The 138,200-nt window shown below is 41.2% G+C and overlaps 15 protein-coding genes across 22 annotated transcripts in view; 6 read left to right on the forward strand and 9 right to left on the reverse strand.

Annotated features, from left to right (window-relative positions):
- Positions 1-2,957: 2,957 nt before the first annotated feature.
- Positions 2,958-5,221, reverse strand: LOC142400897 (uncharacterized). Its single transcript, XM_075486153.1, has 2 exons — positions 4,908-5,221; positions 2,958-3,183 (listed from the first exon to the last, which is right to left on the reverse strand). The coding sequence occupies exons 1-2, from the start codon at positions 5,219-5,221 to the stop codon at positions 2,958-2,960; spliced, it is 540 nt and encodes a 179-aa protein (XP_075342268.1).
- A 2,816-nt stretch (positions 5,222-8,037) lies between these two features.
- Positions 8,038-20,601, forward strand: dhcr24 (24-dehydrocholesterol reductase). The gene is made up of 9 exons (XM_075486184.1): positions 8,038-8,404; positions 9,008-9,163; positions 11,537-11,642; positions 12,135-12,253; positions 15,863-16,126; positions 16,210-16,353; positions 19,276-19,473; positions 19,560-19,738; positions 19,847-20,601. The coding sequence occupies exons 1-9, from the start codon at positions 8,174-8,176 to the stop codon at positions 19,998-20,000; spliced, it is 1,551 nt and encodes a 516-aa protein (XP_075342299.1). The 5' UTR covers positions 8,038-8,173; the 3' UTR covers positions 20,001-20,601.
- Positions 20,602-20,799: 198 nt separating this feature from the next.
- On the forward strand, positions 20,800-25,570 carry LOC142400054 (transmembrane protein 205). Its single transcript, XM_075484639.1, has 4 exons — positions 20,800-20,952; positions 21,555-21,802; positions 22,894-23,057; positions 23,145-25,570. Exons 2-4 carry the CDS (start codon positions 21,703-21,705, stop codon positions 23,445-23,447), a joined length of 567 nt encoding a protein of 188 aa, XP_075340754.1. The 5' UTR covers positions 20,800-20,952; positions 21,555-21,702; the 3' UTR covers positions 23,448-25,570.
- A 1,776-nt stretch (positions 25,571-27,346) lies between these two features.
- LOC142400055 (nucleotide sugar transporter SLC35D2-like) lies at positions 27,347-35,486 on the reverse strand. The gene is made up of 12 exons (XM_075484640.1): positions 35,018-35,486; positions 34,707-34,740; positions 34,440-34,526; positions 34,287-34,354; positions 34,120-34,191; positions 33,915-33,983; positions 33,556-33,658; positions 32,783-32,875; positions 32,106-32,173; positions 31,870-31,948; positions 31,695-31,777; positions 27,347-28,655 (listed from the first exon to the last, which is right to left on the reverse strand). The coding sequence occupies exons 1-12, from the start codon at positions 35,125-35,127 to the stop codon at positions 28,550-28,552; spliced, it is 972 nt and encodes a 323-aa protein (XP_075340755.1). The 5' UTR covers positions 35,128-35,486; the 3' UTR covers positions 27,347-28,549.
- A 1,426-nt stretch (positions 35,487-36,912) lies between these two features.
- On the forward strand, positions 36,913-37,993 carry aqp12 (aquaporin 12). The gene is made up of 3 exons (XM_075486185.1): positions 36,913-37,507; positions 37,668-37,784; positions 37,866-37,993. Exons 1-3 carry the CDS (start codon positions 36,913-36,915, stop codon positions 37,991-37,993), a joined length of 840 nt encoding a protein of 279 aa, XP_075342300.1.
- Positions 37,994-38,274: 281 nt separating this feature from the next.
- Positions 38,275-43,419, reverse strand: rpp21 (ribonuclease P subunit p21). The gene is made up of 5 exons (XM_075486186.1): positions 43,272-43,419; positions 43,061-43,161; positions 38,875-38,957; positions 38,616-38,750; positions 38,275-38,471 (listed from the first exon to the last, which is right to left on the reverse strand). Exons 1-5 carry the CDS (start codon positions 43,326-43,328, stop codon positions 38,374-38,376), a joined length of 474 nt encoding a protein of 157 aa, XP_075342301.1. The 5' UTR covers positions 43,329-43,419; the 3' UTR covers positions 38,275-38,373.
- A 155-nt stretch (positions 43,420-43,574) lies between these two features.
- pak2b (p21 protein (Cdc42/Rac)-activated kinase 2b) lies at positions 43,575-50,440 on the reverse strand. 2 transcript variants are annotated; one of them, XM_075484641.1, is made up of 16 exons: positions 50,342-50,440; positions 50,186-50,245; positions 48,994-49,302; positions 48,790-48,896; positions 48,523-48,673; positions 48,346-48,377; positions 48,140-48,253; positions 47,843-47,975; positions 47,668-47,731; positions 46,268-46,316; positions 45,954-46,066; positions 45,734-45,851; positions 45,529-45,628; positions 45,221-45,417; positions 44,848-44,985; positions 43,575-44,742 (listed from the first exon to the last, which is right to left on the reverse strand). In XM_075484641.1, the coding sequence occupies exons 3-16, from the start codon at positions 49,181-49,183 to the stop codon at positions 44,656-44,658; spliced, it is 1,593 nt and encodes a 530-aa protein (XP_075340756.1). In that variant the 5' UTR covers positions 49,184-49,302; positions 50,186-50,245; positions 50,342-50,440; the 3' UTR covers positions 43,575-44,655. The 2 variants fall into 2 exon arrangements, with proteins under 2 accessions (XP_075340756.1, XP_075340757.1); XM_075484642.1 differs by having other exon boundaries at positions 48,994-49,362.
- Positions 50,441-50,762: 322 nt separating this feature from the next.
- Positions 50,763-52,708, reverse strand: pigx (phosphatidylinositol glycan anchor biosynthesis, class X). Its single transcript, XM_075484643.1, has 6 exons — positions 52,544-52,708; positions 52,202-52,289; positions 51,985-52,120; positions 51,628-51,841; positions 51,319-51,419; positions 50,763-51,222 (listed from the first exon to the last, which is right to left on the reverse strand). Exons 1-6 carry the CDS (start codon positions 52,605-52,607, stop codon positions 51,094-51,096), a joined length of 732 nt encoding a protein of 243 aa, XP_075340758.1. The 5' UTR covers positions 52,608-52,708; the 3' UTR covers positions 50,763-51,093.
- Positions 52,709-52,952: 244 nt separating this feature from the next.
- On the forward strand, positions 52,953-54,483 carry cep19 (centrosomal protein 19). The gene is made up of 2 exons (XM_075484647.1): positions 52,953-53,253; positions 53,774-54,483. The coding sequence occupies exons 1-2, from the start codon at positions 53,124-53,126 to the stop codon at positions 54,118-54,120; spliced, it is 477 nt and encodes a 158-aa protein (XP_075340762.1). The 5' UTR covers positions 52,953-53,123; the 3' UTR covers positions 54,121-54,483.
- Positions 54,345-58,312, reverse strand: ing5a (inhibitor of growth family, member 5a). Its single transcript, XM_075484645.1, has 8 exons — positions 57,854-58,312; positions 56,999-57,070; positions 56,589-56,755; positions 56,257-56,368; positions 56,074-56,173; positions 55,856-55,991; positions 55,664-55,725; positions 54,345-55,539 (listed from the first exon to the last, which is right to left on the reverse strand). The coding sequence occupies exons 1-8, from the start codon at positions 57,888-57,890 to the stop codon at positions 55,500-55,502; spliced, it is 726 nt and encodes a 241-aa protein (XP_075340760.1). The 5' UTR covers positions 57,891-58,312; the 3' UTR covers positions 54,345-55,499.
- A 79-nt stretch (positions 58,313-58,391) lies between these two features.
- Positions 58,392-62,168, forward strand: plekhb2 (pleckstrin homology domain containing, family B (evectins) member 2). Its single transcript, XM_075484646.1, has 8 exons — positions 58,392-58,606; positions 59,325-59,375; positions 59,504-59,656; positions 59,784-59,886; positions 60,010-60,049; positions 60,354-60,437; positions 60,748-60,862; positions 60,977-62,168. The coding sequence occupies exons 2-8, from the start codon at positions 59,339-59,341 to the stop codon at positions 61,111-61,113; spliced, it is 669 nt and encodes a 222-aa protein (XP_075340761.1). The 5' UTR covers positions 58,392-58,606; positions 59,325-59,338; the 3' UTR covers positions 61,114-62,168.
- Positions 62,169-62,245: 77 nt separating this feature from the next.
- Positions 62,246-67,322, reverse strand: LOC142400058 (vacuolar protein sorting-associated protein 4B-like). The gene is made up of 11 exons (XM_075484644.1): positions 67,110-67,322; positions 65,943-66,054; positions 65,700-65,844; positions 65,378-65,436; positions 65,164-65,283; positions 64,927-65,083; positions 64,686-64,834; positions 64,381-64,462; positions 64,023-64,242; positions 63,204-63,344; positions 62,246-63,118 (listed from the first exon to the last, which is right to left on the reverse strand). Exons 1-11 carry the CDS (start codon positions 67,128-67,130, stop codon positions 63,017-63,019), a joined length of 1,308 nt encoding a protein of 435 aa, XP_075340759.1. The 5' UTR covers positions 67,131-67,322; the 3' UTR covers positions 62,246-63,016.
- Positions 67,323-67,550: 228 nt separating this feature from the next.
- Positions 67,551-73,893, reverse strand: ankrd29 (ankyrin repeat domain 29). 4 transcript variants are annotated; one of them, XM_075486188.1, is made up of 10 exons: positions 73,709-73,893; positions 72,920-73,027; positions 71,723-71,821; positions 70,962-71,060; positions 70,627-70,725; positions 70,188-70,286; positions 68,798-68,896; positions 68,387-68,482; positions 68,115-68,213; positions 67,551-68,032 (listed from the first exon to the last, which is right to left on the reverse strand). In XM_075486188.1, the coding sequence occupies exons 1-10, from the start codon at positions 73,721-73,723 to the stop codon at positions 67,949-67,951; spliced, it is 897 nt and encodes a 298-aa protein (XP_075342303.1). In that variant the 5' UTR covers positions 73,724-73,893; the 3' UTR covers positions 67,551-67,948. The 4 variants fall into 4 exon arrangements, with proteins under 4 accessions (XP_075342303.1, XP_075342302.1, XP_075342304.1 ...); XM_075486187.1 differs by having other exon boundaries at positions 72,920-73,030; XM_075486189.1 differs by lacking the exon at positions 72,920-73,027.
- Positions 73,894-75,255: 1,362 nt separating this feature from the next.
- On the forward strand, positions 75,256-79,237 carry cts12 (cathepsin 12). Its single transcript, XM_075484649.1, has 8 exons — positions 75,256-75,312; positions 75,605-75,750; positions 75,852-75,971; positions 76,478-76,642; positions 76,723-76,944; positions 77,041-77,209; positions 77,383-77,488; positions 77,588-79,237. Exons 1-8 carry the CDS (start codon positions 75,282-75,284, stop codon positions 77,685-77,687), a joined length of 1,059 nt encoding a protein of 352 aa, XP_075340764.1. The 5' UTR covers positions 75,256-75,281; the 3' UTR covers positions 77,688-79,237.
- A 27,788-nt stretch (positions 79,238-107,025) lies between these two features.
- osbpl1a (oxysterol binding protein-like 1A) overlaps positions 107,026-138,200 on the reverse strand; it is a 31,926-nt gene continuing 751 nt past the window's right edge. Inside the window, exons 2-29 of one of the 4 annotated variants that reach the window (XM_075484652.1) lie at positions 135,595-135,724; positions 135,431-135,516; positions 135,280-135,354; positions 135,013-135,061; positions 134,781-134,866; positions 133,134-133,278; positions 132,474-132,541; positions 132,329-132,373; positions 129,810-129,883; positions 129,544-129,607; positions 129,335-129,436; positions 126,886-127,011; positions 126,468-126,549; positions 125,519-125,625; positions 119,318-119,480; positions 117,014-117,203; positions 116,344-116,419; positions 114,992-115,126; positions 114,751-114,848; positions 113,201-113,383; positions 112,789-112,896; positions 111,863-111,952; positions 109,615-109,741; positions 109,303-109,416; positions 109,088-109,211; positions 108,919-109,009; positions 108,658-108,678; positions 107,026-108,202 (exon numbers count right to left, since the gene is read on the reverse strand). In XM_075484652.1, the coding sequence (XP_075340767.1) occupies positions 108,100-108,202; positions 108,658-108,678; positions 108,919-109,009; positions 109,088-109,211; positions 109,303-109,416; positions 109,615-109,741; positions 111,863-111,952; positions 112,789-112,896; positions 113,201-113,383; positions 114,751-114,848; positions 114,992-115,126; positions 116,344-116,419; positions 117,014-117,203; positions 119,318-119,480; positions 125,519-125,625; positions 126,468-126,549; positions 126,886-127,011; positions 129,335-129,436; positions 129,544-129,607; positions 129,810-129,883; positions 132,329-132,373; positions 132,474-132,541; positions 133,134-133,278; positions 134,781-134,866; positions 135,013-135,061; positions 135,280-135,354; positions 135,431-135,516; positions 135,595-135,718 (2,856 nt within the window). In that variant the 5' untranslated portion in view covers positions 135,719-135,724 and the 3' untranslated portion in view covers positions 107,026-108,099. Of the gene's footprint in view, positions 108,203-108,657; positions 108,679-108,918; positions 109,010-109,087; positions 109,212-109,302; positions 109,417-109,614; positions 109,742-111,862; positions 111,953-112,788; positions 112,897-113,200; positions 113,384-114,750; positions 114,849-114,991; positions 115,127-116,343; positions 116,420-117,013; positions 117,204-119,317; positions 119,481-125,518; positions 125,626-126,467; positions 126,550-126,885; positions 127,012-129,334; positions 129,437-129,543; positions 129,608-129,809; positions 129,884-132,328; positions 132,374-132,473; positions 132,542-133,133; positions 133,279-134,780; positions 134,867-135,012; positions 135,125-135,279; positions 135,355-135,430; positions 135,517-135,594; positions 135,725-138,200 lie in introns of those variants that run through there. The other 3 variants (XM_075484650.1, XM_075484651.1, XM_075484653.1) reach the window with 3 other exon arrangements.

The raw sequence follows: 138,200 nt of genomic DNA on the forward strand, positions 1-138,200 counted from the left end.
AGTGAATGCCGCAAACTTAGAAAAACAAAGATTTCTAAAGCACTGAACTAACAGCACAAAAAAATGAATTATCCTCTTCAATGTTAACTCTCACCAGTCAAAATATAATTGATATAATTATCATCCAACTTATTTGATAGTTGAATAAGATATTAATTGCTCCTGATGGGTGTTTAAAGTCATTTGATCCCAAAGGTTAAGTGGCTGCTACTCAGCTGTAGTCACACCAAGTCAAGCGTTTTTTCTTTTTCTTTTGATTCTTTCGCAGTGTTGATCAAGTACTCTACTTGTCTGCAGCTCTGTGTCGTTAATCCGTGTAATTGGTGGTCTGAATCTTTTCAATATTATATGTATTTGATGTACCTGTTCAATGTTAGCTCTACTGTGAATAAAGGCTGGAAGTCACTAAGCGAGCTTATATGACACTAAAAAAGCAATAATATTGTTAAACTCAATCAAAACTGGACTTGCAAGTAAACATGTTAGTCAGACCGAAATGACAAAATCGAGCTTCTCAAAATGGGTTTACATACCCTGATGATGTGGTTGGGGATCAAATAATGCTGTGTGCATACACTCAATTTGACTGAAATGAGCCCAGATGCTCTGTGCCATCTATACCAAGTTCCATTTTTTGCATCTTTTGTAAAAACAATCAAATGTAAGACTATGTGTCAACACTGGTCACTTAAAACATTTCCTGACTCTCACTCTGCTCTAATAAAATGCAAATTTTCACAACCACAGATTAATCTGATAAATCGAGCTGTAACCTTAGCTTGACTCAACTGTGCATGTAACTATGCTGGCTGTGATTGGTGACCACAAAATCCATCATGTAAAACTATGACTTATCTTTTTCTTTTTTTAATAGATTCATCTTGCAAACTATATTGTAATGGGTCATACCCAAAAATGAATTCAGAAGTTGGATGGTAATCATAGGTAATCCAAACTGTATTTCCTCAAATGGCCACCAGAGGCAGGCTTCAAATGTGAGTCAATCCCTGCTGCACCTTTAAAGGGATACAAGGTAGTTTAGCGGCAGTATAGCGATCTCTATTGGTCAAACTGAAATTCTACACTGTCGTAAAAATCCCCACCTCTACACACCCACTAACTAAACATCGTGGCGAATGCTGCCGTTGTGTTATTTAGTCAGTACAGTTAGGTCATCTGATTCACAAGTGTAGACTGCCCACGTAAGATACTATAATCAGAGATTTTCTGTAGAGAGAACTCAAGATAATATGCTATAATCCTGTTGCTGGAGGAAGTGGCCGCGGGGACAGGGACGTCTGGGTTTCTCTGCTCAGGCTGCTGTCCCCGCGACCCGATCCCCGGACAAGCGGCACATAATGGATGTATGGATGTATGGATGGACTGTTGCTGATCTTGAATGGGATTCTTCTCTCATCATGGTGTATTCGTGGAGTGATTCCTTTGTATTAGCAGACACTTACAAAAGTTACATCTGAGACAGATGTGCGCAGGCACTACCAACATACACGCCGCAATAAACGCAGACTAGCTCTACACTATTCCGATTACAATCACAAATGAATCAATTTTCATTTGTAGATAACAATTCTTGTTCGGATCAAAACGCTATTTTTATTCTAATCAGGTCAGTCCGTGTATTTCTGAAGCTAGGCTACGTCTCGAACTCAGGAGGAATTAGAGCACCGTCATCACCTGTCTCTTCACGATCTAAAACGCAGATCAGACACTATGGTAGATGAACAAGATCACGCTTGGAGAAATTTCACAAAGATGGGAAGTGCCAACATCGAACGTTTCATATTCAGTCTGTGAAAGGCAGAATATGAAACGCTTGGTGTTGGCTCTTCAACGCAAGCGAACACATAGCCTACAACTACAGCTAGCATACAGTACCTAGCTAAGTGCCGTAAACACACACGACTCTTCTCGCGCATCACGACACTTCAGAAGCGGGTCGCTCCTGCCGAAGTTACATATGGGATTTTCAGCATACAGACCCCTGTTGGGAGCGAGACAGGCTTCATTCGCTTACTATTGACTTGTTTAACCTTTGGTAAACTCCTGAAGGCTATAATTTTAGGTGAAAATGCTACCTAGTGCCCCTTTAATGTTGAAGATTTGCCCTTCTTTAACACAGTAGTGAACATGTTCACAGCCTGGTGCAAAAAAAGTTAAAAAAAATTAAAATTTCTTTTGTCACAACAACTATATTTGGGATTAACTGTATATATCTCAGTTATTCCAATTGTCTTAGTTTAAGGTTATATATGAGACTGAGTTAGCCCATTTAAGCAACAGGTGAGCGTCTGGCAATCTACTGAGTGGAGTTGTAGTGTCCTCTGATTCCCTCATATCGCATTTATGGCTCCAAAAACCCAAGATGGCAATGTCAAATGACACCCTGGTACATACAATATAATGTTGTATGTAATTGTATTGTAAAATATGATAAAACCTATGTAATAGGTGAATTTTGTTACCCTTGGACACCACACATGTCAAGCTAACCCAACGTCCTCTGGCTGCCTCAAAGATGTCATGGTATCAATCTCACCATTGGATTCAAAAGCCAGGCCAGTCATATAGTGCCCACCACCACCTTCCAACAAACAATCCTTATCATTCTGTATGAAACTCAAGTCTGATTTTAAGCCATCTGAATATTTGTGAGTGTTAGTAGAATGTCATAATACGGTGAAATGATTGCTATGAGTAGCCCCATTTATAGGTCATTTATTTATCTAAGATAAAGCTGAACTACTTTAACCAGATATTTGACCGATTATTAACACCTGGACTAAAATTTATGGAAACATAATGAAATCATGCTAGAACCAAGACAGAAGCATGCATTGAGTGAATGATAAAATCGATAGCAACTGTAGAGTCTTGTGCCTATTTATCCTCTGGTGTGTCGTACAGAGAAGGTGAGTCATCATCATCACCATCCAGTGTCACACCTCAAAGCTGATCTCTCTCGACTGTCCAAACAGGGGCTCTGTTGCCAGGTGCGTATCTGAGTATGCACGCCGCAGGTGTGTAGAGCTGCATGTTGTCTTGATGGCTACCTCATAGGGAGGCGGGGGTCCCAGCCATGGTGGAGGGTGAGGCGTTGGACTAAAACCACCAGAGTCCATGGGAGGGTAGTCAAAATCTTCACGCCTGTGGCGTTCCATTGTCCTACACTCAAGAAAAGTAAAATACATTGGGCTAGCAATGGTGTGAAAACACAAATAGATACGTACAGTACAGTCTTGAGGGTTCTGTGGTTGGTAAAAGATATTAGATAGCAAATGGAGTCATACTACGTCAACAGTCCTACTTCCTGCCAAATACAGTGATCAAGTTTCCTAAGGAATATATTCACTGAGTGGGAAAGTAGATGTTTTTAAATGCATATGTAGCCATATCTGGGTTCCATTTCCAGTATTTTACTATTTTACTTGAAGAGTTTACATACAGTACCACTAACCAATAGGAACCAATGTGTTTTGGTTCAGTTAAAACCCACAGTCTTTACATAATGAATTTTCCACGCACCATTCTTTGTTATATTTGGACTTTTACACTATCTACAGTATATACGATTTCTTGTAGATAATTGCTCTTCATGAGAAGACTGACAGAAATTCATGTCTGTATGCTAAATTTAAAGCAACAACTAGCAGCCAGTTAACTTAGCTTATTTCAAGCACAAAGACAGGAAATGGATCAGCTGGCCTTGATCTGTCAAATGTAACATAATATTGATAGTAACACTTAAAGGTGCAATGAACAACTGAATGTTGTGCTAGAGCGGCAGAATCTCAGTCCGAAACAAGCCAAAAGTGGAACATAACTTTGAGAACTTCCCTCAGTTTATAGATATATATGACCACAAAACCAGAGCAAGGTTGACTCTGGTCATTTAGGTAACATTCAATGTTTTGGACTTTGCCCATGTCAGACATCTATCTGAAAGGGTCAACCTATGTCAACCAGCCCTCTTTCAGGGTTTATCGTGTAACATTACATGTTTCAGTAGTGTTTCATAATGTGGTCACATTATCAGAAAGATCAGATATCCTAACAAAAAGAGGATTTTCAAATTGTTGACTGTTCCTACCCCGTTATCGTGGAACTAATGTCCATTTTGAATTACATTAAATTGATGTACCCAATATGGGTATGTCAAGTAAATACACTTAGTGCTGAAAAACGAAGGCCAAACAAAATTTATCAAAGTTACAGATCCTCGAATGGCGTCTTGAGGTTAGCTACAAAAATGATAGATTTCTATTAACCTCAAGGTTAAAATGACCAAATGTACCAGTGGATAATAATATGTTTACAGCCTACAATTTTTGTTCCTTTTCTTTTCTTTTGTCCCTATCGTCTCTTCTGCCTCACAACTGCAGATGTGTACATTGTTGAATTTAATATTCCCCCAGTTAAATTGTATTAAGGTTTAACGTTACATGTAGTTACTTTGAGTGACTGTGGCTACAGCTCATTGGACATGCAGACTCTTCGCAGGTTCTTAGACAGATCCATCATATGCACATCCCAATTATATCCATAAACTCAAGATGGCAGAAAGCAAATGACAGACTTGGGCTCTAAAATGGTTGTCAACAAACAAATGGTTGGAATAATTGTGGCTACGTCGTTCTGTTTATACAGTTTATGTTTTACTGGCTGTCATCATGTTACGGAAGACTGTAATAGTGCAGTATGCTGTATAATTTAAATCTTCTCTCAGGGTTAACCAAATGCTTTTTAGTTGCTTAAGAACAGCCAGTTTTAAATCAACACTTTTCTGGTTGATGTCAATAAGATTAAAAATGAATAGTGCTCAAACTAAGGCAGAACAAAGTCTACAAAACAAGTTAAATCTACAGTCAATCAATTTTTCCTTCACCCACCTGGGGAGAAATCCTGACTGGGACTCTGGGAAGTGGTTTCCTGGGGGAGAGAAAAGGGCATGGCTCGGGTAGTTGGTGTAGTCGTATGGGTAATGGGGGCACTCTGGGTCAAACTCCTGGTGGTTGTAGTTTACGGCACTTTTGCTGTTCATAGCCCAAAAAAGCCCGAGGATAAGCATGACCACCCCCAGCACCACGCAGCAGAGGGAGAAAGCCTGCAGGCGGCTCTGGTACGATGCCAAGAAAGCTGTGGATCCCCCAGTCACAATGAGGAAGGCTCCGACGAAGATTGCTCCATGGTGCAGGGAAGGCATCCTCTTCCCAGATTGTCAACTGTCTCTGAGGTTATGACTTGGCTGTGACCAGCTGGATAGTATCATTCACATGCAAACAGTAACGCAGAGTGCAGTCCCCATGCGCTCTAACAGAAACCAGAAATCTGAGTGTTTTATTCTACAGTTCCAGGAATCCTGTGACAAAGAATTCCTCCTATTTCTTATTGTTTGGTTCTTGTCATTCCCATCTCCATTACTATTAAAAAAAGAAAAAAAAACTCCTGACAATTTAGTCCATGTGTTAGTCCCTGGTCTCTGAAGCTCCCCTTCCGATGGAAAAGTATTAAAATTGATGGTTTGTTGGGAAAAAAGAGAAATAAAATGATGAAGGCTTTGGTGCGCATAGGCTAATGTTGAGTAGCTGTGTGTTTATCATCAAGGCAGATGGACGAAAGGACGGCAGAGCCCATTAAGAAATCTTTACTGGCGCCCCACCCTCCCTCTGTCTAATGTGTCTGAAGGGTACCACTTTAGCCTGTGTGTGTGTGTGTGTGTGTGTGTGTAAGAGGGAGAGAGGGACAGAGTGAATGAGTGCATGTCAAAGCAATTTCTCTGATCATAAGTGGACAAACTGGACATGAAATAGAGAAGAATTTGTGCCTGCATCCTTCAGCAGGTTATGACACAGTCCTCATTGCGATCTTAGATCATGCATTATTTTGAGGGATAATTCAAATAGAGCTACTCTAAAACGACAGCATTCTCACTCAATTTAGTCCAGCTTGCTTATTTTTTATTTTTTTGCTTCGCATGTAGGTTGTTGAACAACCTTCAATCTTCAACAATCTTTTAGAAGTAGTGGCGCTTTAAGCAAAATACGGACACATGCATGGTAGCAAGCAGTGAAAATGTTTACGAAGTTTATCGTTGTAGTTTGGAGGTATGACAGGAAGTTTGATAAATTAAATACTGAACAGCCTAACAAACTACTAGCTCACTGCGTTTCGAATACAGTCAAGTGAAAACTTCATGGTCGTATATAGCCAGCAAGTCTTTACCAAATATGGACTGCCAGGCAGACTGACCTGTATTAACTTATATATCCCCTTGTACAATATGTATCATTCTGTCATTATAATTACATGTCGATATCCCATAAAACTGGGCAGGAAAACTGCTAACATTGGTTTCTCCTTTTGCTGAAGTGAAATCTATTAATTGGAAAAAATTGCAATTCTTGACATTGAACACTGGGGGACAAAGTCTTTATCTGACAATATATATATTGCAACAGACAAATATGGAAACTAGGCATAAGGCAGAAGAGGAAACTAGCCACTTCATGGTTGATACATCTGGGATAGAATCGCATGATGTCGTATTTTGGCTGATATTCGATCTGTCAGTATGTTCAAAGTCATTTAGACTGTATGTGCTGATACAGACACATTCTCATCTATGTTCTTCTGAAGTTAAACACATCTTATTTCTGCTCTTATTGTAATGGAAGAAGTTGCAGAATCACTTCAGTAAAAAAAAAGTCTTAATTTCAAATATGCATACATATTTATCTTTATACAGCATTTTCAGGCCAAACTCAAGCCTACCTCCTATTTTAGTTTTAGTTTCAGCAACAATCCTGAAACTAGAGATGTTCTGGAGTGGTAGCGTGTCAGAATGCACATGTCCCCAACCCAACATACGCTTTGGACCTGTTGTGGAGATTTTCCACCCAGCACTGTGGTAAAATCTCCAAAACATCAAAAAGCGAGCCAATGTACAAACTTGTCAGCAAATATTCTGAAGCATTTGCTGCCAACATGCGAGTTTGCTTATTCTGGTGAGTTTGTCTTTTTCCCCTGACCTGCATACTGCTTTCTGCACACTCCCTGCACAAATACATGCAGTACTCATATAAGGAGTAACGCAATAAGGAGCCTCATGCACTATTCTCAACAGGTGGGAAAGAAAACACACTAATTTCCACAGCGTAATTCTAGCATCACATGCTGGTTCCTGTGTGCCCTACACACCCGTTCTCTGCACCCTCTCCCTCTCATTTCCAGTTTTGGGACCATACCTCCAACAGAAATCCTTTCGCTATGTTATGCTTGTGTGAGCAGCAACTGGAGAAAAAGATCACACATCCTCCTGAACATCCCGTGAAAGGGTATAGCCAAAACCAGACCTCCTCTGCAGGTCTTGGCCGATGCTGATATTTAAAAGCATTCAGATTAGCTGATACATAGTACTTTGTACTAATCCACCAATGTGACAAGTTTGTTGTGCACTTAATAGTTGATGAAAAGTCACGGTTGAAATTTTGAATAGCTCTACAAAATTGCTCACTCACTGTTGCATTGTGAGCTTGCGTGTCAGTGCTGGCTGTAGAGTGACACAATTACCCCTGTTAATGGGTTTTTGAGAGAACTAGTCCTTTATTTGTTCAATAAGGCATAACAACTGGACAGTTTAGAATGAGTTATGATGTGACATTATCTTCACGTCTACCTCCACTCATGTTCTAAAATGGCTGAAATCTTGAATGCCACATGTACTATAAACTATAGCTCTGAGTTTAGACTGAAACTAAGTGTGTATAAATCTCTAAAGATTACTGTGTACACTCAGATTGTGTCAGTGTAATAACTTGTACCACAGTCCTGAGGACAGGGTGCATGGTGTGACACGCTGGGTGCCATCTGATTGGTCAAACAGCAGAAATGCTCCGTCTCTGGATTTCTCCACATGGACTCGGCTGGCCAATAAGCTTGAACCTTCTGAGACAAGCTCCACCCCTCTGCTAATATGGGCCAATCAATCCGCAGCAGGGGCGGAGCTGGCGGACCACCTAGCCCCGCTCACCTAACGACGATAAGGGGTGATCAGGAGTTGGGTTGAAGCGTTGGTTTAATCAATAGAAAACAATCCGTATCTTCAGCCGCAAAAGAAAGCAGGTCTCCTCACTCCGGAAGCTGCGTGCTGCTGACAATGGACCCGCTGCTGTATTTAGGAGGTTTGGTCGTTATGTTCCTGCTGTGGATCAAAGTCAAAGGACTAGATTACGTGATCGTCCACCAGAGATGGATATTTGTCTGTTTGTTCTTGCTTCCACTTTCCGTCGTATTCGATGTGTATTATTATGTGAGGGCATGGCTCATTTTTAAGATGTGCTCCGCGCCCAAACTGCACGATCAGCGCGTGCGAGACATCCAGAGACAGGTGAGCAAACCGTCCCTAAATGTCTGCATGCATGTGTGAGGTTCCCGTCTCGATCTATGAAATATTGAGGGTTCACGTGCACAGGCTGTTTAATGTTTGATAAAGTGCACGATATCAGAGCTTATGTTATCATGAAGAATAGTACTTTGAGGATGAAAATATTATATATTTTAGAAGCCTGCGTCTAATTAATGGGTTTAAACAACTCTTTGAAGTTAAACTCTATTGTAGTTGCTTAAGTTTTTTATTTAGTTAGTAGTTCATTCTCTCATTTTCTTAGGTAAATGTCTTATATGAAACGTATGCACTTGCTTTTTATCCAAAAGACTGCTTTTACACATAGCATGCCCACAATCCTTCAATCCGACCTCAGACAATTAAGCCAAATTAGTCTCAATAAAAAGCACAAAATTATTTGAAGGCCAGCTCATTCAAAGCCCAATGATGTTTTTATCTATTCCTTGGCATGCGAACATGAAGTTTCTATGAGAGCAAGTGTTTTTATACTTTTGTTATCCTTTGAAACGTTCAAATGAGCTTCACAGTAAAAGTAAATGGGCTGTTGTAGACTGTGTCCCCACAATGATTTGCTCTTTTCTGCAGGTGCGTGAGTGGAAGAAAGAGGGTGGCAAGACCCACATGTGTACAGGTCGACCTGGCTGGCTCACTGTGTCTCTCAGAGTGGGGAAATACAAGAAAACCAACAAGAACATCATGATCAATATGATGGACATCCTGGACGTGGACACAAAGAGGCAGGTAGGAGGAAGCGGCGAACACAAATGCCCGTGGTATTCCAGTTCTGGAGATCTCACAGACGCTTAGATACGGCTGAGTTGCCTATTCAGCCGTCCACACATCTGTGATCTTTAATCAGTTTAACTCTTCCACTCGTGTTATTCCAACTTTTCATAAGAGGAAAAGCACAGTTGCAACTGATTGTACTCATGATGGTTCCATAATAGTCTCAGTATGGGTTCTTCTGAGCTGCACGGGCAACACCTTGGTTTTGAGAGCCATACTGTATCTAATTGGAAAGCAGCCATCTTTAGTGTCATCAGTTACACCTGCGTGCTTCCTGCCACGCCATCAGTCTTCATCAAATGTATGATCTTCACAGTTGAAAGGAAATGCTCTGGTTGGGTCTTCTTTTTTTTTTTTCTCTAAAAAGACTCTACTATATATTACAGCGCTTAAAACACTGTTAAACACTCTTTAACACCAACGTCAAGAACCAACAAATACGAAAAGGCCCCCTTCTGTGTCACCTGGCATCAGCACAAAAAGACATAACTTTGCACTGCAGAGGGTGCGGTGGCCGGTATATTATGCATTATGGGTAACCAGAAGACTGCCTGGATTAGAAAAAACAAAGTCAAAAAAGTAGTATCTGCAGTTAGTTTCTAGTATCCAACATCGTTGTAGCTCAGTTCGACATGATTGAATCTGTCTAGAAGGTTTCAAAAACCTGCTTTTCAGTTTAAACTAACACATCAATTCTTTTACTTCAGTGTTTCCCACAGATGTGAAGGCAATGTGTGGTGGTGGGCCGGGTGGGTGGGTGGGGGGGGGGGGTAAAAAATTAAAATTCTTCTAAATAATTCCCTCGTTACTAATTGGTCACACAAAACTTTATTGTATTAACCCTTAAGAACCCAGACCCATTTCTACTTAAATGAAAATTAAGGGGGTTATAACAGACTAAATAGACCACATAGAACCCATTTCAGAATTTTTTTCCAAAATACCACCCCCTCACTGTCAGAGATCTGTAATGTGACATAAATGTCACATTGCGAGTTAAGAACCTGGATAATTTCTCCATCAAGGAAAATTATGGGGGACGTAAGGATGTGTGACACCGGCTTATCTGCAGATTTTCACATCTTCATTGTAAACAAATGAATAACATAGCTAATTACACTGGTCGGACTGTTCAGCTCTGTTTCAGACTGATACCTCCGGTTCAGGCTGGTCCTCCTCAACACGCACTTCTCTTTTTCAATCGCGAAATATTTTTCAATACTCATCTGGATTGAAGCAGTAAACATTCAGTGTAAGAGTTTAAAAAAACTACTTTATTTGATTCACAGCTGCTAGTGTTTAGACCTCGACAACCCAACTACATTTTTTTTTTTACGGCAAACTTGCAACTAGTTAACTTTATAAAGAAGGCGTAATCGCTTGCTATGGGTCGGGACGGGACGGGACAACATTGTATTCAAAATATAAAATATTTTTATAGGACTTTTTAATGTGTGATTTTATAAAGGTGCACGTGATACCAACCTTTCGTGAATTCTTTCGGTTGAGCTAATCTAACGCGACGCTGAAGCTAGCAAGCTCCCACGCTTCCAGGGAAGCACGGAGGGGAGGGGCTGTGTGTGTTTAGGCTATGCGAGAGAGACGCGAGGGACAGAGAGACGGAGGGAGAGCAGCAAGGAAATGCAGCTGAACGAATACGAGTATTTTTTTTAAATAGCGTTAAAAAAAAATAATAATAACGAAACGCAATATGTGGCGGCCGGTGTTTAATCTGTGGCGCAGCGCCACGAATTAGTCTATGTGTGGGAAACACTGTACTTATACTTTCATTAAGCATTTAAGCTTCATGCATAGCAAAATAACTCCAGTAACATCAAATTATTGTATAGATTCACTAAGATGAACTGATGCCGATTCAACATGTTGAATTGAACTTTTTGAGAGCAGAGACAGATGTTCATTGACCCTCCTGATGTTCCCAACAGGCGATTGTTGTGGTGTTACGCAGGAGTTCTGATGATGTTAGTGTCGGTCTTGGGATACTTCACTTTGATTTAGAGCATAGATGTCTCGACGGTAATTTATTAGAGAGCTTAGTATTTTTGTTTTGTTTTGTTTTTTGTCTTTTTTTTTTAAACTGTGACAGATGAGAAATGGGAACGGAGCGACATAACTTCAACAGACAGAACGTGCAACCGATCAGCTTTTCTCTCGTGACATTCCAGTAAAAGTGTGTTTTGATTCGTGTAGCACTTTTCTTTACAATCTCGCAAGAAACTGTACAGTTTCCCAAGAATGGGGAAAAAAGTGAGTACGGTTGTTCGTTTTTACTGTTCGTTTTTACTCGCGGGGCTCATTCTCTTATAGGTGGTGAGAGTTGAGCCTCTGGCCAACATGGGACAAGTGACGGCTCTCCTCACGTCCATTGGCTGGACGCTGCCGGTGCTGCCGGAGCTGGATGACCTCACTGTGGGTACGTCGTGCATGCTATGAATCATTTTCAGGCAAATCATCCTGGAGTGTTGTCATCTGTCGCCCTCTGGTTTCTAGAAATAGGGAGACGCACTGATGATTTCCTCAGCTCAGTGTTCAGTGAGGTAGATCTGCCGGTCCTCCATCAGTCGCCGCATCCTGTTTAGAGCCTCGGCATCGTCTCTAATTGTGTTAGGAGACTGACGTTGGAGCTCAAAGGATGAAACCGGGAGGAAATGGCTGCAGTGTTGGTAGCACCCCTGGATAGTGTTTCATAATGGATTTCCTGATGCCATAAACTGCGCCTCAACAATCTAATGTTTTCCCATCAGGCCGCGGTACATTCATTTATCCACGTGTCCCCGCAGACACGGACCGACACACTCACAGCAGCCAAATGCTGCCGTCTGCTCATGTGTTTGCTGACTGTTGTTCTCACCAGGGTGGAAATTGAATTACAGCTGAGCGTATTCTATTCTCTGTCCTCCATCAGGTGGGCTGGTGATGGGCACAGGCATTGAGTCTTCCTCCCATATTTATGGGCTGTTTCAGCACATCTGTGTCGCATTCGAACTGGTTCTTGCTGATGGCAGTTTAGTGCGCTGTACAGAGGTAAGTTTATAGTGTGTGAGATGTGTGTGAGGGATGTGTCTTTTCAGTATTCTGCTCTTGTAAAGTTGGATCGGTCACGGTCAGATAGGCTATTTGGTATTTATCATTTGTTTGAACTCATAGATGGTTCACTGGCTGATATCAGTCTACAGAAAGCCTTATCCTTAGATTCTACATTTGAACATTATTCCTCCTGTTTCCTTCTGGTAAGTTGCCTGATGGCAGTGAACTCGTTGCATGTCTTTAAGTCCACCACTCATGGTTGGATTAGAAACCCTCTCCGAATTAACCGAGTATGCTGAGAAATAGATTTCTGAGACTGATTGTTCGGGATAAACAGGTCAGGGACTGAGAGGGAAACGGGATGGCGAAGGTTAGGTTTAAGCTTCTTCCCTCAGCGAACAGTGACACGTGCCAAATATTGACGTCGCAATAGTTGTGCTCCGGGTGCGCGAGAGGCATGAGCAGGTTCGTTTCCACTGTATGACCCTTTAAAGGGATATGCCACCCCCAGGCCAAATTAAGTGTATCCCCGCATTCCCGAGACATAAATAAGTGTGTGGGAGCGTTTTCCTGGCGACCCAGGCATTGTCCGAATCTCACAGCACTGACCACTGCTTCGTTGCGCGTAATACATACATGCTAGCGTCGCCACTCGAAATATTTCGCCCAACGTGAATTAATTTACTTGATTTACCTTCTAATTACTGTGTGAGTGGTGTACTTTCACATCGAGTGCAAATGACTGTGTAAATCTACACAGAAGGCTTGTTTTGCTCATGTCGGTTTGGGAACTAGTTTCAGGTGCGGAAAATACAGCCGAAGCACACTCCCCGCTACGTCTTTGGGAATCCCCACCCCCGACTTCTTCAAACAAACCAGCGTGAAGGGGGGTATTCCCAATGACGTAGCGGGGAGTGTGCTTCGGCTGTGTTTTCCGCACTGGAAACTAGTTCCCAAACCGACATGAGCAAACCAAGCCTTCCGTGTAGATTTAGACAGTCATTTGCACTCGATGTGAAAGTACACCACTCACACAGTAATTAGAAGGTAAATCAAGTAAATTAATTCACGTTGGGCGAAATATTTCGAGTGGTGACGCTGGCGACGCTAGCATGTATGTATTACGCGCAACCAAGCAGTGGTCAGTGCTGTGAGATTCGGACAATGCCTGGGTCGCCAGGAAAACGCTCCCACACACTTATTTATGTCTCGGGAATGCGGGGATACACTTAATTTGGCCTGGGGGTGGCATATCCCTAGCCTGGGCGAAAGCCGACTGTTGACTCCGTCAAACAGTCTGGGAAAACCCAAGAGGAATCCGTTTCCATGGAGGGTGGGACCTTACTCAGCAACTTAAATTCATTGGAGTTCCCTTAACCAATCAGTAATGTTTAGAAAGGACGTAGGTTATGCGCCGAGGTTCATGCTTACTCTCGCGAGGCTCTAGCTCGCGAATCATGCTTCCCACATCCGCTTTCATTATACCAGTACCATTTGATAAATCAAACTTTTCCCAAAGCCAGTTGGAAGGAGAGCTACGACATCCTTGCCACTAACAAAATTGACGAGGCATTCCTCTTGCTCTTGTTTTAATTGTGTAATGCTCTCCAGAGTTGAGACAACTTCATGGATAGCTTCTAGCGTTCTTCCGTCGCCATGTTTATTTCCGCTGCGGTTGAACTACAATTATATGGACTACAATGGACTCCGCGTGTGAGTTCTGCGTCACCACTCGCAACTGTTTGCTGATTGGCAAAACACTGAGCGAACCGAGGTAAGGGGATTTGGCCAGACTATGTGTGGACCAAAAACTTTGGGCGGAAGTACGTAGGATGGCGTCGCCAGGCTAGCATATCCCTTTAAAACCCAAGAAAATGGAACTATTGTAAATGTTTGGATGAAAAAAAAAAACATTTAAAGGAATGCATAAAATGGAAATACAGAAGTTGAAACTTTGTTGTTGCATTTTTGCTTCCTGTACGACTATCGTGGAGCCATCTTCTCTGTAGCGACACCTACTGTTTAGGAGGAAAACTGCAGAGAGTCCAGAATGCCTAAAGTACAGGTGTAACAGCTGATGTTGATGTCACACTTTGCTTATGCAATGACCAATGCCGGGATCATAAGCTTAAACCTAGTGCAAGCAAGTCATTAGTATAGTTTAGTAATGTATGCTGAGGACCCTCCACTCAAGGTTTCATTTAAAAAATATAAACCAAACAAAAAAAAGTCTTGCATTTCCCCTCAAAGAAATCCCACAGTCCTTTTATGTTACTGGAGTGAAAACATTCAGACATCAGAGACGTGGGGCACAAAGAGTGATGGTTTTATCTCCTGTAGTGTCTGGAACATATCTGCGCCACGTTCTTCAGACAAGAAGAATAGCCCCTGTCAGAATTTTATTTATTGATTCTTCTTTCTCACAACTTCTAACCTTCTTCCTCTAACTTGTTCTTTTTTAGGCTTTTCCTAACAAAACAACCAACATTTCTGCCAACCATTGTTTAAATGATTTTGTCCATCGGTGGGTCTTTGGCACCTCCTTCCTAATCACATTAGAGAAGTCAACGAAGGTTGCCACTGGGTAATGATCCGCGTGCTTTCTCTCATGTCTTCACGCGTTAATATTTGACTACAAACTCTCAATCTGGCACAGTTTCCATCTTGCTGAACTTCTGATACAAGCCGTGTGGTTTCGGGTAGGGTGCGTTCGGGTGCGTCTTCAGTTGTGCTGAGGAGAACTGCCAGCATAGAGGTGGAGTGTAAAACGGCTTCGGTCGAGTCAGATGGGAGTAGCTCACAATGTGGCTGATCTTGCAAGAATAAATAATTTAATGATAACCGAAAGGCAAATGTACTTAACGTCTCTTTCTTGTCATCCATTATAGTCAATAATATGATGCCATTATATTCCGCAGTGGGTAACTTGAGAATCTTTTTGCAATATCCAAACTAGGAAGGATTTCCAGAATGGTTTTATGAAGTTACGGCAAAGATGAAGACCTTAAATGCAACAATAATAAAACATTTCTTCTTGTATCCATCAAATGTACAACGAACCAAATGCCTCTCTCTTTCATGACTAAATAAACCGGAGAGAAATAGTGTTTCTAAGTTAGTTTTTAGTATAGGAGAACCTGCTGATGAAATGAAAAGAAACTTAATGGAAAGTTAGACATAAATCCCACATAAGTAGAAAATCTATCCCACCACATCTTTTAGAAACGTTAAAAGGAAAATTGAAAGATTTTTATACCTTTAGTAACCATCCATTCATTTTCTATACTGCTGAATCCGTCGGTCGGGTCGCGCGCGGGGGGGGTGGCGGGCTGGAGCCTATCCCAGCGGTCAATGGGCGAGAGGCGGGGTACACCCTGGACAGGCCGCCAGTCCATCACAGACCTTTAGTAACCACTTTATTTTTCTAAATAAATTTCTCATTCCTAAAGAGAGAGGGACTACATAGCTTTATATTTTCAAATAATTTGCATTACAAGTATTTGTACAAATGACAGACACAAACAAGTGCTCCAAGGTTAAACCCAGAAGACAGATTCCACGCTCATCACCACGAAAAATGAGTGTTGTTTGTTTCTGAACACATAGGAGGAGAACTCCGATCTGTTCCATGCCGTCCCGTGGTCCTGTGGAACTCTGGGATTTCTGGTCGCAGCTGAGATCAAAATAGTACCGGCTAAACCCTGGGTGAAGCTGCGCTATGAGTCGGTCAGAGGACTGGAGAAGATCTGCAGAGCCTTCACTGAGGCGTCGGAGAACAAACAGAACACATTCGTCGAGGGCATCCAGTACGATCTTGACACTGCTGTGATTATGACAGGAACCATGACTGACCACGCAGAGCCTGACAAGGTAAGGCGTTGGTGAGTGTGTATGCAGAGCTGTCAACACAAGTTTTATCACACTTAATGTTGCGTTTTCCTCTTGGACATCAGATCAACAGAATCGGCCTGCACTTTAAGCCCTGGTTCTTTAAACATGTGAAGGGATACCTGACAGGAGACTGCACCGGAGTGGAGTACATCCCTCTGAGGCAGTACTATCACAGACACACACGCAGCATCTTCTGGGAGCTCCAGGTACTCACAAACACACACCCCTGTCCTTCTATCTTTGTAAGGGTCCTGCCATTGACATAATACATTCCTTGACTCTATATCCTAAGATCAACCCTAGTCTAACCCCGTCCCTAGAACCAAATTGTGACATTTAGCATATGCAGTTGGCTTTTGCTTCTTAGGTACTGTAGGCCCTCACACACACACTCAAACAGACATTATGTTTGCATGTGCTTGAGAATTACATCAAAGACACCATTGCTTGCTCGTTTCTCTTTACTGTAATGCTCCAGCTTCCTGTCAAATATTTACACACACACACACACACAAACCATTTGCCATTAGTAAGAAGAGTCTGGCATGCCTGATTTCCTTTAGCAGGAAAAAGTCCTTATGAATTATATATGGTTCTGGTTTGACAGATGCCTAAAGGAGCGTCCTCTGAGCTTTTGCCTGCTCTGTTTTTAAAAGGATCCTGTCTTCGTTCACACTGCAGGGGGAGAAAGACAGAAATAGGGCAGACAGTTTGTAATGTGTTGGACATTGTGGTGTGAGACGAGGTTCGATGGGTTGCCACTGCCCTCTGGTGGAATATCGGACAAGCTGGAGAGGACTGTTTCTACATGAAAGTTGAACACGTCATGACGGGTTCTGTATAGAAAGCCAGCATAACATGGAGAAGCCACAGAAAACTACATCAATTTGCCAAATGTAGTAAAAACTTGACACATATAATATTAATATTTAATGGTAATTAATTGGCGGAAATGGAAGTTCTTTTGGATAAAGAGATCAGATTTGCCATCGAATTGCATCAGACATTATGGTTTTGAATTTTTTTAAAGATTTTTTTATAATCTATGTATTTGGACAAATTAAAAACCTTATACACAAGTCTTCTCCACTAAAATGAAAGGTTTTATCCTCGTTAACATGTCCAGAAGGTGCTTTTTATGTGTTACAAGATATATCATGAGCAAATAGCACTGCTGTTGGTCGCAAAGCTCAGTTTTTAGCCTGCAGAGCACCACTTACATTCACAGAAAGGAAAGGTCAGACAGTCCAAATATTAAACATTGTAGGAACCAATCCTGACTTCTTGCTGGGTGGGGGCTGTTCGGTTCATTTGCACGTGCTGTGAGGAACTAATAAAGTGAGAAGCTTGCGAGCCACGAGGAGAAGTTGGTGCAAGCTAAGTGAAAAAGCTAATTGCCGTGTTTTGCTCGTGTTGCACATGTTCTGTTTCTGACTTTGACACTGTGCAGTCAGATTCTGTAAGTCTTTTTGTTGGACTCAAACATCTTAGATCACAACTGAAGTGGATTCAGTTTATTTGGAAGCGTTGCAACAAAATAGCACAGAGGGTATGGGTGTGCAGCTTCATTTTGTAATTGCTGAATTGCTCGCTCTGACTTCCTTGCTCCCAGGGCAGAGAGTCCCTGGGACACCAGCTGGGAGACCAGCTCGAGACCCCCACACTGACTGGCCAGCTCCCAGTGTCACTGACTCTTTACCTGGGGCAGAGGGCCAAGGCTGCAGCGGCCAGCCAAGGGCTTACTGCTCCAGTGGTTCAAGTGCAGAAGTTGCTAACAAGACAAAGAGATAACATATTAAAAAATTAACTTCCTGGTTGACCAACACACCTGTTTATGACAACCTTCATCGCTCAAGAGGCCTGCTCTTACTCTTTGCTCCTTATGGACAAGTGTTTCGATAAAAATGAAGCGACTACAAGCGGGTGCAGTTGTGAAAAGCACCTGAGTCCCGCTCTCAGTGAGTGAGAATTAGCAGCCTTGATCATTCTTTTGTTGCCGTTTGGTCTTTACAATACGAGCATAGCAGAACTAGTTTTGCACAGAACGAGGAGATTTCACAGAACTGTAGAACTGGTGGATGAGATGTGGATGGAGCAACATCAGCACATTCATAGATCCAAATCCATTGAATGAGGAAGGAGTTGGAGAGTCGTATCACTTGGTATATTAAGGCCATGAGAGTTATTTTTGTGGCGAAACCTTCAAAATGTACAGTTTCTTAGGAACACTGAGTTTTTAGGAGCACTGGAAAAAATGCCCCTCCAAAAATAAGTAAGAAAAACAACAAATAAAAGACATTTTTGCTTGAAATAAGCAAAAAATCTGCCAATGGAACTAGTGAAAATCAGCTTGTCAAGATTTCTTGAAATAAGATGTTATATTTAGGACTTTTGAGATAAAAGTGATTTTGAAATTAGCTTAAAAACCTCTTCAAATGTAAAAAAAAAGCTTGTTTCATATGAAATCCGACTCAAAACAATTTGTTTTCAAGACTTTTTATTTAACAAGATATTCCAGATGTATTGTCTTCAAACAAGTCCCTATATCTAGCTGAAATAGTACTTGTTAGGCAGTTGTGTCTTATATTAAGTGTAATGAGATATTTTGACTAGAAATGAGACAAATATACTTGGTAAGACTTTGATTTTTTTCCAGTGAGTTTATAACTGCTGGAGTGGAACTTTAATCACTGCTAAATATTTAGTACTGGGCGTTAAATGACATGTAAATGATCACAATGATGTTTTCTTTTATACTGTTTAAATTCACCATGTCAGTCACATGATTTTTTATTTAATCAATCGCAGAGGTAAAACTCACAAAGAAAATAGATGGATTTTTAGAGTAAAATGGCTCAAAGCTCTGAATATGGAGGCCTGTAAGTCTTAAGCAACTCGTTTTCATGGTATAATTAACCTTTGGGCTCTTATTTGTATCTGTAGACACAATTCACTCTGTTTCAGTTATTACTATCCACTCTGAACGGCTCAGAGCAGCGCCTGAAACCAGACTTGACTGTTAATAACTAAAAAATTGTCATGAAATTTTCCGTTAGCTGTAATCGGGGGGCTGTCGTGTCTTTTAACCATTTTGAGCTTCACTATTTACATTTGTGGCTTTTCTCCAGGATATCATTCCATTTGGCAACAATCCTGTTTTCCGCTGGCTCTTTGGGTGGATGGTGCCTCCCAAGATCTCTCTGCTGAAGCTCACCCAGGGAGAAACCATCAGACGTCTCTATGAACAGCACCATGTGGTCCAGGACATGCTGGTGCCCATGAAGCATCTGCAGGCCGCCATCACACGCTTCCACCAAGACATCAATGTGAGACTTGAATATGGATTGACATGGAGCATGCTCTTTTTTTGGATATAAACTCGAATTTCTCAAAATGATTTGTGCTCTGTTAGGTTTATCCTCTGTGGCTGTGTCCATTCCTGTTGCCACCGGGAAGAGGGATGGTTCACCCGAAAGGTCAACAGGAGGAACTTTTTGTGGATATTGGAGCTTACGGGGAGCCCAAAGTCAAACATTTTGAAGCGAAAGCATCAACACGGCAGCTGGAGAAGTTTGTCAGAGATGTGCATGGGTAAGTCTCGAATTAGACTACTTTAGCTATCAAAACTACAGTGACATACACCACAGGAGATCTGCGTCCGGTCTGATGGCACTGACATGTTCTTTCATTGAAATGTAGATTCCAGATGCTGTACGCTGATGTGTACATGGATCGAGAGGAGTTCTGGGAGATGTTTGACGGACAGCTATACCACAAACTGAGAGACGAGTTAGGCTGTAAGGAAGCCTTCCCGGAGGTTTATGACAAAATCTGTAAATCTGCCCGCCACTGACCCTCTTCTTCTTTAGCTAGTAGTTACACTACACAGTAGTTACGGCTCTGTAGTTACACCAAGCTGCTGTGTAAAAACACCACAGCCACCACCTTGTGGTTGTCTCTACTGAAGCTCAAGGATACAATGCAACATTTTCAAACATGGAATCCATATTCTCACACACAGATACTTATTTTTTAATCCTGTGGAGGCCGTGCGATAATTGTCTCCTCTATGTACGTTTTAACACTCATGTGCCTCTTGACTCAAACCGAGTGTCTTATTTTTCCTTAAAAACGGTCTCTTGTGCAGCATTTCCATATTCAACCACTGTATCATTCCTCTTGTGCTTATAACATGACCTCCTCATCAGCCTAACACATGTATTTTTGAAATACTTTTGAAATAAAGCGAAGTGAAACTTTATGTACAAAAGCTAAATTGTACCTAAAATACTATGTTAATATAAAAACAATTTTGTAATAAAGTTAATTCTCGTGCTTTTTGCAGACGACATAACCGAATGAATTGGTTTACGTAACAATGAGAATGAAAATTTCGCTTTGTTTTCCATTTTGAATTGTATAAATGTAATAAATTATAAACAAACTATGAATAACCAGTCTTTCCTCTCTGTCGGTTTATAGCTGGGCTTTAAGCACCCTATTAGCCTATGAATGTGTCAATTTATCTCGAGGAGAGGCATTTTTCATCAAGCCAACACGAGTTTCCATTCGCACATGAGGCGTATGCTTCACCTGTACCTGTTGGGGGAACTAGTTTCTGCTGTTAGAAGCTCCGGGGTGAATTTCCAGGGCACATCCTGAGACTCGCGGTTCCGCCCTCTTTCTCGTTGCGACTTGCAGAGCGAGCTCTCGAGGTAGCTGCTTACTATCAGCCGGTTAAAAGTTTACAGTTGGAAGCTGAAGTCACCGCAAAAAAGCTGCTCGGACACGTTTGGCAAATACAGGTAGGCTGCGCTAAGAACTGAACGCTGAAGTTAAAGTATTAATCCGTTTTTTTTTGTCTTCCCAATGTGGGTGCACGAGGACGTGAGTTACTGTTTAATGTGTCTTAACGCTGACTTGCGTCTAGTCACACGGTCAATTTTGAAGGAGCTCTTAGCAGCTAGTCAGTGTAGTTTCATTACTTCGTGTTCGGTCACTAACGTTAGCCTGTTCACAAAATGGCTCATTTTTGCAAAGGTGACTTTGAAGAGTCGTTGCACTAACACTCGTCTTTTCCTCTTTCTTAGCTATCGTTTTTTTGCTGTAGTCAACTTATTCACCGCCGCAGTTCGAGACCACACAGTTTATATATTTCCGTGTGTCGTCGTATTTTCCTGTTGGTCTGATATAGGTCTGTATATCGGTTAAGGTCAGGTCATCAGCGCAGTTACCTTGACAACAATGCGGAAGTTTACCAAACCCTTTAGGGTACACAGAGTCCTGTCCTGGTGTCAACACTGAGGGATAATAACGCAGTAACCTGTTGCTTCTGTCTTTACACGTGTAAACTGTGTAGCAGTCATTTTGGTGAATAAGATGGTAGCTTGTAATTTTATGTTTACAGAGACTTTACAGTGCAGCAACAGTGCCTTCCCAACAAAAAGACTCAACTAGGAGAGTGAGGCAAAAAGGGTTACCTACCTACCCGCCTGTCCAGACGGACGGTGCTGTTTTGTCAGCTACAGTGGAGTCCAGACTGCAGAGGAAAAACCATGTCCACTGACCAGGAGCCCACGTTCACCGTGAAGCTGCTGCAGCTGCTGCTGCTCTCTACCTACTGGGGAATGCAGATTTGGGTCACTTTCATTTCAAGTAGGTACCACACAGTTTTGTTTTTTTAATGAGCTTTTGGAAATGTGAATGTGCTGCAATGTTTTTTTTTTCAGGTCATGTTGGCGCGCCTTTGTATCGTCTGAAAAAAAATGTAAGGGCAGTCATTGCGGCAACATCTGTGCTTTGCCTTGCTGTTGTAGCTTGGTCACAAAGTTCCGACAGGTTGACATTGTGGGAATTAGGGTGTGTACATTGCTTGCTTGTAGAGTTTCACCATCCACATACCTGAGGTAAGACAAAGCAGTTCAGATATCCAATAAGATGTTTGTTTTTGACACTTTGACTCTTGTTCTATTTGTTTAGTCACATACCTGTCTCAATGCTATGCAGCAGTTAAAGTCAGACGTTTACATAAACCTGGGTAAAAATTAACTGTTTGGGCAGCTGCTTAATACATAACACGAGTTATTTTTACAAATTTTTTTTGTCCGTTATTTTAGTCAGTTTTCCTTCAACTTCTTGTGCTTCCATAACAGTTCAAAGCCCAATAAGCACTCCGTGTCTGTGTAAACATTCCGCCGATGGATGGGATCACATCAGAATATGTTTTACTCGGCTTCTTACTCACGGGGATTTCTTGCAATTACAGTAACGTGCGCCATTGCCAGCTTGTAAGAAACGTTATCTTGTGACTCTTAACCATGTGATACCATTTGTGCCGTCTTCTCTGTGCTCCACAACGTGTGTGTGAAAGGACAAGCTGCTGTGTCATCTGAAACAACACTCTGGCATGTTAAAAACATTCAGCAAATATGTAGTATGTATTAATAAGGGAAAGGAAAACCGTGGAGATGGGAAGTTGGATTGTACCATTACTTCCTTATTTAACAATGCAGGATTCCTCTAAAAATCAGGTTACTAATCTGGACTTGGCAAGCATCCCATGCAAATTGTTCTGGGAAAGTGTCGTGGTGCTCATTCAGACATGAGGCTGGGTTAATGGAAAGCAGTGGAAGGGCTCAAGTTGATTGTTCCTGTCTGTTTAGTCACTGCTAGTCCGTTATGAATCCATGTTTTCATGAAACAGAAGTCCTGAGGTACGATTGTGTTCTGTTCTGTTTTCTGCACAGGCTTTGTGATGGACAACCACCTGAACAGACACACGTATGGGTTTATTCAGAGTCGCCTTGTTCCGTTTTACCTGCACCTGGGTTCGGCCTGTGCCTTCTTTAACCTCACTATCTACGCTGTGTATCACCCCAGGGACATGCTCGACGACAGAGAGGCCTTTCAGGTACTTGGTTTGTTCCCAGACATAAAATCGCACAAATTCCATTTTCTAACATTTCTTAAATCCCCCTCTCTTTGTTTTTGCCACTAGATCTTCATCTTCTTTGTGTCGGTCACAGTTGCGGCTGTCAACGCTCAGTGGTTTGGCCAAATGACATCGGAGATTATGGCAGACATGCATCTTATCGAGCAGGCGTGCGGACTGGGTCAGGATATCGGCCAGTCGTCTAACCGCGAAGCTTACGCCAAGCTGTGCGAGACGGATGTCAAATACAGACGCCTCAGCAGCCGCCTGTGGCTGTACAGACTGATGTCCTCTCTGTGTAACCTCTGCTGCATAGGCTGCAACTTCTACAGTCTCTGTTACATGGCCGAGAACCTCGTCGGGCTGTAAAAGTGACACACAGCAGCCAGACTCTTGAATTCAAGCCAAACCCACATTACTCCACTGCAGATCCAGAACGCCTTTTTGTTTTGGTATGGAAGAGGTAACATTGAATTCACACTGTCTTTTTTCTTATATATATTTGTGTATTAAGTATGAAGTGAAACGTCTTTGGGAGTAATGATAGGATACAGCCTCATTCAGCAGCAGAGATGAATCGGTGACCTTTCACCTAGATGACGGAGGTGGCTGCCTTGAAATTTCCTTCGATTATTACCTTTGCCTACAGTTTATGTAGGCTACAGAAATGGAACTTTTTCCCATCCCATGCTGTTCACTGCTGCCCTCCCTGTTTGGGTGGAGTGTTAATACTGGTCACGTTGCTGTGCCGCAGGTTTGTCTGGGTTACTTTGTTACCTTAAGAGCAGCACCTGTGTGCGCCTTACATTTCAGTGCGAAAGGTTGTACTATCTTTAGCTCTCTTGGCTGCGACCGATATGAAAAGGACGGGTACGGGTATGCCGTCGACACCGCTTTTAGGTCATCCAAAATAGATTTGCACGACATCAGGAGTAGAATTTATTATGGTTTTGGAAATGGTTCCAGTGGTCATCAGTTAATGAAAGTCGTAACACGGCAGGTTGGACTTGTTGTCAAAGTTGTCCAGCTGGTTGGTACACTCTGTGGTTCAGTGTTCCACTGAAGAAGACATTAGCTGGGTTTCCTTTCATTGCAAAGCAAACTTGAAACAAACTCTTAAAAAGATGTTTCATAGCAGATGTGTGTCAGGCTTGTTTCCATCACCTGCTTGTCAGCAGGTGGCGCTGTAGGCCATGTTGTTTATGGCTGTTATAAACGGCTAAATAGTTTCTACTTAAAAGCAGGAAGATGGCTCATGCATAACTAGTTGGCTTGGTAGTATCGAAGAGGAACATCCCAGAGCGGTCTTCAGGAATTCTTCTCAGCTGTGTATGATGACTTTATTCATTCGTGTCCAGTTGTACCATTTTCGCCACGTCAGAACTGGGTCACACTCGGTATTTCCACCCGCCCTGAAGTGCATCGACTTTTTCCAAAACGGGCTAAAAAAACAGTTTAAGCGAGAGTATAACGCCTTTTGCCAACTTAAAGAAGTTTTTTTTTTTTTGTTTTGTTTTGTTTTTTGTCATTTGCATCCATTTAGTTTTCTTAATGTGCAACGTTTGAAATGCAGATCAAACAATGTTGATAGAAACCCGACTGCTGTTATTTGCAGTAGGAATCAAAATCAGATTGATCAAATCTGATGAGTCAAGTCTCGATGACACATACTGAAGGTGGTACGGCAGCATTTATTTATTTTTTTGGATTGGCTGAAATGTAAGCAGAAGGGACAACCATTTAAGAGTAGGGGAAAAAAAACTTCCGTCAACTTTCACGGGCATCAGGGGATGGTCTCTTTGAAGACCCAAATTAAGTATAACCACTAAACCCAGCCCTGAATATGTTTTCACCTTGCAGTGCTTCTAAGGGAAATCATGTCTTGTATAAACAAGAAGGATTTTAAAGATGCTAGAGGGTCTTTGTCTTGAATCCCTTCGTTTGGTTTTGATTTGTTTTATTCAATACTTCATATTGCTGTTATCATTGCATGAAATTATATCAGTGTACTTGTGTTGAAAGATTGGAATCGTGCTGTGGGGGAAAACATGCAGGCATTAACCGAAGCCAAATGATCTTTAAGCTGTACTCTCAACAGTGTCGTTTTCGCAGAGTCTCCGATTATGGAGCAGAGTGGATCTGTGGTCAATCATCCCTCAGTCTTTCCCCAGAACTTAGAATTATGCCAAATGCTCTGCAGCCTTGATCGTCTCCATTTGTTGAAACTGTGTTTGATCGGTGTGGGGTTCAGACTGGACTAGTGAAGGTGCTTTTTACGTGCCTGTTACCGGCAGAAAACAATGCAATATTATTCTGTGGTTGTTCAAAGTTCTTCACCTGTTTTCGTTGGTGCTGCCTGTAGATATGAAAAGTAAACCTTTTACATTATTTTCTGGATATTTATGTCAGTTTCCTAAAGATAAGTTTAAAATAATAAAGTTTAGATTTAATGGTTGTTTTTTTTTTTTTTTTATTGTTTGTTACCAAATGGACTTACTAAGATCAGTGAAGAAGTAGCAGGACATGTTATCATCCTGTGGGCTTGTATCAAATATGTTTTGTATTAAAGTAAGTTTTTCTATTATATTTCACTCCTTGTCCTTGGCTGATTTTTAAAAGAAAAAAAAAAAAAAAAAAAAAGTGGCTCCCCGAATACGCTGCAGGCCCCGGACCTGGTGAACATCGAGCCCTCCTGCTCTGTGGCGGATCCCAGGAAACAGGGGTGCCTATTGCAGCCATTCCTTGGCTGCCCTCTCCGGGTGAGCCTTTCTCCCCCGGTCTTCTAGATCCCCATACCCCTCTCCCTTCTGGCTGCCCGGAGGGCCACGCTCCCAGTTCCACAAGGTTGCTTGCCCCTCAATTTTAAATGCTCACTATTAGAAAATATCAGAGCCAGAGGGGAGGGGTCTTCCCGCACCCCTGTTGCCTGGTTGCTGCCTGGGGCGGGGGGGCCAGGAGGAGGAGTTGTCCTGCTGGTTCGGGGTCTGTGGTGGTTGGGGGGTTGCTGGCCCCCGGATGTGCCCGCTACGCTACACTCCAGCGGAGTTGGGGGATGGATGCATGTGCTGTGCGAGTGTTTGTGGATGTGTTTTTTTTTTTGTCTTTATGTATGTATTTATTTCTTTTATTATTATTATTTATTTTATTTTTTCTTCCTTATATGATCTATGGGGTGACTTGGTCTGGGTCCTGCTGTCCTCTGGCCTGCTTGTGCTGTTCCTGATGGGGGGGGGGGGGGGCATTGCTTCTCCCCGCTGCGGGCGGCCTCACCCACCTGTGGGCACGTCTTGACTCCCGGGGCGCTTGCCCAGGGGCACTGGGGCAGGCGCTGGCCCACTGCGGTTGGCTGTCTGGGGCGCCTGGCCCTCTCGGGTGTTGGGCGGGGCCCCTGCCGGGGGGTTTTGGTGGCGCTCGGGCTCGCGGGGGCCTGGCAGGGTTGGTAGGCTGCCGCCTCTGGTCGCCGGGGGGGCTCTGCCCGATGCTTGTGGGGGCTCTGTCTGGGGGCTTCCTCTGCTGTCTTCTGGGGGGATGCGTGGTCGTCCCTATGATGGGCTTCCCGGGTTCTGTGCTCCTTGGGGGCTGTTGGTGGCCTGGGTCTGGGGGCCCTCTCGGCCTGCTTCTGATTGCTGGGGGGGATTGTGCCACTATACACTGATATTTAAGCATGGTTATTATGTGGGACCATCTACGTGTATTGCATGTTCATGCACACACACACACTCACACTCACATTCATTAGCCCAGTACCATGCTCACTAAGCAGTTGTTGTGCTGTCCTGTGGTTTAAGGTCACCTGTGTATCATATGAGATTGCTGCTGCTTGTGTTTTTTTTGTTTGTGTGTTTGTTCTCTGCTTGTCTGCTTACAGGTGCTCCTGGTGCTTCTAAGGTTGGATTCCCCACAAAAGCCGTGAATTGTCTTCAGTTTTGTTTTTACAGGTGGAGCAGCTGGTTGTCTGATTTTTCGTTGTTTTTTATGTTTGTCTCTTCATGTTTCTGTTCTTTTTTTCTCTTCTTCGCTCTCCCTCTCTCTGTGTCCCCCGGTCCGGTTCGGCACTATTATCATATCATGTTAAATATTGTAACAAAAATAAAGGAGCACAAATAATGAATAGGCTGGGAAACAGGGAAAATCCCTCAAATGTACTGTAAATAAAAGATATTACACTAGAGCTTTAAAGAGGATTTGTAAAAGCCAAGGGTCAAAGAGGCGGTACTTTCACCTGCAGTACAGATAGAGCTGAATGATCCAAGAAAAAGAAGAACACAAACAAGTTATTCTTTAATGTAAAAATACATCGTTTTTAGCTACAAATGACTGTTTGAGATATTATCAGCATCAACAACATACATCACTCCACCTACCAAAAAACCCCAACAAACAGTACGTCTAAAATAAGTAATAAATATAAAATGATGCAGATAAAAATGTAGAAAAAAAAGTCAGCTCTCCTACTCGATTATTAGTTGTTTAAATAACCAAGTACCACTCCTAATACTTAATCCTTTATTCTAATCCTTACCAATTAATGTACCGGTAAGGTGAGGATTCTTTTCCACTTCTTTGCAGGCGCTACCCATTAAAAAGTGCCAGTCCAAAGATTCCCTTGTACGAATGACAATTCAGAATTTTTTGTTAACTCCACATAGACGGAGCCAGTTGCAACCTTGAAGAGTTTGTGACCATCTATAATACCAGGGGAATAAAATGTAAACCCATTTCTCAAAAAAAAAAAAAAAAAGGAGGCGGCAACAGTCTTTAAAGCCACAATCCTTCACGGGAAATGAACCCGCCTGGCCATTCACTTTGGTTGTTCGAAGGATGAAGTTCGACCGCTGTTGTCCGTTTGTAACAAGCTTACAACAGTATTTGCACGAAAAAGTCAGAGGCTAAAAGAATGAACGACAATAAGTGTCAGTGCATCTCACTGTGCTCAGAAGGCATCTAAAGTTACATTCCCTGTAAACGGCACAACAGAAAAGGCCATAGAAGCGAGGATTGTACCTTTAAAAATAACATTTACTTTACATCTATGTAATGGTGTCAGTACACAGTTATGCTCGCAGCAGCTGGCCACTCCTGTCTTCTTGAGACTGAACCGCGAAATGATCGGTTTGTGTAAATACCAAGAAATCGTTTCATATAAATAGTACCGGTTCCATGTTCCCTTGTTCTCAGAACTCCCAAATACAGCATCAAAATGAAAAATACGTACAAAGAAAACAGCATCTAGAAATCCGCCTACAATCCCCGTGGAAAGTCTCGTAACCGTGGTAGCAGCAGGAGAGGCGCAGTGACATCGTGGCAGTGACATCGTGGCTCCATTTCCACAAAAAACACCCGATGGAAGTATTTGGAACGCAATTCCTGCCGACCCTGCTGCTAAAACGCTCCATAAATAAAGTAGTAAAAAGTCGTTATTTTTCTTCCTCTGTTCGTCGATATAGAAGCGTTCAAATCCAGTGTCTCTGTCACACCACCACCTTGCCCTTGATGTCCAGCTTGGTGTTGTCGCTTGCCTTGCTGGACTGCTCCTCTGTGAGAGTGATGTAGGAGTACACCAGGCTGCCCGCGATGCTGCAACAACAACAGAGACGGCGATAAAGCAAACAAAAGCCGCTTTCGGACAGAGCCGTTCTAAGAACGGTCCTCCTCAAATTTCGTTCTGATAGCTGCCCTTCCCCAGGGGAACTGTTTCAGTTTGCATTAGCACATGAGTCGGGACCTGATAGAGACTGATGGGACGCAGCCGTCTGTGACAGTGACGTGTTACTTTAGCGCCACATTCAACAACAAAACAAAACAAAACCTGGTAAAAGTAAGGAGAGAAGCAAAAACACCACCAAGAAGCTAACATGGAGAGCGGGGAGGCCACCGTGTTCATGGTCTGCATGATGGTGATATTAATCATGGACGATCACATCGGGCGTCTAACATGGAGGCTGGAAGAGCTCACAGAGAGAGTCAGGAGACGAAGGATGGAGCGCAGGCCGTACTTCTTGGTTTCATGAAGGAAGGAGAGCAGAGCGCCGCAGACAAAGGAGACCACGTGGAGGTTTAACTTATTAAACACGCCAAGGTTGTGTCCGTGTCGTATGAGGAAACATTTCAGCCTGACAACATGACAAGGGGCGGAGCTACCGACCACCAAACACCTCCGTCAGATGTGTTGCTATAGAACCCAGAACAGACCCAGCTGAGGAGAAGGAGCTGAAATGGTTATAGGAACTGAGGGTCGTGGTCCTGAGTTCCTGTATGTGTGAATGCGGGAAAAAACGGCCCCGTTCCTGAAAAGGTTATAGGAACTGCCAAAGGTTCCTACAGTGCGTAAGCGGCTATAGACTCTCCCCCTCCCCTCTAACTTCCTCTTTCTCTCTTTTGTAACATGCTGAACTGCAGGAGTTCATGTTTGTGAAGCTGGAGAGGCCTGTTGTGACAGTGGCAGTAAACCGTTATATGTGGCCTCTCTTACAATGACTTCTGTTTTCAGGGGAAATGACAACAGGGCTCCAGAGGGGGGCCACTTGCACAACAGCCTCCGGCTCCTTTTTGCCACGGCTCATTTAACTTAACTCACTTAGAAATCTGCCATTTGGGTAGTTTTCTTTCAGCAACAAGGAAGAAGCCAAATACAGTGGGGTCCGAAAGTTTGGGCAGCCTTGTTAATTTTCCTGATTTACCTTTATAAAGCATTGATTGTTTGGATAAAAAAATTCCATTAAATATATCATATAGGGGACAAACACTGTGATATTTGAGAAGTGAAATGAAGTTTATATGATTTACAGAAAGTGTGCAATAATTGGTTAAACAAAAGTAGGCAGGTGCATAAATTTGGGCACTGTTGTCATTTTATTGATTTCAAAACCTTTAGAACTAATTATTGGAACTCAAATTTGGTTTGGTAAGTTCAGTGACCCTTGACCTCCTTACACAGGTGACTCCAATTATAAGAAAGGGTATTTAAGGGGGGCAATTGTAAGTTTTTCTCCTCTTTGATATCTTCTCTGAAGAGTCGCAGCATGGGAGTCTCAAAACAACTTTCAAATGACCTGAAAACAAAGATTGTTCACCGTCATGGTTAGGGGAAGGATACAGAAAGCTATCTCAGAGATTTCAGCTTTCAGTCTCCACTGTGAGAAACATTGTGAGAAAATGGAAGACCACAGGCACAGTTCAAGTCAAGGCTCGAAGTGGCAGACCAAGAAAAATCTCAAATAAACAGAAGCGAAGGATGTTGAGAACAGTCAGAGTCAACCCACAGAGCAGCACCAAAGACCTACAACATGATCTTGCTGCTGATGGAGTCACTGTGCATCGTTCAACTATTCGGCGCACTTTACACAAGGAGATGCTGTATGGGAGAGTGATGCAGAGGAAGCCTTTTCTCCGCCCACATCACAAACAGAGCCACTTGAGGTATGCTAAAGCACATTTGGACAAGCCAGCTTGATTTTGGAATAAAGTGCTGTGGACTGATGAAACTAAAATAGAGTTATTTGGGCATAACAAGGGCCGTTATGCATGGAGGAAAAAGAACACAGCACTCCAAGAAAAACACCTGCTACCTACAGGAAAATTTGATGATGGTTCCATCATGCTGTGGGGCTGTGTGGCCAGTACAGGGACTGGGAATCTTGTTAAAGTTGAGGGACGCATGGATTCCAATCAATATCAGCAGATTCTGGAGACCAATGTCCAGGAATCAGTGACAAAGCTGAAGCTGTGCCGGGGCTGGATCTTCCAACAAGACAACGACCCTAAACACGGCTCAAAATCTACTAAAGCATTCATGCAGAGGAACAAGTACAACGTTCTGGAATGGCCAACTCAGTCCCCAGACCTGAATATTATTGAAAATCTGTGGTGTCACTTACAGAGAGCTGTCCATGCTCGGAAACCATCAAACCTGAATGAACTAGAGATGTTTTGTAAAGAAGAATGGTCTAAAATACCTTCAGCCACAATCCAGACTCTCATTAGAAGCTATAGGAAGCGTTTAGAGGCTGTTTTTTTTGGTGCCCAAATTTATGCACCTGCCTACTTTTGTTTAACCAATTATTGCACACTTTCTGTAAATCATATAAACTTCATTTCACTTCTCAAATATCACTGTGTTTGTCCTCTATATGATATATTTAACGGATTTTTTTTTTATCCAAACAATCAATGCTTTATAAAGGTAAATCAGGAAAATTAACAAGGCTGCCCAAACTTTCGCACCCCACTGTATTTGGCAATGGACCTTATTATTGGGGAGGGGAAAAAAGAATAATAAGAGAGAGACTTCAAACCAATAATGGCAACAGATGACATTATTACAATTTACTCAGAGGGTGCAATTCATTTTTTCACAGCACATCAGCCAGCAGCTGAAACTACAGCTGTCAGCCTCATGATGGCACCAGAGGAACGATTCGAGGCCCGTCTTTGTCAGTAAACTTGCACAATGTGGTCCTAAAGGAAGTGTTGACAAGACTGTGCACAAAAAAGTTAACGTCTAAGGATGGTTGGATTAACAGCCCCCCCGAGCATCATACTGACCCTGCGTGCACGTAAACTGGAGACAACTAAACATTTGAATGTACAACAGCAAACAACCTTGTGATTTCATACCTGATGTTCAGACCTATGAAGTTAGTCCAAGAGAAAATGTAATCTCCACTGAACACCATCCCAATGTATGTCACCAGAACATTCTGCAAAATGGAGGAGATAAAAGGTTTTTTTCAAAGTCTTTTTTAGTCTTATTGTGCATTCCGCTCCAACGTCACTCGGCTGCGCAGCTCACCTTGATGCAGCCAACGATGGTAGTTGTCAGCGCCGAGTTGTACTGCGTGCACAGCACGGTGGAATACATCAGGACAAACCTGACCGAGGGGGAAACATGTTCCAGCATGAAATCAGATTTCACAGTGTTAAGGCAACTTTGTAGGCGAAGCGTCATTGAGAGGCTCGCGGTCTAGATTTCACCACTGATACGAGCCACAGACATTTTGCATCAAACAAATGTGGGTCGTAGCTTACCCCATGACACAGGAGAGGATGAACTGGGAGAGGAAAAGCGCATCTGACCAGCCGTCAAACTCTGCTGCCTGAGATCAGAAACGGGGCATAAGAAACGGCTCGTGAAAACACACATGCACATTAAAAGTAAGCTTGGGGGGGGGGGTTCATTCAGCAGAAAGAGAAAACAAAGCAATTAAGTCACTGCATATGAGTGTTACACCATCAGGCATTCAGTGGAGGAAAATTAAATGTGGTGAGCTAACAGAGCAGCACCGAGGACTTTTAGGGACGCCAGTGACACAAACTTGCAAATCCAACACAAGAGTTTCCATTGGGTTTTTAAAAGTGGCAGTGTGTGCGTCTCTGGTGTGGCCACTGAGTCAGGGGAAGTTGTAGACGCTGCTGTAATAACTCTGCTAGGTGCATAATAGCACCTTTGTGCTTTTCGGGCCACTGGGTCCCAGCTGGGCAAACCAAAAGGTTTCTGCCAAGACTGACCAAGAAAAAAAGAAAAGAAAAAGAGGACGGCTCATATTTACAGCACACACCCATGTGCAATTTGGGGATTAAACCCGTCAATAACTGATTGGTAGCGAGGCAGTAGGCTGATTCAACAGAGAACGTTCAAAAATAGAAAAAAAAAAAAAAAAGGTTTGAAAGAAATTAGAAGATAATAGAGAAGTGGAACTGCTCACCTTCTGCATATCTCCTGTTACATGAGCCAGCAGCAGAGTGGGGATGATCATAAATAAAGCGTTATAGTACAATAAGCCGTATTTCCCCAACTCCTGAAGAAGGAAAAAACAGCAGAGAAAACAGATGTAGGCTGAGCAACAGGATAAAATAAATTAATAAATAAACAAGCAGAGCCAAAACAGGGAGTTATTCATGGGTTTTTCTGCGCATTCCTCACTAACTAGCGCGCAGACACATGTCATGCGTGGCCAGGCCACTGCGCTGTGAGACCTCTAGTGTGCATCTGTCTGACTCCGTTTTTACATGGCTCCGTCTTTTACTCCTTCGCTCACAAAGAAACACATACACCTCAGTTTAGCTCGATACGTGGAGGCAGCGCCCTGTGGACTAAATCCGGGCCTTGCTCTGCCCCTGCTGTAACTGGAGAGCCGAGCGGTCTGCACATGTGACATAAACGTCGAGTAAAACCTGCTGCAAGATGTTTCCACGGTTATTAATCTGAGGGTTACAAGTGTAAAATAAGATGTGTAAAAAAAAAGAAGAAGCACAGGAGTGTTTTAGGATACTCTGGAGTTATTCATGGTAACTTATCTACATTTTAACACAGACATATCAACTTAGTCTGGGGGTAAAAATAGCCAACCCAACACATCTGTGAACACTGAGACGCTGAAGGACAGTTTGGGTTGTCTACAGTCAACATTAACTCAATGCCAAGCACAGCTCCTATCCCAACAATGGCCACTATTCATCAGCTGCTGCTGCTACATACCTTTGCATCTAATTTCTGTTTCACATAGGCTCCGTTGGCTGCAGTCAGAACGTCGTTCAGGAGAATGAAGATGTAGCCTTGCAGGTCAAAGGACAAGTCGGCACTACATACAGAGACAGTGGAAAACGGTAGAAAATGTCACAAAAGTCGAATAAGCACTCTGTAACTACGAATTTAGCTTTGGGGGTGCTGTGTTTGAGCAGGGCTCCTTTCGCTACAGATGTACAAGCGTGCGTGTAATGAGCCTGAAGATCTTTTGGGCCGAGCGCAGATCATATATCACGACAAAGCCACCCTTTGTAGTGAGGGTAAATCTGGTCCTGCTAAAAGCCGGGACACCTGCAAATAGCAGGACCTACCTTGCGGCAATGAACGCCCCAAGAATCATTGTGAAGACCGTCAGCTGGACTGGCCTGGAGAAACTCTTCCTGTCAAGGGTCAAACAGAGTGAAACTCAATCCATCTGAGTTCAGGTGTGCACAAAAGCCACCGTTACTGTACAGACACAAAAGCTTGCTCGTGAGTGACTGGGAGAAGTGGGTCATCTGTCATGTGCGATCTTACTTCAGCAGAAAAACCTCAGCCAGCATCGTGAATAAGATGGAGAATCTCCTCAGGACTGTAAACATCGGCAAACTGGTGGGAGATGACATGAGATGGTGCAGGTCATGATTTTTATATTTATTTTTTGCTCTTTTAAACCTGGTGTTCTCTGGTGAGTGAGAACTTACTTCAGCCTTTTGGTACCAAACAGACCAGTGATTTGATTTCCCACGAAAAGGAGAGGTAGAGGAAATGTCTGGAAAACAAGCAGGATACATAAAGCTCGTGCCAAAGAAAGAACAAGCCTGACAGTGATGGTTGGGTGTGTAACAGTGTCTCACCTTGTGAGGTATGCTCTCATCACAATCTGGGAAGGTGATCACCCTCGCAGCCTTGCCCACCCACAGCACAATAACTGTGGCCAACATCTGTACACACACACACACACACACACACACACACACACACACACACACACACACACACACACACACACACACACACACACACACACAAACAAGGGTAAATCAATGAGACTCTGTCTGCCTGTTTAAAGAGCCGTATGTGTTTGTTTGTTTGTTTGTGAGGCGGTAAAACGTTCGACCTACTTGTCCTATTCCGACACATATTGATGAGGGGAACCTGAAACAGCAGAGTTGAGTCTTCAGTGGATGTTAACAGTTTAAAAAGCAAAGCACTACTCTTAGTTATCCCACACGCACTTAACACCGAAAAGGTAACAAATGGCTTTATAAAACGCTGGCTAAAACGAAGCCTCCCCCGCCTCCGGCTGTACAACACCCCGCTAGCCAAAAGTCAAGCTACCGCGGCGGTGGCTCCGCTATCCGGCCAGCTCAACTTCCAGCGGCTGCGTTAGCAAACATAGCAGCTACCGTGTAGGCGCTGCCGAAACCGTTACCTGTAGTTGGTGAGGACACTTTTGTTCACCACGACGATCAGAAACGAGCTCAGACCGTAAAAGACGGCGGCAAACAGCTTCACAAACAATGCCGAAGGTTTATCCGCCATCCCCGAAAAGCTCTCATTCCTCTCCGAGTGTCGCCTCTTCCCCTGCCATCACTCCAGGGGCTCACCCACTGACACATGCACGCACGTGCGCGCGCACACAGCCCCGGGACATCGGCGTTTCACAACTTCCTCTGCAAGTCTGAACATCACCGAGCACTCGCGTGATTTTGTTACTTGTATATTGCTGAAATCAAAGTCCCTCTGAGGTGTGTGAATGAAGCTCACGTGCAAAGCTGAAGCTACTAATCAGCTTCCTGCTTGGGAGCTAAATATGTGTTGGACTGTGAGAAACTTAAGCAGGAACTTGCTGGAGATGTTAGTGTGTCGGCGGCTTTACAACCTCCCCCAAACTCTCATCCATGAATGCGCTGGACTGACAGAGCAGCACTTCCTGGTTTCTGACTTGACACGTGATCCGTTTAATCCAATCACGATTCAAGAGGTACATTAACCCGTTGGTTGCATTCAATTGGATTTGTTGGAGACCTGGTGCCAGAGAACTGCTGTTGTCTTAACTAAGCTGCATGCCACAAGCTGTACACACCTGATTAAAGTTGCAGTTGTGCTAGTTTGCAACAACTTTACAAGCCCATCGACACCAAATAAATACGTGGGACCGTGGGAGATTGGAAGAAGCGATGCAACAGTCTGTTTCCAGTGTTTGGCTCTTTTTTTAAATTTATGTTGACACGTTGGATCTTTGGAACAGACAGAGTGATGGACATTTAACATGAGAACCAGAATACAGATTGCTTTTTGAAGGATCTCAAAGGCTAAAAAAGTTATTTGAGAAATGCCTCATATGTAGGTGGAGGTTACATTTTTATGTAGACGTGGGGTAATAGGCCAAATGTTCATTTCAATCTGATACTCAAGGTCAAAGTGAGATTCTTTAAATACCCCCCCTCCTCTTGTGCCATATGACCACTATCCTGCGAATACCTGCCGTTAGAAGTGGGGTTGGGCATTCCAGCAGGGTGCAGATCTTAAACCGATCTCTAAAACTTCAAAACATTTCAGATAAATAACGTGTGCAACTGACAAAATCCTTGGCTGGAAAAGATTCATGTAACATGACTGCATCGTCTCTTTACCGTACTCAACCGCTTTGATCCAAACTGTAATATCTCAACAGCCACTGAATGGAATTCATTAAAACAAATTCAAATAATTTTGGTCAGCTGCTAACATTTAAATGTAGCACCATGATCGATGGGCTCATTTCCAGCTGCTTCAAACTGTTTTCTTCTGTCTTTTGTGATGCAGTCACTTTTCTCTGAGCACCACATTCTTCTGGCTTTCACTGAGGTTTTTCAAAAATTATAAAATATGGTTACGGTTGTCATGTTCCTCAAATTACTAAGATGATCCCTTTTGTTTTTGTCCAGTGCAACCCCTGAATAATAATTAAAAAAAAAAAAAAGGATTTTCTTCAATTCCTTGATACCTTGAGAGCTGCCCAACAGTTCAAGGCCTGTTTCTTCGTATTTTTTTTCTGTAAATGTGTCTGTTTGGAGCAAAACTTTTAGTTTACATTAGTTTTACAGTTTTAACCACAGCTCTGATAAAAACAACAAATGTCCAGTGAAAGAAGACCAGCTCCCTGACGCGACCTTGTAAAAGACCCGTGTGTATTTTGGCAGGTGGTACTGGGATTAAAACCTGACGTGTCTCTGATAAGAAATGTGTCTGTGCATGTGCCACGTTGTCAAGCAGAGAGCACAGGTGTAGAGTCAACCCCTTCACCAATTTCTGTTTCTGGGAAAGAAACATCCGACCTAAACCATGTCTGGACTGAACGCTTCCCTCGGATACTTCCTCGCTGCCGTGATTTTTGCAGCCTTCGTTCGAAAACTCTTTAAGAAATGGCCACGGCTCGGCTTCGTTTCAGAGTTTGCCTCCTCGTTCATGCTGGTGGCGTGTTGGCTAGAGATTCAAACCATAGTGGAGGTGGGCGAGTGGGCCGGGGGCCTGGGTCCTGATGTGACCGTGACCATACTGTTTGTGGTGCTGCTGACTCATGGTGTGATCTGTGGTGGAGCGTCAGGGAACCCCAGCCTGGCTGTGCAGAACTTCCTGCAGCTGGAGGCCTCCACCCTGCCCACTCTGCTCGCCGTTGCGGCTCAGTTCCTCGGGGCACACCTCGCCCTCCTTGCAGCTGGGTTCTTTTGGGGCCTGGAGCTGACGGACATGCACATAATCAAAGTCCTGATGAGCAGCGAGTGCAGTGCGTCCCTGCTGGTCCCTGTGCTTCAGGGCTTCTTTACAGAGAGCGCCTGTGCTTTCATCTTTCATCTCATCCACTTAAGCCTGCGACGCAGATCCGCTCTGATCCGGGTGCCCCTGGTCGCTGTCCTCCTCACATTCCTGTCCCATACCGGTAAGTCTTGGCTGAACACATTTATCATCACTGCAATGAAGAGGGTTTAATTACTTTCCTACTTCTGCTTCTTAAGAATTGGTAGAAGGGTTCCCTTATTTTTCAGAATGAAAGAAAAAAAAAGGCGTTTTAGCATTTAACATCCACTCTCGTTTTCCAGCCAGACCCTACACCTCAGCGTACATAAACCCATCTTTGGCGTACGGACTCACCTTCCACTGTCCTGGATTTACCTTCAGAGAGTATGCAGTGGTCTACTGGCTGAGCTCTCTCACAGGTAAATCAAATCAAATTACAACTAAGTGCATTTGTGCAGTCAGTCCTTTGAAAGTGTGAACACTGAATGTCTGTTTTCTAGGCATGGCTTTGGCTCTACTCCTGTACATGGGCCATATTCCAAGGATTTTTGCCAAAAACCTCTTGTATTGCCGGAAGACACGCTTGAGAGTGCCAAAAGGAGACAAAGTAGAAAAGAAGAAAATGTGAAACGTTACGTGCTGCTACTCCCAAAGGGGGGAAAAACTTTTTTATAACTGTGGTTAAAAAGGGTTTACTTCAACTGAACAAGCCTAACGGGAGAAGGTAAAATATTTGGGATGGGAAGAAAAGAAAAAAAAAAAAAAAAAAAAAAGCAAATATATGAATATATAAAAAAAAAAAAAAAAGAAAAAAAAAAAGGACTTAACAGCTCAAATTGTGTCCCTCATTTTGTAATACCGCCTTGTTTTTCTTTGGCAACGGATGTTCAACATCACAAAACAAGCACACACAATTTTCAAATCACTTTATGATACATGTAACCCAATTAAGTTACATATAGTTCTTAAATAAAAAAAAATCTGAACAAGGCGAGAAAGGAACTGCTGCTACGTGCTGGTAGAAGTCTGAGCTGCACTGGTTTTAGAGGACTGTGACCCATCAGGCTTTGGATTTTTTGGCTGACTTTTAGCCGACGTGCCTGGATCTGTGGGCGAGAAAGAAAGCACTCTGTAACAGCTTAGTGGCATTCGTGTTGATTTTTGAAACTCTGCTTTAAAAACCAAGTCGACAAATTTTGCGGGTTTGTTTTTGAGAACCGTCCTCCTTTATTGAAGTTTTGCCACCTCACCTGGCTGCTTCTGCTTCTGCAGCTGTGCCTCGGGTCGGTCCACCCATAAACTGTGATCTGGATTATTAAGCAGGGCCTTGCTCTGGCCACAGCTGAGACACCTCACCACAGTAAAGCGGGTCTTGCCTTTCTTTCCTTAACAAATAAAAAAAAAAGAAAAAAGAAAGACGTTACCATCAAACTCTGAAACACAAACTCAGAAGTGGGCTGCATTCGGTACACAATGCAGAGTAACTGTGGAAATGACAAACTGACTCACTTCGTTGTCTTGTTGTAGCTGTTACACCCGGAATGAGCAACGAGGAGCACTTCTTGCATAATGTTCTCTTCACTGATGGGTCTCTGGGGAGAAAAAAAAAAAAATAAAATAAAATAAAATAAAAAAAAAAAAAAATCAATGATTCACATGTTAGTCTGTCACCATCATCCCACTCCCTCCATAAAACCTCGGAAATAGACCATCTCTTGGTCTTCAACTTGTGAGTCGCATTCACTCCAAGTAAGTTGTAGTCAATAGAAAATGGACTCCTGGTGGTTTTATATAAAATGTTGCACACATTCCTTGTAACCGCACTGAGCAGCTGTAAACAAGGAGTCGATTGCTCAGTGGTCAGACCTCATTTTAAGAGAGCTGCATCCATCTGAAAAGTACTTATAAATATGGATTTATTTTTCTTTAAGTGTGGTTATGAAGCCGTCTGTGCACATCTTAAAATAAGACATCCACTGACTGTAATCCACACCCTCTCAGATATCTATGCATGAAGAGTGAATGCTAAATACATCATTTGAAAAGGTCACAATGGATTTAAATGCAAAAATGATTGAACTTTTTTTTTCTGTTCATGCTGATGATTTTATCTGTTGCATTTTAAATATATTTAGTAAACAGTTCAGCTTTATGGTTTCGCGGTACAAGAAAAACACAATTGCTTTTTTTTTTCTTAAAATATCACAAATATGATTGTTGACTTTGGTCTTTTTAGGCAATTGTTGATAGCCTATATATATATATATATATATATATATTCACAACTAGTGTTTAAAGACACTTAATAAATCGTCCAAGTTACGAAATTGTAACTTGTAACAATCTACAAAACCTATACTGCTTGACAGTGCAAAGTGTAAAAAAAAAAAAAAACAAACAAAAAAAAAACCGTACTGTTCTTTAAAGCTGCAGTCTGCAACTCTTTTTCAAGCATAATGCCTGGAACTGTCCAGGGATTCTGAAAGTAGTACATTAAAAAAAAATGAGTTCTCTAGGTCCCCTATATGTCCTGCTAGGTCCCTCCAAAGCCAGCAGGTTTGTTTACAAAATTGCAGACCGGACCGGTAAAAGTTAACCAATCAGGTTACAAGCTGGGCTCTGCTGCCTGTCAATCACCGATTGTGCACGCGCGATACAAGGTAGGCTCGTCCCCACGCTTATTTATCTAGACTATTGAACTTCATTATAGTCCAGGCAAAGTAGCATTTTACGACGGACTAATTGTAAAAGAAGTTTTTTCAGCTTATATCATTTCTATGAGGTGTCCAGAACAACATACTAAAAGTCCTAAGAAATCCTAGTTGGGGAAATATGTTATATTCTCATGAATCTGAGATGTATGCCAATACGGCCAGGCAACAATACACCTCAATGGGGCTATTTTTTCCCCTTACTCCTATCAAAATGAAACTTTACACAATGAAAGTACCCATGAATAGTAAATTTTTTTGTATTACAAGTTTCTTTGAAAATAAATTGTAATATGCAAATGAGCTATACACTAATCAAATATGCCCAAAATACATCCAAATAGGCCTAATTTTTTCTTTTACTCCTACCACAATAAAAGTTCACACAATGAAAGTGTACATGAAAAATAAAACATTTTGTATTAGAAGTTTCTTTGAAAATGAATTTGAATATGCACATGAGCTCCACCCTTATACTAATTTGCACAGGCAGAAACACCATTCATGTATGACAAATACATCGGCCCAATCTTCATCCAATCATCCTACTGCCAATGGGTGATGGCAATGCTGCTCTTAGACTGGCCTCTAACCTGAAAACTGCCTGGCTTGGTAGTACCTGCCAGGGGTATAACCCCCGCCGGTATAGTCTTCAGTGTCACGGAGGCACACAAGCCTCCCCACCACAACAAGGTAGCAACAACAGGGGAGGGGTTTTTTTTTTTGCATCGGCTACATGAAGTTCATGGACAGATGATATTCTCCCCAAAACTGTATCAGACCATTCATCGTTCCTTAAAGCTGCAGTCTGCAACTCTTTTTCAAGCATAATGCCTGGAACTGTCCGGGGATTCTGAAAGTAGTACATTAAATACCCCAATACAAAAAAAAAAAAAAAAAGAGTTCTCTAGGTCCCCTATATGTCCCGCTAGGTCCCTCCAAAGCCAGCAGGTTTGTTTACAAAATTGCAGACCGGACCGGTAAAAGGTAACCAATCAGGTTACGAGCTGGGCTCTGCTGCCTGTCAATCACAGATTGTGCACGCGCGATACAAGGTAGGCTCGTCCCCACGCTTATTTATCTGGACTATTGAACTTCATTACGGGCTAGTCTACTTACTGTGTCTTCCATGATCGCAAATGACAGGTGAGTTGATGAATGAGGAGTCGTGTACGCGCATCTGGCGTGCACGTCTACGTGCACGAGTTCTCATGTGTTTTGATGGGGCGGGACAGGAAGTTGAATAACTTTTTATTTTTCGGTTAAAAAATAAGCATTTCTTGCATTTTGCGACTACGGAGGTCACCGTTTTCAACTTCAAGCGTTCTGATAGATCATGTAAACTCTTAAAATGCCAAAAATTAGGACTTTACGTATGACAACAACAAATCCTGCAGACTGCAGCTTTAAGTGGCAAACCTGCACAATCCTTTCCTGGAAGTCTCCTGTTCTTACTGGGTAGATATCAATTTTCTCTCTCTGCTTTTTCTTATGATTTATTTCAGTTGGTTGTCCACAGAACAAGCAATGCTGTTGAAAATTGAAGGTCTGTTCTGAGCAGAGATTGTGTTTGATTTGTGGTTGTTGTAAAGATGGTATTACATTATCACGTACAATATTTTCTGCTTTACAATAGCTGCGGCGGCATTCGATGTGTACTCTGTCTCTAGGAATTGTCACTAAGCTACTTCCACGTTGAGCACTGGCACTGTTCACACCATTGCTGCCTTTTGCTCGTAGAACAACCCATGTGTTTTCATCACTGAATGACTCATTACATATTTTACACTTCTCCATTTCTCCCTGTACATTTATTTTAAAGAGCTGGAATGTCTAGAAAGTGTGTCTATCTGGTTTTTCATCTGTCTTCTGTGTGAGTGAATTGTTTAGTTTGTAAGAATGACTTCTGCCCGTAGCAAATCTGGTCTGAAATACTTGCTTTTCTGTTCAATTGTCTGTAGTTTGATTTTCTGTTCAAATTAGATGCTGACTTGACTGACTGACACTATTCTGTTGTACACTGCTATGTTTTTTTTTCTGTTTTGTTCGCTTTTCTGAAGTTCGCTTTTCTGTTCTCTTCAAATGAGAAGAGTGTGTGTGAAATAAAGTCAAATGAAATGTCTTCTTGTACTCTGTCCAGAATTCTATCCCCTCCCCCACCCTGCCCTCAAATGTTGCCATTTGTCAAAAGAGCGGGAAAGCTGAGTTCTCAGTGGGGTCCCACTCCCAAGTTGTATCATGTGCATACATGATACGGGCATATTCGATTAGTGTATAGCTCATTTGCATATTACAATTTATTTTCAAAGAATCTTGTAATACAAAAAATGTTACTGTTCATGGGTACTTTCTTTGTGTAAAGTTTCATTTTGATAGGAGTAAAGGAAAAAAATAACCCCATTGGGATGTATTGTTGCTTGGCCCTACTGGCACACATCTCGGATTGATGAAAATTTAACATTTTAGTATGTTGTTCTGGACACCCCATAGAAATGATTTATGCTGAAAAAAATCTTTTACAATTAGTTCCATTTTTGGCTCAAAAATTAGTTACTTTGCCTGGACTATTACGGGCTAGTCTACTTACTGTGTCTTCCATGATCGCAAATGACAGGTGAGTTGATGAATGAGGAGTCGTGTACGCGCATCTGGCGTGCACGTAGACGTGCACGAGTTCTCATGTGTTTTGATGGGGCGGGACAGGAAGTTGAATAACTTTTTATTTTTCGGTTCAAAAATAAGCATTTCTTGCATTTTGCGACTACGGAGGTCACCGTTTTCAACTTCAAGCGTTCTGATAGATCATGTAAACTCTGAAAATGCCAAAAATTAGGACTTTACGTATGACAACAACAAATCCTGCAGACTGCAGCTTTAAAGGAAGTTGCGCAACAAATTAACTTACCGTTCTGCCTTCAAAACAAAGCACATAACGCACACCAACAAAATAAAATAAAAATTTTCATTTGACCAACTCTACTTACTGTCTGAGAACCAAACGCCTTGCAATTGTCTTCTGTGTGAAACCGTAGAAACGAGCCAGCTCCACATTTTGTGGGTTTTGAGATAAAACACAATGAGCAGCCTGTAGAAGGACAAAAAAAAAAAAAACACCATCACATATCCGCTTAGCACGGCAGCTAGCATGTTAGCCGCGTGAGTCCAGTCCACGTTTATACTTAAACTTTTTCCTACCTGGTAAAGATAGTTGAGTCTTTGGTAGGCTTCTTTGTCTTTCAAGTGGAGCGCCATTTTAAGCAGAGGTATCAGGTCACAGAGTTACTCAGGTCCAAACTGCAGTGAAAGCTTTTAAGCAGCGGCGCCCAGCGCTCTGCCTCGGAAATATCAATGGACTTCCGGGACGACCCTTCAGAATAAAAGAGCATTATTGGCTCCAACAAGATAAGACAAATATTACCATCAAATATCGATGAGCCTATGTGTAATTTAGCAAAGAAAATAGGACGCTACTGTACACTAATCACCTTAACAGCCAAATGATACAAGCAAAACAAGTACATTTATTTGAGCGCACAAACAACAAGGTTGTTAGTTGTCCAGACGAGACAAAAACAAACAACAAAAAATAAAATAAAACCATTGTTAACTAATCATCTTTGCCCACCTTTGGCAGCTAATCAGTATGTTATGGTCACATCTCTTCAAACTAATTATCACGTACACAATATACACATGGGATAAGTGCACTGTTGTCCGGAAGAACACAAAGGACAGAGTTCAACACACAATGCTCATTTTAATAACAATAGAAAAAAAAAAAAAAAAAAGTAAAAACCCTGTCAATCTAACATTTTAATAGCCTGTAAGGTGCACCTCTGGTATCGGGACACTAATGATACAGGGGAAGAACTGATACAGTAGATCTGTCAAGTGTGGCCGTTACAGAACAACACGATCACAGCACATGTTCACGATGATCGATGCACTGAAATGTTTCCTATCAGAGAAATGTCCGCAAACCATGGGTCAATGTGGAAATCGCGAGTGTTCATGGGATGAGACACATTACATACCAAGAGAAGGGGGGAGGGGGGGACAGACAAGAAATTCAAGTATCAAAATAACCAAGACACTGACGAGCTGAAACGGTCAATTACAAAGGTAGTAAAAATCACGGGAAAACAGACACCGACACAATCAACAATACATTAAGCAACATTTTGCATTTGTTTAAGGCAGTTGATTAAAAAACGACCCAAAAAAAAAGAACAACTAAATAGAACTAGGCATCTTCTTCATTCAAAGTTAAAAACAGGCCAAGCCCAAACATGTCGCCGAGAGATTTGATGTACAAAATCATCTATGCCTGACTCTGAAACTAAGCACTTTAGTTTGACTTGTCTTTTGACATCCGAGAGAAAATAAGAGTTCATGTGGACAGCGGTGGAGTTGTGCTCTCGATTTTTTTGGTCTTCTTCACAGTGAGGTTTGTCAGGGCTTATAAGGCTGGTGCATCAAGAGCGGCGAGTCACTCTCAGCCTATTGTCTGGCACGAAATCTAAACGGTTGGCACATATTTGTGCACAGCATGGGAAGGCAGGGTAGCCGGGTTCGTCAGTTAACGATTGCCCTTCATGGCCTCCTTGGCTGCCAGGATGAGAGGTGTGAGACTGCAGAGGGGCTTCGCGAGCTTCAGGAATGGATGCTGAATAACAGGACGAAGAAACAACAAAAGAGAAAATTTAGCCGTAAAAAAAAAAATCACACGAGAGGTTGAATGAAAAACAGAATAACACTGTCCAAGTTTTACCTGCAGGAGCTCTTTGCCCCCCCCCCTTTTCTCCACATCCATTTCCAGACAGCGGTTCAGGAAGTCTCTGAACACAGGAGACAGCTTCTCTGGATTCTGAAGCTCAGGTGTGCCATTCGTGGCGATCAGGTACAACGCCTGCCACGGGGGGAAGAGACCAGAGAAAACGGAACAAAAAAAACAAAAAACTGTGACAAGCAGTAAGTGAATCAAGCCAAACAAACTGTATGACAAATGAGCAGTCTGGTATGTTTTTGATCACATGGACATTGTCATATTGTATTCATGTAGCTAACATAAAGTAGTATGCAACATATAATGTGAATAAACCTAATCACCCAAACCCAAATCAAGAGGTGAAAACAAGACTCACTCGTAGTGGGTTCTCATTCAGGTAAGGGGGCTCTCCTTCAACCATCTCAATAGCCATAATACCCAGCGACCAAATGTCTACTTTAGGCCCATAAGCTTTTCTGGTCACCACCTCAGGAGCCATCCAGTAAGGCGTGCCTACCATGGTGCTGCGTTTGCTCTGCTCTGGAGTGATCTGGGCACAGAAGCCGAAATCCGCTGTGGAAAGAACAGAGGACAGAAAAAAAAACAAAAGCATGGTTACTGCGAAGGTTTGGAGCGATCCAAGTTTTTAAACCAGGCAGCCGACAGCAGTATCGCAGTACTCACTCAGCTTCACAGATCCATCCATCCCGAGCAACACGTTGTCACTCTTGATGTCCCTGTGAATGACCTGATTGGCGTGCAGGAACTCCAATGCTTGTAAACACTGCAGGCAAGATGGAAGAGGCAGAAAAAAGGGGTAAAAAAGATTTTTTTTTGGCGGGGGGTGGTTCTATCTCCCACATAAAACAAAATAAAAAGGGTAGCATACCTCTCGGCAAACAGCAGCTATCTGGGCTTCATCCATGCAGGTCTCTGTCACCACATCTGTCAGTGAGCCACCAGCCAGATACTCCATCACAACATACAGCTCCTCCCCCATCAGGAAACTGACACAGACACACAAAGGATTACGCTCCAGCCAAACGTAATAACTTATTAAAACATGGTGTCTTTTTTTCACTCCACTCCGGGTTTAATTTCACTCTCACCTGTCTAAAAAGTTGACAATGTTGGGATTCTTCAGCTCCTTCATCACTAGAATCTCATTGATGATGAGCTCCTTCTTCGGCTGCTTCTGTAGGTTGATCTGTTTGATGGCGACCTGACGGCGTCAAATATCAAACAGTTAGCACACAAAGGCAGATATAACACATATTCCTTTGCGACCATTAAAGCGTCCATTCACAGTTAGCGGTATCATCACAATTATCATAGGACTGCTGTTCAGCACAAGATATGCAGCTGGGCTTGCTTTGACCCTGCAGAGCCTTTACTAAGTTCCCTCACTTCTTAAATTCCTTACCTCCTGTCCTGTGGCCACATCAATCGCTGTGAATACCGTTCCTGATGCCCTGCAAACGGAGTTAGACGACTAATTTATTTAGAGACACACTTTAGGAAAGTAACCACTCAATGTCGGCAAATATCCATAACACATATGAAGACATGGATGCAAAGAAGGTTCCTCTTTCCCATAAAATCACTAAGACTGCACTGAGCATGTGCCGAAAGGAGTAACTCATCCACTGGAAGTGTTATCCCTGAAACCTGAGAACTGTCTGAAGAGGGAACCCCGTCACCGTCTGGATTTAACCTCATCGCTGGGTTTTACTCAGATGCAAAGTGTGCATATAAACTAATCATGCTAAGTTAGTCATTCTCAACATGACATGTCAGAAATCTCATGTCAAACTGCACCTTAAACACAGAAAGTGAAACATTTACAGAGGCTCAGCATAAAAACAGTTCTCAATCGATTTAACTGATTTTTGACAGAACATTCTGGGTTTAAAGAGACTCATCTGCAGCAACTTGATACCAAGTGAAAAACACTAAACAGGCTTTTAGTTTTTCAACATCATATTTAAAAGTACTTTCTTCAGTCACATATATATCCATTTATTTTGGCGTTTCCTGGTATATCATGGCCTTCGCGAATGAAAGAAGTTTAATTTATGCATCTCATTGCTTATTCCAAAGTAAAGAAAACCAGTCTCATTTTCAGCTGAATTCTACACCAACGAATACTACACTGCATTTCTGACTGCAATAGATTTCTCTTAAAGTCACACGCTGGAACTTTAAAAGAGGACAAGCTTTGGAAACATTACCGTTTGTCATAACTCAAAAAGTAAATGACCTCTACCGCAGGGATGACCAGTCTCAGTCTATAAAAGTCTATCACTGCATATTTTCTGATGGCGGTGGAGGACACTGTCAAACAAGTCATTTATAATATAATTTACACCATTTAAATCAGGTTTATCTGAGCTGAGGTGAACCATCTTAAAGCTCAAGAACTGCTACTGTTCAAAGTAAGAAAGAAAAAAAGGCTTTATAACTTCTTTCTAAAAGACAGAATAGTGATATCAGTATCGGGATTTCAGACAGTGCAGAAGGTGTGTTCAGGTGCTCTTTGGATGCAGGTCCATGCCATATCTATCTTTTTTTCTTTTTTAGGGCAGCAGGTGTATCCAACAACACAGTACATGCCTGCGTTTGACCGCAATAAATAATATTAAAAACACTCAATGTTTACACATCTGCGGCACACATTTCAACTGCCTTTATGTTCCCTTTTTTCCTTTGCGCTCTTCCTGTGACGTGTCAAAATGTCATCATTGAAACAGGCTCATTCTTGCACTGCTATTACTGGCAGCATATTGCACACATGCTGCATGTAAATGGTGGATGTGCACCTACCCCTGACCGATCTTTTCATATCTCGTGTACTTCTTCTTGGGATCCCCAATGCTGACTATGGTTCCTGTAAGCCAGATTGCAGTCGTGTGTGATAAACGATGGGCAAACAAGAGCGAAAGGAGGAATTAAACTGCTTTATTTTTGTCGTATAAGTTGTGATGCGTTTGTAACTCACTGAGTTTGTCCATGATTTCCTCGTCTGTCATCTTGCCCTTCTTTTTCTGTCTGTCTGTAGCCTTGGAGGCAGCATCTCCATCTGGACACGTGCTTGGAGCAGGGATGGGGTCAACCACAGACCGAGTATAGACCTGTTCAATATACCAAATTACGGCCAAAGACATAGACATGACTCAGCATTGAGGAATCTTTTGAAATCCGAGCTCTGCACAAGCCAGGGCAATAAGGAACATTTCAGGATAAATCCAAAAGATGACTATGATCCTTCAACGCCATCTTATGGGAAGTAACTCACGCTCTGTGTGTGTTTCGGTCTTGGCGCAACAGCCGGAGGGGGAGCTTCATCGTCGTCATCGTCATCAATGTCTTTGATATTTGGAGATGAGGGTTCGGAGCCTTTTTTGACAGGCTAATTCAACAACAGCAGAGTTTGTTCAGCTTGATTACATAAAACACAGCACACATAAAAATTGCTATTTTCAAACGTCAAGGGATACTTACAGACTGGGGACCGGGAGTGAATGCATCTTTTTCTATAAATTGTAAAAAAAAAGAAAAAAAAAAACTGTCAAGAATCACAGCAGGAGTTTTAAACACACCTTTTACTTTACCCGGCAACTTCATAATTCCACAAAGGCAACTGAACACTGAAACTCACGATTCAACTTTTTGTCTCACCAGAAGAAGAGAAGCTGAGGTACTTCTGTCGCCCGTTGCCTGAAGAGTCGTAGAACTTAAGAACATCAAGCACAGCCTGTGGGTTTTTCTTCTGCTCGGACTTGGTGATGTTTGAGGTCTGGAGTAGTCGAGCCCATTGCTCTGGCATACCCTGGGTGAGGCAAAGAGCCGGCGAAATGGGTCAAATGGTGCAAGTTAACGTGTAACGCTAAATGCTTTGGTTCAGTGGGTGAAAGGACGAGCAGGTCCAAACGGGAAAAAACTCACTGTGAACTCCCCTGTTACAGCATCGAACCCCACGTGTAGGGTGTGTTCAAAATCTAAAGGCGGTGAGATCTCTAGTCGGTCTTTGTCCCGATCTTTCTTCCTACCAGCTGAAAGTAACCAAACCTTTATTGACGCTGACAGATAAAATGCTGATAAGACAAGCTCGCCTTTGATTCTGAAGGAAAACACTCATTCATTCATCACCTTTCTCAGCTCCAGAGAAGATTGAGATGATCTTATTGCGAGCTTTCCTCTCCTCCGGCACAGAGGGGAGCGGTTTGGAGCTGTGGTTGGCCGAGAGCAAGTCTTTGCCGGTGCTGGTGCTGAAGATGGTGCTGCCTATCCTTACTGGAGGGGCGGGGGGTTTATCCTCCGGGTCTCCGTTGTCACACATTGCTGGGAGGTTGTTGTGAGCCTCGCAGGGCTAATGAGGCAGGGGGAACTCAGCGGATGAGGATGGAGAGGGTGGTAAACAGCCAGGGAGGGAGGCAGCGCTCACATCAGCATGAGGCACTGGTGTACGCATACAGAAGAGAGGAAGCCCCAAGTGGTACCCGGAGAAAAATCAAACCACTGTAAGACCATAAAAGACTAATAATACATACGTTGTAAATGCAACATTGTGCGGTGACAAATAATCTGAGGGTGCTTTCAGAAATTAAACGACTTATTGGTGTCTAAAGAGAACATATAGTCGAGTATTTCAGGGAGGCATTAGTGAAACTGGTACAGAAAGTTGGGGAAAAAAATCACCATGCTAAAACATAACGATAAGACAGTAGAAAAGGGTTTCAAACAATCTAACATGCCCTCAGTCTGTCTGTTTGTCACTGCTTTAATGATAAACCAGCAACAGAGTAAACAAAAGAGTAGGCCAACTAAAACACACACGACAGGTGACTGTCATAGAAATTTCAATTCAATCACACATTCATGTATGGGCAAAGATTTCATAGCCCATCTGAAAGTTGCAAGACCTTGTGAGAGTAAAACAGTGGAAGTGGCTCAGTCTTCGAGCACAGGAACAAAGAGATGGCATCCAACTGCTTCTTATTAAAATTCTTAGTGTCCTCGTATTGACATATCGTCTGTCCGTTCAAAATGCCCTTCAACAGGGGCGGCTACGAGGCTAACGCTAGCATACTCACTGCTTGGCCAACAAGTGTGCTAGCTACAACTTACCGTTAGCATGAAATGCTAACCTTATACAGCGTTAAGCTTTCAGCCAACGTTATCAAGTGTCTGACAGCGAGACTTAAAGCTTTCCCTCCAGGAACTTCACACGAGTAAGTAAAAGTTTTTTAACACAGCAAAGGCTGCCAATAGGCTAACTTTGCCGTACCAATGTGCTTAGTATGCAAGCTAATGGGGGAGACACAGAAGTGGCGGAGCTCACCGGAGATTCGACACCAGTTCAGTTTGAATAGAACTTGACTGCGGGACGTTCCTTGACGGTCTGAAAAACGATTATAAATCCGTTAGAAGCTCTTCCCCTAGGACACTGGAGCCTGAATGGTGCACAGCACATACGAACAGCTTAGCAAAAACGTACCTCCAACTATTTACAGTGCAACTTTTCATCTGTCTTTACGGCCCCTGGATAATTCCACTATAGCGAAGGGGGAAGCGGAACTACGGACCCAGCCTTGGCCTCTTCAGTAAATGTTTCAAATGAAAGGACCAAGAAGACACAATATTACAATCCAAAAGTGACAGCACCGCTGACACAAAAATTTACAATCATTTCAGCAGACACTGAAGTATGGCACAATGGTAAGTTCTTCGCAGTATTATTTGACATTAATTGAACATATTTATGATCTAGATAAATATTCTATTGTTAAGTATAACGTTCATCATATGCATGTTCTATTCTTATATATATATATATATATGTATGTTAAATGTGCTTCCACCTTACAGTTCTATTTACATCTGAAATTCTTTAACCTCCTATAACAAAATAGTCATCATTAGCATGTTCCTTCCATGTTTTATTTATTCAAAATATTGTTTCATAAAGCAGGTTTTCTACATACATACAATGTTTTAGACTGAAAAAAAAAGAAGTAGGAAGAAACAAAGAAGCGTCATCTTCCCTTATCCTCTGGGCTGTGTTCCAAAGTCTGAGCCAATATCACACCAGGAAGAAAAACCTAAGACTAAAGTTACAGGACTCACCAAAACAAACATTTTTGTCAAACTAACTTCGAAGAGGGGATTTTCACGTGGCTATCTGGATTTCTTTCAAACATGGCACAACTTCACGAGTTTGTTAGCACAAGTTCTGTTGACTGCTGCTGCTTAAACAATCTGATGTTTCCACATGTGTTTGGACAGCGCCACACAGCAGATCATGGTGACCAGAATAGTTCCCCCACACACAGGCGCCACCGCTGACCCGTCACCAACTGGAAACTGGAGACTGAGCTCCTAAAGCACACGAGATGTTTTACTTGTTTTGTTTTTTTCTTTTAAAAGGAAGAAAGAAGAGTGAAAAATGCTATGAAAAGCTTAACTGAAAACAACCTGCTGATGGTGGATTTTAACCCACGAACAGGTGCTAGAATTGCTGACTGTACATGGGGCATCCAAAATATTATGAAGGTCCAATCTGTTCAGCTGTGTGCCTAGAAGGGGGGAATATTACATATGATATTTACAAACTGTATCTAGAAGCGCATTACAACAGCATTTTGGGAAAATAAAAATTTTCTGGAAAACAACAGTGTCATCAGAATCTCTTCAATACACATAATGTGAGTTCATCTTGGTTTGATTAAGTGAAAATTTTTAGCATGGCGCAGAATACATAAATATACATGGATATCCACTTACATTTTTCACTCCGCAGCAGCAGCTCAGGGGGCTCAATGCTAACGGATGTAAATGTTTTCCCAGAAAAAGAAGGCTCGTGATAGCGTCCATGGACTGGAATTGTTACTTTCAGGAAACCGGGAATTGGCTCAATATACGAGGGATACACATAGGTTAGAAATCCTGAAGTCTTGTGAGCAGGCAGCTCTAGGTCAACGGATGACTCTAGTAACACCTGAAGGGTATAAATGGCATAAATGATCATACGAATAATACATCAGTTTGTAAGGCTCTTTCAGCTAATAAACTGTGCAATGTTTCATCTGATTGTTTGGTAGGAATGAAACACAGAAACAACAGATTTCTTCCAAACATTACCTGCCAGTCTCTTTGACTACTCAGGGATGCGAGTTCATATGGATCCACGTAGACACCACTAGGCCATCTGTAAAGCAGCAAAACTCTGATGCCCCCGAGCACATCAGGTCTGAGCTCAACAGTGGTTATCACCTCTCTAAAACACATTGGAAGTCACTTTGTCATTCTTGTCACAAGAATCCTCAGGTCTCACTTCAGAACCTGTCTGGCCATATACCTGTGAAAACCCGTTTTGCCGAGCTCCACTGACACTGTTGAGGCTTCAAGGCACTGCCTCAGTAGGCCACAATGGTCCTGATTCTCATCTGTAAAAATGTTGAGGTAACATGAAAATACACATAGATCAAGTCCTTTAGAGAATGCTTGTATCGGTTAAAATGACCTTTCCATTTATTTTATTTTTTCTTGAAAAATACATAAACGAGCTAATGAATAACAAAGTTTCATAGTACACATGTTATATTTTTTGGAATCTAAAATCATTTGAGGTTTGAGCTACTAACTTCGTTGTGCTCAATAAGAGACAAAGTTATCATTGACGTTTGACAATTTTGCTTACCCTTTTTGACCAAACTATGGCATGTCGATAAACAGACCAACACAGATAACAGTGCAAAATACATCAAAACAATAATGATAAACTCTGATATGTGGTACCAGTCTATTTCAACTGCAGTTTCGCTACAATACTTGGTAAGCTCCTTTAAACTGTTTACGGAAAAGAATGTTTGGAAGGACCTTTTTGTAGTTTTAGGGAAGCCGCAATGGTGCCTGATTATAAACGGCAAACTTTGAAAGATTCACGGTTCCGTTAGGCAGCATTTGTACAGATAAAAAGCTATTTTAGAATATGAATTTGAATATAGATTATTTTTCATCACTAATATTTTAAATTTAAAAAATGTCATATAGTTTTTGCCTCAATATATAAACAGGCTTAGGCGAATACTCTAGCATCTGACAGTGCCGAACGGAAGACACCCAAACGACTCTTCATTTCAAAAGCTGCTAATTACATCGTAGTTCTTGGTTCCCTTAGTTTATGTACCGCTAATTGTTATGGCCAAAATAATTCAGTTTATCCACTTCTAGTGGATTTCAGAATAAGCTAGGTTTGTTGCAGGACATAAACAAAAAAGATGCGTTTTCAGGCAAAGCGTTGCGGGGTGCAGTTCAGCCCTCCATCTGTAGTTTTAATGTACGTCAACACGGAAACCAAACACAAGCGAAAAAGAGTAATACCTGTGCGGAACTTCTCGAAATATTCTGGTAAGACATTAGTTATAATGTCATGCCCTCATACCTTTGAGTCTCATGTAATTAGCTTCATGGTAACCTTTGTTTATATGTATCCAACCCACTCCTGTTTACTGTATAGATACAATTATGTAATTGCGGAATGTTACTGGAATCCCAGCAACTTTTGAACACAAGTTGACCCCTATAAATAGTAATGGTTTCCATGAGGAAGCAGATACAACTGCCACTATCAGACCATTTGCCCATTCTATTTCTGAGGGTCATACTATTTGGAACTTTTTGTCTGTTAATTCATGTAGAGCCCACATCCCCAATATTGTAGAATTAATACCACGCGCATTTAAGCTGTCGCTGGAGGCCGTTTTTAAACTGACACGAAAAATAAAAACATACAGAACTCTGTGCGGCCTTTAAGAAAGTACTATGATATGCACGCAAAGCTGTTGGACATAGTGGCTGCTTATAATAAAGTTGACAGGATAATCAGAGTTTAAGAACATGGGTTGGGGGCCCTCTCTGTCATTTCCAGATTGCAGCATAGCTGCTGAAAGGCTGAAGAACCATCCGAGGCACAGGGAATACCTGGAAGGAGTGTCTCAGAGTCAGCTGGAGAAACTTCACATCGTCCTGCGAGATCACATGCAGGGCTTTAGTCTGGAGCACAGCCTCGCCTCGTTCCGCCTGGACCCCGATGAAGACCTGAACAAGCTGGAGGACGAGGAATTGGCTCGCAAGAAGGGACAAATGGACAAACTGTTTGAGCGGAACAGAAGGTGCAAAGATGATCCAGACTTTATTTATGACGTGGAAGTGGATTTCACCAAGACCACTCAAGAAAAGTGCAGCTGGGATGAGGAGTCGGATGATGGTTTTTGAAATCCTCAAGAACGCAGACTGTAAACTTACTGTGAAGTAACAGCAGCATCTGACACAGTTCATGTTGACAACAAAATGCACGTTAATCAGAAGAAGAAGAACGCTGAGTGGCTTTTTCCATGACGGGGCTCGACACACAGCAAAAGACTGTCCAAACACTCTAACCTGCGGTCACTTCAAAACATTTTCTGTTAACATTTCAAACTACAATCAAAGAAATGGAGCACGATTGATAGTGGAAATTTATTTGTTATAAAATACTGAATTTTACAAAACACATAGACTTTGGTTTTTGAATTGGTGGCTTATAAAATTTGAGAGTATTCACAGTAAAATATGAAAGATCCTAAAATCCTATTAAATTAATTCCGAGTGTACGCCAGTAACTAAACAACACAACAAATATATCTTTGGAAAAATGTGTCTACAAAATATTGTGTCATACAAAAGATATATTTTTCCATATATGGTTTGAAGTGAAGAACCAGTGTGTCCCCTAAAACTGCACCAAGCTGGTGGACCAGTCGCCAGTCAAAGCTGTCAGTGTGGGGCAAACACTGGATGTGCTGTGGCAAAGTTTTGAAAGAGAGACAACGTCTTCAAACTAAGCCTGCAGTATCAAACCTCTTCAGGGGAAAATTTTATTCAAAGTGCTTAAATACCTCATTTAGCTGAAAGGAGAGACACCGACTGACCTTTAGTACCACAATACATTCAAAAATGTCATAGGCCTTTGTTGAAATTTGATACAGGATGAGTTTACCTCTTGTTGCCAGTTTGGTTTAAGCAAATCAAAACACTTTTATTTTTTACACCAGTATGAACTGCAGTCTCTAAAGCAGTGCTGATGTAAGCTCCAAGGAGGTAGTAACGCATAAACAAACAAACTGACACATAATTCCTTTTATCATAACCATTTCAGTAAGGATTTAGGTGTTTAAATTGTAAATTCTCAGCAGGCTGCGTTGATTTGATTAAAAAAATAGTCATTTATAAAATTGACATTTCAAGTGTGCTAAAACCACAACCCGGGATTTCCGAGCTCATTAGTCATAACAATATATACAGCTTATTACTTGAGAGCAGGGACTTTCTCACCAGAGACAGGGCACATAAATAAGAGAAAGGGAAGAATTTGTCTTAAAGCTGCTGGACACAGATGGTTGTGCTAATATCCAAACGCAGACATAGCAAAGCCGGAACGGAAGATTAATGGTGCCACAGTTATGATATTACACCAGATCTGGATTAGACCTTTAAAGAAAGCCTTATATGACCAGCCATTTCAGTGGAGAATTTTAAGAACAAATATATATACACTACACTATTTAACAACACCAAAAATACAGACGTTAGTACAGCATTTCTGACTATAAATCTCACTTTTTCTTCTTGTCTTGAGTGCACCTCGGACAAAACCTGCCAAATCAATGAGAAGAGGAGATAATATACGTTTAGTCACCGATGCCAACTGTTAGGTCTCTCGATCAATGTGATTAATGGTTGAATTTATTTTATATACAGAGCAGATAAAAAGTCTTACCATTTTCCTTTTGGCTTTGTGGCAAGATCAACACAAGCAAAGTGAAACCACTCAATGGGACACTGAAAGCAAGAACAGAAAGATAAACAAATGTCAAGACAATGGATCTTCAATCTTGGACCTGAGGAAGTTTGACAATTTAGCAAATAAATAAACAAATAATTATGATGGTAATAATAAATTTGAACCTACATCTGGGTTATCGCAGCCAATCATCTCTCCATATGACACCTGATGACACAGGCAGTACGTAGGTTCATTGGGATCGACTGGCATGTCCAAAACGTCCGATGGTTGCATAGGCAGGAGAGCGTCACTCAAATCCGGACTAAAACATACACACAGAAGGAATAAGTGGGCTGACATCTGGTAAAAACCTCAGCCTGACTGAACCACCGGCTCAAAGTTACCTGTTCTTAATCTTTTTCTTCCGGGGAGAATCTTCATCGGAGCCTTTCCTTCCTCGTCCTCTGGATCCACGCTTCTCTTTCGGTCCCCGCGATTCGCTCTCTAGGGAAATGGTTTGCATCATTAACAATCAAAATGTATTACCCAGTGTCTCATGACAAAAGCCTTTCAATCCCTCAACTTACTTTTCACTCCTCTTCCATCCGTGCTTTCATAGCCGCTCAGTTCCAGTTTCTCCTTCAGCTCGTTCTCAAACCGAGCCAGATCTGCGTCCAGCCTGCGGATATGTTTGTCCACCTGCATCAAAGGGATGATACAACTTGAATAAACATGGTTCAAGTTGCAAGTTTTAGGAGTTTTCAATTCAGTTAAAAAAAATTATATAAAAAAAAAAAAGACTTAAAATGGATTTGTAAATGTGACAATAAAACACTGAATGATACAGAAAACTTTTAAAAGTCACAGGAAAAAAATACTGACAAATGGCCATCTATTAGCAGGTCCGTTTCAGACTGACCATTTCATATGTCTGCATTGCAAGCTGGACCTTGTCGTCGCTGAACTCTTTGCACTTGCTGTAGGCATTTTGAATCTTCTGCAGGTGTTCCACTCTCTGTTCTGAGGCCAGGTTCTTCACATTCGCTATGTACTCCTCAGCCAGTTTGTCAATCTCTCCTTTCTTCTCTGCACAACAACACGATTATTGCAGCACCCAACAAACACGACTTATGTCTCAATAATTGTAAGGCTGTTTAGGCAGCTCCGAAAGTACTGACCTTTAATGACAGAAATCATAAATGTATCATAAAAAGCAGATCATAGATATAATTTCACAGTATACTGACACGTGTAAACATGGTAAACGCAGATCTAAAGTTGTGTGTTAAGAGGCTGTTAAATGACAAGGTTAAGGGATGGAAGAAACACCTTCAGTCCTATTGTCCAGGTCCCGCATCAAAGTGAAGTTCCTCTGTAGCTCACATGGTAGGTTTTCAATACCTACAGAAGAAATGAACACAAGAACACATTCATTCTTGAAACTTGACTTCATTTCTCAACCTGTTTTGGACCGAGCTGTCCCTGCTGGCTGTGATGTTCAGCCATGCTCATGTGGTAAGGTGATGAGTTTACAGACCCAATTTAAAAGCTCATAAATTGACTGGGGCTATTACTGTACTGGACCCACATGTTCCAAAGGGTCACACACTGTGCACAACACGGGCCCACGTTAGTGCACCACAGTTTGAGCGCTCTCAGTAACATTAGCTATGACGCACATCCCCGCCCCGGCGCGAAACTGTTACGGGAAACGCGGTCTCGAACAAGTTGCACATGTTTTAATGCAATAACAAACTGTACAAAAAATGCTAATAATTAAAAAACAAACAAAAAAACAACTGTAATCAAAGCTTTTGCTTTCATTATTTTACTCCACTTGCTGGTTTCGTAGTTACGAGACGTATCAGAGACACCAGCACACCACAAGTGGTTAACTCCGTGTACTGTATCAGACGAGACGTCCACTAACGCTTCAACCTATCAGTGAATACTGCGCCCAACCTGGAGACTTCACCTTTCTCTTACTTTATTCCATTAAAAAAAAAAATCTCACGATTCTAATCAGTTAGCTAGCAAGCTAGTGACCTAACACTTTGCTATTTGCTAACGTACCTGCAAACAATCTCTAATGCGAAAAGTCTTTGATATATTCAAACTAAACACCAAACAAACTCAAGTTTTTCGTAATGGAAACACCAGCACAGCGTATTCACATATACTCACTGTCTAGATAATGTTCCAAATATATTGCCGTCGCCATTTCTGGGTTATCTCTTCAGCCTCTACTCTCGTTAGCTCAACGTTTAGCCGCACGGGGAGCCGTCGGTTTGTTTTGTATCACCGGGTCGCCCGTCGGTCTGTTGATTGAAGACGCTAGTTTCCAAGTACAGTCACGCGCACTACTGGTACGCTAAATTCAAATCCCATGCAACGGTTCAGCTTGCGCGAGCTCGGATTTGCGTGCGCTGCAGATGTTCTGGTGCTGCTTAATCGAATGTAACTTAACTTAGTTTCATTTAAAAAGCATTTGACCTAATTTATCGGAAAAGCATTTGTCTCAGAACTCCAATGCAACCAGCTAAATAATGTTTATACCACTCACAAATGGATATCTATCAGACAACTACGTGTACTCCCATCCCTGAAAATATGAAAGTCTCACGTGAAAGCACAGGAAAGAAGCGAGCATTAACAAGCGCGCCTTGGCTGCGTTTGCTAGCACTTTCCTGCACTGTCAGCTGATAGGTTACGTCATTCAAAACAAACCCGTCCCTCTCCACAGAGACTGAACGTTGGTGAGGATGCTCCCTTGGCGGGGCTAACGGGAACCATCGACCTCGGTCTACCAGCTGTGCTCCGGTCAACTGTCGGGTCTTTTTGGTCTGAGGAAGACATCCTGTTTTTGTGCAACTCACTTCTGCGTGTCCCGTATCTTAAGAAACAATTTGATATTGTTATTTCCATACCAGGAATCAAGTAAGTACCTAAACTACTAATCACCTTCGTACATTTACTCACATTATCCTCCATGATCCTGTTCGCTATAAGGCGAAGCGTTACTGTTGTGCCAACTATGAACATGGAAAACTCAGGCTAACAGGTCGGCTCGCTGGCGACAGCTAGCTATCTTTTATTAAACGTTAACGTGTCCACCAGGAAATAAGTAGCTGGAAAGATAAAGTTGTATTGTTTTGTTTATTCCAACTATTTCGAGGTTGTTGTGCTTCCATAACCACTTTCTCACATTACAGTCGAATTTAGTAAGACGTGCAGATGACCTGCTCCCCTGGCCTGCCGTTAGTTGAGACGAGTTATTTCATTAATGCACAATGAGAATCGACATATCAGTGGAGTGCTTGGACATAATTAATAAAAAAGAACGGGACTGGAGCAATGCCATATAATCCTAGCAATCTTTTTTGTCTTTCTGTTAATGATCTTATCCGTGGGTATAACATTAAATGTTCTGATCAGCTATCTTACTGTCTCTACCTTTGTTTTAAGATATCCAATAAATTCAGCTATCATCAGCAAACAGGATTATTTCTGTTTGAAGACATCCTTGCGGTCATGCTAAATGTAACAGCAGTCACAAGGTTTTGGGTTGCATTTGCCACACCCTGTATGTCACCAGCCGCTCAGTTATGACAGACAGTGTTTAAAACAAACATTTGTGTGTTCCTTTTTTTTTTAGGTGTTGCTTCCAAGATGGCTATGGTAAAGAGTGGCTGGCTCCACAGACAAAGTGAGTCGCTGCATCTTGTCTAATCACAAATCACCAATTAAGCATTGTCAATGATCCCAAATTGTTTAAAAAGTAACAACATCCTGTGACAATGAGGAGGAATTGACTGCAACATGTTTCCATGTAAGGCACCATACTGCGCCGCTGGAAAAGGAACTGGTTTGACTTGTGGGCTGACGGACGACTCGTGTTCTACAAGGACCAACAGCGGCGTGACATGGAGGACGACATCCACATGAGGGTCAACTGCATTAACATCCGCAGCTCTGCTGCATGCCAGGGTACTGACAGGGTCACATGTTCGTGCTTATGTGGTGACATCGCATTTGGAGTGTGATTTTCCCCAACCTTTTTGCTTTTGTTTGAAATGTATCGCCTCCCTTCTTGTCCTGCTGCGTTGCCTCTTAGAGCTGAACCCACCGGAGGGGAAGACACGTGATGCCTTGCTCCAGATAGTGTGCAGAGAAGGACGGGTCATCAGCCTGTGTGCAGACAGCGCAGATGATGCTCTGTAAGACGGGTCCTTATGTCAGATTGATTGATAAGTTCTGGTTTTTGTGGTGAAGATGAACATTTAAAGTGTCGGTAGTCTGTGTTTATTTCATGACGTTGTAGCTTCCATTTTTCGTTGCAGCGCGTGGACCATGGCCCTTCAGGATGCCAGAATTAATGCGGTGAGCTACGTTTAGAACTTACCGTGCATAGGATTCTGCTTACAGTCCGTCGTTATTGTCTCACAAAATGAAAAATGTCAGACAAAAAGTAAACTCAGACTTTTAAACATTTTATTTCCGACATGTTAGACAGGCTTCGCACACGAGGCTTTAAGTTAGACCTACTTCTCTTACATATATCTGGCTGTTTGAGACTTTCGTATTCTCTTCCTCAAACCTCTGTAACTTTGGCACAGTATAAGGAACTATCTGCTGTTTTCATTCGTTTCGATGTCACTCATTTTGGGTTTCTTATTATTTATAGGTGGTCGCTGCTCCTCAGATGAGCTTCGCACAGGAGGTCATGGCATCTGCTCCTCCCCCCTACTCAGAATATGCTCACCCACAGGTAAAAGGAGTAAACAACAAACTTGTATAACTAAAATAAATATCAATTTCATTAAGGTTTTAGCCATGCTTTTGTACTGAATGTCATGCTGATTTATATCTACAATTAGACTCTAGTTTGACATGATGCTTCCTGTGAAAATTAGAGTGAGAAATAAACAGGAAAAAGTATTGGTGCCTCAGGAAGTATCATTTGGAAGTGGCGGGCATGCTGCTATCTAGTGGTGGTGTGATGGAAGTGTTCGAAAGCTCCTCCGTCTGATATTCAGGGAATGTAACTCTTAAGAGTTTCTTTCTGTATTTTTCACCAGGTTTATGTCCCAGACCCTTATGGAGACTACACTGCACCTCCCCCACATGCCACACAGGTTGTATACTCTGCTAATGGGCAGCCCTACGCTGTTGCTGATCCATATCCGTACCAAGGTGAGTACCTGCATGTTACGCAGCGTACGTGCAGAAGCGTTCCTCTGCTGCTCGTGACTACAGCCTCACAGTGAGAGAATCCGCAGTAGCTCCGTTTCTCATTGTGTCGTGCAGGTGGATACGCCGCTCCTGGAGTGAACCACGTCATAATCCGGGAGCAGCACCGTGATGACGGAGGAGACGTGGCCTGGGGCATGCTCGCTGGAGCGGCGACCGGCTTGGCGCTCGGCTCTCTCTTCTCGGTCTTCTAGTGACGCGAGTTTTGCACATTCGTTAGGTCGCAGTTCCCGTGTATCCCCAGCACATGGCCTCTCCTCTGTGCAGTCACATGATTTTGGATGAAAAGTGTGGCTGTTGGGCTACATCGATGAAACATGATTGTGATTGGCAGTGAACTGCTCAGTAAATACTATTAGCACTTTTCTCACATCGTTGGTGGTTCCCAACCCCATTTGTGTTGTCTTGATATAAATATTCTTTACCAAAATCACAACTATTACTCAATAATATTTATTAAACCTGAAAGGAAACACGCTACTTCATTGTTGTGCACACTCCAGGTCCTCCAAGTCAAGTTTGTTTCAGTTTCATGAAGCACAGTCGGCCTTTGTAGTTTCAAAATGATCTTTGTAATCGAGACTACTTGTTTTTGTCGTTTGCGTGTGTTTGTGTTATTTTCCTTTACTTTATCTTTCTGTTAACTTTTACTGTGTTTCGGTTTTGAACCTGCAGTGTCTCTGGCATGTTATTGGCGGTGGAGGCAGCTATAGACGAGTGTTGCTCAGGCACAGTCAACTCTCTCCTTGTAGCATTCTGAGGGAGCTGTGAGGTAGAATCAAGTTTTAATGTCGTCTTTAGCAAAAAATAAAACTGGCATTGACCTGCAGCAGAAAGGAAAGGAACGTCACTTTTTTTGCATGAATTTTGCCTTTTAATTCGTCTCCCATCGGCAGCTGTTACATTGTACCTTTAGTTTGAATCGATGTTAAATTTAAGGACATTTCAATCCGTGTGGATTATTTATTTTTTCTCTCTCTCTCAAAGCCTCGAGTATTAATGGCGGCTTTATTCCAAATTGTAACTTGAGCTCCAAGAAAAATAAGTTCAGTTTACATTTCAAACGGATACCTTAATTGTACCAAGTCATTAAACTTCAACAGATTTTAGACGCTCACACAGATTTATCCAGAAGTAATTTTCTATGTCTTAAATTTGTTCTTGCTTCTTGAATGTACTAATTAAATTATTTATCCTGCATTAAAAGCCAAAATGTATTTTAACAAATAAATATATTCCAAGTTGATAAGCACTGTCATTTTCTTCATGCATCGTTTTGTTTATTCGACCCTGAGACTTGTGCACAGAGCGAGACGAGAGGAAAAGTGCAAACGACTTTCAGTTTTATTGGTGTAACATCTGCAAACTCCAAAATTCTTAAACATACTTCAAACCCAAAGGCACACTGATTTATACATTTATAAGAGCAGCGCTGCAGTTAAGCCCGTTTCAGCTTTACAGCCTGCCTACAGCAATATGATGGCACACAGGGAGTGTAAATATTTAACTGGAAAGTGATCTGAATTTAGAGATGCTCCCAAAAGCATCGCGACACAGTTAAATGAATTTAATTTCAGCAACCTAACCGAAACCCCAGAAGACTTGCAGGTGTTAAAGCTCTATGTATTGAAATAAAATAACCAGGAAACAGCTGATTACATGTTTATAAAAGAGCAAAAATGCACTAAATTGACTGTATAAACTCCCATTCAAATAAAAAAAAGAAAGTTGACCATGAAACTAGCTATCTCAGGCCCCGTATCGTCCCCCTGACATTAGGTGGTGAGCATAGTGTTGGAAAGAAGGACAGATCAACCCAACTGTTCTAACGGTGATGCGTTTCATTAAGAATCTACTCTCTGTACATGTAAATCGAACACTTTGGTTCCTGAGATGAAAGCAGAAAGTCCAAGGAAAAACCCTTAAAAAAAATAAGCCTCGGCGAATCGATAGATGAAAAAGTAAACAGAACTTTGAGCTCCAATAATCTCTCGTTAATGTCCGCCATTTAAAAAAAAGTCGGGGACCAAAACATCAGTCACGTGATGGAAATAATTGCTGATCGTAGTCCTGTGGATGAGTAGAGACTGAGGACTTTTAGCCCTCTTGACCAAAGTCTTCGGTGAACTTCTTCAGCTTGTCCAGGTCCTGCTCGTTGACTGTGGGCTTGGTGTTGCTTAGCGACCTCAGCATGTCCCCCTGTACAGACAATATCAGGCAGGTCACAACAGATGCCCATCAGTATGTTTATCAGTAGCACTCATCGTCGAATGTCTCTTCTTACCATGGACACAACTGGCTCTAAAAGTTTCTCCCCAGGAACCTCCATCCACGTCATCTCTACGGCGTTGGGGTCTCCTGGTGAGCACGGCGTCAGCAGGTCTTCCACCACAACGCCAGGATTGTTCCACGATGACCCTCGAACCTGGAGTTAAAACGCGTGGGTGGACAAAGTCAGAGGAGGCGATCGAAACGACTCTGAAAACAGATTGCCGACTCCCCAGCCTGGGTGAACACACACTGTATCACCGCTTTACACCCGGATTTGGCAAAAATGCTTCGCTGTCAGCTGGTAGACGTGTCCAGCTTTAGTAATTGATGTATATGCCGTAGTTCATTTACAGTTTTGTCTCCGTTGACCTGGTGAATTAAAGTCTGTCTCCTTTTGGCTCTCATCCTTGAGCTGCTGAACGCTCGGTTACTTTTTGAAACTTTTTTTTTTTTTTAAATGAGAAGTGTGCATGAGCTTGGAGTAAAGCTCGGTAATGATATGATTTAGACTATAGTTTCTAAATTGTGTTAAAACATTGAGAAACATGTTGAACTGAATTGTGGCGTTGCTCTTTTAACAGTTCATTTCTCTGCTGTTGTGAGACCGGTTGGATTGATTACATTAATTGAATTCCAATTGGCTTGAATTGGACTTTATTATCTAAGTGCCTTGAGATGACATTTGTTGTATTTGGCACTATATAAATAAAAATGAATTGAAATTGAATTGAACAACACAGTCCGGCTGGATTCCCAAAGAAGTTTGCTCGCTGTTAAAAAAAACCAAACAGGACAGGTTGGCTGTGAAGAACTTTTTTTTCGGTGCTTTTACCCTTTTGAAGTGAGTGGCTGACTGAACCCTCCTGACAGGCTGCATGAGGGCGTCCCTGACGATTACACTGACGTCTGCTCCAGAGTAACCCTCTGTCTTCTTGCCCAGAGTGACGAAGTCTGCTTCTGTCAGGTCGTTGGGGGTGGAGCCCAGGTGCAGTTTGAACATGAAGGAGCGGGCGTGGTCCTCTGGCAGAGGAATGTAGATTCGCTTTTCAAACCTGTGACAGACGAGAGGTTCAGTTAGCCATTTTTGAGGTATTTAACCTTGATTGTTAGCCTAAAAAAAACCCCAAAACACTCTGGATGATGATGATGATGAGAGACGGTTGAGCAGGTATTAAGTAAGTTAAGCAAACCTTCTCCTGATAGCAGAGTCCAATGTCCATGGTATATTTGTTGCTCCTAGCACTAGGATCCCCTCATTGTCATTTCCGACACCTGAGAGGAGGAAAGAGCTGCGACATTTAATCAAGTCGTCGATAAATTTAAAAGGAAGCTTTTCTGGCAGAAGCTTCTCCAAGGTGACAGTTTGCTGTCTTTCTTTGTCATCTCACACACTAAACAGAACCAGACTTCAAGACTGCGGGATGAAATTCTAAAAAGGCCGCTTCAGTATTTGGGAGCGTGGGAAATTGGAGCTTTTGTATTTCATCTCGCTCACCCTGCATCTGGACGAGGAACTCCGTCTTGATTCTGCGAGCGGCTTCGCTTTCGTTCTCGCTCCTGGAGCCGCAAAGAGAGTCGATCTCGTCGATGAAAATGATCGACGGCCTGTGTTCTCGGGCTAAGGTGAACAGGTTCTTCACCAGCCTGGAGACGGACAGAGGCAGAGAGGAATCAGATGCTTTTTGTTTGGTCGCCAGCTTCCAGCTTGTTCTTTACCATTTAAATAAAAGCCTTACTTTTCACTTTCCCCCAACCACTTTGACACCAGGTCAGAGGAGGAGACGGAGAAGAAGGTGGAGTTGTTTGCTTCTGTGGCCACCGCCTTGGCTAGGTAGGATTTGCCTGTTCCGGGAGGGCCAAACAGAAGGATCCCCCGCCAAGGAGTTCGCTTACCTGACCAAACAGAAACAGAATCAGAAAAATGAATGATAACAACATCCGTATGTTCACACCTGTATCTCATTTTCAACTACCTGTGAACAGATGAGGGAATTTGATGGGCAGGATAACGGCTTCTTTTAAAGCTTCTTTGGCTCCCTCGAGTCCGGCTACATCGTTCCACTTAATGTTCGGCTTTTCCATAACAATGGCCCCTGGAGGAAGGACGAGTGTGACAAGCTGTTTTACACGTCGAAAAATGTCTCCTTTTAAGAAAATGCCATTGAATCCTTCAACCGTTCATGTCACCTGACAGCTGATTTTTGAGTTTCTTCTTCTCTTGGTCTTCCCCTTCATCACTTTCACTTCTGGAACAAAACAGAGAACGGCAGCGCAGCTATTCATTTACGTTTGAATGAAAAACAGATTTTACTGCCCCACATGCTTCTTAATTCTCTCGTTGATCTGCACATTATTTGAAATGTTTCCTTTAAATAACACAAAAATTACAGGACAAAAGACAACATTAATCAAGTGGTTCAACTTTGCCGTTTTTCATGTGCCAATCGGTCGAATGAAGACCGTGAGCGGTGGTGACCAAACATGGGGAAACCAACTAATTCACTCTCACCCTTTATCACCAGACTGGGACTCTTTGACAGGCTTGGCCGGCTGCTCCTTTTTTTTCAGATATTCCTTCAGCTTCTCGGCTCTGTCCAGGTAGTCGGCACACTTGGCCCTGATGCTCTGCTTGGCTCGTTCGCCCTGCGTCTCATCTGCGGCAACAACACCGGGACATTTAGAGCGTGCGGCAGGGGGTTTTGAATAAAAATCACAGAAAGGCTGTAAAACTCAGTCAGTACAGGTCCCTCACACTTGACAACATGAAGGAAGTACTGCACAGCGTGCTGGTAGCATCTGAGAGCCTCTTCGTAGTTTTTGGCTTTGTCTTCCTCCGCCGCCTTGCTGGCCAGATCTATAGCTTTCTGAGAACAAACGATATGAAAGAAAATAAAGTCTCAAGGAGCTGTTTAATGAAAAAAGTTGTGCAATGTAGCTGCAAAGATGCCTTTACATGCCTAAGAAGTAGATCGTTTTCAAAAGACTCTACTTGGTATTCCTGTATTGTTACAGCTACTATTTGCAGTTGAATAGAGTGTAAATAACTCGTACAAGATTGCGTCCTGATTTTATTCAAATTTTAAACACAGTTCAAACTTTCTGAGAAATGGGACGGAATCACATATCAAACTATGAATCTAACGGGGTCCCACATGTTGTCAGAGCAGGGGCATCCATCTCTTGAAGAGTCATCTCAGAACCCTTGGACATGCCTAACCTGCACTTACTTCCACTTAAGCACTCACCGTGCACAGCTTTTCCTGTTCTGCTTGTACTCCATTAAACAGACATTCGAAAAGAAATGATCTCTTAATGTACACAGCGGGGTTTCTTACTGCACTGCCACTTAAATGCTGCTCCACAATTGTAAGTCACTTTGGATTAAAAGTAAATGCAATTAAATGTAAATGTTATGACTGGAGCATAAGAAGTAACAGTCATTATATGATCATACATTGTGGGAATTTGGTGAAGTGATTCCCAAGCTGGGCTCTGAGCTGCTTTAAAAGGACTGTCGGTGTTATTCTATAAGCTCATCATGTGGTGGGTGTTGTTATTTACATGGCCAAATGCAGTAAGTATGTGTAACCGTTTAAAATGTCGTAAAATCGGAGAAATAAGTAGTCACAACTGGGAATACCTAAAAGGAAAAGGGGACTTTAAATGTTACTTAAGTGCAGTTCACGAGTTATTAGTTAACCAGTACCCATTAAAAGCCAATATCACTGATTATTAACCGTGCCACGCCATTTAAAGTGTAAACTGAGGTTAAGTGCTTTTCGTTGCTCAATTTGCCACTTAAATCAATCAAAAGTAGTCTTAGTTTGCTTATCAAAAGCCAAGCTACAAAGTGTCCTGTGGTGACAAAGTCTTGTTGTGTAACCAGGTAAGTTGACTTAGTAAAAGTTTTGTCACTCACCTGTAAATTACCGCCCGCCATTAGTTGCTGTTATGTCGGACAACCTTCGGTGGCAACGTTCAGATAAAACTAATAAACCCGATGACTGCCTTCCCCCCCACCTCCGTTAACCGCTACATAAGTTTTAATATCCAACAACAACGCAAAACATCCCAAATTGTCTGTCTCTCTTCCGCATCAAAAACGCGAGTATCACTTCCGCGGTGGTCACGTGACGTGACTGTCATCGCTTCTGGCTGATTTTGCTTTGGAAAAAAGATGCAGCCTGTTGGGGTTGTGACATAACACAGAGGCGAAGGAATACTCACAATTATGCAAATGAAACAGAGTAATTACATTGAATCACAGTCACAGCACAGGTGAGTTTCAAGTGTATATTTATATTGACCGCCAGCGAAACAATTTCATTTGACAAATAAATAATACTTTATCGAAAATATGTCAAGTTAGGTTATTGTTTATTAATGTATCTTCACATGTTCCCCACTGCAAAAGTTATTAAAAACAATATTACATCTTCTTACCATAATAAACTTGTACACTAACACTCCATTTATACACATTCATTAAAAAGGCAAATAAATAGTGCGCAAAATATCTAAATGCACGTAGTGGAGAACAACAGCGTGGAGAAGATGATGGCAGGCAGATATACGTTGTGTTACACTATATTTAATCCAGGGTTGTTCGGAATATGACGTCTTCGTTTCAGCCACGATCGGAAGCATAATTTGTGTACAGTATGTGTTGCAGTTGAGCCGTTTTGACACTGTGGTTGTATATTTATTTCTCTTCACTACGCCTGATCTATGTGGGACAGGCAGAAATGAAGGTGGTCATCAACTGTCTCCGTTGACGATTTTCAGACGTAAAACGTTTAGGATGCGGTCGCTCTTTGTGAGATCTGCAGGGAGTTCATTGCTCTGCAAAATAAATCAGAAAAACCTTTATAAACGGAGACAATCTACTCAGACTCAAACTTTTGAGAAGAACTAAGTAACCTACCCTGTTGGGAAGTGCAGGATCCGCGTTGGCCCCGAGCAGCAGCAGAACAGCTCGAATATTTCCACTCATGACAGCAGCATGAAGGGCTGTAGAGCCATTCTGGAGGAAAATTACAACTTATATTAAGGATTTAGTATTTTAATGGTGTAAAAGAAGTGTTACTTTATGGTATAAAAAGTGTTATTGTTTAACAATGTAATAATCTAAAAAAAAAAGGTGGTTGGGTTCACATATTAGCGAGAAGGGACAAAAATAACAGCAGCACGTCTTACCTTGAGAAGGCCAAGTGAAGGAGAAAATTTAAGGAGCTCCTCGATGACACCATTGTTTCCTTTCAAGGCTGCCTTGAATAACGCCGTCGTTCCATCCTTTAAAGACAGCAGACAAACCCCAGAATGACGTGTTAACCGCTTTCAGCTACATTTACGGCTCTCAACTACATCATGTGTCTCCTCAGCAAGTTGTAAATTTAGTCCACCCCCCAAAAAAAATAAAAAACATAATTTCACACCAAAAGTCTTCCTGTATTCACAGGAACTGAATTGAGGATTTGACTGAAGATGACAGCCTTTTAGTCTGGTAACACCAAGGCCGCTCAGCAAGACTGAATGGCATTAATCAATAATAAAATTGCCATTATTTACACTTTGATTAACTTTACTAGTTCAAAAAGATCGACGTACCTGTCTGTCAGCATCCCGATCTGCTCCACGTAAGAGTAGCACCTTCACCACCTCACTGTGACCCATCTGAGCTGCCATCCACAGGGGCATAGTGCCATCCTGGAGAAAGCACGGATGAGAAGGGAGTTACAGAGACATAGGACACAAAGCTTGAGTTATACTTCCATTTTGTTCAAAAGCCTCAGTTTCCACTGCCCACCGTGCTCTGAGTTTTTTTCCCCCCACTCCATGTAAGGTCTCACTTGCACTCTTTACTTTAGCCGTCTCACTGTGACCTCGTCTTCTGGAGGTTTGGCAAGAGAATTAGAGCCAACAAGGACGTCACCTTGATAAACCTACTCTTCTCTTTTTTAAAGGGATGTCTTCTCTTTTTTTTAATTGGGGTTGTTTGTAGTATTTATGAGTAGTCAGTGTACTCAGTAGTGGGTGGGAACCCATACATTTGCATTACATTGTATTTTCCTGATTCTCGAAAAACTTTGCGATATATTTGAATTGAAACACAGCCAATGTAAAACAGGAGTAGCTTTTACTGAAGTCACGGCAATTCCTAAAGGAGGAGCGGGGGGGATCACATAGGCAGGCACAATTCACTGTATGACTGATGGTGATACAAATACAGTTTTCTACATTTTCCATTTTTGCTTCACAGAAGAATTATCTTTGAACAAAGCAAAATCTTCACACATGACCCAATCACAGTTACTAGAGTGTGTGCGGTTGTCGCGGACCTTTCGGCGTAGTTTGAATAACTGGGCACTGTATTTATCTCACGTGGAAGCAAAAACAAGCTGAAAGTGATATCTGTTTCCTTTAGTGGAAATGTGTAAAGTACTTATGAGTATTCAGTGACTCACGCTGACTTCTTCCCTGCAGTAGACAGCAGTCAGGGCGCTCCAAGTTTGGAGAATCCAGGAGGATTTCTGACCTGTGAGCTAAGCTAACAGCTTCTCAGTATAACTCAAGCCCAATATATATAGTGTGTATATATATATACACTATATATATATATATATATATATATATATATATATTCACAATATACAGTAAACTTCACATCGTGATTTTTTTTTTGCATTAGGCAGCTGTTTAATTTCTCACTAATTTCTCAACCAAAAAAGTTGCTGTTTCTGTCATTGGGAGTCATTGAATACACAGCTAACGTATCCAGCCACTACTGCCCATGCGGCCAAATGTTTTCATCAAGTTCATCAAGAGTAGTGTCAACTTGTTGTTCAGCTTACTGATGGAAATTGCTATTGCAAAGATCTAAAAGACGATAAGTGTTTGGCTTTTCCAGATTTTACTTTAAAAAAAAGAAATACACAGAGGGAGCAGACGACAAGAGCGTATAGGCATTTGAAGACCTGTGTCCTTTAAAGGACATTACCTCTCTGGCTTGGTTAACCTTGGCACCAGATGACAGCAGCTGACGAATCACAGTCACATGACCCTCTTGGGCAGCGAGGAAAAGAGGGGTGGCCCCATCCTGAAAGAAATTAGTGTTGTTTGGCACTTAGACAGCTAAAAATAGTCAGAAAAGCCTCCAACTAGGGGGAAATTGCATTAAAAACATACAATCTATTTATAAATGCACTAAGGTAGAGTCAGTTTGTTGTTAGAAGCCTAAAGAGACACTGCCAAAGGTGATTCATGCCTGACTCAGCAGTCTGCAGAAACCTGAGAGGCTGGATTCCTGCTGCATTGTGAGCAACTAACCATTATGTTCCTGACAGGCAAGAAGGCCTAACACAGAGCCATGAGGGCGTATTGACAGTGAGGAGAGCGGCCTAACTGCAGGCTGCGGATGTGGAAGCAAAGGGTCTCACATTCAGCTGGTCATGAACATTGGCTCCATTCTTCAACAGGATGTCCACTACCTTGGACTGACCATACTGAGAGGCCACAGTGAGAGCTGTGCCGCCATCCTGTCACCAAAGATGAGAGGGCACACAACAATGACAACTATTAGAAAGTATTCAGCTGGAGAACAGAAAGATAAATATCTGAAAGTCACCGCTGTTAGCTGTATAGATAATGCATTTAAAGAGATGTATAGCTCAGCAGCATATTTTGTGCGTCATTGCCTCGATTTTTCCCCGCGTGGTGCATTCTGAGGTCTGAGCAGTATCTGAAAGCTGTGAAACACGTCACCGCAGCATACCTTTGTCTGGAATTCAGTGGAGGCACCGAACTCAAAAAGGAGCTTTATGACGTCATGGTGCCCCTGCTGGGAGGCGAAGAACAAAGCCGTAGAACCTGTCTGGAGAGGATGATAAAAAAAAGACACTCCCGTTTACCAGTGACTTCCATCCTGATGCTAAACGCAACCTTTTCGTGTTTCTACATATCGAAAGCGAGCAATAGAAAAAATCATTTCTATCCAAGTTGATAGAAGCAAAACTGAATTTTTCAGTTTCTTTTTTAAAATCTGTACATGTTTTATTTAATGCCATTGTTTAGCAAAAGAACATTAGCATTACAGACACTTTTATCTTAAAAGAACCATCTGACAGGCTATGTAGCTACATTGTTAGCTACAGCCTTGCCTATTGACAGAAAATAAGCTTGTTTAGTAGTTGTAAAACAGTTATGCTGGGGATGGGTGACAGGCTATCTCTTGGACAGTAGAAAAGTTCTTCATGGGCAGCCATTAGCTTACCTTAGGCTAGAAAAAAAGGGGGAAAGCTAGCTTGCTGCTGCCTGTATGCAAGATAAATTCACTGGTCAACGATATGGGCTTACTTATTACCAGATTCACATTTGTTTTATCCTGGCAAAAACCAAAGTGTAAAAATATTTTATATTTATATTTATTTTGTGGGTTTTAAGCGGTTATACCAGACAAACTGCCTGGGTTGCAGTGACCTCCTGGAGTCTCCAGATGCAGTTTGAAGAGATGGAATTTTCATCATGTTATTTTACCTCTCTCTGGTAGTTGATGTCTGCTCCTTGCATGATAAGCTCTTTGACACACTCATAATGGCCGGTATAAGATGCCACCATCAGCGCTGTTGTTCCAAACTGAAAAGAAACATGGAGATGATGAGCCAGAAGCCTGTTTTCTCCCTACTTTTAACTCAAAAGAGGTATAAATGTAGTCACAAATTAACTAAATTGTGCAGGTTTTACAGCATGACGTAAACCCACCCAACCTTACCACGATGGAGAAAAATAAAACATATGGATATAAAAGTGTGATGGCCATGGACATATCACTGAATGGGTCACCCAGACAGACACAGGCACAACTACTATCAAGAGACAAAGAATAAATACCACAAGGAGACATACAATGGCTACAAAGAGATGAGAAATGTCCAATACGTCCCAAAGTAACTCAAATCAGACACAATTGACCTCAAGGAGCTAAAGAATGGTTACAAGGAAATGCAAATGAAAAAGAATGTGACAAAAGGTATGCATACCTGACAATATGAGACACTAAACAGCCATCACAAAATGCAAAATGGTCACAAAGAGATGCAGAAATGCACAAAAAGACACAAATTGAGCTGAGATGCAAAGCTATAAAAATTGTGATGGCTGAGAAGTAAATCCATACAAATGACTCACCGTGAGCAAAATAACAAAGATGTGGATAATGAGGCAGAGACTCAACAAAGTGTAGCAAAATTATACAAAATGTCACACAGTTGGAGACGCAACAACCAGAATTTCTACCAGAATTTTGGTGGAGGTAACCCGTCCCAATTCCTCCTCTTGGTGCTATGTTTTTTCATTTTTGGGGGTGAGGCAGGTGTGCCTTTTCTTTTGGAGTTCAAAGAGTAATGGTCATTTTAGCCTTCCAAATGCCCCCTAGCAATCCAGCTGAAGAGCAAGATTAACACGACTACTCCTTGATCTCTAAAAGAAACAGGGTGCTTTACTTCGGCAAAATGGAGGGGTGAGAACCAGTGCAGGACTTTTTCCTCTGTGGAAAGAATCAGGACTTTTACATTTATGTGCCATGGGAGAGTTGTTCCATACTCTGTTCATGATGAGGACACACACACACAAACACATGCATCACAGAGGTAAGGTTGAGACTCTGTGTCCCTACCACAAGTGGGTTATGGTTAAAGCGTGCAGCTGAGCAGCCAGGACATGCAGCGTCCGTACACTGTCTCTGCAGTCCGCGTCCACCCGCCCGCTGTTGAGCAGCAGCTGAAGCAGAGCCAAGTTTCCCTTCCTCGCTGCCCAAAACACAGCATTAGCCAGGGGTGTTTCCTTCTGGGTAAATACACACAACAAACACCGAAACCACCATTATAGCATTACACATGCAGCCAGCAGAAAGTAAGGGCAGCAGTGTGTGTCCAGGTGTACCCGCTAAGTGCAGGGGTTACAAGGAATGTTGTGTAGGAATGACAGGTGAGTCACCAATACAGAGTGCAAAATGATCAATAAGCAGGCTACCAACCCCCCTTACTCTCTCTCTCACACACACACACACACACACACACACACAGGCACAGAGAAAATAACATTCACTCCAATATTCAGTAATAAGTTAATAATTCTTCATCCTAAAGTTTAACTATCTTTCTCCACAACATCAGGAATACATATCATTTAAGTAGATACACACACACACACAGAACAGACCAACTCCTGCACCCCACAAAGATCAATGTGTGAATGAACTGTAAGACACCTTATAATACCCACCCGTGCGCGCATGCAACCGCAAGCTAGACTGTACATTTGCATTAACGTCAGATAACAGACAGCCTAATGGCAGCTCTCCTCTTTCCTTTCGATGCTTAAAGCTAAACGCTTCACGTCATTATTGAAACTCTGACAATGAATTAGTCTAGACTTTAAGAGGAAGCAGGTGTGATGTTTCGCCTAATGGAGGCCCTCTCAGGCTGCGTGCCGTCAGGGATGGATGATAAAAGCTGGCTTTACCTTGAAAGACATCATGCAGACCTCATTCGTGACTCATGATTCTCGTTCCTGCGCACTCAGTCATTAGACGCGATGCTGAGCGCCACCTGCCCCTTTTGCCGCACTGTGTTTGGGTGTTGCCGGGGGCCCGTCCGCGGACATAATAACAGACAGGACTTGTCAGCTCGGCGCATCCTCTGCAGCGACTCCTGCGCGGGGCCTCAGTCACGGCCGCCAGGGGGCGCTGCTGAACACAAATACACATCTCCTGTTGTTAAGCAGACAAACTGTGCCGAGAAAAAAAACAACAAAAAAACAAAAACATATTTTGTCAAAACAAGTAGCGGACAAAAATTTCGGATCATGAACCAAAGGTGACAAAAATTAGAAAATGAATAAAACTACTATGGCTTTATGACATTTTCATGAATAAAAAACAACATTCTTCATCAACAAGGTTTGCTCGTTTCAGCAATTATTTGCATCCATAACTACTCTGAAGAATCACCGAACCTTTTTTCCAATGATAGAAGATAAAAGTACCCAAAGTTTCAAAGCACACCTGTGGATTTATTGGAGGGGTAATGACTACCATCTGCCCTGGTGCCAGGGTAACAAGTGACTGGGGTCAACCAACATCTTTGGCCGTTTGTCTACATACCTTTACATTTATCTGGTGGATAGCCAAAATTCAATTAGCAAATTACTTTTGCTCAACTGTAATTACGTATGATTTTGAGTTAATCATATTTGACCATTTATACTGTGATAGAATAATAATGTACTAATACATTTATTTGACGGCAATAATTATTTCATAATTTTTATCTTAAAGCAAGGTTTTGCATCAAAACACATTATTGGTCTGTTAAAGATAAAACAAGGTAGGTAAAGCTGATCCAATATTTTACAAATAAGCAAAGTCTGGAGAAATTAAAACAACTAAAGCTAACTAATAAGGAGGGTTACATTTAAGCAAAAGCAGTATTAAAGTATTAATCTATATTTACTGTGCATTTATTTTTTTATTTTTCTCTGCAAAGTTTCATCAGTTCCTCTCTAAATTAAAATTGCATTGTCTAACAGTGACATTCTACTAACTCTGATGCATCAGTATCAACAGTCTTGTACTGAACCGTGAGTAACCATCAGTTGTAGAGAGTCTGTGTGCAGCCAGTGTGCTTTTATTGATGTTTAACTATATCGTTCTTTGTAAACTGATTCCACTTGCAGCTTGAATGCAGAATTTTGTAGCTTTACATAAATATATTGGCACATTTACTGATGTAAAGTTCTTCTTTCAGTGCTGGTTTTAGAAAGTTAGATGTCAGGTGTTGTGGTCAGTCATAAACCGGTGTTTGAAGGCTTTACAATATTGCAGCTTTAGCTGTTTCTAAATGATAAGTACAGGTTTGCAGAGTTAAAACAGGGAAAGCAACTTATTTTTGTTGTATAATGCCCCTCATGGGTGCTGGCGCAGGCATTGATTTAGGGATTAAGGAAAAGTAGAGTAGAAACATGTACTTACTGGAAAGCTATAAAAGTAAGGTCGATGGTCTGTGTCTGTGTGACGGGTCAGAGTCGCTCTCAGAACATGGGAACAAAACAGACTCACCTCTGCGCTGGTAAGCCTGCTATCTTTATTTTATTTTGGAAAACAACTGCAACCATAACATATTTTGAGGGCATGAAATGGTATCAGTTCATTTAATGTGATGTGCTTTGACTGCAGTTGTAGTTTTACTGTCAATTTGGGAGAAATTAACCTCAACTACAGCTAGGCCTACAGAAAACACTGGTGCATCTTTTGCTGTTGCCTGTTTTGATGCCGCAGTCTGGGTCACCTTTATAATATGACATGCAAAAACACATAAAATGAGCAGGTGTGACTCGATGGTGACGCTCTGGTTCTTGCAGCTCAGCAGATCAGCTTTCTAACGAGAGCCGTCCTGCTCTCCGTTCTGCTGTGCGGCCCACAGCGCGTGTTGGCAGACTCGGATGAGGTGGTCCTGACTGAGTGGGAGATCTGGAAAAGCAGCCATGGCATAAGCCACGATGAACTAGTGAGACAGACATTTAAAAAACTTTAGAAAACCTCAATACAATAGGTGCGTGTTGGATCTGACTCACCAGAGTTTATTTTTCATGTGTTTTTTCCTCTCAGGAAGACATGCAAAGGATGACCATCTGGGTAGATAATAAGCAAAAGATTGAAGACCACAATCAAGGCTTTCTCATGGGGAGAAGGTCATTTTCTATGGCCATGAATAAATATGGAGACCTAGTAAGGAATATTATTTTTATTTTGACAGCAACACTGATCAGGTACAATCTATGACTAAATGGCTTCAGATGTAATGGTAGGTAGAATTAGTCTCCTTTGGACAGAACCAGACTGGATGCCTCTCTTTGTTTCAAGTCTTTGTACTCGGCCAAGCTAACTAGCTGGTGACTTTCACTGCTATTTATCAGTGAGATATGAGAGCAGAATTAATATTTTTCCTGAAAAATAAAAGTTTAAACAGGGCAATCGGTGGCGTAGTGGGTTAAGCAGCTGCCCAGTGTACAGAGGCTACAGTCCTCACTGCAGTGGGCCCTGGTTCGAGTCCTGCACCAGACAGCCCTTTGCTGCATGTCTTCCCCCTCTCTTTGCCCCCTGCTTCCTGTCTCTCTCCAACTGTTCTATCATTAAAGGCATAAAAAGCCAAAAAAAAAAATTAAAAATAAAAAGTTTAAACATCAGTGGGACTTTTTTTCCAGCACCATCTTCCCTGTGTTTTCCGCATGTAGACAAGACAGGAATTCCAGGTTTTGCAAGGAGCCACGATGAACGCCCAGTTCGTAAAGAGAGGGAAGGACGTCTCTGCTCGCAGACTGCGTTACAATGCAAGGAAGTTAGATACTTGGTTTGTCGACTACAGAAGCATGGGTTATGTCACTGAGGTCAAAGATCAGGTAAGGCATCGTTTCTGTCACTTAAGTGGATCTTATCTGGACTATCACAATCAGATCTGTGCATTGAACTGTCTTTGCAGGGCTACTGTGGCTCATGCTGGGCTTTCAGCACTACAGGAGCGATAGAAGGACAGCTATACAAGAGAACAGGTCAGCTTGTCTCTTTGAGTGAGCAAAACCTGGTGGATTGCTCCAAACCGTACGGCACCAATGGCTGCAGCGGTGCCTGGATGGCCAATGCGTACGACTACGTGGTCAGCAATGGGCTGCAGGCTACAGACACCTACCCATACACCTCAGTGGTGAGGCTCAACCTGCTGGCTTAGCCTCCATCATAACAATTAAGCTGTGATCGATTCTGAATCCAGCCTAGCAGTAACATTTATCTCTCTCACTAGGACACACAGCCTTGTTTCTATGACAGCAGACTGGCGGTTGCTCATATCAAAGACTATAGGTTCATACCTAAAGGAGATGAGCAGGCTCTGGCTGATGCTGTGGCAACTATTGGCCCTATCACTGTAGCGATTGATGCTGACAATGCAAGTTTCCTGTTCTACAGCTCAGGTTAACCGGCTTTAAACACTCCAACATTGCAATTATAATGTCATTATTTTAAAAAGATTACATGATACATATTTTATTCCAAACAATATTTTAAATGACAGATTAAATAGATATCTGTTTGGTTATATGTTTACCCTGTTCACCTGTAGTGTGGCTTTGACTTTTCCTCACAGGAATTTACGAAGAACCCAACTGTAACCCTAACCATCTGAGTCACGCAGTGTTGCTGGTTGGCTATGGCTCAGAAGACGGCCAAGACTACTGGATCATCAAAAACAGGTCTGTTCAGCCCCACTCACATAGGATAAAATAAGGCTCAATTTTCTGTCTTGAGTCTTTAACGAATAAAGACATCTCTCTGCTTTTCTATTTTCCTAGTTGGGGAACGAGCTGGGGTGAGGGCGGCTACATGCGAGTGATCCGTGACGGCAGGAACACTTGTGGCATAGCGAGCTACGCTTTGTACCCAGTCCTATGATTACGATGAAATACAGTTGAGTGTTACTGCTGTGCTCTTTCACTGGACAAGAGCTCCAAAAAACATTAGTCTGTGTTCATACAACACAGTCATCTTTGAACTCATGTAATCTATATTTCCTGAACCCTTCAAACAGTGTAGATAAAGGTTTGTGCAAAGATTTACATCAGCATTTTTACAGTGAACACATTGCTTCTCTCAGGGATGTAAAACACACACGTTTTACGAGTTAGCTATTTGAAGTTTTACCAATTTGTCATAAAATTTCAAATTAAAGTGAGACCGGAACTTTGCTTGTATTCTAATAACATGTATTCACACACACAAACATAAAAAAATATTACAAACATTACAATCATCATATATTCCCATTCCCAGTCATTTGAATATGACTTCCCCAGTCATATTCAAATGACTGTGGTAATATGTATTTATTAGCCCCAACTTTAATTAAGAAACATAACACATGGGTGGACATGCAAATATTTACCACCATTTCTGGCCAAGTGCAACAAATTATGATTGAGGCAGAGAGGGCTATTAGCTGCCATCTGTAACTTCCACAACTCTTAATCTCTGCCAAAAATTCCACTTGACTCTGTTTAGGTTGGTTTTAAACATCTTTCTGGCAGAGTTGAATCTGTATATATTGAAGACATAAAAAAGTAGCCTAACGTATCAAATTCATAAGTATATCATTAGATTTATTTCGGCAGCAGTATCTCTCCCCAGGGCTCCGGGACATTTGGAGAGGTCCTTACTCTGACCTCTTGGTCCTGGCCAGGAGGCTCAGGGTGGTTCTTACATTCTTTGTTGTTTGAGCATTTCCAGCATCTTCTTTCTGCCTTTCTTTCTCAGTCATCCCAAAAACTATTTGACCTTTAAAGAATGAGCCCTGGAAATCTTAAAATGTTAAAAACTAGCATACTTACTAGCATTATTGCCCCTCTCACTTTTACATAACTTCTTATCTCAAAGTATCACCTGCTTCACGGAGGAGAATTGGTTTGTGAATCATTCAGTTCGTGAACAAAACTTTTTTTCACTCCAAGGAGACTTTGTTCAATGACATGACCAATAGTACAAAGTAAATGAAAATAAGCTTATTAGCATTTTCATCCATGGCTAGTGTTAGCAGTTAGCTCACCAGCTACAGAAGTTCACCAAACTTCCAAAACATTTTTTGGGATGAACTGTGGATCAATGATGCTATGATGAATCTGAACTATCCCACAGTGTGCAGCTGACAGCTGTTCAACATGTTGCATAGTCTTTCTTCAGTAAATGTGTAATAACTGTTCATTACCATTATACAATTGTACTGATTTTGTGAAGCCTGATAATTAAAGTAGATCAACCTGCCCTATGCATGGACTCACTGAGGAAGCCACTGAAAAATGTTAGCCACCATTTATTTGTGTTTTTCCTGTTAAGTCTTCAGACTGCAAAGCTTTTTTTCTTTTCTTTTTGTTCTTGTAACACTTGTACTGACAGCTGACACACAGTGGGAGAGATGGAAATACATCACCCTTGGATACATTTGTTAGACAGTTTCAAGCCTCAACATGAAATTGTTGGATACAGAGCAAATAAAATGCTTCTTTGAATTACAAAAAAAAAATCTTTTTGTGATTTTCTTTATATTTGGCATTTTTGGTGTTTTTTCTGATTGACCATAATAAACAAAATCCATTAGTTGATGATAAAACAACCTTCTTCACAGTGTATTTATTGCGTCTCCTACACCCGGCTTTGACTGAAATCTCTCATGTGATCATTTCTGCACAATATGATCCACTGCATCTTAAAGACCTTTATGGCAACACGTGCAATCACACTCCACTGAACTTTGAACCAAGCTATGGTACACAAATTGACACTTTAAATCCAGCTTTTTTCTTTCACTCAAAATTCTCCAAGGTTCACCTGCTGTGGCATTCGCCTGATAGAGGGAGCAGAAGTAGTGCGGTAGGAGGAAGGATTTTTCCACCTCTTGTCTCACAGGGCTCATAGAAAGGTTTAAAATGAAGTGGGAAACATCTTTGGTTTGCATTGTGGCAGTTTTTGCTCTGCTTTGCTCAAATTTGTCACTCTGCTCACAATCATTCAAAGAGTTGATAGTCACAGTCAGATCCATCAGAAGAGACACAGCAAGAAAAAGTTCTGTGAACCCTCCCTCAACAACCAGACAGCAGGTGCTGTCACTCAAGTCATGCAGCAATTTTTTGTTGTTTTTAAAGAGATTATGAGGCATGCTGTGGTTGCAAAATGAGGCCAAGAAATAATTTTGATCATTAAAGTTTTTCTATTCAGTGAGTAGAATATAAAGCCTCTATTAAATGTTCAGTAAATTCACTATTAGACATAATTATTATCACCTGCTATATAAGCTCAACTGGTAACCATGGTACATAATGACCCTTGTGCAATTCCATCATTTTTACATGTGGTCCTCAGGTTTTTTACTGTTTCCATATCACATTTTGAAAACATTGTATTTTCTAAGTGAAAAAAAAAAAATCAATCACATCTAACCGTGCAAGGGATCAAATTAATCACTTAGCACTGATAAAAGAGTGCTTCTAACCAGGCCGAGCTGCGTTGGTGTGTTTGCGTATTTTAATGACTGGAGGACAGTCGACTGTTAAGCAGCTCCAATGGACTCTCCAAAGAGTGTGATGAACTAACAAGGAAATGCGTGGTTGGTGTTCACATGTACACACACACACACACACACACACACACACACACACACACACACACACACACACACAGTGGAACACGTGCAAATGCAAATTTACATCAGATTTCAGCATTGTGGCATTTGTGGCCACTTTGCTGAGGCCGATGAATATTGTTTTGCTGGTGTTATGTCTGACCTAACTCTCCTCCAGGACTGTCAGTTCAACACTACCGGGGACCACTGTGAGCGGTGGAAAGAGATTACTATGGAAACGCTCCCAACAGGACCAGCCATGTCTGTCCATGTCCATCTACTCAGAACAAGTCAGTATCTGTTGATTGTCTGATCTGCCTCTAAAGCCTGCATGAGTGTGAATATATGTATATGAACATCTTTGTATTATTTTTTTAAGTTTTGCATTGGCCTGTATGGAAATCAACATGGGAGTGGCTGAATGTTTGTGCAAACGAGGTTATAGTTGGGCCAGATGTGAGACGTAAGACATAACCAAACACACGGGTAAATTTAATTTAAAAAGTATGATCATATATGCAGCCAAAATGTTGCATCCTAGCAGCAGCCCTTACTGTTTCTCTCTGTGTAGATGTGCATTTGGTTTCTATGGCAATCCCATGATGCACGGAGGCATCTGCATGCCTTGCTGCTGTAAAGACAGCAGGTTGAACATTTGTGATTCTCTAACTGGAGGAGAGTAAACGTTTCCATTTAAAAGCAAAAAAATAAAACTTAAGACTGTGAAATAGTAAGTGCTGACTATCGGTCCCGAGTTTATGAAAAGCTCCAAAAACACTTCCTCCATTGTCTACAATGCAAACAATAGTACAACCCCAATTCCAAAAAAAGTTGGGAGACTTAGTATGTGTACATAAAAACAGTATCACATTGAACAATATTTAATTCACAATAGAACATGGAAAACATGTCCAACTTGGAAAGCGAGACATTTTACAATCTCATGAAAAATATGGTGAAAAAAAAACATTTTCAGTTGGTCAAAGTTCTGGACTGCAGGCGAGACAGCCCAGCACCCGGACTCTTCTACGACAAAGCCACATTGTTGTAATAAATGCACTTTGGGGTTTAGCATTGACTTGCTGAAATATGCAAGGCCTTCCCTGAAAAAAAACACAATCTGGATGGGAGCATATGTTGCTCTAAAACCTATTGAGTTACTAAGTTACTAGCTCCATAGGCACGAATACACCCCATACCATCAGAGATGCAGGTTTTGAACTGAGTGCTGATAACAAGCTGGATGGCCCCTTTCCTGTTTAGTCCGAAGGACATAATGAGCATGATTTCCAAAAAGACTTCAAATTTAGATTTGTCTATCCAACAGTTTTCCTCTTTGCCTCAGTCCATTTTAAATGAGCTTTGGTCCAGAGAAGACTGCAGCATTTCTGGATCGTTGTTAAGATATGGCTCCTTCTTTTGGAGATATAGTACACAGTTCTGTATGCATACTCTCCGAGTCGAAATAATGATAATACAATAATAAAGAAAAGATTATTAGGGATGCACCGATACCGATACTGGTATCGGGTATCGGGCCGATACTATTCTAACATACTCGTACTCGTACTCGTTAAAGTTAGCCGATACCATGAAGACCGCGATCAGAGGGTGTCCAAGTCCTGGTGTGCAATATACAACTACACAAAAATATATATATTTTATTTACTATATCAGTACTTTGTATGTACTCGTTTCATAATACAGAGGAAAACTCTATTCCTAAAAAGAATTAAAAAAAATAAAAATCCTCAGAGAACCCACATTTCGCTGTTAACGCAGTTGCGCAGCGCAGGTGGGAATTATGAGACTGTGATACATCAAAGGCTGAAGGACAACATGAAAACAGAGAAAGAGGGAAAACGGAGCGCTTTCTGGTGTGGAGCAAACTACCAACCACCAGTGCAGAGACTGCTGACAACCCACCACCGATGGAAAAGAGGAAAAAAAAACTGTCGACAGTATCATGAAAGTTACCCGTCTTATGGCTTCAGTTGGACCGGGGATGTCAACAATCCTCAGCCCGAGTGCTTCCTGTCGGGAGAAGTTAGCTAATGCTAACTGAACTGCTAGTTAGCTAATTCTTCTGCATCGTAAGCATCTCCCACCACTCGATTGAGCAGTTTCTTCTTTCCCCGCTACCTGCCTGTGTGAGTTGGCGTTCTCTACTGTTAAACATGAAGAACAACAGGAGGTCACGGCTCTCTGTTGAACAGGACTTTCGAGTGGTCCTCTGCTCAGAGCCACCATGATTAAAGAAATCTGCACGCCCCGACAGGCACATGTATCTTCACTATTGTGTAAGTAGGCAAAATATTTACAATAGCACATGTTTCACTGATTGCTGAAATGTTGCAATGATAAATTGTAGTTTAGGACCATGGACAATGCAGCTTCCTAGCATTGACAGTTCTCTGTGCTAAATTTCTGCGTGCTGAGTTTCCTTTGCCTCCTTTTTAATTTTGTGACCTGTTTGATTTAAATGACTGTTGCTGCTTTGATGAAGCCTAATTTGATAAAGTTTCAAATTAATTTTTGAAGTATTTCGTTAATAAATATTTCATGAGTAATAGTTGTCTTGTCACATTGTATTTGACATTAGTAAATAGTTATGCACATTTACAGATATTTTACATGATATGAACGATAACACGTGTTATAAGAACTATTTTGCACAATAGGTGTACCTTGAGATTTTTACTTGTCCTTTGGTGTGCCTTGGGCACAAAAAGTTTGGGAACCACTGGGCTAGTGAGACCCAAACCTGTCTTCCAATTCATTACATTTTTTTGTGGTAGAAGTATCGGCATCGGTACTCGGTATCGGCAAGTACTCAGATCCAAGTATCGGTATCGTATCGGTTTGAAAAAAAGTGGTATCGGGGCATCCCTAAAGATTATCCTATCAGACTAGTTGTGACACATAAGGCATTATGTTCTGTGAGGCTGAGTTGTACTACTTATGACAATTCAATTCAATTCAACTAAACTTTTCAAACAAGTTTGAAATTACAATAAAATTTGAATATGTCAAGCAAAGACAAAAACAAAATAAAGATAGAAATAAACAGAAAGGTTTGAATATATAAAAGTAGCATTTTAGAACAAACTGCAGCAAAGTGAATCCAGTTGAAAGCAGAAGTTATCATACACTGCATAAAAAGACACAACCTTTTTTTTTCTCACTGTCTGACATGAAATCAGACTAAACTTTTCGTGTTTTAGATCAGTTAGGATTACCAAAATTATTTGTATTTGCTAAATGCTAGAATAATAATAGAGAGAAATATGACTTTCCTCAAAGTTACAAGTTTACATACACAAAGATTATTATGACTTTAAACAATTTGCTTTAAACAAGCCCAGATGATGATGCCATGGCTTTAGAAGCTTTTGATAGGTCAGTTGAGGCACACCTGTGGATGCATTTTAAGGCACACCTCACATTTTTTCCTTGTGTGACATCATGGGAACAGCCAACATATCAGGAAGAGAATTGTCGACCTCCACAACTCTGGTTCATCCTTGGGTACAACTTTCAGATGTCTGAAGGTTCATCTGTTCAAACAATAAGATGCAAGCATAAACACCATGGGAAAGTCCAGTCATCATATCACCCAGGAAGAAGACGGCTTCTGTGTCCCAGCGATGAAGGTGTTTTGGTATGAAATGTGCGTATCAACCCCAAAACAAAAGCAAAGTGAAACAAGTCCTGCAACGACGTGGGCTGAAAGGAAAAAAGTCAGTACTATCAAAATGATATCAAAAAGCTAGATTAGAATTTGCAAATGCACACGGGAACAAAGACTTTAATTTTAACTTTTAATTTCAACAATGACCATTGTTACATTTGTAGGAAAAAGAAGGAAGCTTGCAAGCCCGAGAACACCATCCCAACTGTGAAGTACGGGGGTGGCAGTATCATGCTGTGGGGCTGCTTTGCTGCAGAAGGGACTAGTGCACTTCACAAAATAAAGGCATCATTAGGAAAGAACATTATGTGGCAATATTGAGGCAAGACATCTGCCAGGAAGGGTCTTCAAAATGAACAATGACCCCAAACACACCCAATAAATTAGTTACAAAGGACAACAAAGTCAATGTTTTGGAATGGTCATCACAAAGCCCTGATAAAAGCCTGGACAAAATTCCAGAAAAACTACTGTTACTAAGGAAACGTAGGTAAACTTGTGACTCTGAAGAAAGTAATGAAAAACGTTCTCTAGCATTATTCTAGCATTTGGCAAGTAAAAATCCTTTTGGGAATCCGAACTGACCTAAAACAAGAAAAGATTAGTCTGGTTTTATGTCACAATGAGAGAAAAAAAAAAAGGTTATGTGTCTTTTTATCCATTGCATGTAAATTTCTGGTTTCAACCGTATAAGCTCTTTCTAGATGGTATGTTTTAAGACTGTCACTGTGAGAAAGTTTTCCACAGGAAAGGAGCCTAAAACCTAAAAGCTCTGCTTCCTGTTTTGTCATGAAAATTCTGGTAACCACAAGCAGGTCAGCATTCTGGGAACAGAGGGTTCTTGTGGGGTAATATAGAACAATAAAGTCTTTCAGACAAGACAGAGCTGGGCCCATAATAGCTTTCTGTCAGAAAAAAAATTCCAGATTGGATTCTAAACTTAATATAGAGCCATAAAACAGGGAAAATGTGATCTCTCTTGGCAGTACCAGTCAGTCAATTTAGTCCATTTGCCAGTCAATTTAGGTCACCTTAATGTGATGAGATCCACTGTAACAGCTTTTTTCTTTTGTCAGAGTGCATTGTTTGTGATAACAGCGGCTGTAATGGTGACTGCCATTGTGAGTTATTGTTAAAAATGGATTTTGGAATTCTGGCAGGAGCAGAATGTCCCTCTTTTTTTGCTTCATTATTGCCTCGTATTTGTTGACAGAACGGGGTGGCTGCGCCTACACTCCGCTGGTGGACTCGGAGAAGATGAATGTTGACCTGGCTTGGCTGATGCAGCTGCTGCCAAACATCACTCGAGGCGTTGCCTCACTCTCCAGTCTGAACCACCTGCATGCTAACATCTCTGAAACCACAGCACAGGTTCATGCTGTTCTCCATTTGAAACATTTGTAATATATGTCTTGAAGAATCCCCTTAGAGTCTAAAAAAAACAAAACATTCTGCGACATTTTTTTGTTGCAAATTTGAGTAATTTCACCCCTCATCTACCTGATACAGATTGGAAGACACAGTGGTGCTGTGAGTTAGTGGATCCAAAGGTTTAACAGTTGGGGGCAGATGTCATTGTTGTCAGAAATGACTTGCGTTAACTGATTGATGAGGAAATTACTCAGCTAATCGCAATGCAATTAAATCAAATCAAAATCAAATCAAATTTATTTATATAGCACATTTCATGTACAAACAGTTCAAAGTGCTTTACATAAAATAAAAGCATTGCAGCAGGGAGTGCAAGAAGCATTAAAAATACATAAAAGAATATAAAGAGAAACAAATAAAATCATTTAAATGAATTTAAAAACAAGCAACAGTCTAGATAAGTTAAAAGACATTTCATGCATATACACATGAGAACAGAAATGTCTTTAACCTGCATTTAAAAATGTCTACATTTGGTGAAAGTTTAATCTCCACTGGCAGTTTGTTCCACTTGTTGGCAGCATAACAGCTAAATGCTGCTTCTCCATGTTTAGTCTGGACTCTGGACTGGACCAGCTGACCTGAGTCCTTGGATCTAAGAGCTCTGCTGGGTTTATATTCTCTGAACATATCACAGATGTATTTTGGGCCTAAACCGTTCTGGGATTTGTAAACCATCAGCAGGCTTTTAAAATCTATTCTGTGACTGACTGGAAGCCAATGTAAAGATTTTAAAACTGGTGTGATGTGTTCAGATCTCTTCATCCGGGTTAAAACTCTAGCAGCAGCGTTCTGGATGAGCTGCAGATGTTTAATGCTCTTTTTGGGAAGTCCAGTTAAAAGAGCATTACAGTAATCGAGTCTACTGGAGATGAATGCATGGATGAGTTTCTCCTGGTCTTTTTGGGAGAGGAAACCTTTAATTCTGTTGATGTTTCTGAGATGGTAAAAAACTGCCTTGGTGACAGCTTTGATGTGGCTGCTGAAAGTCAGATCTGAGTGTATCAACACTCCGAGGTTACCAACTTGGTCAGTGATTGTAAGGTCCCGAGTCTCAAGATATTTACCAACGCTGACCCTCTTCTCTTTGCTACCAAACAGAATGATCTCAGTTTTGTCTTCATTTAATTGTAGAAAATTCTCTCTCATCCAGGTGTTTACTTCCTCCAGACACTGACACAGTACGTCTGCTGGGCTGCAGTCGTCCGGTGACAGAGACACATAAAGTTGTGTATCGTCTGCATAACTGTGATAATTGATGTTAAAATTGTGCAATATCTGACCCAAAGGGAGCATATACAAGTTAAACAGAAGAGGTCCAAGAATTGACCCCTGGGGGACTCCACAAGTCATGGCCACTCGCTCAGATTCATAGCTGCCAATAGTAACAAAATAACTCCGGCCTTCTAAGTAGGACCTGAACCAGTTAAGGACCGCTCCAGAAAGTCCAACCCAGTTTTCCAGCCTGTGCAACAGGATTCTGTGATCTACAGTATCAAACGCAGCGCTGAGGTCCAACAGAACCAGGACTGAAACATTACCAGAATCAGTATTCAACCTAATGTCGTTTAACACTTTGACCAGAGCTGTTTCAGTGCTGTGATGACGTCTGAAGCCTGATTGAAAGTTATCAAGACTTCCACTTTCATTCAGAAAGTCGTTGAGCTGGTTAAATACAACTTTCTCAATAATCTTAGATATAAAAGAGAGATTAGAGACAGGTCTGTAGTTCTTCATCATTGAGGCGTCTAGAGTTCTCTTCTTTAGGAGTGGCTTAATGGCAGCTGTCTTTAGTGACTTGGGAAAAATGCCTGATGCCAGTGAGCTGTTAACTATTCGTAGGAGATCACTTTCTACTGAGGTAAAAACAGTTTTTAAAAAGTCAGATGGTATTATGTCCAGAGAACAAGTTGTTGATTTCAGCTGCCGAACTGTTTCCTCTAGGATTTTTAAATTAACAATATTAAATTGTGACACAACGTCAGAGTTATTTCTAGGTTTTAGACACAGATTAGTTTTCTTGTTTGTCTGTGTTGCGTGAATGTTTTGTCTAATCGTTTTGATTTTTTGGCTAAAAAAGTTGGCAAATTCGTTGCATTTCTCAGTGGAGAGGAGGTCTGGGTTTGACTGTTTAGGAGGATTTGTGAGTTTTTCAACCATAGCAAACAGAGTTCGAGAATTGTTGACATTCTTATTAATCATTTCATATAAATGCAGCTGTCTGGCCTTGCACAGCTCATTGTTATAACTACGCAGGCTTTGTTTGTACAGCTCATAGTGAATCTGAAGCTTTGTTTTCCTCCATTTACGTTCAGCTTTCCTGCATTCTCTTTTCAGGTTTTTGACCGTAGTGGTGTTTCTCCATGGGGTTTTCTGTTTGATCAAGGTGCTCTTGATTCTTATCGGTGCAACAGCTTCCATTACATTAAAAATTTTTAAGTTGAAATGATCCAGCATTCCTTCAACCGACTCTGCGCTCATTGTTGGTAACATAGCTATGGCCTCCCTAAACTGAGCACTTGTTTTCTCATTAATGTACCTCTTCTTAACTGAGAAGTTTGAACATTCTGAGTAATATGTAAATCAAATAAAATACAAAAATGGTCAGACAAGGCCAAATCAATAACCAAAATAGAAGAAATATCAACATCTTTAGAAATGAGCAGGTCCAGAATGTGACCTCGAAGGTGGGTTGGTTCTGTTACATGTTACCACAAACCAAACATGTCCAGCACAGAAGAAAATTCTTTGGCATTACCATCCGTCATATTATCCATGTTAAAATCCCCGGTCAACATAAAATGGTTAAAATCAGTCGAAATAACAGACAGTAATTCAGAAAAATCATCAATAAAACTTGCACAGTATCCTGGAGATCTGTAAATGATTAAGAACAGGATTTTAGGAACACCCTTTAAAATAAAACTAAGATATTCAAAAGAAGTGAAATCACCAAATGAGATCTCTTTACACTGGAATGTATCTTTAAATAAGGCAGCTTCACCCCCACCTTTCTTACCATTTCGGCATTTATCCATAAAACTAAAGTTTGGGGGGGCTGTTTCATTAAGAACAGTAGCACTTTTGCTCTCTGTTAACCATGTTTCTGTCAGAAAAAGAAAATCTAAATCGTGTGAAATTATGAAGTCATTAACTAAGAGTGACTTATTGGACAGAGATCTAATATTAAAGGCACAATGTACGATTTTTATGTCATTTTGAAGTGTATTGCATACAAAAAACACCTATACATACCATAAGAGTGTGCAGAAATAATCCTACTAGCATGTCCTAACCAAAGTTTATACGCAGCATAGCTGAGTTTTACTGCAGAATTAGCAGGCTAAACTGATAGCGCCGGACCGGCAGTTTTTCTGGCCAGGAGGTGGCGATATAGAGTAAAATCAACCTCCGTTCAACCCCAGGCAGTAGAAGAAATCGCTGGTCAAAGCGCATTTCCATGGTCTCCATTAGTTGCCTCCATCTGATGAAAGCATTCCCTATATTAACGCGGGCTTGCCCCCTTTTTTTGTCTGATATTCTTTTAGACAAACTTCTTTCGGATTTTCCGCTAGCATCTGCCATCTCGTTAGCCTCTCTGAAGCCACTAGCACCTGCTCTGAGGAGGAGTGAGTGGGGTGGGCCGGCGGGGGCGGGGCCAGCGCCAGACCAGCGATTTCTTCTACTGCCTGGGGTTGAACGGAGGTTGATTTTACTCTATATCGCCACCTCATGACATAAAAATTGCACATTGTGCCTTTAAGTAAGGCTAGCTTTGTGGAGTTTACACTGGTCTCTGATGTATTCTGAGTTGTACGTGGTACCGTTAACAGATTAGATAGATTCACCCAGCAGGTTGACTGTTTTCGATTCCTTCTTTTACTAACTAAAACAGGAATCCTATTGGGTCCCAGCTTGTTCTCAGAACAGCTGTCAGTAATCGGACTTCTATAGCAGGGACCCTGAACACATCATGGCATGGTATCTTTGTTTTGAACAGTACTATCTTTGTTTTGAACTCTGGATGTTCTGCTGCTCCTTGAACATCAACCATAGCAAACAGAGTAAATCAGGGATTTACAAAGATAACTGTGATGTGGGACAAAATGTTAATGTAAATTAGTCTTTTTGAAAACTGTAGGATATATTTCCATAAACATTGTGTCAGATCTGGAGAAGGCTGTGCAGAATGGAAAGGAATTATATTTATGTTGTCTCTGAAGCTGAAGGTCTTCTCACAGCAGTGCAAGGTAAGTCCTGCTTTATCTGTCCAAGACTTTTTGAAAGTTATTAAGGAAACAGAGTGACAAGGTTTGTCAAAGTGAGGGTTCGCCCCAGTTGTATCATGTCATCTCTCGTGGTTTGGCAGATTTGATCAAACGGAAAACTGAGATGAAACCTGATGACTCAAAAAAGCACAAAGGAGAGATGATGGTGGAGGCTCAGCAAATCGTGCAGGAAACTAGAGACAGAAGCCCCTTTCACACTGCGACCCGCTACCTTAGCGGGTCCAAATTGCACCTTCGACCCGCTTCGAGCAATGTGAACGCTTGGCGTGTTGGTGACCCGTGTCGCCTGAAGCCGAGTTCAGGGGGCGTTGCCTAGTGGCAGAGCGTCACACGAAACACATAAAATGCTGGGCGTGTACAATGACGTAGGCACAAGCCATGCGTCGGAGGTAGGGTTAAATACACCTTGAGGACTCGTTTTTGCAATTGTATATGCAGTTCATGGAGATGTTATTTTACGGGGTGTGGATGGTTACAACGTGGGATGCCGCCGAAGAACATATGCGGAGAATACAAGAGCACTATAGTCCCCGAAATGTGGCGGTAAATAACGTCCTCTGCTCGGAGGCTGAGGAGCTCGCGGACCTCCTTGTCTCCCCAGTTGGCCATATTAAAAAATGTCTCGAACTTGATGTAGGCTAAAACAGAGTAAAACTTGTCCTCACCTGTCGCTGTTGTTCTGAATCAGCTGTCCATTCTGTCTTTTAAACTCCTCACGTCACGCCACGCCCACGTCCGACCCGCGTCAATTGCGTTCACACCAAACTCGGCTCAGCAAAAAGACTAGGGTCCGACGCGGGTCGAAAGGCGAGTCGAGTTGACGCGGCAGCCCGGGTCGGCAGTGTGAACGCAACAGTGGACACGCTAAATTCGCGGATTAAACGCGGGTTATTCGGCAGTGTGAAAGGGGCTAGAGACTGCACAACTCAGAGGGACAAAGGAAGAAGTGCGCAGGAAGGGGCCCACAGATGTGAGAGATTCAAACTTATTTATCACAGAAAGAGGGTTCTTGATATAAAAAGGTCAGTGCAGAGTTTGTTTCTGTGTTTGAATACGGTTGTAGGTAGATTTAGTCTTTTTTTACCTTTGGATGCAGCCTGACTAGCTTTTTTTATTTGGAATCATTATGCCAAGCTAAGCTATCTTGCTGCTTACGAGCTGCTCGGTGGATGGTATTCATCCACATATATTCATTTCCATGGTTGTAAAATGATTCTCTGGAAAACCTCAGGCCCAATACACGGTCTTCATTTAGAGTCTACTCAGTATGCAGTTTTCTGTTTAAATCTGAAATGTTTTTCCAACTTATTTTGGATGGTGATTCACGTTTAGCGCAAAAATAAGACATCTGTTGATTCTACCCGGGATCTCTCCATCATCAATACCTTTTGTAATCTATGAAGCTAATAAATCCTTCCACAATAATCCATTGCTGTGGAAAAGGAAATATTCTACCTTTTATACAGATTTTCTCTTGTCTAAAAATGCCTTTGGAGAACTAATTTAAAGGTAGGGTAGGAGATCCTGGATTTTGAGTCCAGCGAAGCTGCATTTTGAAAATACACAGGTAAAAAGTCCCAACCCTTTTCTTCACTTTTCCCCCGAAGGCACGCCTCTAGAGTCCATGAACGCGCACGAGCACGAAGGTGCACGAGCGCTGTTCTGACAGCAAGCATCGATCGTTGCCGTATTTAGTTTATGCTAACTATACGTTTAATAATGCTAGGTGCTAGCCAAGCTGGCTCTAGTTTAGCTTCCTGCCAAGCTTCTGGACGTTCACGGAGCAGGGTACGCGCACAGGGAGAAGGAGGGGGAGGGAGGAGCAGATTGCAGTTTGATAGATGGCATCAGTATCCAATCATTGTGAACGGTCCGTTCACAATAATTGGATACTGTTTTTCCTAGATTGTACGTTCTAGAGGCCACTAAAACTTTTCATATTTGTGTCAAAACTTTTAATTAATTGGTTGCAATGGGGGTGTGAAGAGTATTTCAAGCAATATGTAAAAAAATGTTCCAGAAAAAGATCCCCTACCCCGCCTTTAAGATTATTGATATCATGTAATATTCAAATAAAAATGTTGTTTTGTGGTGTAACTAAAGCCTTGTTGGTTGAAAAGAACAAAAATGGTCCTGAGGGTTTCAGACAATGTTAATACTCCACCTGGCACTCACTGGGTGGCTTTCATACCTCCACACTGATTCTGACTGCTCTCCTGCTGTGTTGGCTGATAGGAAACAAGATTATCTACAACAGGAGTGCACCAGAACTGGTCCAAATGTGAACGCAGAATCGGGCAATCCAGATGTTTACTGAGACACAAGAAACACAAATATGTGGCCCAAGTATTGATAGAGGTGTCAAATGTTGAATGTTCAGGGTTGTCCATAATTCTCTTGATTTTATGCAAAATCCTTCTTTGCATTATTGTCTCCAGAGGTTCCACGGTCGTCCCCAGACCAGAACCTGGGTTAGAAAACTGGTTAGTTAAATCAAATGTATGATTTGGAAATCATACATTTCCAAATCAGGGTAAATCAGATCACAACCTTGTTTTTCTCTGTTCAGCATATAAACCCCTTGTCCAGAGACTACCTGTCACTAAAAGGACTGTTAGAAAGTGGTCACAGGAAGCTGAAGAAGCCTTACAGGGTTGTTTTGATGCAACCAATTGGATTTCTCTTTGTAAGCCACATGGAGAGGACATTAATGCCATGACTGAGTGTGTGACTGACTATATAAACTTCTGTGTGGACAACACCATCCCCACCAGAACAGTGAGATGCTTCCCTAATAACAAACCCTGGATCACCAGTGAGCTAAAGGAACTATTGAACAAGAAAAAAAGAGCCTTTAGGGAGCGAGACAGGGAGTTACTGAGGAGTATACAGAAGCAGCTCAAAGTCAAGATCAGAGAGAGCAAGAAGGTGTATAGAAAGAAGCTTGAGAGTAAACTGCAGAGGAACAATATCAGAGATGTGTGGTCAGGAATGAAGAAGATCACAGGCCTCAAGCAGAGGGAGGATCGGATGGATGGAAGTCTGGACAGAGCAAATGAGCTGAACACATTCTTCAACAGGTTCAGTTCAGGAACAAGCTCACCATCCTCCCCTCCTGTTCCCAGCCAAAGAGACATCCCACCCTCCTCTGACCCACAGCTTTCCTGTAACATCTCCACCTCCACCTCAGTCATGGATTCTTCTGCTTCCACTAGCTTGTCTTCAACCAAATCAGGAGATGCTGCTGTCCCCTTTGCCTCCCCCTCCCACTTTTCTGTTTCTAGAAGTCAGGTGAAGAGGCAGTTGGAGAGACTGAACCGGAACAAGGCTGCAGGTCCAGATGGTGTCAGCCCCCGAGTCCTGAAGGCCTGTGCAGAGCAGCTCTTTGGGATTCTGCAACACCTTTTCAACCTTAGCTTGACCCAAGAGAAGGTACCACTGTTGTGGAAGACATCCTGTCTGGTTCCGGTACCAAAGAAAACCCACCCTTCAGTCATCAATGACTACAGACCTGTTGCCCTGACATCCCACATCATGAAGGTCCTGGAAAGACTCCTGTTGACCCACCTGTGTAAGCAAACCAGCACATATCAGGACCCCCTGCAGTTTGCTTATCGCCATGGAGTTGGAGTTGAAGACGCCATCATACACCTGCTTCAACAAACCCACTGTCATCTGGACAAAGCAGGCAGCACTGTGAGGATCATGTTCTTTGATTTCTCCAGTGCATTTAACACAATTCAGCCTGATCTGCTTCGTCTTAAACTCCAGAAGACTCAGGTGGAGGCCTCAACAATCACCTGGATTAATGACTACCTGACAAACAGACCACAGTTTGTCAGACTGAAGAATTGTGTGTCTAACCAGGTGATCAGCAGCACAGGAGCACCACAGGGGACTGTACTCTCACCATTCCTTTTCACTCTGTACACTTCAGACTTCCAGTACAAGTCAGACTCCTGTCATCTACAGAAATATTCAGATGACTGCAGTTGTCGGGTGTATCAGAGATGGACAAGAAGCTGAGTACAGAGAGCTGGTGGACCGCTTTGTGGCATGGTGTGGGAACAATCATCTCATCTTCACAGTCGCCTCAGGCACGCTCAGGACGGGAGATTGGACCGAAAAAGAAAAAGTTTTCAGTGCAATCTGTTGGTTTCCTTAGCTAGGAAATTGTTTTTGAATTGGCTCTATATGAACGAATTGGATTATTTTATGAATAATTATGATTACAATTAATTGAATTCCAATTGGCTTGAATTGGACTTTATTATCTAAGTGCCTTGAGATGACATTTGTTGTATTTGGCGCTATGTAAATAAAAATGAATTGAATTGAATTGAATTGAATCTTGAATGTTAACAAAACAAAGGAGATGATAGTAGATTTCAGGAGAAACAGGGTCAGATCGAACCCCGTTTCCATCATGGGAGAAGAAGTGGAGGTGGTTGAGGAATATAAATACCTTGGTGTTCATGTGGACAACAGACTGGACTGGAGACACAACAGTGAAGCCATCTACAAGAAAGGACAGAGCAGACTGTACTTCTTGAGGAAGCTAAGGTCCTTCAAGGTTTGCAGCAAGATGTTGCAGATCTTCTACAAGTCTGTTGTTGAGAGCGTCATTTCCTCTGGTGTCATCTGTTGGGGCAGCAGCATCAGAACCAGGGACCTAAAAAGACTCAACAACCTGATAAGGAAGGCTGGTTCTGTTCTGGGGACGACTGTGGAACCTCTGGAGACAATAATGCAAAGAAGGATTTTGCATAAAATCAAGAGAATTATGGACAACCCTGAACATCCTCTCCATGAGACTATTATCGGAAAACAGAGTCTCTTCAGTCAAAGGCTTCTTCAGTTTGGATGCAAAACCGACCGCTACAGGAAATCTTTCCTGCCCACAGCCATCAGCATCTATAATAACTCCTTGATTTAATTGAGTTACATCAACATTTAATTTCCCTCTGGGATAAATAAAGTATTTTTGAATTTTGAATTGAATTGAATTGTCATATTTTTTTCTATCTATTTAACATTTATTTTCAATTGTCTGTTGATACATTTCTACCTCACATTACCCCTGATAAGTCATCCGTGTGTAATTGTAGAGAAAAAGAGCTGCATACTATGTATAGAATGCATATATACACGCACGTGTTTGTGTTAAAATGCTTTGTTGAACTAAGACAAGGTTAACCCCCCATAAAAAGACCCTACATAAGTGGGGACCATTTACCATTCAGATTTTTGTAAAATCAAAAATCTGAATTTTTTTCCTTGTTGAAATTCATTAGGAGCAACATGACAGCTGCTGCAGGAGCTGTTCATACATCGCAGACTCGCTGATGGACCCCCTGAGAAAAGTAGCTGAGCTGCTGTTCTATGCAGACGACACCGTCAGCAGAACACAGGGCCTTAACAAGCTGAGTTGTATAACTTTACAACTTCTGCAGGTGATGGAAACCCAGCTTTCTTTAGTTGGGTTTGTCTCAGACATGAAATAGTACACTGGGAAGTGCTGCAATTTTTTCCTCTCCTTTTTTTTGATCGTTCGCCAGCATTTTGCTGCTCAGCTGGAGAGAGAACAAAGCGCGCTCCATCCTGTGACTGGAACGACCCAGCATCTGCTAAAGAACAATGCTAACATCCGCTTAGCGCTTGAAGAAATGAGAGAAGTAAGCAGGCTTCTTAACACTGGACTTAAAGTAAACATTTTTGGACTGTGGAAAGTTTATTGGGTATGAATTGTAGGAATTTGAGCATCTTACAGCTCTGAAAGATGGTGCAAAGCTGGAACTCTTGAAAAATTTAAACAACATTCTCCAAGGCATGGAAAAGGTGGAAACTGTAACCAAGGCTGAGGAGCACTCAGAGAAAGTTAAACAGTGTTGCATCAGAATTTCAACAGAGAGTGTGGAAAAGCAGAAAATGATGGAATACATTCAGGTTCAATAAAATCTCTCTTGTTTACAATATCTGTCAGAATGCGTGGGGTGCGAGGCGTGGAAGGACACGGACTTTCAAAAAGCAAACTGATTTATTATTCCAAAAAACAACAAGGTTAACACAAAGTGCGGCTGAGCTGGGTGACAAAAACTAGACTGGGAAAAAAAAAAAAAAAACATGACCATGACTGTGAAACGAAAAGGCAAAAGGGTAGCGTGAAGGATGAAAGGATCTCACAAAGTGCATGGGGAAACCTGGAAGCTAAATACTGACTGGGTGAAAGGTGAGTGAGTGCAGCTGATGGGAAAACTACATGTGATGTGAATGAGGGTGATGGGAGAGCAACAGAAACTATGGGGAAACATGGCAAAACTAAATACTGGACTGAACTAAGAAACTAAGGCATGGGAGAAAACTAAAACATGGTAAAACTAAGGCCTAAACAGGAACTAAATACCAAGGCATGAGATAAACTAAAACATGATAAAACACAAAACTAAAGACTAAAAACATCGCGAAAAACCCCATGTTCGTGACAATATCACACTATTGTGGATATTTTTGCTGAGTCTTTTATAATGCTACCAGCACTGAGCTGCTCAGGATTCTTGGTGTTGGAACATCATTGAGGCCCTACAGATGGCAGAGTTGACAGCAAGTCCCAAGGGGCTGCTGATCAGGCAGGTAACTTAAGAGCAATTAGTAATATTTGAATGAATGAATGAATTTTTATCAGTATTATTAATGCGGTTATGAAATGATAAATTAGGATTTGAAGGAGAGAGGTCTGGTCATCAGAGCTGAAGAGATGAAAGACAATTCAGCTCATTTACGTACCAAAGCCAATGACACTCACAGCCACTTCAAAAGTCTGTGAAAAGAGTGTCTTGTTGGGTACACTGTTTGATATATTATCTTAGTTTGAAAATGCCCAAAAATACATATGATATGTTCCCTTTCTTCTGGAAAGTGCTTTTACATACTGTGAACACTCACAAAGATAAAGTGAGTGAGGAAAATGAAAAAGGGGAATAGTTTAAAGGGGACATCTCCACTGCTGGCGATGACATCAAACAGACCAGAAGAGGTCTGTGAGGCTCATCAGATTCACAGATAACAGGATCCACGGCACCTGTGTATTACATGATTTTATTTTCTTATTTCAGTTGATTCAGAGGTCCCGATAGAGTCTGTGAAAACAACTTTATCTGATGCCAACTCCACAATCAGTAATGTGAACAAACGGCTGAGGAATATCAGCCTTGAAGTGGAAAGAATGAATGTAACTGACATAAGTGTGAATATTGATGATGTGTTGACTGATGCAAACCAAGCTCGTAAATATCTAACAGTGAAAACAAATACCCCCAAAATGTATTACACCACATTTTTCATGTATACATCCTGATCTGCAGTTGGACTGCAATCATTTGAAAGTGTGATTTACGGTGACAGTTTATTTTTTTTACATTTGGTGTGTTACAGTGAAGAGCTTGGACAAAAAGCTCCCCGTGTTGCATGACAAGCTTGTACAAATGAAAGCCGTCAGTGGGAAGATGTCTTCTACAGCCAATGTGTCGGAGAGCATCAGGAGAGTTAAGGACATCATAGATGAGACAAGAAACTTTGTTATTAGGGAAAGTTATTATTTTATCTGACTAAAGACGCAATAATCAATATAATTGTTTTAAAAGCTGATGAAATCCACTAATCTTTGATGTACTGTATAGCATAAACCAACTGAACTGGTTCCTTAGGTCCTCAAACTTTCATAGTGTCTTTTAGCTCAAAATGTGTTTTCAGATCAAACATTCCTGGGGACTGCCTGAGTTGATACCTTCTGGGGAACTTTCCCAAGAACTGCGCATCCTTTACAGACGTTTACAATAATTCCTTTTTAATGGATACTGCTGGTGCTGCATTCATCAATTCAACCAATCAGTACACACTTACAGTATATCAAAAACTGAAGAGTAACTGTTCTAAGGTAGGAACTGAAACATTAACTATAAACAGAGTTGTAATAGTAGTTAGAGGAATGATAGAAAAAGACGGTGAGCTATTTGAACAGACTACCGTAAGTTGATAAGTGGTCTTTGAGCAGAGTGGCACATTTGTCGTTCCAATAAACACAAATAGACATTTAATTCATAGAAATTGTGCGCATGCTTTAAATTTGACAGAGCAGAATTTTATTTTCTACAAACTGCTTTTTTGATCATATTTTTAAATCAAACTTGCATGATTTAAAGATGCATAAAAAAACATGTTAATGTTTAACACAAGTACACAGCACTGCACAGCTCTATGTTTAGAGCATAGTTACCCCTACTGAGCAACATGGATGAATATGTCTGAAATATCTGAAATATAATTTATTTCAAATGTGATTTCCATTTATTTTGGACTTGCAAGCATTCATGTCCCCTAACAATTCAAGATAGCAGCTGTTAGTAATCTTATGCTGCAGCTTTACCATCATTACAGATAATTCAAACGGTCTTAACCAATACAAAGACACGGAAAATAGAAAGACACAAAGTTTGCTCTTCTTCAAATATTTCCAAGATGAATCTAGAAGTTTTTCAGATATTTAACTTAATAAACATGTTATAATGCAAGACTTTGTTTTAAAAAAAAGCCCTTTAAAAACCCGAATGCTTTCTAGAAAATGTACATGTCCCAAAAAAACTGGACTAATGGATTAATGCAGTGAGAGATATCCTTGGTGTTGCCGCACCTCATGTAGCAATGGAGTTAACGGCGAAAGAGCCAGATATTTTAGAAGGATGGAGACAAAAAAAACAGGAGCTAAAAAGGAGCTATGACTCATTTCCAACAGGTCCTCCAACTAAAATGGCCATATAAATAAGTAGTCACAACGATATGAGTTATAATGGCGTCCTGTAAAGTACCACCACTACAAGAAGTAGGAGGGAAATAGGACTTTTCTGAGGGTTTCCACATCATACTCAAGTCTTTGGTTTCAGAAGCCACATCCTAATGGAAAGAGGAAAGAGGGTGGTCGGATGGAGCAGGTAAGTGCTTTCAAATGTGGGCCTTTCTGTGACGTCAGATTGTGATCCAAATAAATTCCCTCAATAAAAGGACGGCCCTTTTTTCCCTTCACTCCCTGGTTGGGTTTAGGCAATAACACATGCATTCACATGAAATTATGATTAGGACTAAAATACATTTTTTAACAACTCGACCTTGCTGGTTGCCATTGTGAATGCAGCCCTTTACCACAAAATGTTGTCACCGTCTGCTGGCCTTACACAAGAACATTACTTGGTTCAGATCAGAAATCAAAACCACTTGAGTAGGGTTAGAAAGCTATCACAATTAGGGCGAAAGAAAAAATCATGTAGACAGTCTCATCACTAAGTGGCCAAAAATAGTTACTTAGATTTTGACAAAATAGCAACAAAAAATAAAGAACAAATTCAAAAATTCATATGTTATTGACCCAGAAAATTTGTACCCTGGTGTAACTTCTCAGCTCTCTGTTGCCATGAACTTTAATGGAAAGGGACACACCGAGCTGCATCTTCCGAGGAAGCTTGTGGATATAAAAGCTTTCACAGCTGTTGATCTGCACCTTAATCTCCAACACACAAAGCCCTCCGATACCGACTGCATACGAAAGAGAGACAGCAGCACAGACGCAGAGATTCCAACCTCTTTGTTTTCTATGGACTACATTGGAATGCTGTGTTGATTTGTGTCTATAAGTTGGGTGGAGTTGTTCATGAGGTGAAAAACAGGTACTTAATTTTTTTGACAGAAGTTTAGGAAAGTGAACATGGATTTACCACCTGACAGAGTCTACAGTGCAACCAACTTGTTGATTGTTCCTTAGAGCTTACCAAGACGCTGAAGTTAACAAAAAAAAAAATTTATGTCGCAGAATCCCTACAGCCTACCTCCTCTACAGACTCTCCCTAACATAATGACCGGCATCCTCAGCTTGGACCCAGACTGCTGTTTTCTACGTGGGCGGCTTTCCTGAGGACATTACTGTAAGCAGCTGCTGCAGTCACTTCATTAAACCTGCCTGTGTTTAGATTGACTCTGCAAACACAGAAAAAGGACTTCAAAATGAGGAGATTTTTTGAGTCAACAAGCCAAACCTGATCTCAAGCAATGTGTGATGTGTATTCTAACAATGCATCTCAGGGTGATGCCACGCAGGCACACGCTGGCACCACAAAAACGATGCTACTCAGTTGCTTTGTTGGTTTATCCTGATGGACTTAAATGGTCATGTTTGATATTTGGGTTTCCTCACTCAAATGAGGATGTAGAAGATCCTCAAAATGAAAATCTAGATTTGGTGGCTGGAGAAGATGGTGTCAGTGTGAAGGAAATGCAAAACCTTTCACCAAGACAAACTTAATAATAATAATAATAATAATAATAAATTTTATTTATAACGCACTTTACATTTACAATAAAATCTCAAAGTGCTACAGTGGGATAAAAGACAGATATTAGGTTCAAAAGCAGGGACAGTAAAATGCAAATAAAATACACAAATAAAAGTAGTGAGTCCTTTAAATGCTAAAACGAAATAAATGCAGGACAGAGCATTCAAAGGGAGATCATTAAAAACATTGGGTAAAAAGAAAGGTTTTCAGGCCTGTTTTAAAGTGTTCCACAGACTGTGGAGCCCTCAGATGTGGAGGCAGAGCGTTCCACAGCCGAGGGGCAGCGCAGGAAAAGGCCCGGTCTCCCATGGTGTGGGAGCGGGTTCTGGGAGTGTGAAGAAGGTTGGTGTTGGAGGAACAGAGAGAGCGTGAAGGACAGTGAAGGGTGAGAAGGTATTTTAAGTAAGATGGAGCATTACCATGCAGGCAGTGGAAGGTGAGCAGGGAGATTTTGTAAGTGATCCGGGCAGAGACGGGAAGCCAGTGAAGAGATTGGAGAACAGGGGTGATATGTTCATGTTTACGCACTCTCATCAGGATCCTGGCAGCACAGTTCTGAACATACTGTAATCTCTGTATGTTCTTGCCAGGAATCCCAACGAGAAGTGCGTTGCAACAGTCAAGTCTGGAGGAGACAAAGGCATGGACGAGCCTCTCTGCATCAGAAAGAGAGAGTAAGGGCCGAAGTTTTGCAATATTTCGGAGGTAAAAGAATGAAATTTTGCAGATATGCTTAATATGGCTTTCAAAGGTGAGCTGTGGATCAAAAATAACACCAAGATTGATGACCATACTGGAAAGAGTAATGTTTTGGCCAGAGAAGGTAATGTTGAGAATTTTTTGTTGTTGAATTTGATGTAAGGTACCAATTTGAATCATTTCAGTTTTTGAACTGTTAAGATGGAGAAAATATTGCTGCATCCATGCCTTTATCTCCTCCAGACAAGCTGTAAGTGTGGAGAGAGAGGATAATTGGCAAGGTGAGGGGGCTGGCAATGATGAAGATGGAATGGGTTGGGTCTCAGGTACATTGCTACCTAACTTAAGGTAAAGCTGAGTATCATCAGCATAGCAATGAAAAGAGACCCCATAGCTGCTGATAATGCGCCCAAGTGGGACCATATATAGATTAAAAAGAAGAGGTCCAAGAACTGATCCTTGGGGCACACCACAGGAGACAGGATGGCTCAGTGATCTGGCACGACCAATGGAGACAAATTCGGATCTGTCCATCAGGTATGATCGGAACCAGTCCAGGACTGTGCCAGTGAGTCCTGCAAGGTGCTGTAGGCGGTGGAGAAGGATGTGGTGATCTACAGTGTCAAAGGCTGCTGACAAATCAAGAAGGATGAGAAGTGAAGAAGAGCCACTTTTTCGTTTATTGAGTGCAAATCTTTGACTGGAGTCAGGAAGATTGAGCAGCATTGGAAAATGCCAGTACAACTCTGTTTGTGTTCTCCCCTGACCAAATGAATAGGTAGGATTTGTCACCCTGGTAACCAAGCTGTCACAAGGCCAGCGTTGTGACCGTTTTTGTGCTTGTTTGTACTGTTTTCTGTTTGGTCTTTGTCTCTTGTTTGTATGTTTGTTACTTTTTCCTTCCCCTTGCACTGTCACCTCTGGATCTGCTTACCTGTCACTCCACACCTGCCCTAGTGCTTCAATCAAGCCACCTGGTTCCCATCAGCTCATCACCCAGTCTGTATTTAGTTCCTGTCCTACCTTCAGTCTGCCGGATCGTCATTCTGTCTCACGGTTTGTTGAAGTGACTTCTAGCCAAGCACAGTCTAGTTCTATATCTGTTGCTAATATAAATCTGTTTTTTTCAGTTTCCGGATCTACCTGTGTACCTGCCTGTCAGCCCGCCAGTCTGCCTGCCAGCTCGCCTGCCAGCCCAGCCATTCCCTCAAACTACCTGCAGGCTGCAGCTATTTCTCCCTGGACCCCCTCTCCAGCCCATACCCCCTTGGACCAGAGCCCCACCTTCCCTCACCATCCTTTATCAATAAACTTGTTCTTTGTCAGTTGGTGTCACATTTGGGCTCCTTGCAGAGGCGTGACACAAGCAGGTTGTTTCTGGCAGACATATCTAACATGCACAAATCCGTAACTTAATACAATCAATGCAAGACAAGCCTTCCATGGTACCGGCATTTATATTGGACACATAGCATATTTCCGTCATGTAATGTGATGTTAAACAGCCTCATTTCAGCATTTCTGAGATATGCTGAGTTAAATCATCATCTCCAATGCTCCAATCAGTTTTTTTCCACGAGTAACACTGGTGCTTATGGAAGCCTGTTTCCGCCACTTAACAAAAATAAATTTAAAAATACTATCTCATAATTATGAGATACTAACTCAAAATGATGAGATACTAAGTCGAAATGAATAATTTGAAGTGGCGGAAACGGGCTTCCATAGTGCTGCATTCAGAACTTTTTTGGAGAACCAAAATAAATGTCAGGAGTTGATTCTGCCCTACATATGTCCCCGAATAGATGTTCCCGCTGGTTGCACTGGTGCTCCTACAAATGGCGGCAAAACGCAACCGTCTGATTCAATTTAGTGAACGTTACATTTTGGAAAACCGGTATTTGTATGACAGCCACAGTTGGAGCTTGAAATTGAACAGAGAAGTTGTTGCAGAGAAGAGCACAGCACAGTCCCCTACTATTTTTTGTGGGAAAAGATTAATGGAAAAAATCCACCTCTTCTTAAGTAAGTAATATGAAATCTTTTCAAAAAGAGTTGGCTGTCTGAAGACAAGAAATGGTCAAATTATTATCAAAATATTCAAATTGTTCAGAAGTGTCTGATTATTATGAGGGAACAGGTTACCACATGGCGTTCATAAAGGAGCCAGAGAAGAAGAAGAGACGACTTTTCATAGGAACAGCCGAGAGAAACAAACGCCTTGTTGTTGTACATCGGAAATCAAGCATGTTGTCGATTAATTAGATTACCTGATTAGAAGAAGAAGATTAAACAGTAATTCATCACAACTTCACAAACAAAGGGAGAATTGATGTGTTCTGTCTGTTGTAGGAGTATTTTATCTGTGTGTTTGTGAAGAGAGGCCTCCTGGTGCCTAAAAGACAGCAAGCAGGGCGAATGCTCAGAGTTCAGAGCCCAGACCAAGCGTCTCTATTTGTAAGTTCTTCAAAGACTAGATACCTTGGATAGTGAACTCAGCGATAGGGGCACTCTCTGAATTCAACCATTTTGTGTCTCAGGACAAGGAGTTTGCAATCATTATTGCAGACACATTGATCGCGCACTACGGATCAAAGCAGATCTTCACACTCAAACAAAGTACACAAGGTTTTATATTGGAGGTTTGCCAGCGCAGCTCAGACAGAGGTAACAGAAAAGATGTTTGCAGCATTCCCTGCAGCGGCTTATCAGATCTGCTCTCTGAAACATCTTCTCTCACTTTATTGCTTTGAATGTCAGACAAAACATCACAGCTGCACCGTTCAGACGGTGTGTGGACCACCTGCCAGCAGATGCAGACGCTGTTGAGTACAACAGCACAGTTGGTGTCAGTGGTGGCTGTCCAGTGTCTTTACTGGTAAATAAATAATAATGTCTCACATTTATTGACAATGTTGAAAGAATTGACTACTAAACAGGCTTTCTCTGGGGCAGGTGGGGCGTGATATCTGTGTGACAAGAGCATCAGAGAGACAGAACATCTTTTACTTGACTTACTCTTTGACGTTGTTATTTTCTGACCTTAGTCTTGCAGACCAGAACTGTCGACGGTCTTAAAAGTCATTAGATTGTCCATGAGAAAATGACTGTGCTTCGAGTGGGTTTTACCTGGATTTAAGGTATTGTTTGCTACTTTCTTTCTAATGTACCGTCCAGTGGGTGTGTGCCACAAAGACACTTAGTCTGACAGAGTTATCATGTCCGTTTTTTTTTTTTTTAAATCAAGCAAAATGCTAAGTCTGTGGCTTGAAAACAGTAGGCTGCAAATAAAGTGGGCTTTATCAATGGGTCAAGCCACATCAAGTGAAGCTGGGCTACGAAGCAACACTTCATAGTGTGTATGAAATTGAGTCATGGAGGGCTTTATTATTTCTAAGTTCAGCCATGGATGTGTTTTTTTCCTCTCAGTACTCAGAGAATAGGATCTACACAGTTGAGTCTAATACTAGTGTGTGTTTTGCCTGTATAGTGCATTCGCACAGCAACACTGTATACAGCCCTGTCTGCTGATTCCTTGTTTGTCTGGAATGAAAAGCCGGTCAGAGTTGCTCTGAGCTTCAGGAGCAAACACAAATATGGTGTTCTTTTCAAGAGCAGCTCTCAGGTAAACACTGCATGCCTTACATCTAGCTTTAAAACAGAAGCCACAGGGAGGAAAATTCAAAGCCTTGCATTGCTAACGTGTATGCAAGGAGGTTGGAATAAATCAGAAATATCTGCACTTTATTTTCATGCTTGTTCCATCTGGTTCACATCATGTTTATCCCTTTTTCTTTGAAACGATGTTGTATCTTTTCTCTTGCAGGTCTGACGACATGTTCACCCCTGCTGATCTCAGTGTGCTATCACAGACGACAGGTGACATCATCCCTGGTCACTGCAATCTTCATCCTCCCTTACAGGGAAAGCTTTTACCAGCACAGTACTAAACAGGCACCAGAAACACGAACTGGTGATCACATCAAACCATTTTCTCCACCATACTCCCATTTGCTTCTCCCTTATTGATTTCACAGTAATATAGTAACAGTTGTGATTTTCCTGTGCAAGTCCAGCAGGCAGTCTGTGTAGACAGGAGCAAACCCAGCATGAATGTTATTTAGGAAGACTCCCAAGTGAAACATGCTAAGTTTAGGTATAAATGTATTCAGGGCGCACCGTGGACAAATTCAAACCAGACTGCTCAGACCACATTCAGAGGAGGTCAGCAGCCAATTTTTAGAACAGCTTAAATGCAAATGTCTCTTATAGAGTCACAGGTACAATGAGGAAATAGCAACAACATCAGACTTTTATAAGCTATTCTCACTTGACCCACTTTTGAGGCTCAGCATACATACCTTGAGATACGTAGGCTTATATTTTACTGTTAGGCTCCACAGAGATTTTACGATGACTGACAGTCAGTGTGCTCCCCAAATATAGAGCAAAAGAGCAAGACAGAGCCCCTAACTTTAGCCTCTGATTGCATCCAGAATGTAAAAACTACAGTTTAGATTTGCTAGAAATAAGCGGGGCTGTTTTTGTAGAGCATACATGGCAACCCAGCAAATAATGTAGATTGAACTACTCTGAACTTTAGAAGAAAAGTGGGATATTTACTGTAAGAAGCAAGTTTCTGTTTATTACTAAAGAAAACATTGAAAAGATCTCTGCTTTGCCATTGTACACCATCCTCAGATTAAATACATTTTAAAAAATCAAACTTTTTTGGTACCTTCAGTGGGTACTCATGAAATACATCCACTTTTTGAGTCTTTGATGTTACTTGATCTCAAGTGAATCATTTTTCCAAATTGTTAGAGTCCTTCACCGTAAACTTTGTTAACCTACTGTAAGGTGTTGGGTAGGCATCTTTGAATTACTGACAAATCAAAATATCAGCCGAGGAAAAATGCGATGCTCACCATCCAGCAGGCACAACTTTAATCTGCTGCTCTACATTTGACCATGAGGTGGAGTACTTCACGTAGTGGAACTATTCTGTTTCCGGTCTACTCTCAACATGTAGGAGCAGACTGCATATTTATAAAGAACTTGGGTATTTTATGTTCCAGATTTAGCCTTAAAGGCTCATTTTCATCCACAGTTCCTGGCAGTCTGATGATTTCAGTCTGTTTTTAGTGCCTACAGTTAGTACTGGCAGTAACACACACACACACACACACACACACACACACACACACACACACACACACACACACACACACACACACACACACACACACACACACACAGTCTTGGGGGCTTCATTAGTCTGTGTGGGCACTCAGGTCCTGGCCATAGAGCTGAATGTCCTCCAGTTGCTTTAGTATCTTTACACGAATGACAAGTTTACTGACGCCAAAGAAAAGTTATTCCCAGCAACCACTGAAGCAATATGTGTGTGTTAAACATTTCATTGAAAGCAGTTCATTTAGACACATAAACACAGCTCAACTTTAACTTTAAATTTGAAGTTATAAATGGTAGATATAATCACAAGTATGCAAAAAAATAACTACAAATATGTATTAGAACTTTATTAATAAGTAATAAATTACTTAGGTTAATTTTTAGGAACTATTTCAATGTAAATTATAACAATGTATATGAGGTTATTAAAGATGACTATACATTAGTGTGAATGTAATACTGATTATTACTGTAAAAACTGCTATGTGAACTGAGTTTATAAATGAACATTTGATACCAACAAATGAATCATTTAACAGCGTAGTTTTAAATAAATAAGTGATAAAGGTGTAATGAGTAATTAATCAGTTTAAAAGTACACTGGGGACGGGGTCGTGTCCATCACAGGGATCATATGCAACATATACAGTGAGAACAAAAGAATACATTGAAACATTTTATTTAAATTTGCAATAAAATACTTTCAATGTTCCATTTGGAGGCAAACAACTTAGAATAATGACAGTTTCTATAATTTTACCTCATAGGCCCCAACGTTTTTGTCTGTGTTTGTACAATATACACATTTTCAATTATCAGCTAAATATATGATCAAACCACTTTACAGTGTTTGATCACCACTATTTTTCCGTGTGCTTCATGATGTATGGAGGACAACAAAAATATAAACAAAAATAAATAAATAAAGGTTGGTATCAGGTAACTCTTAAAATCATTTTATATGGGTGTTATAGATAAAGAAAATATACATTTTGTTTTTGTAAGCAGTTTTTACTTTACCATGCAAAACAGAAGAGAGGAATAGTGAATAACATGATGAGGTCACTGACTGTGGAAGATGTGGAAAGTGTATGTACAGATATACAATGACGAACATTTAAAAGAAGACAGATGCACACTACAAACCATAAACCCTGGTCCATTGCGCTAAAAAGTCCATTCTAAACTAATTTTTTTGCACAGCTTTTTTGTCATTAAAGGGATAATCCGGAGTAAAATGCACTTTAGATCAATTTACGGAATGTTGGGAGTACATACGTTGAGTTGACATCAAAATCATGTAATTCGGATGTGTTTTGAGAATTTCGATTTGAATTTCGAACCGAAGTGGAAGTACCTTTCTGGAAATGTCTGCTGCAGCTGCTGCTACAGACTGTGGTGAAGTTGGTTTGATATTGGATATTCGACAGATATTCACAATAAGGAAATAAGGTGTCTTTTTTTTCAAACCAATATCAAACCAACTTCACCACAGTCTGTAGCGGCAGCTGCAGCAGCAACATTTCCGGAAAGGTACTGGCTTGATTAAATTCATTCTGGACTCTATATCCGACCACATGAAGACCTCGGGACACTTTGGTTTGGCTTTAGGGACCCTCTACTCACTACCACGTAAGTGTTATGTTGTTTGGAGCTGTAGAAGAGGTATAAAAATAGTGTTTTGTAGCGGCGATACTCGATGCCCTCATCACTTCCAGGCTAACGACTTTTGGCTAAAAACGGTCAAATCGAAATTCTCAAAACACATCCGAATGACATGATTTTGATGTCAACTCAACGTATGTACTCCCAACATCCCGTAAATTGATCTAAAGTGCATTTTACTCCGGATTATCCCTTTAAGTAGAATGAGGCCTCACTGTTTATAGACATTTCTGTTCATGCTCGTAATCGCTGTTGTTGTTCCATTAAAAAAAAAAAAATAAATCAAATCAAACAGTTAATGCTGCTCTTTATGGTACAGGCGGTGGTTTCTCTGTGCAGGAAATCTGCATTAGTAAATGTCTGGCAGCTGGCTGTATGTCCTGCCCCAGTATCCACCAGAGAGGAGCCAGTCCTGGGAGCGGGTGTGGGGGTTCTGCCCCTGTTGAAACCACCTGAGAACACAGTGGAGACACATCAGCATTCGGAGAGACCAATGGAGAGAGAAAACAAACTCAAACAGATCAGACGAAGATGGGAAACGAAGGGCAGGCATGCTTCCTCTCAAATGTATGGACAATCTTATTGGTGTTGGAAGATCTGGTTATTTGCAAAGGACTAACATGAAACGCAATTAAAAGCAGAAGGAAGGATTTGGAGGGAGGACAACTGTGGTGTCTGTGTAATTGCATTTAGTGCCTGTGAGTGGAGCTGTAATGCTAACGGAAGGAAGAGCAGACTATCTCCTTCATACAGTGGTTCTATCATCAGCAACTCTCTATTGTACTCCAATAGAAAACGTGACACGGTTACGGATAAGATTCAGGTAAGAAGTGTTTGGAAACATGGAGGGTAACATGATCACATCAAACATATCAGGTGCATCAGTCAAACAGCAAGCAGCTCTAACCTCGGGCCCAGGGGAGGACTCCTTAGCACCAAAGTGAAGATGCAGCAGAGATAAATGACAAGTGGAGATAAAATGGAGTTAAGCCTGAGCATATGTGAAACAGTACAGACAAAGGTAAGCAAACTGCAGCACTAAAGACATAAACTAGCTAATATAAGAACTAAATAATACAAATATGAATTACTCCAAATCGGCTCATCTTTACATGCATTAGCTGAGCACATGGAAGGCTGACAAGTGATTTTATAAGAGGACACTCACTTCGTCTTCCACTCCTCGTCAGATTTGGAGCGGTTTTTACGAGCAGCTCTCTGTTTTTCCTCGAGCCTCTTCTTCTCCTCACTGGCGAGGTCTATTTCGAACACAACACATCTGTGTTTCAGATCACAGTGAGGGGATTCAGCTCAAGTGATTTACTAACAATCCATACCGATGTCGCCGTTCTCCATAGCTCGTATGTCCGGTCTGAGCCTGCAGTCGGTCTGGGGAATGACTCCTTCCATCTCCTTACGCAGCTCGTTCAGCTGCATCGCAAAGGACGTGAAGCTGTACATCTGTTATTTCAAAAGAACGACTTTATGTGTTAAAAAGCCAATTATCTCAAGGCTAGTTAGGGCTACTTGACTGTGCAGGAATCAGTGGGACCTGGGTAGAGTTGGCTGGTCTGGGTGCAATTCTCCACAGCAGCTGGCTGCCAGGAATCACCTCCACAGTGTCTGCAGACTGTGAGGGAACCTCCTCCTGATCCACGCTGCAACCCTGAACAAGCATCAGACTCACAGCATCAACAACCGAGCTCTCAGCATGATGCAAAGTGTGGATGTTGGTAAAGACTGGATCATTTTCTCAAATTCATTTATCAAATCATTTAAAAAAAAAAAAAAGATTAAATTACATTATTCACATGAGGGATCAACTTTAAACCAGTAGGACTCTCTGCTGTTGAGTAATTCATACCGCTTTGCTGGCTTTCTTCTGCTCTGCCCCTTTCTTGTCATTTTTCTTGTGGGCTTCAAAACCGGCCGGGTCAACAACGTGCAAGCACTCGGTCCACTTCCCATAGAGCGCACACAGCTTCTTTTTGCTGCGAAACACACACAAATGTCCTCAGGCACAAATGCTGGTGAGGATTTCAGTGAGTTTTGTGCCTCTGCACATGGAAAACCTTTCTGCTGACAAAGCTTCAAAGTGCCATGCAAGCGCTTTCATGTGGGGGGGCATTTCTGGACATTTCAACTGATCACTCGCAGTTAACCCATTGACGCCGGATGTTGCGTAGCGCAACATTGTGCCTAACGCCGGTTGTTGCGTAGCGCAACATTGTTCATTTATCATTATTTTCAAGGCGCATGTAATGCACAATGATTGGTATTTGTTTGGAGAGGATGAGGACGAGGACGAGGAATTTTTTGGCTTTCAAGTAGACTGGCAGTCCGCTGGATTTCGCCCCCGACGTCAACAAAAGTTTACTCGTACACCGGGGCTGAAGGTGCCAATATCTGAAGATGCAAGTCCTTTAGATGTGTTCTCGCATATTTTCACTGATGAAGTTTGGGATATGTTGGTGACACAGACAAACTTATATGCGGATCAGGCGCGCGGCCACACACCACCCAACTCGAAGTGGAGCCCCGTGTCAAAGCAGGAGATGAAATCTTTCATCGGTATCTGCCTAACTTTTGGAATAATCAAACTACCAACTCGCCGGGATTACTGGAGGCAGAGCAAGTGGCTGTATCAGACAAATGTCGCCCGAGTGATGGCACGAGATCGTTTTGACATGATCTGGAGGTAATTATTTATTCTTGCGCTTCATTCTGACGACTTCTCATTCTTATTTGAGTGGCGTTGCCCTTATGTAAAAAAAAAAAAAAAGAGAGCCCGGTGCGAATTACTGCAGTATAACTATGTTTTAGAAGTCGTGTCACTGAAGTTTACAGTATAACTGCAAAATGCAAGATATATTGCAGTTTCTTTTTATCATTCATTATTATTGCTGATATTATAATTTTGCAATGACGTCTCTATCATGGCCAGAAATGTAGCTGAAGTGGTGCCTACATTTACTACTAATACTAATAATATTTAATGATGATAATAATAATAATGATGATTAGTTATAGTATAGTAATAGTAGTATAATAAATAGCAGCATTGGGTATTATCCTGAATCATGTGTGTGTCTGTGTGTGTGTTTGTGTGTGTATTGACTCATCTTTTTCATTTTTTTTTAATGAAAATGTGTTGGTGTTAATGCTGAATGAACATGACGGAATAAAAGCAGAGAATTTAACCTTTAAAATGCAAATTATTTCATGTCTTTATGTGTTTCAGAGGCTGAGACTATTGAATTGTTCTTAAGTGTTTTCAATTAATTGTTTTTAGTTAAAAAAAACCTCAGGCATTGGGGACCTTTTCTAAAAACTGGCTTAGGCATTGAGCAGCTTTTTTTGCAGGTGCTTTAGGCGCCAATGGGTTAAAGAAAAGCCGGCGGAAACTTTTGTTTCTGCAGAACTTCTCCAAGAGTGGTTTTGTGTGCTCTGTCCCTGGCCATCTCCTGGTGTGTTTGCATTTTTTTCCACTTCCTCTCGCTCTTGTGTTTGAGCACTTCAGTTGTGCTGCTGGCTCTCTCTCATTACTGTACCATCTGTGTTCCTGCAGTGTATTCTTTGTGTATTCTCGCTTTCATTTTGCACCACTGCACGTATCCCTACAGAGTTCTTCATCGCTGTAATAACTTATGAACTGTGTCAATTGTTCCTCTGCCAAGGAGGGAAATCGTCAGTAGAGGCTTGTTTTCTGTGATGTTGGTTTATTTGTGTGACAACAAGACTGTATTAATACTTCATTGCTGCTGATTTCCAAATGAAGCTTTAATTGCTTTCAGCAGCATGTTGAATCATATTTGTTTTGAAATGTCACCAAATGAGGGAATATGATTCGGAAACAATCAGGCAGATGAAAAAGCAGTGTGACACTGACTGTCATTCCATTTAATACCGAGACAATTTAAATTTCCTGGTACGCACGTCATCGCAGAGTATGTTACGATATGCAAAATGTATTCAGTATGATGAATATTCCAGTATGTGTGGGGCGAATTCTAAAAATTCTCATTTCACACTTTCAATCAGCATTCAAGAGGAGAGCAAAGTCCCTGCAAAGATATTTTAAAGAAAAAAAAAGCTTTCTGATCATGCCATACCTTTTATCAAGAATGTAACCTTCAACTTTGTGCAGTTCTTTTCCGAAAAGTCCACACGGTTTGAAATTCAAACAGCACTTTTCACCAGTTCTGGGTAAAAAGAGAGGAAACAAATACACCATATCACATTTCACTGGTTGCTGACTGACGGGTGAATCATGCAAATCTTCCCTTTTCTCCAAGGCTACTTTCCAACTTCCTCTAAATGCATTCATCAGCTGTGTCAGCCTTGCTCGACTTGATAAATAGGCAGATTTTTAAATCAACTATATGAAACCTAAAGATCAAAGTCAATCAAAGAAATCCAATCCACGTTATCACTTGTTTCTTTTTTAATCACCACATTCATGATGAACTGAGAAAAATGTGGAATGGAATATGTTGTTGAAAATCCCTCCATCTCACACAGGAAGCTGTTTTAGTGGAACGCATTGTCAGTCGGTCATGTCTCCATCTACAATAAAACAGTTTTTTTCTTTTTTTCTATATTTATTCATAGAAGGTAAGTAATAAAAATAAGTTACTTGCCATGGATGATGCAGCTTCACCTCACAAAGGGAAATAATATTAGGAAACGTCCCATGAGAGGTGTTGACAGTGCTTTGTATCTAGTATTGAAGACTGTTTGGCTCAGTACAAAACAATGATGAATTATGCAACATACCATCTCACTTTGCTGTTTGTGACTTGGATTTGAATGTGAAATGGCTTAATGATGAATAAACCATTCAGTTAAAGACAATAAGTCATTTTCCATTTGATCATGACACCACGCATGCATATATAAGAATATGTACTATATTTCACTTTATTTCTTGATTTTTTTTTTTAATTCATGCATTCTCAATCATCCACGTGATAGCGGCCAAAACATATGGTCAAGCTTATGTACAAATGTCTAGCTGTGGATTGTTTTGTCCTGTTACCTGTGGTTAATCACTTCCACATTTCCGTACTGCTCAATCCACAGCTGACCTACAATGATGTTGTGAACACAACATGTAGGATTTGTCCATGTGTAGGCTTCATTGTGTCTGCAGAAAAAAATGAACAATCACTCGTGCAGAATGTGCTAGAAGGTTCGGTGGTGACGCAAGATAACGTCTACAAATCAGTCGTACAGAAAACAAATTTTAATGTAGCTTAATGGGGTAAATTAGGACCATAGGAAATCACTCTGCAGCAGCTCCAACCAAAACAAATACGGACGGAACCAAGCGATAAACTTAAGATATAGTTCTTTAAATAGTTAATAAGTTGCTCTAATTGTAATTTGCTGCTGAATTACGATTTAAAATTACGATGTTTTTTTTCTTTTCTTTGTCTCAAAGCTCTTACTTGGGCAGCTCCAGCGTGATGACACCTTTTGGCTCAGCTTCCACGCTCTTTCCCCAGAACTTAAGTTTGGGGTAGATGGATCCGTGAAACACAAAGTCTTCTTTCAGGCCCTCAGCATGGAAGGCGCTGACTGGAGGGTGGTGGCTCACCTGCTCCGATATCAGCCTGAACCCCAGATCCTCTCTATAGGAAAAGAGTGGGAGCATTTGAGAATGGGCCACTGCACACTGTGTGTGTTTGGTAAGCTAATGTACGGTGTATAGTTTTCTGGCAAAGTTTGGAAAAGTAAGGATGGTATAGAAAATGTAGATATTTATAACTGACTGACTTTGACTGATCTAAATGCAGACAGATTTGATACTTGATATTTCATGTTATAACATTTTTATTCCATTTGTTAAAGGACCATTTCGGTCGTTTACAACATCCAGCTGTATTGCCCAATCTACCCATGATTTAGCCATAGCAAAGACGCAAAAAAATGTCATCCGACCCTGACAGTGTTGCTTGCACGGAGATTTCGGACTGACAACATGGCCATGGGGGCATGGATTTATATTGTGTTTTAAACGCTATTTTTATACCTCTTCTACAGCTCCAAACAACATAACACTTACGTGGTAGTGAGTAGAGGGTCCCTAAAGCCAAACCGAAGTGTCCCGAGGTCTTCATGTGGTCGGATAGAGAGTCCAGAATGAATTTAATCAAGCCAGTACCTGCTCTCAATCAGAGCCTCTTCCGTCAACAGGAGGCTATCTCACGCGAGACATCACGTCACGTGAGTCCGTAGTTGATTGCCGAGTGTGGAGTAACTCGCTCTGGAAAGTCACAATTTCGTTGCCGTTCTTTTTACAAACATAGTTCAGTATTTCTTTCGAAATTGAAATGAAGTTGTATGCAACAGCAAAGCCTAGCTTACTAACAGGTTGGAATTTTGAAATGTCACGTGACGTGATGTCTCGCGTGAGATAGCCTCCTGTTGACGGAAGAGGCTCTGATTGAGAGCAGGTACTGGCTTGATTAAATTCATTCTGGACTCTATATCCGACCACATGAAGACCTCGGGACACTTCGGTTTGGCTTTAGGGACCCTCTACTCACTACCACGTAAGTGTTATGTTGTTTGGAGCTGTAGAAGAGGTATAAAAATAGCGTTTAAAACACAATATAAATCCATGCCCCCATGGCTATGTTGTCAGTCCGACATCTCCATGCAAGCAACACTGTCAGGGTCGGATGACATTTTTTTGCGTCTTTGCAATGGCTAAATCATGGGTAGATTGGGCAATACAGCTGGATGTTGTAAACGACCGAAATGGTCCTTTAATATACATCTAGTTTTGCATTTTAGTCTTGCAACACATTACAAAAAATAGTTGGGAGAAACCTCATTTCGTCTTTAATTGTTTTTGCATTTTCCAAACCACTCCAACTTTTTGTTTCAGGCAAACATCAGCAAATTAGGTTGTGATATTTTCCAAAGCCAACCTCAACAAAAAGTGTCGCCAAATTGCAATAATTAGTTTTGAACAATGTGTTATCCCACTCACCTGACCAGTTCATAGGTTTCTCCAAGCAGAGGATTGAAGGGTTTCCCTGTCCGCTCCCACTGGGAGGCCACAGCAGACACAGCAAATGCAGCCACACACTGCCAGAGGTAGAAAAACACACGCGCCAAATCAAACAAACGAAGCTACAAAGCAAAGCTGTAGTCCATTAGGCTGTGGCCATGATAGGGCTGTTATAAGTCATTTAAACATGACGTTTCCAGGATGTTACAGGGCATCATACCTTCATTCTCTCAATCGAATCTGAGGATGCATTGGCCTGATGGATGAGGTACGTATGCTCCATGTACTCTGTAAGACGCTGCAAAAAGCTGAGCGGCTCATTGAAAATCACAGGCATTGTAATCTTGGAGAGCTCCTGAAAGAAACATGAGAGGGGGCATTGAGGGACAATGTTTCATTACAAGGAGGAAAACAGATTCTTTTCATACAGCAATCCCATCAAATTGAAAAATATTCATGTTGACTGATGAAAACACTCAAGGCATTTTTGGCGGAATATGCACTTATATGCATAGCTTCGGAAAATATAATCTTCAAGTAAAAGATTAATAGGATTATTAGGTTTTTCACATTCCTTGTGATCATGTTTCCTAATTTGAAAACACAAAAACCCACATTGTTTTTTTCAGAAAGAAACGTTATGAGTCTATGCCACTGGCTTTATGACGCTATATGTGGGCACAGGAGTATATTGAGCTAAACGCTAATGCTAGCATGGCAACTCACAGCTCACAGAAATGCTAACATTCAGCAGGTTTTATATATGTATATATATATATATATATATATATATATATATATATATATTCACAATTTAAGACCTGTAGTAAATGACAATTTATGAACACAACACTGGAAAACAGTCACACTTATGCCATTGAAGTAGATACAGAGAACTTACTATCAAAAAGGGGCTAATTTGCAAATTGAGCAATTATGGATGAGTTAGCACTGATCTGATGTTGTGTTTCTAGATAAACATAGTTTATTAAGTCATTTCTACCTCTAATATTGTTCTATAGCAACTCCTGGGGGAATTTTTGGCTTTTTAGTTGCCAAATGCTCGACTATATTCATCAGGTTGTAACTATGTCTCTGTAATTTGAGTAATTCCATAAAGGCTTTACTCTACCACCATTTTCTTTTTTCACATTCCGATGGTGTTTTGCACATTTTCCAATTGCAACATAGTTAATATAGTGTAAAAATATTGATGATAGCAGCTTAGTGTCTTTTTTAGAATTAAAGAATTCACCAATCTGCTCTCAACATAAACTAGGTCAAAGGTTAACAACGGACATTCATTTTGCTAGGATTTGTAAAGAAAAAAATATTGGACAAGATAAAATTTCCCATGATGGTAGAGGAACATTTAAGGTGTGTCCGATATGATTATCTTGACAGGAACCATTAAGCAATCCAGAGTAAAAGTTGGAGGACCATCATATCAGTACACAGTGACTTTTTTTCCAAATGTAATCATCCCGGCAAATGGATAAAAATTTGAAAAAGTGGACTGACCACCACCTGTATGATGGGACCAATGAATACATGAATTGAACATGAATTTACCATTCCAATGCAGTTCCTCAGAATACTCCAAATGCTGAAGTCATTCCTTGAAAACATTGGCGCAGGTAGGCTTGTCCTGAAAAACACAGTCATATGTCCTCTATAAGGTGTGTCTAACGCATTTACTTTGTGCTAGTGCTCCAAAGGTCAGACAGTCATTTCAAGCTAAAACCAGCAATAAGTTGTGTGACATAGTGAAACAATGCCCAGACAGATGCACCAGCACCTGAAGACATGAGGGACAAAACTGGGTCAAGAAGCTTTTTTAGGCCAGAGTTCGGATACTCCACTTAAAAGCCACTGAGGGATCAGCAAACATGGGATCACACTGCTAACTGATTGGTGTATTAGACTGTGACCTTATCAATATTTAACAGTGTTGACACTGAACTCAGCACCGTCAATGCAACCCTTTCCAGTGCCTTCACCAGACTGGCCCTCACCCTAAATTATTAACACAACCAAGTGGAAAGACCAGACAGAGGACAGGAAAAAAAAAAAAAAGAAGATCACTGAAAAACAGAGCTCTCAGAGCAGCTTGTGAAATATAAGCAACAATAACAGATTGGGAAGACTTTTCTGCGTTTTTTAAATCTTTAAACCAGAGATAAAAGGCACAGGGGGTGAGGGACCAATTCAGGAAACTGTGGGGGCATATTGCAGAGCTAACCTATGCTTTGTAATCCCATTGGGTTGAGTCTCATCCCTGTCTCCATGGTGATCCTCTTGCAACATGCTGGTGGTGGGGCTGCTGCACGGGCTGCTTAGCATGACAGAGCCTTCGTCCTCCTCCTCGTCCTCCTCAAAGGAATGGCTGGCCACCGTCTCAAAGCCACTCAGCGAGACCTCTGAGCCTGATTCTGACAGACAAACCCATGGAGACATTACAGTGTGTCCGCAAGATAGTTTTAAAGCTCATAACATGCACCGTTAGATGGCATTAAGTCTAACTGTTTATATCAAAAAACAATCATAAACAATGAAGATAATTCTTACAGTCTGACAGGACAAGCCAGTGCCAACAGCTGTAAACTTCCTGTTATTTTATTATCTGTGAATATCCTGGTACATATGAAGCAATAAACTGGAGTTTCAAAAATGATGCCCAAGATTATTCAGAAACAGTTTTTTCAACATAGTTTATCCACTGAAGATAGCTCCTAAGTTTCATTTTCAGCTATAAAATGTCCCATATTTTTAACATCTTGGTCAAAACGGCTCACAACATGTATGTGTTTCTTTTTTCTTTTTCATATGTCATATGATTGGGATTGTAATGGTATGCATATATATTATATTTATATTGTAGATTTAAACCCTAGTTAATCACTTCATTGTGTTTCAAATCAACACTCAAGCACCAATGGCAGTGAGCGCCAAGCTTGCAATTAGTGGACAACCTGCTCCTCCAGCTGAGCCACGGCCACCCCAATTAAAAGAGATAAATCTGCCTTAAAAACCAACATTTCAGGATTTTATGTTAACAAGACATGTCATTGCACAAATTTCAAAATGAACTTGATGTCTTTTTGAGTTATTGAGTTTGTTTCTAAGATAAATTTGCTGCATAGAAATGTCTCACTATGGACAAATCTTTTATAATATTTTTCTCTTGGGTAGATTGTTTATAATGTTTATGTATTTCTTTACATTAAATCAAATAAAATCTAAATAAGCACCTATATTGTCAAGACGTTTTCCAGATTTTGTTACCTCCATCTGCCATGTATCAGTACAAGTTCAAATCTAATGGCAGTACTGAAGTATAAAATTACAACCCATTAATCAAAAGTTCATTTTTTTCTGGTTCGTATTATGATAGTATTAGTTTTTAAATCAAATGGAATAATACCTTATGAATTCTCAATGGGAAAATATATTGTTGCGGTATAGTGAATGATAGATGATTTGAAATAAAATAAACAGAAATAAAAAAATAAGATGGTGAAGAAAAAAAAAGAAATTATAACGAGTCATGTAATGTTATTCCTGTGGGCAGGAATGACCTCCTGCGTAGGTTCTTGCAGCGCAGCTGAAGAAGCCTCTGACTGAGGACACTCCATTGTTTAATAACTTTGTAGAGAGTTGTTCATTAGGTTTAGCAGCTTACGCCACATTTTTCTTCACATTATTAGCTCTATCAGCACAGAACCAGACTATAACTGTTTGAGCATCTTTGAGTGCCAAGTTTTGCTGTTGATCCTACAAATGACCTGCTCGAAGTTGTTGGGTTCTTCTTGTTCATTTGGCTTAATACGCAAAATGTGCCCACACTAGGGCTGTTGATTTTGTCTTAGCAACTAAATCTACGCCATCAATGTAAAAAGATGTTAAGTAAAATTCAGATGGTAAACAATAAAAAAGTTAAACACATCAAAATAAGAAAACTGATGCCATTAAACTAAAGCAGAAGAAGGGATCGCAAATGGTGGAAAACAACATGAAAACACTGATGGAAATATGACATTTCTGAGTTATCTAGCTGTTTTTATTTAGCTGTTACTTTCTGTCTATCTGCTTTATTAGTCCTGAAAATGTTCATGCGCTTCAAAAATGCAAACCTCCCATGCAGAACTTCATTAGTGGTTCATTTTACTCAACCGTGATGCAGCCATGCTCACTTCCTAATCTATAAAACCGGTCACATCATCAAGGTATCATGACATTTGCATGAATTAGGTAGAATATTTTAACGAAGTAAAACCTATTGCAAGTGCCAACAAGTGCATCAATTTTGGTTTTGTAGCTACTTTTGAAAACAAAATAAAATAAATCCTCAATCATCAGGCAAAACTATTCACACAACCAGGCAACACTTGAGGCTCGAGGAGAAGAAAACATACCAAAGGCATTCACTGGCAGGAAAAAGTATTCCAGTGTCCTACAGGTGAATGAGAGAGCAGCGAGCGTGAATGGGCGCTTGTCACAGAATCTCCTTCACGTCCCAAGTGTGTTTGATAACTTGTCAACTCACCAGACACAGCGTCGTGGAACTCATCCTCGCTGAGGGCACTCCGCGGTGAAGATCCCTTGACGACGGATTGCTCAAGTTCGTGGTGCTCTGTGGCCAGAGTCTGTAGCGCTTCAGAGAGGATCTTATTCTTCTCTACCTCCTGCTCCAATTTCACGCTGCGCACCTGAGCTCACCACACACAAACAAACACACACACACACACACACACACACACACACACACACACACACACACACACACACACACACACACACACACACACACACACGCACACACGCACACACGTGCAGACAAAAGAGAACAGATTAATCACTCGCAGAAAGACAAACCAACATGAATTCTATCCTGTGCATTCAGTAAAGCGGGAACTGAATATGCGCGAGTGTTCTCATGACGACCAAAATTTTATTCCACCGCTCATTTTTAAAAGGACAAAATGTGCGTGACTTATCAGACCGGCTGTGATGGCAAATAAACAGCATGTTGACTGACTGGTCCTCCCCTCTGCTCTGTCCCCTTATTATCTAAGCCACAGAGGCAGACTGAGATGGAACTGAAAGGGATGAGCCATGTTTTTCTGTAATGGAGGACAGCTGCCTTGACGTTGCAGTCTCAAATGGCCCATCGGAGAACATGATTCCTGCGGAGGCGCGGGGGATCAAATGACCGGTAATGGATTCTGAATTAACCAGTAACTAAACCTTCCTTTTATACAAAATATTAGCGTTGATATCAAGAGCTTAATTTGGATGTGCACCTTTCCAAAACAATCCAATTTCACTGTTGCCACTTAGAGGTGAAGATAACTAAATTAATGATGACAGATTATCAGCCACATGACAAGAGCAAGAAGGCATAGAGGGGTGTAAGTGCGGTATAATGACAGACTGCAGATCACTTGCCATCACTTCTCTGTGATGAACTTCGCAGAATAAATTCTGGCAGTTGACTGGTGAAGAGGTGGTGCAGAAATGCAGAGCTGCAGGAGATGGATGTGAGTCAGTACCACTCCTTTGCAGGAGGTAATGAACACAGGCCTGGCTGCTTCATTCAGGCTGTAAGCCATCATCTGCAAATTGCACTTTACAGTACATTTTTTAATTCCTCCTATTGACATCAAGCCTATTCATGGTGAGCTCGGAGTTCCTGTGAGGCTTTTATTGTGCGCTCTGCCACTGCACAGCTGAGCGATGGAGGCCCGGCACAGGTGTAAACACTGAAAGCACTGGACTAGCTGGGAAAGCCAGAACATTCAAATGGTTTCTGGCAGCCTCTGCTATTCAGCAGCACATCTCCTCTAAAGATGCCAGAGGAACTGCATCTTATTTGAAAGATTAAGCTGTTTTGGTATGAGTGAGGAGGGAATAAGGCAGTTTATACACACGCACGTCATGACTGACAGGGATTTTTTTCCCCTTCCAACATCTAGTGGTTTTTAATAAATTAGGCTTTGGCATTTGTAAGTTTTGTTCATGGTTGGGTTTAGCAGAAAAAGACAGAAGGTCATGCATAAAAGGAATATATGTGTGCTTTACCATGTAAAGGTGAACGTGCTTGGGTTTACATATCCAAAAGCTCAAGTGCGCATTTATCACAGCAGCAGCATGACTATGAGACACACTAGTTTTAGCGATCAAAGAGGTGTTAGCAGTGGCTAATTCTCATGTTCTTTAGATTAAAATCTGGAAAGTGCGGTGAATTATCCCCAACTATGACCAAAAAATGTAAAAGCTTGCAAATCTTCTCTGCAAATCTTGCTACAGCCAACTTTACAGGGACCAAACTGAGGAAGATTATAAGATTATGCACATCTAATTTCTAGATGTGCATTCACTGTTATATGTTGTATTTGTTGCTTGTTTAAAAGACATTTAATCTTTTTTTGCTTAAAAAACTCTGCCGTTCCCTGTTGAATGCCTTTATGTTACAGTTCATTTCAGTATTTTTTCTCATGTTTTCTCAAGTGAGAAATACTGTATATGAGCACTCTTGTTTACACTAAAGCACTTGCACACAGATAAGTTATTTGTACTGTGAAAGCAAAATTGAGCATCAGTGATGGGAAATATGAGAATGTGTCATGTGAATGTGGGACCACACAATCTTTTGTTTGTTTGTAATGTGCTGGGTACCCAATTATAAGCTCTGTGCCTTTGTGGCAACTTTTTGCAATGCTGCAAATATATTTCTCACAGCCAGTCCTGGAGATTGGTGTGACTTGGTATAAGTAAAAAAACATGCCCAATCTCATTTGTACTTAAATAATAACTGTCTGGGGCACCACTAAGCCCAGGATGTAACAACATAGGATATGTACCTCAGACTTTTAAGGTTGCTGTAATTAAACCTTTACTTAAAAAACCTACTCTTGATTCAGAAGTGTTGGCTCATTATAGACCTATATCCAATCTCCCTTTTATGTCTAAAGTTCTTGAAAAAAAAGTTGCAGCTCAGCTTTGTGATCACTTACACAGAAATAATCTGTTTGAAGAGTTTCAGTCAGGATTCAGAGTGCATCATAGCACAGAAACTGCACTGCTGAAAGTTACCAATGATCTCCTCTTAGCCTCTGATAGCGGACTTGTGTCTGTGCTTGTCCTGTTGGATCTCAGTGCTGCATTTGATACGGTCGATCACAGTATCTTATTACACAGACTTGAACATGTTATTGGGATTAAAGGAACTGCATTAGGCTGGTTTAAGTCATATTTATCTGATAGATTTCAGTTTGTTCTTGTAAATGAAGAATCTTCCTCACACACCAGAGTAAGTCATGGAGTTCCCCAGGGTTCTGTGCTTGGACCGATTCTTTTCACTTTATACATGCTTCCATTAGGTAACATTATTAGACAGCATGGCATAAATTTCCATTGCTATGCTGATGATACTCAGCTGAACTTATCTATAAAACCAGATGAACCCAATAGGTTGGTCAGACTACAAGCATGTCTTAAAGACATAAAGACCTGGATGACTCAGAACTGTCTGCTTCTAAATTCAGACAAAACTGAAGTCGTTATCTTTGGACCTGAGCGTTTCAGGGAGAAATTGTCTAGCTATATAGTTACTCTAGATGGTATTTCCTTGGCTTCTAGTTCTACAGTGAGGAACCTTGGAGTTATTTTTGACCAGAACTTATCATTTGACTCGCATATAAAACAGGTTTCTAGGACTGCCTTCTTTCACCTTCGTAATATTGTTAAAATCAGGAACATCTTGTCTCAGAGTGATGCAGAACAACTAGTCCATGCATTTGTTACTTCAAGATTGGATTACTGTAATTCTTTATTTATGGGCTGTCCCACATATTCTCTGAAAAGCCTTCAGTTGATCCAAAATGCTGCAGCCAGAGTTTTGATGAGAACTAACAGGAGAGATCATATTTCTCCAGTTTTAGCTTCTCTTCATTGGCTCCCTGTTAAATTCAGAATAGAATTTAAGATTCTTCTCCTTACATATAAAGCTCTTAATGACCGAGCTCCATCATATTTTAAAGATCTCATTGTAAGATATTTTCCCTAACAGAGCACTTCGTTTCCAAACTGCAGGTTTACTTGAGGTTCCCAGAGTTTCTAAAAGTAGAATGGGAGGCAGAGCCTTCAGTTATCAGGCCCCTCTATTGTGGAATAAGCTGCCAGTAAATGTCCGGGAAGCAGACACCCTTTCCACTTTTAAGACCAGGCTTAAAACTTTCCTTTTTTATAAAGCTTATAGTTAGGTCTGTTGAATCTGATAGTGTGTCTGCTAGTGTGTCTTGTCCTGCCTCCACCTCTGGCACCTTCTATACTTTCATTACCCCCTACCCGAACCAGGGTTTGAATCCCATTCCCGCTTATCTTACCTCTTTTATTTCTCCCCCTACCCGAACCAGGGTTTGCATCCCCACCCCGCTGTGACTGGTGTGCAGTTGGTGAGAGGCTGAGGTAGCTTGTGGCTGTTAAAGATGGTTGTTGTGGTGTGAGGAGCAGATCTATATAGGCAGTATAGGGAATTACTCACTGAGTCTGGTCCTTTATTTATTTATTTTTTCGTTAGCACAAGTTTCTTGTGTTTACCTTGAATAGGGATGGCTCAGGTAATCCTGAAACATCCCATAGTTAAGCTGCTATAGGCCTAGACTGCTGGGGGGCCTCATCTGTCACACCTTTCCTCACTTTACTCTCTTTATGTATATGTGATATTATTGTGGTCATTAACTCGTGTTTCCCTGTTCCAACAGATATCCTTTGAATGGTGTTACAGTGCCGCCGCCGCGGCCCCCTTTCCCCTCCCCCTCCCCCCCCTTTCTGTCTTCTCAAACCCCAGCTGGTCGAGGCGGATGGCCACCCTTCCTGAGTCTGGTTCTGCCAGAGGTTTCTTCCTGTTAAAAGGGAGTCGTTTCTCTCCACAGTCGCCTCAGGCACGCTCAGGCCGGGAGATTGGACAGAAAAACAAAGTTTTCAGTGCAATCTGTTGGTTTTCTTAGCTAGGAAATTGTTTTTGAATTGGCTCTATATGAACGAATTGGATTATTTTATGAATTATGATTATTATTAATTAATTGAATTCCAATTGGCTTGAATTGGACTTACTTTGTTGTATTTGGCGCTATATAAATAAAAATGAATTGAATTGAATTGAACATAGGACTGAGGGGAAACTTTACTCCATTCACTAAAAGATGCAAACATGCCTACTTTATTGGCTTAATGCCAACTTACCTTAATGTCATTTATTGCCTTAATGCCTACTTTACGAACCCCTAACCCTTCCAAATCTGTGTCAAAATATGCTAGCATGTACAAGCATCTACTGTAACTTTTAGCTCAGGGATTGCAAAGCATTTTTTCCTGTAGTGAAGAAAATTTGGAAACAGGAAACATACGGAGAGCAGCAGGGGAAGCAGAATAATGTGTGAAATATAAAGGGTACGGAAGAGCGATACGTTTGAAGAACGTTTGTAAATGGTAAATGGTATATCTTCAAAAATGGTGTTTCTTTGAAGCTAAATGATATGTGGTTATGACATGCTAACACATGCCAACAATAATTTCTTACATTCTACACTTGCTTGTTAGCATTGTGACTGTGAGCATATTAGCTCAAAGCAGCAGAATATCCATAGTACAGCCTAACATAGCTGTTTCTGCAGCTGTAGAATCTAGTCCAATTGTTACCTTTTACTTTCACATTCAATATTACTGAAAGATTTACAATCAAAATATTATTTTTTTAGTGTAACAGTTCAAATGTGCTGTGAGAGGAGATTACAAATGCCATTCAGTTGAGTACTGAGCGCTGACTGTCTGCAGGCAACAGCTGAGTCTTACTGCTACTGGGCTCAAGGCCATTGTTATAAAGTGTCTCAACAATGCTTCTCACTGTATTCCTACTGCATGACACTATCAGCTGAATTAATATGAAGTTGAAGTGTGCAAGCCATTCACAACTCTACACACATCAATGAGCCATATTGTACCAAAGGCACCTCCTCGTCTGACCACCAAATATCTGAATGACATTAATCAACACGTTCAACAGAGTTTTTATTCAAATGCTATATAAAAAAAAAACACAACTGATGTCTAAGGCTGTGCTCTATGAGCATTTCATTTTCTTCTTTTGTGTGTAGGGGGATATTTTCTATGCACCGTATCCATCCATTATAATCAAACCTATTGAATCACGCAGAATAAAATCCATCTCACAGCTTTTACTCACCGCATTCCATCGAGCTAATTTCATAAGGTGAGAACAGTGTCAATACATCATCACAAAGCATATCTAGTTCTTACATCTAAATCTTAAGAAAAGTGCCAAAATAAAACAGAGGGTCAAAAGTAACAAGGTCTTTTTTGATTAAAGAATTCATTGTCTACATTTTTTTCAAGTGGTAGTCCATACAAATCACAACGAACATATTTTCCTCCTCACTTCTCATGGTCTCTACAGAGACCTTGAAGACAAACTGATCATTTCTTCACCGAAACAATGTCTTAGTCACAACCTGGGGATATTGAAACAAGCTGGAGCTCTTAATTAACATTAACCTCATTAACCTCTTTCAGTGTTTAACATATTTAAATTTTGTCACTGAACTTACATAAAAATATGCTACAGTTTCTGAAAGCTGAAACGCTGTTTATTACTTGCAGAAAGGACGAAACCGGGCACATTGAAGCCACAATGAATCTTACACACGAGTCTGTCCATGACACTTACCCCTTCCTGCCTGGAGAAGAGGCTGAGACACACACTGAGAGTGGAGGTGGTCTCGCTGGACAGCTCACTGATTTCTTGCATTTTCTGCAGTATGGCCAACGGAAAGCCTGAGGGGATCACACACAAACTTGTGACGATACGAAAAAGCCACAAAACAGCTGCAAAGCAGGAAGGTGAAATTAAGCAAATGTGAAGTTTTTTTCCTGCCCATTCTCTCCGAGAAAGCAATAAACAGCACTCCTATAACAGATGGTAGTCTTAATTAGGAGTATTTCAGACATTCATAAAAAATCATTCTTTTTGATGATGCTAGTATTTTTAATTATAAGGTTTCATTTCAACGTTCATTTCCATTCCTGAATGGTTCACAGCAATTTTTTTGTTTCTCTTTTTACATGCTGATTGGTGCAGAATTAAAGAGAAAATCTAAATAAACGAGTGGGGAACACAAAAAGTGGAGATGTATAAATATAGGTTCACTGCACAGTACATCCACCTTTATCCTGTGATGAATCACTTTTCTCCTCATGGAAGTGGCCTCTTTCAGCATTACACTGACCTTATTCATATGACATGAGAGGCCACTGAATGATTTTAACAGTTTGATGAGTATGAAAATTATGTGAATTATGGCCTTTGCGATCACCATATCTCAACCAAGCTTAACACCTCCGTGTGATTTAAATCTGGCAATTTACCATCATCATTAAAACACCATAAGAGGGAATATATTTCAAAGAGCAGTGTTCCATCTCTCCAGCGAGTGCTAGAAGCTTGTAAAATCAGCATCTAGGTACTCTAAAGCTCCTTCCTTTGAAAGCACACGGTAGACAACACCGAGAACGTTTATGTTTGTTTCCCATTTAATTTACCACTCATCTGTATAGGATATGGCAGAAAGTAAGAAAATAACTAACTTAGATGACAGAAAAAAAATAAGAGGTTTTACGTTCTGACAGCCCATCATTTTTAAGCATGGACAGGAAAGCTGCCACCTCCTTTTCTAGCTTCTTCTGGCTGACCTCCGCTGCCTGGTAATTCAAAGAGACGTGAGAAACATGCAGATGAACAAAAGCAGCATATGGTGAGAGGAAGCCGTGCAGGGATTCTGATCCAAAGAGGACTACAGATCATTGTTCTAAAACTGTACAAAACATATATATCAGAATGTTAAATAGAAAAATAAATATAATACATATTATAACTAAACAGCGTGAATAGGTCCATCCCTCTTATTGTACTTATGATTAGCACCATACATTGATGTTTTTGTATATATATTGCAAATCATATCATCATTGCAATATTGCATTTGCCGCAGGCCTATATGCAAATTTAGGATTTTTTTTTTTTTTGTTTCCAGATACCTGTAGTGACTCTGTTAGCTCCCCAAGTGACATCACTTCATCCTCTTCCTCTTCCTCACTGCCCTGCTCTTGGGAGCAATAGTGTGTGCTGTAAGCCGAATGCTCCTCCAGCGCATCGAGCCACGCCTGGAAACAATATGACATGTATCAGAAAGTAATATCAAAATGGATTTTTCTTTCATCCATCCATCCATCCATCCATCCATCCATTTTCTATACCGCTGAATCCGTCGGTCGGGTCGCGGGGGGGCTGGAGTCTATCCCAGCGGTCAATGGGCGAGAGATTTTTCTTTCATTTGCATGAAAATCAACATGTCTTGTTCATTTGTGGTTTTGAAATATTTTGGTAGAGACAATTAACTAGAAAGTCAAGGAAGCAGACACCACTCTCATGTAAGTTTGGATGCTGTGTAAAATATAAATAAAAACAAAAAGCAACTATTTGCAAAAATCTCATAAATCAATGTTTCACTCATAATAAAGCACAGAAAAAACATTTAGAAAGTTTGCCATTTGACGATCTCATGATAAATAGGTGCTAATCTTGGATTTGATGGCAATGACACGTCTCTAAACAGCATTTCTACCACTGTGCAGAATTCCCTTTTCTTTCAACAACAGTCATAACATCTGGGATCTGAGGAGACCAGTTGCTGAACCTTTGGGAAAGGAAAGTTGTCCCAAAATTCAGAGAATCTCAAATATTTCTTTTGAGGATATTATATACGTTATTAGGTACCAAAAAAACTGTGACACTGGTAACTAAAAAGGACGTAGTTTTAAAGCAACATGTTCTGTGGCTCCTGAACAGAACTGGTTCCCTGTAGGTTGCAAAGATTTGTGTTATTTGCCACCTGCCGACAGCCGCGCCTGTTACGGTGTTTACTGCTTGGAAGCAGGGGACTGCTTGGTCTGCACGGTCTACAGAGCACGCAGTGATACGAAGGGAGAGAAAATAGCGCCAAGCTATTGTGAGGTCTGACTTTTTCCTGGAGAACAATTTTGGACTGCAAATGTATTACTCTTTTGAACACATATTGTTTTTGTGGCCCCAGCCAACTGGCTGGACTATGATATTGCTAGTATGGGATGTCATACAGCTTCATGTCAAAAGAGGCGAACTATCCCTTTAAGTGATTCACAGACAGGATTTATTAGACAGAAAAGGAGAAGGATTTAGTAAAGATGATACGTTTCATATGATTTCATGGTCATTGTAGATGTTTCTAATTTGTCAAAGAAGAACAGAAAATAACTGAAAAATCTTTAAAAAGAGTGTTTGAGATTAAAGGTCCTATGGCATGCTTTTCCATATTTTATTCGATAAAAATAATGTATCATAACTTTAAGCGTCACCCAAAAGCTCAAAAAACGGACGGAATTTGTTTTACCCGCGAGTCTCAAACTTTTCAACAAACTTTTCACTCACACGTCATCATGAGTGAAAGGCGGGATTAGTGGAATTCTCTTGGCAGTGTTATCCACTAGGGTTTTTAAAGCTTAAGTTATCGCACTGCAAGGAACGAGTGATCCGCAGGTACTTTTCAGAGCACGGCCCTTTTGTTTTAGTTTCAGAGATGTTTTTAAGAAAATGTGCGTTTTTCTCTTTCGAAGGCAAGCTGGCACCTCTCAGCTTCTCCAAAGACCCAGCAGTGCTGGATCAGTGGATGCAGTTAGTTTTGCAGTCTGGTCACAGCCGGGAAAAGGTCTGGATCTATTCGCTGCACTTTAGGGGTGACAGTTTTATGAACAAGAACCAGTATAATGCTGGCTTTGCAGAGAGACTGAAGCCAAAAGTAGAGGCTGCTCCAACACTAAAAGGGCACAAATCTGAGCCACAAGTGGTGAGGGAAACTCTGTCAAATATCTGAGTTGTGTTGGCATTAGGAGTACAAACGGATTTTAGTACAAACATCTAGGTTACACTGAATGAAAAGGCAGCTAAGGAAAACAATTGTACTTTGTTTTAATAAATGTATACACAAGACATATAAATGTGGCCATTATTAGCTTCTAGAACTGCTCAGAAACACGGAGTTACTCACACAAGAAGGTACTGAGCGTATCTACCAAAAAGAGAGATCCTGTTATCTGTGTCATTGGTGGGCTGTTTCTCCCGGTGTGGACAGATCCACAAGATAATGTTTCCTCACTTCAGCATCAAGCCAGATTTTAATGTTGATTGTTGCTGATATTGATGTTGCTCATGTTGGGGGATGGTATGTTTGCAGTGTGGTTGTCGGTGTGATGTTGTGTGTGAGTTTATGCATGAATTGATTTGATTATTGATTTTATTATGTAAAGCACTTTGTGCTGTTTTTTAGTATGAAAAGTGCTTTATAAATAAAGTTTGATTTGATTTGATTATGGGCTTCGTACAACTGGAAATGATCATACCATGTTCAGTTATCTTGATTCTTATTACAGCTGAAGGAGAAGTTAGACTCACTTTCCTCGTAGCCTCTGGTTCAGTTTTAGGCGATACTTTGAAGTGATGCACGCTGTCATCGAAGCACTTGAGGGTAAAAAAGCAGTTATCTTTGTTTCGTATCTAGAAATAGGAAGAGCAGAAACAGTCCCCTGTGTAAGAGTCATACAAAGGTAGATTCAACACACGGCCAAGAAAAAACGAAGTGCAATTCTTAACAGCTGGCCTACCAAGCAGTGAGCGTTTGTGAGGGATTTGCAGCCTTGCCTCCTTACATTGGCAGCTGCATCTGACCTGTGTAGCACAGAGAGAGAGGTGGTGATGCCTTTTCCATTGGGTCTCAATACTGGACAGATTTTCAACAAGGAGGACAGAAACCTCCTATTTTTAACTAATTCATCTGTCTCCTCCAGGACCTCTCGATCCGATGCTGAGATCTTTTCATGAGCCCAATTCAGGGCGCACAGACAAGGTGAGATGTAAGAGATGCACCTACTGTTTCGAGTACCAGGATAAAACCCCATCCTGAAGGACGACCCAGTAGGAGCGCCAGCCAAAAAACCTGGAACTCTGTGGGGCGGCACATAAAGAGAAGAATACGCAGTCGGATTTGAGTAATTCTTATGAATTCATTAATTTGGCTGATGTCAATCACGTCTGAGAGAGAGAGAAAGAGAGAGACAGATTACAGACAACAGAAAACAGAAAACACTTCAATTAAATTAGGGAAGACATAATTACTACAGTTTTTCATGATACTTGTTCCATTTCGAAATCCACTGCAGATGCTAAAAAAAGGACAAGTGCTTGCAGAATAACTGCAGACCAAAGGGTGAGCGACATCTGGGCTTGTTTTGTTTGATTTCTGTTCAGAAGTTGCCATAATTTATTCTGGCTGCTGAGTAGCACTCACATAAACGCCCCGGTGATAATTACAACTGGGCTCACTTTAGTCTGTGGAATCAAACAAACATGGTGTACATATGTATGAATGGCTGAAAAAGAACAAGAGGGCTTTACTGACACTAATGGAGAAATGCCACCCTGCGAAACAATAAGGGACAGATATATTCCATTAAAATGACCAAGATAAATGAACAATTTGTTTTATGTCCCTGAAGCTGCTTTAATGAATATTTTAGGATTAAATGACTACCTGTCCTTGTCAGGTTCGCTAATTACCCGCAGAATAATTAAAATGTGGTTCTTCAGTTTTCTTCAACGTCTGTTTTTTTTTTTACACAGTCCAACACAGGAACAATGCTGGACTGTGTGAAATTTTTGTGAATTTCTAAATAAGTATAAACCTTTATGAATCACACACAAAAACAAAGGAAATTATTTTCATTGTCTTCACTGGAAGACTCGTTCACTTTTAGAAATAATACACAAATCCAGAATTTGCTGCCAGCAAGAGACACGTTTACCATCGTGTTCCACCTCCCTCCCTTTAATTACACTTTTTAATGGTTTGGGAAATGAGAATACTAATTGTTGCAGTTTTACAAGAGGAATCTGTGTCCATTCTTGTTGAATACAAGAGTCCATCTGTTCAACAGTCTGTGGTCATCATCGTCGACTGATTTTCCTCTCCATGATGCATGTTACATTTTCAATAGGAGACGGACTTTGACCAGTCTTTCACACCTTTGCCTCATAGAATCAGATGAAACTGAGTTTCAGGTAACATTTCCTAATGCAGCTGTGGACTGTGTTATGTCACAGTGATTTTCTAAGGTACTGTGGCTATACTGATCATGGCAGGATGAAAGGTCCTCATCCAGTAACGGCTGAGGGCTCGAATGTCCAGCAGTTTCTTCTGTCCTTGGCTTTGATGCCCTGATTCCTTCAGATTCCCTAAATTATTTCACAGTTGTATGCACTGTAGATGTTGAAGGAACTAGATTTTTTTTTAAATTTTGTATTTTCTTTTCTGACAAATAATTCCTATACTGAGTTTGACACAAAGTGATGAGTCACGACTCATCCTTGCTTGGAAAAACTCAGTCTTTGGTGGATGCATCTTTTATACTCACCAATTATTCTATTGAATCTTCAAGAACATCGTATATTCTAAGTACTGTCGAGTTTGTCTGAGAAGACACTGGAATTTATTTCCTCCTTACTTCCTAATTTTTCTGGGAATGCAGCTTGTACTACTTCAGCATTCATCATCTGATGCACATCATGTATGATACACAATCACTGGACAAGGTTTGACTGTGAGCTACATTAATCCTGCAAGATCATTTTTTGTAATTCTTATCTACGGCATTCTATCCATCGAGTCCAATAAAGCCCAAGAGCCATGTGAGTACTTTCTTTTCTTCCATTGTGCAGCAAGCAGGAAGTCTGCTGGCTCAACCTGTAAGAGTCTCTGTTTGGCATAGTTTCCTCTGGCCAAAAACAGCACAAGCATGCGGAACTTCCAGTTACCTCATGAGGGAAAGCCAGGAATTCATTTTCACCCAGTTCCACTGAGCAGCTTTTCATTCAGAACTGATGACCCATCTTTTAATGTAACAAAGTCCATGCTCTACTCTAATCTAATTTCATTCATGAATATATTCTATTTAACTGAACAGAGAGGTGTAGGACTCTCTTGGGGAACATATGGAACTTTTAGGTTCTGCATTGCTAACAGCAGAAGCTGCTGAATTCCGTTCTAAATTAAACCAAATTTAAAAGTGAAACGATGAAAGCTGCAAACTGTGCTTTCAGTTCACGTAGCAACAATATATCTAATAATCTCAATAGATTATCACAACCTTTCCATACCCCATTTTCAGGTCAGGTCTAATAGAGTAGATTTCAGAGTTTTTTGGCTATAGTGAGTGCTACAGCCTGGTAAGAAGGAAACCCCTTAATATAATGCATTGACATTTCTGTATCAGTCTGTCTCTAGAGACAAAATATGAGCGATCAAACTGTTGAGAGTAACTTCTCAATCTTCTTTGTGATTTCCGGGTCTTTAATGAATTTCAGCCACTAAAGGAAATAACCCCCAGACTTTACCTTCCAAAGGAGCCCTTCATACTTCTTGACATGGCGGGTCAAACCCTGCAGGGCACACAGATGAGCAACATAAAGAACGAACAAAACAAATCAAAGAGCAAATCAAAAAGAACTTAAGGAGGCTGAGTGCTTGTTCAACACTTACTCGATGAACATTAGCTTCCAGAAACTGCTTCATTGCTGTATCACTGGCCAGGTCAAACACGGTCTGGCCTGCGAGTTATGAATGAATAAGACAAGTGGAGCTTTAGGACCACAGAATGCATGCACTGCTTCACTGAGCGATGTAAGAATGTCTGTGACAGCAGCTACAAACGTTTTTGGCATGGACGATTCCACTCAAGTGACTGAGTCGGGTGTTTAGCAAAGATAATTACAGTTTTAAACTTCCCTGGAGAAATTAAATGGCATGCCAAGGCAGTTGCTATTTTTATTTCAATACGGAGCCTGAGGCGTACCTTGTAAAATGAAACTGTCATTAATAACCCGAGGGAACATTTTCGAGTACTAGAAAAATGTGGAGATTAAAGCTTGTAAAGAGGAGAGGATGGTGAGGATGGTATTTTTCTTATAAAATGACTGTTTTCTTTTTATCAAAAAAAGAAAAAATAGAATCACAAAGTCAGTGATTGTGGTTTTCTGATGCATTCAAATCATTTTGAAGTTTTCGGCTTCACAGGCATTATTTAGGAGAGGGTCAATTCTTTGTTAGTTTTGGCCTTTTGATGAGATTAGCTAACAAAAAAGAGAAACAGTAAATATTCCCACTCATTCATGGCTGCCAGCTCTGGCTGTTGCATCTCACCGTTCTTGTTCTTTGAACTGGGGTTGGCTCCACTCTTGAGCAGCTTCAGGGCACACTGCCTCTGGCCTCGATAGGCGGCACAGTGCAGCGGAGTGTTGCCCAGCAGATCTGTGCAGTTGATATCTGGAGGCTTCTTTCTGCTAAGCTACATCCAGCACACAGGACAGAAACAGATGTGATGTCTGGGCCTTAGAAATTACACATGACGCTTTGATTTCTCACACACACAAAGGGATGGAACATGGCTTTCTGCCATTTTTCTGTTGACACATGCGTGTGTGAGGACTCTTTTGGCACTGACTGCAAAATTTGACTTCTGTCCAGCTTTTGATACTTGGGAGTATAACTGCCACAGCATACACAAATAAGAGTCTTAAGTTAAGCTAATATGCTCATAGTGTAATGCTAACAGGTTGATTAGCAGTATTGTTACTAAAGACACTTCTTACTATCCATTAATTAGGTGAAAGTACAAATATTGTAGTGTACAAATGGTTAAATATCTGAGCATGATCAAGCAAATGTACTCAAAGGAAGAGTGCTTGATGCAGAAAAAAGGTCCCTGTGAGTGATATTGCTTTACATATGGGCAGTGCATATCAAAGTTTTTTAAAACCAACAAACAAAACAAAATAAACAAAAAAAAAACCCTGAATGCAATGATTTGTAAATCAAATCAATTCTTTGCTCCTTTTTAATTATGTCTGCAAAAATGTTTGAAACACTTGACTTAGATATGTGATGCAAAAACAAGATGAAAAATAAATAATTCAAAACCTTTTGGAACTGGCAACACGTCGGTAATATGACTGGGTATAAAAAAGAGGATTTAAAAAGCAACAATAGGGAGTGGCTCACCAGTCTATAAATGGCTATGTTAACACATTATCAAACAACTGCAAAGACTTTGAGGATTTTAAGCATCTGTAGTAGATTAAGTAGAATTCCAGGTGCGGCTGTTAAGACTCTTTGTAAATGTACAATGCTGCAATAGACTTGTAAATATGAAATAGGCTATGTGCTTTATTCACTAGTGTTTTGTTTAAGTTCTGTTGGAATTGTGTTAGGATGCTAAGTTAGTTTTGGTATAAGCACTGTTACTGTGGGGGATAAAGCTGGGTGAGATTTCCCTCTTTGATGTCATGTGCAAGTGTTGAATAAAGCTAATTTGAGGAATAAACCAGTTTTGTTATTTGGAAAAATGTGCGCCCCATGTAAGTGCAGTTTTTCACACAAGGCCTGACTAAACTTTCCTCCCTTCTGCACAGACCTGTCATCCAGTGAAAACATTTAGCACATCATAAAACAAAAGGTGTCAGAAAAGGATGTCCCGAACAGTTAGGAAGCTAAAATCCTGAATCATGCTGGAATGATAAAACTTTCAGTTCCCAATTAAATTCCCATTAAAATGAAAATGTATATTAAAAAAAATAAAATAAAACTCAGTTTTATCTTTGTACAAATTTCAAGCAGTTAAAGTGGTTTTGTATTACTCACAAATCAGTGCATTCAGCTTTCATTTACATTGCTAACAGCATCCCATCTTCTTTTTAGAAATGCTGTAATGGAGCATTTTCCTAAGCTGCATTTTTCTTTGGCGTTGCATCTTTGGGAGTATTACAGCAAGTATCAACATCTGCCACTAACCAGCTTAGTTAGTGTTGAAAGGTTTCCCTCACGAGAAGCTTCTAAAAGTTCCTCCTCCAGTTTCCTCTCCTCGGTTCTCTCAGCCGCTGGCATCAGTCACATGATGGGATTCAACAGAGAATAAGCATGAGCGTAAACAACTCGCACGAATAAACGTGAAAACAGTCAACATGAGAATTGATTGAAAACACGTTTCCATGGTAAGTCTTAGATGACAAGTAGTCTCTCTCACCTTCCAACATGCTTCTGATCTCTGCATTTTGAGTGACATCTTTGGGAATCTGTGCTGTCCCATTGATGACAGTAGCACATGCATCATAGTGCAGCAGCAGCATGACAACCTCCTGATCAATACGTGATTGATTGATTGATTTATTTAATGGTTGAATGAATGAATGGATAAATAAATGCATGCACAAAATCCTTCAATCAACAAACAGAAGCACAGAGTAGAAGCAAAATTAAAACCTTGAACGGACATTTTTGAGACAACAGATACCTTTCTTCCTGTGAAGGCAGCCTTGTGAAGTGGCGTATCTCCGATATTATTGGGCAAGTTCACATCTGCCCCTGCCTGCAGGGTGTGATGACACATGTGTTACCTGTGCAGTCATTTAAAATCTCCACCTTTTGATTAAAAGGAACACTACCTTGAGCAATTCCTCCACTACGTCTCTGTGACCAAAATAGCAGGCCAAGTGTAGAGGCGTCCATCCCAGGTTAGACTTACTCTTACCTGAGAAAACAGCCCATAATACAATGTATTACACCAACACATTGTAACTAATAATAATTCCATATGTAAATGGCATACCTTTGCAGTTGATGTTGATCTGTGTTTCTTCCCTAATCTTGGCCATAAGGAGCCTTTGTACCCCGGGCAGATCTCCATTCCGAGCGTATCGGAGGAACTGCTCCTCTGGCTCTAGCTCCTCCATGGACCCCTGCAGAGCAGACCATAGAATAATCAAAGAAATTGTTTTAAAGGGAGCTTGTCCACTGAAAAGAAACTCACCATCTAAATGCGATTTTTCTGCATATCAAAACCAAGTCACTACTCTTTCTAATGCCTCTAAGTGCAAGCAATGCTGATGACACCAGTGTGATGTCCCGGGGGTTATTCATACAAACGTTTTAACACACTTTGATATCTCTGTGATAAGGACACTACACTTGATGTGTAAAATCAGCAGACCGCACCTTTCACATGACTGCTCCAACCCTCCTAAATTGTTTACATTGCACAACAAGTCATGATCTCTCAACTGTCAGGACATGTGAGGAAAAAGTCACAAGAGTTTGTTTTGTTAGACTGTGAGGAAGAAGCAAATGTCAAAGAGGAGAAGGAGGAAATCCAAGATATTTCAAAAGACGACGTCGGTCACCAGACCGACCTCACAAGGAAGCAACAAGTCCCCCCTCTACCCTGTAACCAAACTAAAAACATGTGCACGTGACTCAGACAGTATGTTTGAAATCAGATCATTGGTATGCATCATCAGAAAAAGAAAAAAGAAAAGAAAAAAGCTCACAAGGCAATTTTTTTATTTGTCATATGACTGTTAGGAAGTACCAATAAATTACACTGACAAGACAGCATCAATAAAGATGCCGACACGTGACATCTGCACGAAGAGAGACAGAGGTCCTTTTTCTGTAGAGTCCTCCAGGCCATTATTGTTGATATTTATTTAGACTCTTAAAGGTAAAAAATAATCACTGACAAGAAAGGGTACATAATTGTACCTTTAATAATCCTACGGTTTTGTCAAATAGATAGGCTAAGATCTATTAGCTTAGTCTGAGCTTTTTTAAAATCTTAAAGGTAGAGTGATACGTTTTTTTGTAGGTGAGTTATTCGATTTAATCAGCGAAACAGAAGCCCTTTCACGGAGCAGTCGCATCGCATCTTATATGTGCAAAAAAAGACTTTCTTGCTCAGGCACAGCTGTTCCCCTTTGGCAGTTGACTCAGAACAACAGGCTCAGTGGGCTCAGCGCCCAATCAGTGTGTACCTAAACACAACAGGCCTGTGTCAAGGAATCAGCTGAAGAGCGGTGTGTTTGGTTGTGATGTCTTGCTCTCACACAAACACACTAGTGACCATTTCCATTGCCGAGACAGAAACATATCGGCAGTGCATTAAATTTGACGCCTTCATACTCACAGACTACTCTCATACTTAATAAAGGTGTAACGCTCCAGTTTTAAAATAGGCTGTTCAGAATTATTAGTCGGCATTTGACAGCTTAATTATTGATATAGTATTTTTGCACTCCTTGTGTTCTTTTCATTATCATTTTTTTGTTTGTTTGATGGAAGAATAGCAGTTGGCACTATCACCTCACTTCAAAAGGGTTCCTCCCACAGACCATAATCAAACATGTTAGGTTAACTAGTGACTCTAAATTGACCGTGAGCATGCCTGGTTGTTTGGCTCTGTGTCAGCCCTGCGATAGAAAAGCGAACGAACAGCTGGGAGAACTCTCTCCGCAACCCCATACAGGATGAATCGGGAATATAAAATGGGCCCATAGGTTGTATATGCATTTGGTCTGTGGCGTTAACGATGATTTTTTTTTACCCTGCCTCCTACGAATTACATTTTTGTCACTAAAGGTGCAGGATTGCTCTGTCCTAGCTATGGGCAAATACGTACCAAAATGTACCAGTTTTTAAGTTGCTGTGTTTGTACCCACTTGAGTGCAGCTGGAGCAACAAAGTAGATTATTATTATATATTTTTTTAACCACACCTGCACCGTGATTTCTTAATAGTGCAGGGCGATGAGAGAAAAACTAGGCAGTGACACAGAAACAGGTTTGGCTAGGGTTGGACAGCACATGACACCTCAGCCTGTCACTCTATTGTGTACAGGAGTGTCAAGAAAGCACCAAGAAATATCCCATGACGCACCACTGCTATGTTATTACATGCCAAATTTTGTTTCGCGTTTATACAGATTTTGAAACGGTTCACATTTGAGTTTCTAATAAATGAATTATACAGCAATGTATGAGTCAGGTTTAGTTTTTCAGCACAAGGTCTCTTTAAAGCAATTTAAATGTTTCATGCCTTATTTTTGGAATTTACATGTATTTTTATTGGATAAATCAGGACAAACCGTGATTTCAATGATCTCAAATTTTACAACTGACATCACAAATGAAGCCCATTTACTGAGGTGCAATTTTCGTGTGTATTTCCATTTGTTTCTAAGTATACTCAACGGCATTTCAGTGTGAATTAAGATGAATAAGTTTACTAATTGTAATAGTTTTTCAGAAGATTTTATAGAAAAATGAATATGACAGACTTGTAAAGTTTAAGACTCCTTATTGGGAACACCTATAAATGTGCTTGAGTTGTATGCAGCTCTGCAAAGCTTCCGTCTTCACTTCTCAAATGGTTCCAATTAAA

This window comes from Odontesthes bonariensis, chromosome 15, assembly GCF_027942865.1.
Source record: "Odontesthes bonariensis isolate fOdoBon6 chromosome 15, fOdoBon6.hap1, whole genome shotgun sequence".
NCBI lineage: Eukaryota > Metazoa > Chordata > Actinopteri > Atheriniformes > Atherinopsidae > Odontesthes > Odontesthes bonariensis.

What these genes read in the sequence shown, in the direction of transcription:
- LOC142400897 (XM_075486153.1), bottom strand. Translation starts at nt 5,221, where the DNA reads ATGCCTTCCCTGCACCATGGAGCAATCTTCGTCGGAGCCTTCCTCATT. An exon ending in CAGTCAGGATTTCTCCCCAG is followed by an intron (nt 3,184 to 4,907) that starts GTGGGTGAAGGA and finishes TCTTGAGTGTAG; the next exon opens with GACAATGGAACGCCACAGGC.
- LOC142400054 (XM_075484639.1), top strand. Translation starts at nt 21,703, where the DNA reads ATGTCCACTGACCAGGAGCCCACGTTCACCGTGAAGCTGCTGCAGCTG. An exon ending in TTGGGTCACTTTCATTTCAA is followed by an intron (nt 21,803 to 22,893) that starts GTAGGTACCACA and finishes TTTTCTGCACAG; the next exon opens with GCTTTGTGATGGACAACCAC. An exon ending in ACGACAGAGAGGCCTTTCAG is followed by an intron (nt 23,058 to 23,144) that starts GTACTTGGTTTG and finishes TTTTGCCACTAG; the next exon opens with ATCTTCATCTTCTTTGTGTC.
- ankrd29 (XM_075486187.1), bottom strand. An exon ending in ACATCAACTACCAGAGAGAG is followed by an intron (nt 71,061 to 71,722) that starts GTAAAATAACAT and finishes CATCCTCTCCAG; the next exon opens with ACAGGTTCTACGGCTTTGTT. An exon ending in AGGTTAACCAAGCCAGAGAG is followed by an intron (nt 68,897 to 70,187) that starts GTAATGTCCTTT and finishes TGCTTTCTCCAG; the next exon opens with GATGGCACTATGCCCCTGTG.
- ing5a (XM_075484645.1), bottom strand. Translation starts at nt 57,890, where the DNA reads ATGGCGACGGCAATATATTTGGAACATTATCTAGACA. An exon ending in CCTGGACAATAGGACTGAAG is followed by an intron (nt 56,756 to 56,998) that starts GTGTTTCTTCCA and finishes GTTGTTGTGCAG; the next exon opens with AGAAGAAAGGAGAGATTGAC. An exon ending in TTGGCTGCGATAACCCAGAT is followed by an intron (nt 55,726 to 55,855) that starts GTAGGTTCAAAT and finishes TCTTGCTTTCAG; the next exon opens with TGTCCCATTGAGTGGTTTCA.
- LOC142400055 (XM_075484640.1), bottom strand. Translation starts at nt 35,127, where the DNA reads ATGGCGGATAAACCTTCGGCATTGTTTGTGAAGCTGTTTGCCGCCGTC. An exon ending in ATGAGAGCATACCTCACAAG is followed by an intron (nt 34,355 to 34,439) that starts GTGAGACACTGT and finishes CTTGTTTTCCAG; the next exon opens with ACATTTCCTCTACCTCTCCT. An exon ending in TTTGGTACCAAAAGGCTGAA is followed by an intron (nt 34,192 to 34,286) that starts GTAAGTTCTCAC and finishes ATCTCCCACCAG; the next exon opens with TTTGCCGATGTTTACAGTCC.
- pigx (XM_075484643.1), bottom strand. Translation starts at nt 52,607, where the DNA reads ATGTATTTTGCACTGTTATCTGTGTTGGTCTGTTTATCGACATGCCAT. An exon ending in GTAGTCAAAGAGACTGGCAG is followed by an intron (nt 51,842 to 51,984) that starts GTAATGTTTGGA and finishes TATACCCTTCAG; the next exon opens with GTGTTACTAGAGTCATCCGT. An exon ending in TTAAAATCCACCATCAGCAG is followed by an intron (nt 51,223 to 51,318) that starts GTTGTTTTCAGT and finishes CGTGTGCTTTAG; the next exon opens with GAGCTCAGTCTCCAGTTTCC.
- LOC142400058 (XM_075484644.1), bottom strand. Translation starts at nt 67,130, where the DNA reads ATGGCGGGCGGTAATTTACAG. An exon ending in CAGCCACTCACTTCAAAAGG is followed by an intron (nt 63,345 to 64,022) that starts GTAAAAGCACCG and finishes TTTTAACTCCAG; the next exon opens with GTTCGAGGGTCATCGTGGAA. An exon ending in TAGAGCCAGTTGTGTCCATG is followed by an intron (nt 63,119 to 63,203) that starts GTAAGAAGAGAC and finishes TTGTCTGTACAG; the next exon opens with GGGGACATGCTGAGGTCGCT.
- pak2b (XM_075484641.1), bottom strand. Translation starts at nt 49,183, where the DNA reads ATGTGTGACAACGGAGACCCGGAGGATAAACCCCCCGCCCCTCCAGTA. An exon ending in CCTCAGCTTCTCTTCTTCTG is followed by an intron (nt 48,378 to 48,522) that starts GTGAGACAAAAA and finishes TACAATTTATAG; the next exon opens with AAAAAGATGCATTCACTCCC. An exon ending in ATTGTCAACTTTTTAGACAG is followed by an intron (nt 45,852 to 45,953) that starts GTGAGAGTGAAA and finishes TGTCTGTGTCAG; the next exon opens with TTTCCTGATGGGGGAGGAGC.
- aqp12 (XM_075486185.1), top strand. Translation starts at nt 36,913, where the DNA reads ATGTCTGGACTGAACGCTTCCCTCGGATACTTCCTCGCTGCCGTGATT. An exon ending in CACATTCCTGTCCCATACCG is followed by an intron (nt 37,508 to 37,667) that starts GTAAGTCTTGGC and finishes CTCGTTTTCCAG; the next exon opens with CCAGACCCTACACCTCAGCG. An exon ending in CTGGCTGAGCTCTCTCACAG is followed by an intron (nt 37,785 to 37,865) that starts GTAAATCAAATC and finishes TCTGTTTTCTAG; the next exon opens with GCATGGCTTTGGCTCTACTC.
- plekhb2 (XM_075484646.1), top strand. Translation starts at nt 59,339, where the DNA reads ATGGCTATGGTAAAGAGTGGCTGGCTCCACAGACAAA. An exon ending in TGGCTGGCTCCACAGACAAA is followed by an intron (nt 59,376 to 59,503) that starts GTGAGTCGCTGC and finishes TTTCCATGTAAG; the next exon opens with GCACCATACTGCGCCGCTGG. An exon ending in CAGAATATGCTCACCCACAG is followed by an intron (nt 60,438 to 60,747) that starts GTAAAAGGAGTA and finishes ATTTTTCACCAG; the next exon opens with GTTTATGTCCCAGACCCTTA.
- cts12 (XM_075484649.1), top strand. Translation starts at nt 75,282, where the DNA reads ATGGGAACAAAACAGACTCACCTCTGCGCTG. An exon ending in TGAATAAATATGGAGACCTA is followed by an intron (nt 75,972 to 76,477) that starts GTAAGGAATATT and finishes TTCCGCATGTAG; the next exon opens with ACAAGACAGGAATTCCAGGT. An exon ending in TACTGGATCATCAAAAACAG is followed by an intron (nt 77,489 to 77,587) that starts GTCTGTTCAGCC and finishes CTATTTTCCTAG; the next exon opens with TTGGGGAACGAGCTGGGGTG.
- dhcr24 (XM_075486184.1), top strand. Translation starts at nt 8,174, where the DNA reads ATGGACCCGCTGCTGTATTTAGGAGGTTTGGTCGTTATGTTCCTGCTG. An exon ending in GCTGGATGACCTCACTGTGG is followed by an intron (nt 11,643 to 12,134) that starts GTACGTCGTGCA and finishes GTCCTCCATCAG; the next exon opens with GTGGGCTGGTGATGGGCACA. An exon ending in ACCACGCAGAGCCTGACAAG is followed by an intron (nt 16,127 to 16,209) that starts GTAAGGCGTTGG and finishes CTTGGACATCAG; the next exon opens with ATCAACAGAATCGGCCTGCA.
- rpp21 (XM_075486186.1), bottom strand. Translation starts at nt 43,328, where the DNA reads ATGGCGCTCCACTTGAAAGACAAAGAAGCCTACCAAAGACTCAACTAT. An exon ending in GACTCAACTATCTTTACCAG is followed by an intron (nt 43,162 to 43,271) that starts GTAGGAAAAAGT and finishes GTCCTTCTACAG; the next exon opens with GCTGCTCATTGTGTTTTATC. An exon ending in AGGCGTTTGGTTCTCAGACA is followed by an intron (nt 38,958 to 43,060) that starts GTAAGTAGAGTT and finishes TTTTCTCCCCAG; the next exon opens with AGACCCATCAGTGAAGAGAA.
- cep19 (XM_075484647.1), top strand. Translation starts at nt 53,124, where the DNA reads ATGCGTTTTCAGGCAAAGCGTTGCGGGGTGCAGTTCAGCCCTCCATCT. An exon ending in GAACTTCTCGAAATATTCTG is followed by an intron (nt 53,254 to 53,773) that starts GTAAGACATTAG and finishes TGTCATTTCCAG; the next exon opens with ATTGCAGCATAGCTGCTGAA.